This window comes from Taurulus bubalis, assembly GCF_910589615.1.
Source record: "Taurulus bubalis genome assembly, chromosome: 9".
In the NCBI taxonomy this organism is placed as follows: Eukaryota; Metazoa; Chordata; class Actinopteri; order Perciformes; family Cottidae; genus Taurulus; species Taurulus bubalis.
In genome coordinates, this window is record NC_136597.1 from 16,179,132 (window position 1) to 16,323,310 (window position 144,179).

Consider the following 144,179-nt stretch of genomic DNA (forward strand, 5'->3'; position numbering starts at 1 on the left):
ACCGATTTGTTCCCAAGGAACAATGTCAAACCCCATCTGCCAGGGAGGAGAGCCAAGGAAAAGAAACATTTACCTAATGATACGCCTAACACAAAGTCATCGCACATTTGTGGACCATTATTTAGAAGACAGAATGAGCAGCACACACTCCAAGAGACACCTCACTTACCTTCAGGACTGAAAAGCATGATTCAACTCATACTGTGTGGAATAATTCATTCAGACCTCTCCCACAAGCCAGGCAGAAAAGGTATTAATTTAATAAACCTGTAAAGAAAAACCCTGTCTGGAAGCAGAGTAAATGGCAGTGATGGATTACTCCAAGCTCAGAAACTTAATTTTAGGGAAATCACTTTAAACCTTGAATGCTGAGGACCTGAAGTATTTATGAGGAAGTGAGGCTGCTTCAGTGGTGGAGCAAGTCAAGGACGGACATCACCTTACTCTCTCCCAGGGTCACGGCATGTGCGGATCAAATAGGCAACACCTTGAGGGTAATGCATGAATATGTGAGTGCACAGGCAAACATTGCACTCATTCACGCACACACACTGTTAAGAGCAATGTGTGGAGGAAATGAGAAATGTAAGGTGTGGACAGGTTCATAAAGACATCCAACAGGCCAGCAGCTGCAGTTCTGAGGGAAGATCGAAGTGGTCTCGACAGCAGCGTAGAGCGAGGGGATTAGATCATGAGACCGATCAATAGTGGCCTCAGATGGAAGTGAAGGCATGCTGTACATGATGACAGCTGCAGCGGCCCTTGCACCCGAATGGCCAGACTCGACATAACTGACAGAGACATCAGGCAGAGTGACTGGCACAGAGGAAAGTGTCCAGTCGCTCTGTTGGGGCCCACTCACACAGACCGTACAGAGCGTTGGCTTCAGCCCCAGCTAAGTAACTCTCACTGAGGTGGGGCGCCTATCACAAGGTGCATCTCTTTCATTATACCCGTCTCCTGTAATTGAGATGCAATAAAATACAATGTAAACTCATTAGGTACCAGTTAAATGGAAATTAAATCAGAGAGGTGGTGCTCTGTTTGTGTGTTTGTGAGTTAAGAGATTGAGTGAGAGAAAACGGCAAGGCTGCAAAGGGTACAAATTAATTCAGAAGTAATGAGTCTCAAAGACTCTATCAACTCATCTGAGCTTATTGATTGAAACACACACACACACACACACACCCTGCAAACACCAACCTCTCCCTCAGAATGTTTGCAAAGGAAAGCCTAAAATAGTGACACTGCTGTGCAACGCCTCTAAATAATTGATTGCAACTCTTGATTGATGTCTTGATCACACATTTTCAACAGAGCACATTTTATTGGTGAAAACCTGTGGCAGCCCTCACGCAATTACATTTGCTTCCAAAATGATTAATCATGCTATTAATAAAAAAAAGATGTACATTATTTTTAGGGGGATTTCTTTTATCAAATTTGTCACTTCAATAAAGTAGTTACCATTTGGCCCATGCCCCTCTCATAATAAAGCAGCGGCTATATGTGACGCCTAATGCTCAAAACATCAATCACATTGATATATTTGAAGATTTATTGGAGGCTTGAATAGGTGAAAGTAGGACAAATTCAACACATATATAATGCGTAAACTATTATCATCTTGTGAGCCGTCATATTTATCGTGGGACCCCCAGAAGGATCCCAATCTGGCAAGTTAGGCCATCAAAAATGAGAACCTAATTTATTTATTTTTTACTACTAGTAGTACTAATAGTATTTATGTTCATGTTATAGATTATCTTGATAAGCTATGATCTTTCTCTGACTGTTTGCAAAGAACAACACTGGGACGTGCTTTTAAACTGAATGTATCCTCTTTGAAAGTGTAAGGGAAAATGTCAGATACTACTCAGGCAGCATTTTAAAATAATACTTGACTCAAGTTTTCTGTCGCCTATCAATTACTTTCTCTCTGTACTGATAACTGTATAGCCCTGTGGTTCCTCCGGTCCAAACTTCTACCAATTCCCACCAATCTGCTGAACTCAGCAGGCTCGGGCAGGGGAAAATGGACCACAACTGTGCACCTGCAGGCTATTGAACAGCATAGGTTGGAGGACTTCATCGCATTCAGGCAATTCAAACTCAACACAAAACTTGTTCCTTAACTTATTTCATACATTTGAAAGAGACATTTCTTTGAATCCCTGTATATGCATTTTTTTCACTAAAGAGCTTCTGTTTCTTGAAAAAGCATAGGTGGGGCATCTGCCTAGATTGCTTAAAAATTAAGACAAATGCCAGCATAACAACGGCTAAATCCTTTCCTGTGTAACCACTGCTGAGTCATCTGTGTTACCACAGCCAAAACAGGCAAGGACGCCCAGAGAGAGGAAAACCAGCTGAGCAATAAATATGCTGAACAAAGTGAAGTTATCATAGGTAATCAATTGCACATTTTAGTTCCACGTCTCATCGCTATTAATCTCTTACAGTCTCACGCCTGGGGATTTAGCAAACACTTTAGCTGTAAATTAACGAATCAAATGAAAAGGCTTAATCGATTACAGATGCCAATACACTAACTTTAGGGTTTAGCATTCCCTGAGAGTAATGGGCACATTTTTATTTCATTGTTTTACTTCTTTTAAAAATGCAGGTAGCTTTCGAGTATAACCAGCCCTTTCCATTGGTTTCCAAGTGCGATCAGCTATCATCGGTGCACTTCTTGCGTCCAACTCCATGGTACAACCTCGCAGAGGCAACTCTGAGCTGGTCTTCGCCAGAGAAATGGGCCTCAGATACTAAGCAAATGGAGATGGATGGGGCTCCATGTGCAGAGCGGCAGACAAGCTGTCCCTGATAAATGGGTTTTCACCAGGACACTTGATCTCTCTCGCTCTCAACCTAAAAAGCAATCTCACACTTTGCATGTCTGTGAATATTAACAAACCCTCAAACCCTGCACTCAAATGTCATCTATTGTGTCGCACATGGTGCCAGGCAAGAGAGCCAATTTGATGGAGAGGACTGTTCCTCTTTGGGTTTGAAATAGAGTCGGGGGGTGTGGGGAAGAAAAGCCTGTTCTTTTTCTGACATCCATCAACACAGAACAGGTAGCATAGCTGTGGTTTCAAAGCCCCATGAAATATTGCTGCTGCCAAGATTCATACTCAACTCTGGCAAAGGTCCATCGGTGCTATTTTCTACAGTCTAGATTTGTTATTCCATTATACTTACATCTTGAGTATTGTCAATCTGGGTGGGACTATGTGCATATTGACTGCTTTATTAATGCATTTTAGTGACTGTAGAACTTTATTTAATTAGGGAAGTCTGAGCATTGGTGAGTAATGTATTCAATAGACTGGCCTGGGCTCACTTGGGCGTATCTAATATCCAACATTTCACCAGACACTGGTTGTCACCATGCGACAAGGTACAGGGTCAATCCCACAATAACGTCCAACATGGACAGATAGGACACTCTTCAAATGAATCTATTTTCTTCTGATCTGCAGCTGACGGCTTTGTGAATGAAAGTGGTGAAGAGGGTCTTCCTTCTTCTATCCTTCTTTTTATCTCCTCCACCTCCCCTCTTTTCCAGTCAAAGCGGCAAGTTGACCCACATGAACCATCTGTCATTACAGCAGTGCCTCACACCTTTTAGCTTGGCCCCTGGAGATCAACAGCATGTGCTATTGCTGCTGTGGGAAGCAGGCTGGTCTGGAGATGATAACCCAGGACAACTGCAGCATGTGAAGCACGGGGACTCGAGACTGGGGCCAGGCAGGGAGATGCGATCAGGATTAAAGTGGAATAAAATCTCACCACAGCACCGTACTACTTTGTTCAGACCAGTCAAATTGAATTGCATTTACAAGTGCAGTGTTTAAAACATAAAACATTGATTTATCATTATCCTCTGAGTATGCTGTGGTCCACAACATATTCTGAAATGACTATAGAAGGGGGTTCCATCCATTATCTTTTCCATTATCTTTAACCGCTTTTCCTGTTCAGGGTTGCGGGGGTGCATCAATGTCAGCCGATCCCACCTGATATTGGGCAAAGGCAGAGTACACCCTGGACACCCTCGCCAGGCTATCGCAAGGCTGATGTATAGAGACAGACAACCATTCACGCTCACATTCAGTGTGTCTGTGGGAGGAAGCCGGAGAGGGCCCATCTAGCCCGGGAATCGAACCCCAACCCCTCTTGTGGTGCTGGCCACCAAACCACCATGCAGCCCTAGAAGCCAGAGAAGGGTTATTGGTGACATCCAAAACACATTTTTGTCAATTGAAAATAGCCAGTGATTAAAACAACAGTTTTAGCATATGCATATGCACACAATATGTTTCTTCTAAATTTGAAATAATTAAAAATTGTTTATGCTTTGCATACATACAAACAGCTATTGCCACTAACTATCCACTTAAAAAGCTGATATTCTGTAGTTTGACAAAACATTACTCATTATTTAAAAAGTCTGAGCTTTTAAATGATACAAATGAGACACTACTTAAGTGACCAAAGGTGAATGTGAATCCCATCCTAATCTTGGACTTTCCAGCAAGTTCTGGAGAAGATGGTACTGCCAAAATCTATTAATATTTCCATCCAACTCACTACTACACAGAATCTGCAAGGACTGCGTGTGCCCCTTGTAGACCGCAAGAACATCCACCTCCTACACAATCGCCCACGTTTCCTGATAAAGAGCTATGAGGAGCTGCTATGCAAGACTATATGCGCAACTCTGGTGTGTATTCTTCAGCTCATTTTTTCACAACCATATGTAACAATATCAAATCAATGCCTCACCATCGAAAGATCTCGTAATGATCTCTTACTTATCCCATCCTGAACAATGGTATGAAGCTATTCCTTTCACATTCACGCTTTTCCTTTCACCATGTCCAAATCCAAACCAACGCACTGACCAGAGGTCAATATAAACTTTACAAACTAAAGAATAATCATAGTAATGATCAAACTGAAATGAATGCTCACCTGCTCATGTATCTACAACCACAGCATAGAGTCACGACCACAAAATGAAATAACTAAATATATTTCTCAGGAATGTAAGTCATTGTAGCTTGAGAAAACCAACCTGCTAATCACCAAAACACAATCATTTACAAAAGTGCTAAAATTAGCCTGCGGTATGCAAAGGAGTCACCGTGATGACAAATTCAAATAAACGAGAGGAAAATAGTTTACAGAGCAAAGTAAATTACTCAGTTCATTGCCTTGCCATTAGGGCCTTTGTGTCATTCCTCTGATGTTACACACATGAGTCACAAAGGTAGCCAGATTCTGTGGCGACAGGCTGGCTGTTGCTCTTTTCAAGAGCGCTTCCAAATATGAATGTGTGTATGAAACTGTGATGACAGGTATGTCTTGGAATGCCTGTGACTTGAACATCGTGAATTCCAATCTAAAAAGCTCATTGAGAATAGTGCAACATTCACATGGGTGTCAGATTGCACATTGTTTTCACGAGTCTGCTTCCTGGACTCTGACGAAGGCGTTTCTTTGATAAGAATGAATGTTAACTTTTCATGATAAAAAAACATTGTCATTGTTGACTTGATGAATTCCTCAGAGACATGTCTCGACACTGCATGATTTTTCCACTGCAAGATGCCAAATTCCAGGTGACAAGGGTGTCACATGGTGCTGTGCGAGAGTGCCCACTGTGATGATAATTTGGCTGGGACGCCAGATCCTGCCCTCTGCTGTGGCATTGCTACGTGCACGTTTTCTGCCCTTTTTGTGAGCAAGACAAAGAGAAAGCTATGAAGTACTACGAGAGAGTGGGTGTTTGGGCCAGGACCCATCTGTCCCTGCCCTCAGTCCCACAGAGCCATCGGCCCGGACCGGGCCAGACCAGGCAAAGTCCAGCCGGACATGGTCAGCTGACACACCGGGGCTTGGATGGCGAAATGGCAATTGCTCTAATTAAGCTTATGCTGCTTGACGACTTTCTCTGCATGGATGCCAGCATCACAGCATGCCAAAGGGTTGTGAGTCACGCTTCCTGAGTGGAGAGCCACGGACACTTGCTACAGGGGTGCTCTAACAGGGGTGTGTCCTATCCTGAGAGTACTGAGCCTGCAGCATGGTGATAAGAAAACAACACAAACCCTGGACAAGCAGGCCTCATGAACAGAAACAGCACCGCCACAGGGCTCTGACATTTCAGGAAAGCTATGGTGCTAACAACACTCTTTGTTTTCTGCCAGAAATCCACATTGTGAACAGAAGCCTGTCTGGTAGTGAGAAATTGCTGTGTCATTGAGCTGAAATGAACACATCAGTGGAGACATTGTCCATTTAACATGGTGACACTAATAAATTCATTGCCAAATATCCTCGATTCTCGAACTCTAATATACAATGAGGGGTGATTTAATACGCCAGGTGTAATTACCATGTGCAATAACGAGCAAGGGGAGAGTGATGGCAGAGCTTTTCTCTGCCAGGGTAGATTATAGATTGTAGTAATTGCGATCTGCCTTAATTATGGATGTAGCACTTTCCAGCAACATCCCCAACACCATATTTCTAGTATCTTCTTAACTGTGATCAGGAACATCAATCAATATGTAATTACATTTTGGGCTTTTTAGGATATAAATTAATTATAGAAAGATTTCATTGATAATCATGCTACTCGTTTTATTACCAGCGTCGTCAAAATGAATGATGTTTGATATGCTTCAAACAATGAGAGAATTCATTTTTATGAGCTTCACATTCCTTTAATACAGTCCCTCTTTTTCTACTCGACCACACTAAAGTTGCTGTTTCAGGCTAACCAAACCCCTCACAACTAGAGATTGTTTTACTGACTTCTCATCAAACTATCGGGCAACAACAGAGAGTGAAGGATGCAGTCGGAGTGGATTTGTGGGACGTACCCCTCTCTGTTGTCCTCTTCATCTGGGTTGGAGATGAGCTGGGATCCAGCGAGGGATATGTCCAGGGCGGCCAAAGGCAAGTCCCTGTAGGCGAAGCCGGCCAGCTGGACAGGGGCCACGCACTGGTTGTCCTCCTCCACCTGCTGGGAGATCACCTCCAGATCTGATGCTCCGGCCTTGGGATGAGCCCTGAGGTACACACACACACACACACACACACACACACACACACACACACACACACACACACACACACACACACACACACACACACACACACACACCACAGCCAGAGCGGCATCAGAGTCATGTATGATTTGTGAGTCTCATGTTTAACTTAGTATACTTCAGCTAGTTTTATTTTTTTCTGCATGTTGTCACCCTGTGTAGTGGTGTTAAGTCTTCTGCAAAGACAAAGGAAGTGCAAGGTTGTACGGAAGTGTGCTGTTTATTTGAATTAACCAGTGCATCTGCTTGGAAAATGCTCCAGGTAGCAGAGTGTGATAATAACTACTGGGACTATGCTTCATTTTGATGAATGAAAACACAAACATGGTGTGAAAGTCCTTGTTTGCAGTGTTTTCTGGCACCCTCAACAAGGGCACATTTACCTGGCAAAGGATAACAAGCTGATCTACATTTCTAATTGCAAAGTATGAAGTGAAGTCTCAAGCCACAGTAAATATGGAAATGAACATTCTATAAATATGGACCTATTAACATTTTTTTTAATCGTTTCTTAACGACTTAAATGATGAATCATGTACTTTACATTCTTCATTGATGTTTAGAATGATTGCTATTCATCACGACAGACTGAAACTCACACATGAAACTTGCTTGAGATGAATGATTTACTACAATGAACAAGTTGGTGCATTTGCCTTTTTGCCAGCAGTTACCATTTTAAAAAACTCTCCCTGTTGTTGTTGTACTCAAGGATCCTCCAACAACGGATATTTCAGAAATTGTGGTCAACCAAACTGACACGCGTTTTACAACATTCATTCTACATCATTTGGGTTTCTATAAACAGTGTGTGATCAGCTCATTATTTCCAGGTACAATAAGAACTAATACAATGACAAAAGAATGGCATTAATGGAAACCAATGGCTGCTTGAAATCAATTTAAAATTGTGTCCAAACATGCAAAACTAGCAGCATCATCCTCCGACCAAATCTTGCTTTAAATGGTATAAATGACATTGCAGTGCTAAAAAAAAGCCTTGTTTTTTCCATTGTGATATATCCACTGTATTTTCTTTATGAGGTTTGTTATATTCAACAGAACCAGATAAAGTGTCACTTTATCTGCCATTGAGGTCCTGAAACTTAAATGTGTAATGAGGGAGAGATCCTTCAAGCTCAGCCAATAGCGGACAAGGAGAAGTCACCCTGGAACAGGAGTCTCAAACGGCTTGGCAGCTGTCCCAGTGCAGCCAGTGTGGTGACATCAATAACTTTAGTGCTTAACAGTGGAGGAAGGCATTGATTACAAGACAGGGGGAACAAAGGCCATTGGCTTGGTGAATTCTACAACTTCTGTGCTGGAGGTGAAACTGAGTGGGAGGAGACAGTTAGTAAAGATCACTGAGCAGACCCACCTTCCTGTTAAATGTTAATGTAGGGAGGCCTGGAAAGGAAAATAGGTTGTTTCCTTACTTCTTGACTAATAGTGGTTTAATAGACTCTCTTGAAAGGTTATTTTGTTATTCTCACATAAAACCAAGAATCACTTGAACTATATCAACTTAAAAAGGCACAATAGGCCCATGAAACACAAACTCTTATTCTTGTGTCCTCCCCACATTAAATGCCTTGACCTTCCTTTTTTCGCTGTGCGTATCCTGCTAGATGTGTTGTTTAGCTTGAGGGTCAAACGGCCATATATTTACATGCTCGCCACAAAACACCTGCGCACCTCAGTGTTATCTGTGGTCTTGGCACCTCTGACCAACCGCAACAAGGACGCTAATCCGTCATGACAGACACAAACTGTTCAGTGCATCAAAATCACATTTCCAGACAATCACAGAATGGGCCAGGAGCCATTATGTGCAGAGCCCAGTGGAGTGGCTGGTTGCCATCCTGGGGAGGGAGTGGAGGCTTCACATCTGAACACCCTGCTCCCTTCAACAATGCAGGCAAGGACAGCCAGTAGCATGCCAAGGGCTGGGATCTTTTCAGAGGCATGTGATATTAGCAGCGCCAAGAGGCAGCAAAAAGGTTAACATAGAGCATGCATGGCTTGAGGGGAAATCTCACACCCATACAGAATAAGAGCAAAGGCTCATCATGAAGCCCAAAAGGGTAACACAAATTGTGCTTCTACACTAGCTAATGTTACTAAATGCTGGTCTGGTTTTATTTTACATGGTATTGTTATCACAGCCACGTCAGGCTGTAACTGCACTAACATGCGATATTAGCTTTTAGTTTCTTTTAACTTGTCTTGTTCTGTGTTTTCTGTCTGTAACTATGTGGTTTTTATGCTGCTGCCTGTCTTAGCCAGGTCTCCCTTGAAAAATAGATTTGTAATCTCAATGGGACTCTCCTGGTTAAATAAAGGTTTAAATTCATCTCACTTGTAATCTATTCTAGCCTCCGTTTTCTGCAGCCATCTGTGAGAAAGGTACTCAAATACCACGTAAGTCTAATACTGTTGAACACAATAGAAAGTAAAGCTATGTTATACCTTTTTACTCTGAATGCTAATATCAGCACAGACAAAGGAGGTTCAAATGCAGAATTAAGATACATCAGGAGGTATTATGTTCCAGGCCTTAGCTGGGGCCGTGTAAACTGTTAGTCGAATCAGAGTCTGTTCATAGTAATATGTAAAGTTAAGACTAAACCAGTCTTCATTGAATCTTTAAATGCCTCATGAATTTGTTCAAGTATTGTTATTTTGTACTTTCCTTCATACTTTTTGTTATACGGACAAGACAATTTTGAGGTGATTGACTCTTTATTGTATTTGCAGATAACAGTCTTTTGGGGCAAAAGGCAGTTGTGGCGAGTGGCAGTGGTCTTTCGTTCAAATTCACAATTGCTGTAAAACTGTAGCCGCCATGTCCTACACACAGCCATTCAACCTTCAGCACTTAAGTGTGACTATACATAGCAGCTATACAACTTTCTTTGGATAAGTAACTGTTAATAGAGTCAAACTAAACGTTGACGACAGCTTATGTTCAATGTGATGCATTCTAACACAGGACAACAACAACAACTACAAAAAGTATATAGCTATTATATCAAGGTGATAAGGGATGAGATTGATGCTTGTCACTTTACATCTTAAATCGCCTATTGAGCAATACATTCTCTGGTCCTATCACTTCAGTAAAAAGTGCCTTCTCAGCATGAACTGGTGGTTTACAGAGGGCATCAGTATCATTGTCATTCTGAGTGCTCACTGCCACGGTATTTCTGGCCAGCTGTCAACATCCCAGCCGCTCCTTTTTACTCAATAAGTTTGTATACCGACACTTGGCTACTACTTGGTTCACAGCAATTCCCTACCCTGATATGATCAGGAAAGCGGAAGCAATGTGCCAAATCACTTATATGGGCACCGTCCAGATTTCCCAGCAGCAGTAGCAGCGGCCCTGACACAAGCGCCGACACAATGCTACATTTGTAAGATCAGATCTTTTAGGCAATGCCTGTTCTTTCAGAGACCAAGGGAAAATTACAGCAGTTCAAAATCCCACTGCATCAATGAAGAGTGAATGTGTTGTGTTGGTCTGTGGAGTTTTCTTTGTACTGTTAATAGAGAAAATGCTTCAGCTGTCATTTTATGTCCATATCACCTCAATTAACAGGCAGGGAAAGTAAAGCCTGAAATAGTAAGATTTACTTTGCAGACATCCCAACAGGGGCATTCAGGTAATGTTGGACACACAGCAACACTTTAAAGAGTATTATTATTCATTATTTTATATTTTTCTTATTGTCCAAAAAAATCCTATAAAAAGGGGTTTCAATACTTCCCTACCCTGCTTTGGCACTCAGCCCCAAGTTCATCAATTCACATTGAAAATGTAAATCCTAAAATACAGTTCACAAATGCATAGTTTAAATAAAAAAAGGGGCAAAGTAATTTCCTAAAACAGCATGGCACCATTGTTTTCAGTAAAGGTTAATCAGACTGGAGGAATGATGCATTTGTTGGGGACTATTTTCAGCCTAATACACATGTAATGACTCAAAATAAAGCCCAGGTTCATCATGATGGAGAAATATTTCCTCCTGAGCAACAGCGTGGCGCATTAATGTGTTTTTCATAGTTTTTGGATAACAATGGAGGCCTATGGCATAGGAATACAAATATTTTACAGTCTATCAGGTTTTAGCTACAAAGACAATATGTGTTTGTCGAAGCAAATAAGTGTGGGTTTTAGTCATTTCATGGGATTTGTTTACAATAAGAAATATATATATATATATATATATAGAATATTGCCAGACTTATTCTTTAAACTATGTTAATTTGAGATTGATTAAAAAAAGGAATGAGTTTTTAAAAAAATATTAAATAATAACATTATACTTAATACATTTATGTTTTAGAAACTTCCACTAAATACATTTTAACACCATGACACATTTTAGCCTAAATATTTTACAGTTAAGACTAAAATGATTTGATCAGACTTTATTCTAGTGATTTTCGAGGGGCCTTCATTATGGAGGGAAATTAAGAGGAGAGGTTATTTACAGTGAATCTGACCCTTTTCAAGGCTGCTTGGCTCCTTAGGGTGTGCTGTTTGCTTTGTTGTTTTTTTAGAAACAGCTCCACAATGGACAAACAGGAAGAGCACTACCTCATCTTTCTTTGCATACCGTTTTTTTTTTATTATGTTATGTAAACTACACAGTTATGTGAAAAATGCAAGATAAATCCCTTGTAATTTGTTGTGTTTGAGCATCTATTAATTTCTCCACCCCACCACCCACTGTTTCTACAGCAGAGATGCTACAGGGCTTCAGAGAGAGGGAGAGAGAGCGGGGGAGAGAGAAAAAGGGGATTTACAGCGGCATCAAGTCGAGAGAGCAGGGGTGAAAATAACTCCAAAGACCTTTCTCTGCATGAGAGTTTCCCATCTGTCACAGAGAGTCACCGGCATTCAGCAGCATTCAATCATGCCATTGTACTAACCAGTCAACACATTCTCTATGTTATCTGGTTACAGATGTTTTGCAACAACGTTCTTTTTCCAATGGAATCAAATGCACGATCTGTTGGTTTATGGCCCGGACAGAGCTGGTTGGAAGCAGCATCCTGTGCCCTTAACCAAAAGATGCAGCTGACTGAACCCATTTTGCATTCACCCTTCACTCCACTCCACTCCACTCCACTCTACCTCCTCTCACTCCACTCCTTTCCCCCTGCCCTCTATTTTCCCTTCTCTCAACCGGGGCTGTCATCAGAATGCAGGGGCTGTCTGGAGGACCACACACAGAGTAATTATTAATAAGAGAAGATGACAAGTGAACATCCCTCCTGAATGCTAAGAGATGCCAGCGGAGACTAGAGATGACCAGCCAGTCGCTCACTCTGGACGCTGGAAGAGGCTCCGCTTTTCCGCTCAAGCCATTTGCATCAGGGTCATGAGAATATGCAGGTCCCATCCTGCTAATCATATCCTTCCACGCTGAGATGCCCTTTGCATAAGACTGCGTGTTCATAAATAGAGATTTAAGATTTCACACTCTCTCAGACACGGTTTCAAACAAGGCTCTGGCGGGTGTTATACTTACTGGGGTTTGCTCATGTTGAGGTCTTGTTGCTGCAAATAGATGTCCACACTAAATGACCCCAAGTGTGAAATGTGATTTCACCACTGCAGAGACCTGGCTCATACCACACCTATAGAAAATATATAAGAACAGTGTGATTACTACAAACAAAGGAAATCATAAAGCAAATCATTGGCAAAGTCCATCTGCTGAGGGAGATTGTGAGATATACTTGGGAGCTTTAGAGCAGCTTTTTTTGCCAACTGCTGTATCCAAGGTCAAGGATGAACATTTAATCTAGAAATCATGAAATGTAGTTATGCAGTATAACACAAATGCATGCACAATTAACAATGAAGTATCAATGCTTATGTTTTTCCTGAAGCACCCGGTCTTAACTTCAGCTGTAGCTATGCTCTGTTCAACTATTTTCCTGGGGAGCACTAAACTGTAATGGATTTTAAATCTCCTCCAATATACGCTTCGCTCCGTGAATCAGGGGCTGAGGAACATCACACCTCTTGCATAGCAAGTATAGCAGGATGCTAGCTCTTTGTGCTACAGGATAGAGAGCCATTGATGTCCAAGTCTGTTCAGTGAAAGCCCACTACAGCTGCTTTGCGGGGAACAGACTTGACACGAGCAGACAGGGAAATCTGAAGCGCATGCATACGTAATGTCCATTATTACAAAAAAAAAACAAGCCCAGTTATCAGTGTTGCAAAGTAAAAGTAACACTGTAATCAGCTGTCAACAATAGATATGTGATTGCATGCTAACATATTTGCATCATTGTTGACACCTTCATGATTTACACAATATGTCATGAATTCGGAGAAGCATGTGTGACACACAGAGCCACAGTGAAACCTTCAGACATGCAGAGGTGAGGAGTCAGCATTCACAGCCGCAGCAGACTACAGCAGAGTAATGTAGTGAAGCACAGCAGATTAAATGCTACTCAGGATAAATCAACCCAGGTCATTCAAGGGCTGAGAGTGACACTGTTTCACTGCAGCGGCCAAACAATTTGATCTTTTGCATAATACTCAGGAACAGAATATATTGATCTGGCCATCAGATGAGCTGAAAGTCACACAGCCAAAAACATTTAACAGGGTGCTTAACTTTCTGTAAGGAGAACAGAAAGTCAAGTGGCATCAAAGATGGTTTCTGGATGTAATTTAAAGCAGAGCGAAGTATTTCTGGACGTGAGTAAATCATAGTATCAGAGAGATTGAACTTCATAATCAGCATCTTGAGCGGCCACTTATTACTATAGTACAGTCTACAGTAAGTGATTCATCAGCCACAAAGACAGCGATTTTTACTATTCCATTTGACAAAAACAAGCACTGTGAAACTCTGTCCAGGCTTTCTGCATTCCACCTGATCAAAATGTATCTGCAATAATTTCCCACATAGCTACATTAACAATTATGGAGCTGTAAAATTTGCCCACTGTGCTTAGAGGCCACACAGTCTCATTCTTGTTCAAAAGCAACACAAATGCATCAACTACTCAGCATGCTTTTAAATCAACACGGACTCGAAAATAAGCACAAAAAAACGCACTAACCTCGTATGTTTTTCTACATTGTGTTAAATGTGGTCGTGACTCCTTCGCCCTCGCAGCGATGTTGGTAATATCTCCCTTCTTGCCGATGATGATGATGATGATGATCAGTGTGAGAGAAGCTCGGCTCTTGCTGTGTGTAGGCTGCGATTCTCTTTAAATTTGCGTTGGCCAAGCACCCGTATCGCCTCTCTGAAGACAGCGCACGACGAAAACACCTACTCCGGACTGAAAGCAGCATTCTTCAGCGGAGACGACGACGACTGTCACTGAATCAGGAATATAACGACATCTTCGGAGGGGGGCATAATGTGCTTGCAGGGCTTCCCCCACAATCACACCAGGGAATCCATGTGTCCGATAATAATAATAAGAGGTTCACTACCGGGAGCTGTCCAGGTGCTGAAAACGGGATTCCAGGGGCTCCAGATGTGTGACGAGCAGCGCCGTCAACGCGAAAGAAACACACAGTAATATCAAATATAGCATATAAGTATAGTCTATATTCCCATTAAGCCACACGAGCCTGTCGACATCCCCCTTTCTAAGCCACCATATAAGCGTCGACGTTGAAAAACACTCTCGCTTCACTTCACCTCTTGAGATTCAGAGTTCCTCGCGATAACAACCCATCCGCACGAAAAGAAGAAGAAAAAAACACTAATACTGGTACAGTGACCTCAAGTGTTTCTGTCGGTGTGTTGATGACCAAGTCTGCTGGATTTAACGTGATTTATATGGATGCAGCGTCACTGCGATATTGACAGCTAGTCTTGCTGGGATATTTGAGTTCTTAAGGAATTAGGCCCTGGAAACGCATGAACTGAAGGATAATCGGATAAAAGAATGGCAACAACATATTGGCCTTGTCATTGTTTTTAATAAACCTGCTATCACTTTCGGATAAAGAAACATTATATAAGGGCTTATAATATGTGCCTTTTGTGTGTATACACACATATGCATATATATATATATATATATATATATATATATATATATATATATATATATATATATATATACTCAATAGACCTCAATCAAGAAACATGTGGAGATGCCAAATTGATTCTGAGGACATTTTAGTTTAGTGTGTGTATATATATATATTTTTTTGTTTATATATATATATATATATATATATATATATATATATATATGTATATATATATAAATATATATATATATATATACACACACACATATATATATACACACACACACACACACACACACACACACACACACACACACATTCATCCATCCATGTAATCAAGTACATTTACTCAAGTACATACTTACGAGTACACGTATTCTCTTTAATGCTATACTTTTCAGAGCTATGGTTATATATTTTTCAAATGATTGGTTAAAATATGATCTATTGTTACTGATTAAACTACCAAATGTATATGAAGTAGTTAAAATGTGCTCCACCACGATCAAAGACAACATTTAATCATTGGAACGCAGTGAACAATTAAAAATGACCAGTTTATGAGTCAACTAACGGTTCTTACGTACAACAGTAATTATCTGTCTGAAGGAAGACTATACTAAAACGTTCCCACGATTCCATTCATGCCTTCTTTGCATACCAATCATTCAGTCTCACAAAACCCAAACACTCTGAGCTCACGTGCACAACAGGTGATTTGATCAGGCATCCTTGCATGATGCAACTAAACCTACAATAACAAAAACTAATGTACTCAGTCTTAATCTGATGTTGGATATCAACATTGTCTATAGCTCTATTGCTCTCATGACATTAAATGACACCATGTACCTATCACACACTAACAAATGACCCACAATGTCATTCACAATGTGGACAAACTGCAATCACAACATTTTTTTAGGCGAAGGGAGGAACACGCCCACATGACAGCGTCTGCAGGTTAAAACAAAAAGCAGTTAGGCGGTATTGTGAAGTCACTATGACTCACCTCTGTAACCTGCTCTAACTACCAAAAGCTGAGATTTCACGAGCTGGTAAGGACAGATTTTTGATACATTCCTCTGTCAGAGCAACATTAGTTCATGACGCCTTTCATATTTAAGAAACGGTTTATATACGCAACAGCTTTTTGTTTTCATTATTGGCATCTGAAACTTCTGGTTATACCATTCTTTCCTCAGTGGTGAGAGATCACTTCCTTTTCTCAAACACAAACGTTTCTTGTGTTCGCAAGAAACAACGAGAAAACTGCTTTCCAAATGATGGCAGGTAATAACAAAAACTGATCAGAAGAAGTAACAAATACATTTAAGAAGCGGTTATTTAGCTTCATTCATGTTAAAACCATCATTACTGAAATATTGTTGTAATGTCTGTAGACCATGGAGACCTCTGTAATGAGCAGGAAGCCACCTATTGCATGAACGGAGGGACGTGCTATAAAATATTTTCCGTGGATACACTCTCCTGTGTGTAAGTAAAAAGAAAATCTATTTTCAATTGTCCTTGATATAAATAATGAGTCTTTAGGAACTTTCATGTTGGAATTTCTGTTGATGACACAAGATGGCGATATTGCTGACAAATCTCCTTGTATCTTAAACCAGGTGCAATGCAAATTTCAAAGGCAGCCGATGTGAGCAGTTCCAGCTCTTCAGCTCTAACACCAAAACAACAGAAGCCGGGTTGATTGCAGCCGTGGTCATTGTTGCCCTCCTAATCTTAATGATGCTGGCAGTTGTTATCTACTACATATGCAGGTAAGTACATACAGGATTAAGGATTACCAAACTATCTCAATGAGTCAAAAAATAAAACCAGGATGTGGAAGTGTTTTATGTGTTATACAGTCTTCAGGCAGCATGTATATTCGTTGAAAGACAATAACCCTTACTTGTGTCCACACGCAGGATGTTGAAAGCCAAGCAACAGAGCCAACAGAACAATCCACAACAGTATTGGAGAGTAAAACCCAGAGTATGATCTGTCTTCTGATGTACATTTGTTTCTCTTTTGGCTGGAGTGTTGGGTGGGATGATGAAATAATTCTCAGAGATGTCACTTGCCTGTTGGACTTGGAACCATTTTTGAGTGTGACTCGAGACCAATAGGCAGGAGGAAAACCGTTTGCTTGTTGTCAACTACATGACTTGAAAGGGTAAGCTCAGTATTTTTCACTTTATATTCCCCATGTGTTGTGTCTCAGTGACTAATGGGGACAACATTACAATTGGTCCAGTATTGAGGAGTATACGCTGCTAAACAGCTGTAATGGAAGGGGCAACTGCTTACCGTCAATTAACGTCCACTGAAAGTTCTGACAGGTTCAGAGTGTTATTATAAAAGAGAAAGGACCGTACAGAGCAATTCTCCTTTGCTTAATCCTGTCAATTTGTTAGTGTGTGTCTCGCTTGAAAGACTCGTTCTGTAATTGTGCATGGCATTAGCACAGTCAAAATAAGCGTTAACATTCAGTTATGACATCGTAAATCTTTTAGATAACACTCAGCTACGCTTTCTGTACTCCAACACCCCGCGCGATTACATTACAGCCTGTTCTGCGACCGGTGTCTGCAGCGTTATCCCTCAGTACTGGACCAATTGAAAAAAAAATGGTGTCCCCATTAGTCACTGAGACACAAAAACATGGGAAAATAGTAAAAGTTGAAAAATACCGACGTTATCCTTTAACTTAGTCAAGAGCTGATAAACACCTCATGAGATTTCTTCAGTCCCTGCTGTTTGCTACAGAAAGGTGTAATTCATTTACACACAATCAAGAACTGTGAGTGGGTGGGAATTGAATTACGCTTTGCACAGTAGCCTTTTTAACAAAGCTATGAAGTTGACACCGGTGTTACTCATTTTAAATCACATTTCAATCTTTGTGCTTTGCTTGAAATATACAAAGCATAGTTGGGCTTTGAAATATTTTGTGAAATATTATTCTAAATATTGAACTTTAAATATGGAATTATGAAATAACCCCTTGTGTCAATTATTGAATATGCTATTACACATATAACAAATAGTTTGTGTTAATATATGCATTGAACCCTATTTGACTGTGTGATTTTCTGGTGGGACGCTGCACAACACACACACACACACACACACACACACACACACACACACACACACACACACACACACACACACGAATACTCAGCAGTATCATTATGGACTAGTCATTCTCCATCCTCTAAGCACCAGCACTTCATCACTTCATTCCAAACCTCAACCTTTAGCCTATTCTTAACCTAATCCTAAATTCTATCTTTACCCCTCAACCATAATTGCCCCTTGAAGCAGCCAGGAGTGGTCAAGATGACCTCACTTTTCAAAAATGTCTTTACTCTGCAGTTTTAACACTCAAACTGGCTCTCACAAAGCTGGACATGCAGGAACACACAAGCAGCAAACGTAGTGACACACTATGTGTGGGAGTCTGTATAATTAGCATATCCCCAGCCATTCATCAGTCCTATAACTCTAAAAACAGGGGCACAGAAGATCCCAGGAGTCTTATAATGAAAATGGTGGCATCAAATCTGCTTCAATTCAGCGAGGTTACAAGATAATTAAAACTTGTTGGACTGCATTGACAATAGTTTGAGTCTTTCCCTTTGGATGGACTTCAAGTATTCTCCAAAGTTGCTAACAACAAATTGTAGGAGAATAAGAAATGTAATTTGGACGGCCAAAACCTTAGTTATTCCCTGAAATACCATCAACAATCTATCTTTGCATCACACTCAGGCATCACAAGCTGGAATTGTTCTTGTTTCTTTGAATTCAAAGACAATGTCAAGAATGTACTGTATTGGAATGTTATCACTCAAAAGTTGGCTCAGCAGTGAATACATTGTTAAAATGTCACAACATTGATTATTGATAGAACAGCAGTATTAGGTCAACACAGAGTAGGGTTTTCCCAAAAGGGTTTTCCCAAAAGCATGTCATGTTGCTATGAGGAAATATCTGTTCAGGGTGGGCCCTAAAAGTCACTACATGGGATGTAGAGACTTTTAGGTGTATCTTGCTGCTTTAAAAAGCAACCAACCTCTTTCCATTGTGTATAGAATGTTTTATTTCTCTCAAATGAAGAATTACTATTACAATATTGTTGTGTTAGATTTTTTTTTTGTGAAGATGCATGAAGGCACTGATGACATAAGTCAGCGGCTTCTTTTTGTGCTCAGAGTTGTGGTAAATTGCTTCCACCTAGTGGCAGAATGTAAGCATTGCAATAGAAAGTAAGTTGAGTTCCCTTTACAAATAGCTTTATCACAATTTCATGGTTTCATACATGATCTGAAATACTTCTCAGTAAAATATAAAACTCACACTTGTAAACAACTTCCTCTTACAGGCTTCTGGCTTTGTCAAACTCATGTGCAATTTTCAGTGCTGTGCTGTTGAGTCCAACTGACTGCATGTTAGTGATGATGGTGACCACCACTCCCTGAGGGAGGAAGGGCGTCTGTCCTTGATCCTCATCCATCTCCTCACTGGGTAACACCAGGAGGACACTGCTGGCCCCCACAGCGCCTCCTGTGTGTGACACATAGTGTCTACGCTTCATGCACTGCCCATATTTCTGTAGTTTCTCCACTACCAGCCAGCCTTGGGCATACAGTCCATCCTTGTCCCAGCTTGCCTCTGTCCTGTCAACTGGTGACCAAAGATCTATGGCAGTCTGGGGTTTGAGAAAGCCGGGGAGAAAGCCCCCAGTGTCCTGCAGGTGGGCCACCTGGTAGCTGTAGAGCAGAGCGTGACCGAACAGCAGCAGGTCACCCACTGTGGAGAGGAAGCCGCCTCCGGCCCACTTGTAGGAGTTGTCTACATATGGGCAGTTCACGACACGTCCCCTCTTATTCAGATGATAATATCTGTGGAGGAGCATCAACAATTCGATTTTTTAAATCACGTTGTGCACTCGAGGAACAAAACAAACATGAGTATCTAAACAACCTCAAAGAAATAACAGATCTCAACTAAAGGATATATCTGATGTATTTCTAGAAATGTTAAACTCCCAACAGAGATGAAAAATAATGAGATCGCTCGTCAGCTCCAGAAAGAAGTATCACTGTGTCTGAAAGCGATGATGACGTAGCGAATGAATGAACCATTCTTCTTTCTCATCACTGATGAGAATTGCACATGCGCAGTACAAATCGTGCAGCGGCTAGCAGAGTATGTAACATTAACCAGAACTCATCAAAATATTAGCATTATGGCAATATTTTACACTGGAAGATCTGTCAAACTAGATAATAAAATAATGTTCTATGGCATTCATTCTTTGTATCTATTCACAAAAGGTTTAACATGAGCCAAGACATTCAGCAATGATATTAATTATATATATATATATATATATATATATATATATATATATATATATATATATATATATATATATATATATATATATATATATATATATATATCTTATTATCTTTGGATTGGTACATTACGCAAGTTCCGTTACTGGTACCAGTATTGGGAAGGAAAAAAAAATGGTATTGGAACATCTCTATACATCTCCCCTGTACTCATTTGTCACAGCAAATTGGACATTGCTTGACATTAATGTCCTAAATAAAATTACCTGGAGCGGTGGTAAATAATAGGGTCATTCTCGTCGGGCACAGTATTAAGCATTCCCAGCTCATGGAACATTTTCATCATGACATCCAGGAAGCGCTGTCCAGCAGCTTGCTCCACAGCAGCACTAAGCAGGGTAAAGGCGTGGGTGGAGTACAGGAAAGTGGTGCCTGCACATAGTAAAAAAAAAACAAACAAAAAAAAAAAATCATACTCATCAATTCATCGACACGGTAACATATTTGAATGATTTTGCAAGCAGATGTGTGATTTACCAGGTTTGAAAATGAGCGGGTCGTCCTTGAAGAGGTCCAAGGCCTCAGTGACACTTTCAAAGTTGTCCTTCAAGTAGTATTCCTCATGCTCAAACTCCTTTTTCTTCTCCTGAGTGGCTTCTTTGCCTTTGGTGTTTTGTTCTGTTGCAGGTTTGCCTTCATTTTCAGATGAGCTCTTTTCATCTTCATTCTTTGCTGGCTTTAAGAGACGCTTAGCTTTCTCCTTGTACTCCTTCACTTTCTTTGCATCCTTCTCATAATGCCGTATACCACTCAGGTGGGAGAGAATCATACGAGGGGTTATTGTGACCTGCAATGAGCGATGTGCCTGTGAGCTGAACAGTATAAGATTATTCCGGATAAGAAGAAAACTCTGACATTTTGTTCAAGAAACTTACATCCTCTCCATTAAATTGCTTCTGGGGAAATTCTGGGACATATTTCTGGACGGGGACATCAAGTTCTAGTTTCCCCTCCTCACACAGCCGTGCAGCCGCTGCAGACGTGAGCGGTTTACTGATGCTGGCGATACGCATCACTGTTTCTGGGCTGCAAGGAACGCGGTTCTCCAAATCAGCATAACCGATCCCTGAATTACGAGAAGATTTTAAATGCATCACATATAATAATAACTTTATTTATATAGCACCTTTAAAAACAAAGTTTACAAAGTGCTTTACAGAGAAGCAAAGCATAGTTATACATAACTTAAATACCTGTGAACAAAAAAGGACCATACCATAAAGGCAATGATTACAACAAAACCAAACAAATAACCAAAAAGAGCTAATGGAACAGAAAACAAACAAATACATAAAATAAACAAACACAAACAGGGAAACAGAAAAACTGCATACAAGATCATAAAAGGACGATGAGTGTTTTTAGAGGATTCCATGTATTGCAAATTTAAAACCATTTATTGTGTAAACCCATTTCAGTAAACTTGTGTTCCTAAAGGCTGACAGAGCTCAGGTTTAAGAGCCTTGTTTTTTGTTGTTAACTATGTATTTGGCTGACGTTATAGGCACCAACCTTCACTCCAGACTTCAGCACCGTCCACAGAGACACCGACCACCAGCCCAGGAGCCCCGACCTCGGTCTGAATGACAATAGAACACGCACGCGCACGCACGCACGCACACACACACACACACACACACACACACACACACACACACACACACACACACACACACACACACACACACACACACACGTGATGCAGGTGACCCTGAGGTCCGGAGGGGACTATATGTAGAAAGGAAAGGGCTCTTAAAGCCAGCAGTTCATCGGCCTACCTGAACGCTTACCTTTATCCTCTCCACAAGGTCCCTGCTAACTGTTATGGCATCGCTGTATCGACCCGTCCTCTGCGCTTCTTCTACTTGATCCTCACAGGAACTGGTGGCTGTGTCATCGCGGTATTTCAGTCCGACAGCTATAGCAATCCCCACAGCAACCCCACATATCCAGATCCTGGACTTTGACCTGTATGTAAACGCTGTGTTTGACCCTCCGACACATCGCGTGTGCTGCTGGATGAAAACACTCGGCTTATCGAACAGCTTGACTCGCGCTCCGCCTCGCGATGTCAACAGAGAAGGCGCGCGCGCTCCTAGGAGGGTACATTTGGCACAAAAACGATTTGGCAAAATCAATCGTGACATTGTTGAATAAGCTGCTTCTCTTGTCTTGTTTTCGCGATACCTGATGACTCTTGTTGCTGTTGTTGTTCTTGTTCTTCTTCTGGTTTTACGGCGGTTGGCATCCTTATTGGTGCATCACCGCCACCTCCTGCTCCGGAGTGTGGATCAGCCAAAAATACATACAATCTTTCGCCCAAAGCAAAACATATCCAAAAAAAATTCACACACACCACGTTAACCTTTAAAGAGCCTTAAGTATGCTGAGCTGGCAGCTGATGCTGAGCAACGTGGCTTCGTGGGTAAAACAACTACCAGGCTACTTAAGGATTTGGGAATTCGAGGCCAAGCCCAACGCCAAGCCATCAAAGCCCTCTCAAGCGCTGCTGAATGGGCAAGCCGGTGGCTGTGGGTGAAGAGGAGAGACGCCACTTGGGCCCCAAAATAGCATCTGTGGCGCAGAAGGGTTGAAGCAGAGGGGGGCACATCTGGGACGCCAGGTGTAGCCGATGAGCCCTCTGGAGGTGTTGTGGGCCTATCATCGAAACACGGAGGAGGAGGGTGCCCACCTGATGACTCCAATGAGGCCTTAACCCTTTTGTCCCACAGACAGTACCACGACTCTTACCCGGAAACACATTGCATGTCTGCGTCAACCCACTTTACATCTCAGGAGTGCAAATCAACCAGGAATTGTAAAATCTAGTCCTAAATACAGAACTGATATTATATTTACCCTATTGTCTAGACCTATAAATCCTAGCATCTGACAAGCACCCTTGTACCATATCCCTGCATTGCCATCATATCATATCATACACACACGTGTGTGTGTATGATATGATGGCAATATATATATATATATATATATATATATATATATATATATATATATATATATATATATATATATATCAGTGGCGGGCTGTGGATTATGTACCTACGCTTGCTGTTTAACAGTTGATCACAAGCACCAAGATCCACCCTTTCTGCTCCAAAGTTTCATTGCCGGTCAGAGGTGTTCTCAAATGCAGTGTGGAGAAAAGGCAGGAAAAGACAACGTGCACATTCTTAGTACTAAAAGGAGACAGATTCAACGTTCTCAGCTACAAAACATCCAAACCACTGGGACTGATTAAATTGTCACAGCAGTATCATCCGTGCAACAGTGTCGCACAGTCACAGATGAGCTGGTGGAAAGTCATCCTGAACTGTTTAGAAACAACAACTGAATATCTTTCTACGTGAGTATCAATCCACATTCACAATAAGGCTGAAGCCAAAATGACATCTGATGCAGACTCATCGCAACGCTACATCACACACTCCACTCCAGGTGACAGTGTGCTTCATCGTCAACCCAAACAGTAAGCCATACACAGTGACCAAAGTCAAAGGCTCCATGATCACAGCAGCCAGAAATGCAATGCTTCATTCTTCAAGAAGATCTCTCCAGAACTGTTGGACATCCCACCAGATCCTGATGATGATGATGATTGTGAATACAGTGATGCCTCTACCATCACAACAACACCAAGATACCCTTCAAGGCACAACAGACGGCCTCCCGCCTACCTACAGGACTATACTTTAGGACACTAATTTGAACCGCTGCGAATTCAAAGGGACTGATGTTGCCAAGTTTGAGAAGTTAGGCGATTTCCCTTTAGAAAATATTTGTAATACACTTTCAATATGCATCTTACTCTATTGAGTTATGTGTCCCGACATAGTGTGGAATGTGTGATGTTCACAGGGAGAACTACGCCACCCGGGCCTTCATTCTCCCACGCTTTCACACATGTAGCTATTATCACCTGTCTTCCTGTTCACCAATGTCATGCAAATCTATACTCGCCAGGTGGCGTACTTCTCACTGTGAACGTCACATAATGATTTTGTCAAATAAATCTAGTAGAGTAGAAAAGTACAATATTTCCCTCTGAAATTTAATGGAGTAGTAGCATACAATGGAAAATAACTTTAAATTGTACTAAATACGGTTATCCAGTAAACATACTGTATGTTACGTTACATTAATCTATAGCCTGAAATCAATACTTTATTAAGATAAGATAATCCTTTATTAGTCCCGCAGTGGGGAAATTCCAGGATTAGAGCAGCAGTGCACAAGAGACACATAGTAAATACAAATCAAGTAATATAAATAAACAGTAAAAACAGTAAGAAGAAAATAATCCACAATAGCAATATTAAATATACAGATGGAATAAAAAGTATAACAAAGAAAAAGTATTTACGGTAAATGTATTTATATTGCACCAGTTGATAAGAACCCGGACCCATTTCTCCTTAAAGGAAAATTATGGGGGACATAATACAGACTAAATAGACCACATAGAACACATTTCTGACATTGTTTTCAAAATAGTGTCAATTTTTTTTTAATGTTACATGTCACATTGGGCGTCAATGGTAAAAAAAAAAAAATGGTATTAATAATTACATAATTCTAATGTTGTTTTTATTTGTTTAAATATGCTTTGGATTGAACAGTATAAAATATCTAAATATTATTGAATCAGCCAAATTAACTGAGCAGATCATAATTATTTTTCGTATTGTGCATATATGTCACACTGGGTTCTTCGTGACATTTTTAGGTTAACGTCCCGATGTGACGTATGCGTCACAGCGATTTTTATCTGATTTGTTTTATATCAGTTTCTTGAAGAAATGTGCTCACAGAAGGTTCAATACATTAAAGGACATGTTAATTAAGCATTATAATTCTTAAAATGGGTAAATCTAACCATTAACAAAGAAAAACAAGCTTTTTAAATTTTGCATTTTCTTCAGATCTGTCACAACCTGGATCAGCCATTTTGGATAGGTTGTTATGGGAACACAAAATCACATGACCCACCAAGATGTTCAGTAGGTGTCACTTAGAGACTTCATGAGTTAAAATCAAGGATGAAGCTATACATGGAACTTTCCAGAACATTTAAAGGACGTGTGACACCTGTGTCACCGTGGGTCCTTATGGGTTAAAGTGACCAAAAGGCCGTTGTAATACAGCATACAAACGCCCTCCGTCCTTACACTCCCAGCTCAGATAAGAAAAACAAACTTTAACAGGGTTGCCCCCTGGCTTGTTGGTTTGACTGTATTTCAATGCATTTGGCCGTTTGTTATTGACAATTTATGAAATTGTACATGTGTGCAATTATTTTTTAAAGAGGGATATATGCTATATTCTATGCAGTACAGCATATATGTGACATTTTTAATTTTTCCTATGCTATTACCTGTTGCATTGTATTTGGTTGGTGGGAGGAAACCGAAGGTGTATCATCCTCGGTAAACCCACACGACACGGGGAGATCAATGCCAACTCACACACATATTCGGGGGGGGCGGGTTGCACCCTCGCAGCCAGCGGGACTCAGAGTCCAGCGGGAGCGGGAGTCGAACCCGAGACCGAGTGTATGCCAGGCCTAGTGTCTGAAAGCTCTCCCGCATATTTTGCAAGTATAAGACTTCTCACTTGTGTCCATTTTCATGTGTCTTTTCAACGCTGAAATATCACTGAATCTTTTGTCTCAGGTCTGGTAGCGATACGGCTCTTCACATGTATGGTTTCTCACGTGTTTTTTAAATGATGTCAAGAATTTGAATCTTTTCCCGCAGGTCTTGCAAAGGTATAGTTTCTCGTCTGTGTGGGTTCTCATGTGGCTTCTCAAGTGTTCAACAAGTCTGAAAGCTCTCCCACATGCTTTACAAATATATGGCTTCTCGCCTGTGTGTATTACTTTATGCCTGTTCAATGTTGAACTTGCACGGAACGTTTTCCCGCAGGTTAAGCAAAGGTACGGCCTCTCGTCTGTGTGCGTCCTCATGTGGACTGTCAAGTGATTACTAGATCTAAATTTTTTCCCACATATTTCGCATGAATACGGCTTCTCATCCGAGTGTATTGCCCTGTGTCTCTGCAAATCTGAACCACGTTTAAACGTTTTCTCACATACGTCACATTTGAAAACCTTTTTACCTGTGCGAGTACAAAAGTGAATAGTTGACATTATAGGATAACATACATTGTAATTGTCAATTTGGCTTTCGTGATGCTGAACCTGTTGGTTTGGCTCTGCACCAGTTGATCCAGAGTCTCCATGCTCGCTTCTTTTCAAAGCTTGGCTCTCGGCTTCATGAAAGTTGTCAGAGTTCAGAGTCTGGTCTTCACTGCGGTAATGTTCCTCATAAGTAGGAAACATAAAGGCATCTGTCTCCGGCTTCAGTACAAGTTGCTCTCCCTCCTCACTGGTGCTCAGTTCCCCCTGTTCCGCTTTAACTTGTGGAGGCGCTGGGTCCCAAACACGGAGCTCTGGGTCCTCTGGATCCCGAACACGGCGCTCTGGGTCATCTGGATCCCGAACACGGAGCTCTGGGTCCTCTGGATCCCGAACACGGAGCTCTGGGTCCTCTGGATCCCGAACACGGAGCTGCTGCGGGTCATAGAGAAGCTCCTCCACCTTGCAGACCTTACTGGTGCACACCTCCCCCTGTTCCGCTTTAATCTGCGGAGGCTCTGGGTCCTCTGGGTCCCGAACATGTAGCTCTGGGTCCTCTGGGTCCCGAACATGTAGCTCTGGGTCCCGAACATGTATCCTGGGGTCCTCTGGGTCCCGAACACGGAGCTGCTGCTGCTGGTCAGAGAGAAGCTCCTCCCCCTTACAGGCACGCTGCTGTGGGAGCTCTGGAAGGACAAAAGGAAGAGGATACATACACACCTGAGCAGAACAATATAACGCGTGTGTCTTTAATGCATGAGGATCCTATGAGTCCTATTCGCCGGTTAGCTTTTTAAAGGCTTTTTAATGCCGTTTTACACACCTATCCTGTGTAACTCCACGTCAGGCTTCCAAACGACATCCAGCAGTCTTCTCTGACGACGGAGCTCTTCCTCGTACTCGACAATGGCTTTTTGAAAAAATACGAATATGTCTTCAGCAGCAGCAGTCAGTCGCTCGTGGACAAACTCTCTCAAATGCGGAACTAAAGACATTGTTGTTTAATTGCAAACTAAATAATGATCTGCACTGCGAATACAATGTCGCCTTCCTACCATAGACTGTCAAGTAGCAGATTCAACAACATGCTCAGCTTCTTCTTCTGCTCGATCTGCGGCTGGCATCCAGTTTATTGGTGCATTAGCGCCACCGTCTGGATCAGACGACGCACTTTGAATGTATCGCCACCAAAAAACACACACGTGAACCTATTGTAGGAGCTATTTATTGGATATTATGTTATTTTACTCACAAGTAGTATCGTTTAATTATTCTAGTTGTTTGCTTATTTAGGTTAGATTTGTTTGATGTATTAGGATAGTTTTTTCTTTTGATAGTTTTTAGTTTAGTTTAATTATTTGTAGTTGTTTACTTAGTCTTTAGATGTTTATTGGTTTATTAATTGGGTAATGTTGTGGGCACCTGGGGTTTATATATAGGAGTAGTAGGGTACAGGACCAGGATGCACCTGGGTAGGCCTAAGATTTTTTTTTACCAGCACAGGAGAGGCAGCGTGGGGAGTTTGTTTTGTTTAGTTACAATAAATTATCACAAAAACGGAATCCTGCATGGACAATGCATTCTTTTGTTTCCTCTCTCCTGTGCCCGCTACCCATCCTACTAATTTTAACACTCTTTGGAATATGATGTAGATGTCTCCCTTATCTGTCCCACCTTTCTACTAATTTGCACATCTTTTTATTTTCTTTAAAGCCCTCTTTACCAACTTATCCTCCCTCTCATGCACTGCAACACACAGGAATTTAACCCGACCTCCCTGATGAGTGTTTCTTGTGGCTGACTGAATGACTTCATACAGTATATCTTGACGCCTGTTTGAATAAAAATACCTTAAACGTGCTGGGCTGTGGATAAGTCGGACCATATCAACACCGTTTCATATTTATTTTTTCCCACCCGTCAGTGCAACCAGCACTGGCAGCATCTCCACTGTGTAAACCCCTAGATTATTGGATGTTCTGCTGTTGATTCCTCTTCCTTTAGCTGGTATCCCCATATCCTGTTACTCCTGTCTCAGGTTTCTTAGCACCATCCGTGTAAATCAGTGTAAAATCCCGATACTCTTTCATTACATGAATGCACCAAATCAACTTTATTCTTTTCTTTTGACCTTTAACAAATACCAGTCGATATCAAGCCACCACCAGGTAAACTATTTAGCAAAGTCAATCTCCCAGACTACCTGCAACACTCCTTTTGTGTCCTTATAAATTAGCCCAATAGTTTGCCATCTAATCACATCCTCTTTAATCCAGCAGCATTTCCCATTCCCTAACAGTCAGACCTAATCACATTTATTACGTTTTGGCATTTTTCCTGATATGGTCTGCCCATGTTAAACGTGAGTCAAAAAGAACTCCCAGAAATGTTCCAACCCTTTCCAAGTCGTACCCAAACATCCTTAACTTTACCCCAACCTTATTTTTTTGTCTGCTGAAAAGAAAGTTGTATTTTCCTTGTCATTGCATTATGTTTGATTCAATCACCCAAACATATATAAAGGCTATTCATTTACATAATTTCTAGATAGACAAAATAACATACACACGTCATAAACAAACTTTCAAAACGTGCTTTTTATTTTAGTAATTTGTACATTTCAGATATGACAAACACTTGAGACATCTACATTAATACAATGCTAAAACGATGCACAACCAGATGACCAAAGTCATACTTTATAGACAAGAAAAAGTTGAACCGTGGTTTTAAAGATTAAAAATATACTGTAAACCACTAGCATTTCTGTTATTGCAATACAGTAGCACCAGTATACATGACAGGCATAGCCAATTTATACTAACACTTGTCAGGAAATCCTATGGGAGAAGGGCATATATATCTTTTTAAACATTTGTCTTAAGGTTCAACATTTCTCCACTTTGTCCTTCTATATGTGCATAACCTAGATGGAATGGAACGTACCAGATTAGCTTCAACGCAGGAGAAAACAAAAGAAAAGAAAAAACTCAAGGATTGCAAAAGGCAGACATCATTACAAGATTAAAACTGGCTTGCGAAAAACAATATTGTTTCTCAGTTTAGGCTTCATCAAAGGGAATGGCTAAACTGTACTTCCCCTCATCTTTGCTCCTTGGTCAAGTTCCGCTGAAGGCAGGACGGTGAAATAGGAAATGCATTTGGTCGTTTCATCTCCACCATGGGCAAGGTATGAGAAGAGCGGTTTATGATAAGCAAGGTGCATGTACAAAAAGCCAAAAACCACAGTGTGTGTGAGGTCAGACAGTGCTTTCACAAATTATTCAGTTCCATTAGAGTCTGGTCCAGCATCTGGTGCATATCGAGGTTCTCTTCCTTAGCTTGTGACAGTTTCTCTGTTAGGACATCAAACGGAGAAGTTATAATCTCACAGAAGCAAGCAAAAGTGAGTGGTTAGCCTGCATTAATAGTCAAGCTGACTACATCACTAAGGTCAGTCACTAAAATGGTTTAAACCTACACATATTATGTAAACAAGCTCATATTATGATGTGCAAGCCACCATGCAAACAGCCAGTCACAACATTATGTTATAAGTTATCATTAATACACAAACACAACAATCCATACAAAAATATTGTATTATATCATACTAGGTTGCAAGATTATACATATATATTTGAGTTAATCCCTGATTTTCACCAAACTTTAACTACACTTCCACTAACAGCAACACAGATTTCAAGCAGTGCGGGCATCGTACGTGGACAATGCAAACGGAAGAACTTTGGATCTTGCTCTAGATCAGATTGTCACACACAAAATCGTAACAAACAGAGAAAACAGTCACGCAATTTAGTCCTCATTCAAGGCCACGCGCAGTTCGTTAGTGAGAAGGCGGTTTGTCTGAAGTTGCAGGTGGAGGCGATCTTTGCAGTCAGAAAGCAGGTAGAAAAAACAGAGAGGACAGGAAGTCAGAGGAAAATGGAAAAGAGAAAAGGCCTTTTGACACCTACCTTGTCCAGAACAGGCCATTAGTTACTTTTTTAATCTTTAGAAAACACACGGACAGTATCCGAATAGCCATTCAATAACATAATCAAACAGTGTTTTGATTTTCTTTTTTGGAGAGGGGGGTTGTGTGTGTAGAGTGAAAAAAAGATGAGCACATTGAGCCAAAAAAGATGAAATGGCAGCTTAAAATATAAAACCTTTAAACCTGGATAATGTGGGAACAAAATAGGAAAAGAAAAATCCTAAACTACAAGTGTATCTGACACTTCGTCATACCATTGTCTGTCAAGTGAATCTTATCATCTTTTAAAATATGGCCGATCAATATCCAAACTCCGAATCAAGCAGTTTGTTGTGGGCTGACAAGGTAAGAATGTGGCTCACCTATTATTCTGCAGTCCTATTTGAGTTATGATATCTCAAAAACACCCAAAATTGCTTATTTCTGCTTCTCGCTCTGGAGTTAAGGGGACAACTTAAAAAAAAAAAAAAAACACTCAGAATGTGTGATTGTTCATTTATTCAAATATATGACAGGATACTGTGTATCATACAAAGCCCATGTCTCATAATCACCGATAGCAGTTTACTCCAATTTTTTCAGCAACCTAATGAGGCTAAACAAACCTTACATACTGTTCTGTACTCCGCCATAACGCCCTTTACTCTTCTACTTCACCACAATCCCGATAACAATCAAACACTAATTCCCTACAATTCTAAAGTCTTTCCAGTCAGCTCCTCCTGTCACAGTACTACATGTTGAAAAGTGCTTGCATGCATCAGGTTCAAATGCTAAGAGAGAAGACAACTTGGCTCAGCTTTCAGTCAACAACCTGTAGTTGTTCTAGGTTTCTGTGCCCATGCCACTACTGTGATATTCCTTACATCTCAGGTTGACAGAACAATATTTGAAGAAAAGAACAAGAACAAAGAAAAGCTGGGTGAAGCTCAACTAATGGCTTGTTGAGATGCAGAAAAAAGGAAAATTATAACTTAAACTCAAGGCTACTTGTTGTTTTTTTAAGAGCCTCTTGAAAATAAATAAATTAAAAAGGAAAAAAAAGGACAGAGTAAAGAGATATCGCTTACATAGAAGGAAGGACGTTTATTTTTTTTTACACAATGCAGAAAGATTCTAGGAGTCTGTACAAGTGATGGGATGAAATTAACTTCGACATGAGGATGAAAACATGAAGAGGAAAGGAAAGTAAAGACAGAGAGGGATGGGAAAATTGAGAGATGGCTGGAGAGCGCAGACAGATGCAGCTCAGCCGACAGGAAGCGTCTTTGATGAGGTGTGAAATATTTATCTGTGTGGGAGAGAAGAAGTACAGTGAACCAGGGGGGTCGGCGTGGGATCTACGGGGATTTGAGATGCGCACCACACGATACCAGAACCACAGGAGTCAACCACACGGCACTACAACACCAGGCTTCACAATGACAGTGCATTGTGAGATACAGCACACACTGGCAAACACAATCTGGAGGTCGGACCAACTCCTTCCTCTGATTTACATTGAGACCTTTCTGGTAGCACACAAGCTTTACCAGATTGACACTGTGCGCTTTATCAATCTCCCACAGAGTGGCCAAACGTTGGGGACACCACTAATTTAGCAAAACTGGGGACTCAACAACAGCGATGCTAAACAGTGACAGTTAACCTTCAACTGGTGCAACGGCGGAACAAAGGGGGCATCTCAACACTCAGGGCCTTTCTTCTGGACAGAAGTAGACCATGTTAGTAGAAGAGGAAAGACCAAACACTCATAACCTGGAGTTAGAATCCGATTCATTGAAACAAAAATTCAGATAACTTTCATGCATTGCCAGAATGTCAAAATATCTTGTGAAAATATTTTGTATTCAAAAAATTAGTATGAATCTGTAAAAATGTGCATAGACTGTCAAAATTAGCAATGCATAACATTACTCAAGTCCAGTTTACAGTATTCTTCAAACATCAATGATACTGATACAAAGGGCATTCAGTATCATAGCCACACTAATGAAGAAGTGTGACGGGGAAACCGGAGTGAGTTGTAATTATTGCTGTGGACTTCAAATTACACGGAATACCACAATGTCCGTTTTAAGACATTCAACTTTAAGACTATATAAAAACACAGCTGCAAACCATGTTCAAGTGTAGGGACAGATACAAGGGAGGAGATTAAGCTGAGGTAGCTTGTGTAAAGGGAAACAGAGGTGCAGGCGAAGAAAGGAGGGTGGCGGCGGAACAAGCAGGCGCAGCAAGTTGAAAATTACATGGAAGTCATGTCGTTGAGGGCGTGGTCCAGCTCCTCGCTGATGGCCTTGTACTTCAGTTTCTGGGCATACAACTCATCTATTGGTGGGCCGGGGAGTGCAGGGGGAGGGGGAGGTGGGGGCAAAGGTGAAGGAGCACATGGCAAGGAGGTGAAGGGTGAAGCATCCAGAATATTGGCAAGAGAGAGAAAAAGATAGGAAGAGGTGACAGAAAAAAAAAATGAAAAGGAGGAAAACAAAAGTTACACCAGAAAATGACAGAATGGAAGTGCAACAAAAGTCAGGGGAAATCCCTCAGCGCCATAAAGAAATGGACCATATCTTTCACTCTCAGCCCTTTGCCCTCCACATTACTCCTTGAACACTAAGTCAACATTTAGGCCTGATATCTCCGATATAAATCAAAGTCATTCTTTCCTACCTTGAAAGGCAAAAACAAATAAACTTAATAGAAAAAGAAAAGAGCCATGATGGCATTAAGAGGGAAGCAGAAATATAGTTTAAGAGCAAAGCAAATAATAGGCTAAAGAGATTTTTTTTTGTTTTTAACCATTTCAAAGCAACCAGAAAAGCATTCTGGGGTGAGGGGCAAAAACAAAAAATCATACCTTCCAAGTCATCAATGGTCTTCTCAAGCTTGGCTACTGATCTCTCAGCAAACTCAGCACGAGTCTCAGCCTGTGTTACAGAGACAGATGTAAGAGTGAGTCCAACACAAAGTGTGATACAGCACCTGTGACGTGTAGAAATTATCCCGGAGTCAGCCTGCGACCCCAGTTAAGGCCTTGTGAAACTCTACCTCCTTCAGCTTGTCGGTCAGGACCTTGATCTCCTCCTCGTATTTGTCCTCCTTCTGGGAGTACTGTGGGACAAAAACATATGGTGTGTCATAAGGTGTCAAACATATGGACATGGAGTCAAACTCTGAATGTTGTGTACAAACACATGTCTATACATTGTTACAGATGCGGCTGGATTATGAAATAAAACTGAAGACATTTGGCTCCGCAATGCTCCTCTGTTCCCCATCCACCCAGTCTAACTGGGAGCTGAGGGGTTTGACAGCATGCACTTGGCCAGAAGGCTGCACTTACCTTCTCAGCCTGGGCCTCCAGTGACTTCAGGTTGTTGGTCACAGTTTTCAACTCTTCCTCAAGCTCAGAGCATTTGCTGGTGTTTTAGATGAGGGGAGGAAGTTGCGAAGGATAAGAAGAGGGGGTAGAGGAAAAGGAGGAGATCGAGGATGGACCGAACCAGAGGTGGACACAAACCAGGGAGAAAAAGGGAGACAGGAAACAAGATAAATAAGAACTACAAGGATGGAACAGGGAGGGAACCCCAAGTACCTTAAAAGTGCCTTAACAGTGCAGGATTGTGAGAATAGAAATGTGAATCTTGTAATCACACAAAGAGCAGTGTGTTGCAATTAAATCGTGAATTTGTTTAAAAATATTTTCGCTAAATATCATGCTTTCTCTTAAATGTGAGGTGTTATTCATGCACAGTCTCTGCCATGTTAGAGACGCTAAAGAGTCCAACTACCCCAAATATAAGAGCATAAAAGAGGAAAAGGACAAGCGCAGCAAGCAAAGCAGAGGGGACACTTAACAGCAGGAATGGCAGTTGGAGGAGCCACTCAAAGATATGTGTTAGTTGTTGTTGTTTGTAGTACCTTAGTGACTGAGGAGTTTAGTGATTTCATGCTTTGCTCCAAAACCCTGATCTCATCGTCCGCTCTCCGAGTCCGTCTGTTTATGGGTGCGGCGTACATGTGCAAGCCAAAACCATTCAAACCATGGAGAGCATGCAAATAATGAACACAGGGTACACTGTTCAAATGGATACTAGTCTTATACTTTGTGTATTAGTGCTCTACCGTTAAAATGCCAGCGCACGTGCAAATGTAAGTGCAGCTTTCGTGCATGTAAAGGTGGAACATCTTACCCCTCATTCAGCTCAGCGCGCTCCTCTGTACGCTCCAGGTCACCCTCAATGATGACCAGCTTACGGGCCACCTTTAGGTGCAGCACAATAAGGTGTTACAATGTAACAAATGACTGGGACACAACTAGGATGTGTTTTTTTTTTTCTCTTCTTCCTGAAAGCCCTCTAATATTTTAAAACTTCACTTGGTAACACTTTACTTTAACACCCATCATTAAGAATTTATAAGGATGACATAAATACACTATCATGTAGTTACATTTAATTCTTTTATATATATATATATATATATATATATATAAATAAAAGAATTAAATGTATATTAATGCACATTATTTGTCAACAACTATAACTTATTCTAGAAAGACACATTCAAACTTTTGTTATAATTGCGTAAAACACATCCTTATCGGACCGTAAAACATGAACGAGTTACATATAATTAACAGACTAAGACATTATGAAAAAAATATCTTGTAAATCCACCTGTTATCAATACAGGCAACAAATATGTCACCTAATTACTGGTTGCAGTAAATGAGTAACTGTGTTTGAGGTTGCAGAAGTCATTTAAATGAGTAACTGTGTGTTTGATGTTGCAGTCTTTTGGGGTGGCAGCCAGAGGCTGAAAAACTCGCCTCCTCATATTTGCGGTCAGCCTCCTCAGCAATGTGCTTGGCCTCCTTCAGCTGGATCTCCTGCAGCTCCATCTTCTCCTCGTCCTTCATGGCCCTGTTCTCAATGACCTTCATGCCTCTGTGTGAGAGAACAAACATAAAGGGTTGTTAGAGATCCAGACCGGAGACTTGACCGTCTTCAGTCTCCCTGAGGACACACAGGTCTAGTGCACAGTAGTTTTGGCTGGTAAATCTTTAATATGTCCTTCTAAAGTAAACGGCTAATTGCTTTCTGACATGAAAATGGGATAAAATACTGAATTTGGGGATGTTAATAAATGACTGCACTATCTGACACAGCTAGTGTGACAGTGAGCTGTGTGACATCCGGCTCTGCAGCACAGAGGCTCCGCTTGTACCCCGTACGAAGAGACAGAAACACAGACCCGCCACCTGGTCTCTGCAGCGAGAGAGCGAGATCAGAGGTCTGAGTCAATGCTGCTCATAAGAACCCACCTCTCGCTCTCATCAGCAGCCTTCTCAGCCTCCTCCAGCTTGGTCAGGGCAGTTGCCAGACGCTCCTGAGCGCGATCCAACTCCTCCTCAACCAGCTGGATACGTCTGTTAAGGGAAGCGACATCGCTCTCAGCCTAGGGAGAGAAGAGGAGCAAGCGAGGAGAAAGTTTAGAGGTCGCCGTCTTTCACAAACAACCTGAAAATTACACTAGCGCATCCGAACAAGTCAGCCAAAAGAATGAACAGAGTGGTGGATTGTTTTTGTTTTGTGCAAGGTGTGTGACTGTAATCCATGTTGTGCAAAATGGTTTCTGTATGCAACCTGTTGGGAAAAGCCTTCCTTGTACCAGTGCACCTAATTGACTATTTATAATGACAATGTCCCAAGATGACAGAAGGTTGAATACCCTGCCTCATTACTAGACCCCTGAGAGAACATTAACTAGCTCAAGTCAAAGCGAGACAATTAAACTGCATATGACAGCTCTCATGGCGCACATACAAAGAGGAGACTCCCTGGACGGTGAACACATACTAGGAGACATTTAAATGGAATTTAACTGATCACATGTTCAACCAATTGGTAAAATTATCTGGTATCTTCAGAGAAAAGTCACTAAGCACTAATAGGGACTTGGAAAAGAGCAGACCTTTCCTGTGACGATTCAAACCTGTACTTCTGCTTCGTGAAGTCTGTTCAGCAGGTTTGAGACTGCAGTTACCAGTGGTTTGACTGTTTCCCCTGCAATTCACGTTTGAGTGAGCAGTGGTGGATCAAAGTGCATCGCAGGTTGTGAAGTAACAAGGAAGTACTAATAACCTATAAACTGAGGCAAAATGCGTTTAACTCCCTTTAAAAACACCTCACGGGTGATTAACATAAAGCCTGAGATAGGCTCAGACTGCTATAAGCCCCTGCAGAAAGATTTATTTCCCGTCTAGATAACTGCCGCTATGTTCACACGAGGGGAAATCACTCTTATTGTCCTTATAAGGGCAAGGCAAAGAGCAAAAACTCACAGAGCGGACTGGCACCTTAAATGTTCCTACAGATTGTTTGTAACTTCCTGGTTGCTGAAAATTATTTATTCAAATGTTTAACCTGCGGTTGGCGTGCCTGCAGACAGAATAAACGGAAGTTACTGGAAAGCAGGTTGAAGAGGACCGCTAACAGCAAAGTGCATCAAAGGCGATGCAAGTGAAACACAGTACTGAGATATGAGGCAACGCACTATTGCACCGTTTTCGCGGGGTTTCCAGTAATATGCATTGGGCATCGGTGGCCTAACGTTACCAATTATAAAACGCTTAGCCGACAGCAGCAGGCTATCAAACCCTCGGCGGAGTCGGCTACTTTGTGGTGGCTGGCTCTGCATGGAGCCGTGTAAAGCTTAGCTCGCAGTAAGGTGCGTCAAGAGGAATCCCGCTATATCACGGCGTCGCCTTTGATCCAGCGGCACGAATATACACAAGATGTGTAATATTGCGTTTAATGAGCCGCACCTGTCTCTCTGGCTGCACGCGCGGTAAAACAAAATGCTTACTTGTTCCCTGGTTTTCCTCTCCGCAAGCAACTCCTTCTGTAATGTCTCGGCTTTCTCTTCAGCACCGTCGGCCTGATCTTGTAAAAATTTGATCTTTCGTTTGACTGCCTCGAGCGATGCGGCTCCGGCCATTGTTAACTCTACAACTATGCTCTTTTTTTTTAAAGGCTACGCTCTGAGCTGCAGCACAATTGTCAGGGCTCGAGGTGACGTCCTTGATTGTGAAAAGCTTGCGAAAGCTGCGTGAAGACGGGCTGAACGTGCGCAGGCTTCCTCGAGACGCTCTCTGCGATGCCTGCATTTGCCCAGGAAGTGCTACTGATTTCAAAATAGACCTGAAAATGAATTAACACTATTCTGAATGCTTTTGCAAAGCTTTATACTGGAGTTATTCTGGATTGCCCCATGAAATAATGAAATGTGAAATTGAATTGATGCAAAGTAACAATGCATTTTTAGTGACGAGAACACACCCAGTCAATACACTGTAAGCGGTGTAGCTATCTAACAGAGCCACAGCGCCATCTGCTGGTCAACTTTGAGTAATACATAGGACAGTAAAATACTTCTACCGACTACAGGCCATTCAGTAAGTCTTCACTGAAATCAGTAATTACAGACTACGTTTTAAACTTTGCAAATATCACCAAAAAAAACTTGTATATGAAAGGGGAAGAGAATCAAGGCTATAAAACCTTAAGTACCAGTTAAACTCGTTTGAGCACGACAGACATATTTAAACCTCCCTACATAGAACTATTAAGTAAAAACCACAGCAATATATGCCAACATGGAAAGTAATACAGCATCAAGTATGAGAGGGCAGGCTAAAACTCACTCGAGTCACACTAAGGCTTAACTCCCTGGAGGAATCCAATTAAAGGATTTTTTTTTTTTTTACAACGGGTTATCCTGGAGGCCACTTACAAACCACGCTACACATTGATTCCCCTGATTGACTCTTGTGGACAAAGTGCTGCTGCATCAGACAGTCACACTGACTCGGGCGTTCACGGGATTCTTTGTCGTAAAAAAAAACAGTTTCTGACTTAAAGTGTTTACATCGTTTAGTTGTCATGTATTTATCCAAAGGGAATATATTTTAAAACACTCGTTTCTTGACAGCGGTTCCCCCCTGTGGTTAGCATAGAGCACAGCCCGCAGTATGAGCTCTATCTTGACCATATAAAGCAGTGGGCTATATTTATCCAGGCGCTTGCTCCCTGCGCTCTCTGGACGACTGCGCACCATTTACTGTTCACTCTGAAAAACACGTATTCAGCCTAAGACCTGTCGGACTGAATACATGAGGCCTAAAACACTTGGGAAATATAGGATTTCAATGTTATGAGTTATGAATTCATTGGATTTTAAATAAATAATGAGTGTTGCAGTCAAACAGCCACTCTGACTTTCTTTGGGCAGACTTAAGTACATGAGTGTGCATATTGTTCAACAATAATTGGACATTTGATGCAAAGTCCATTTGGACTTTGATGCTCAAATTTGAATGAGCATCAACTGTCGCTCGCCCCATGGGGTCCCAGTGCAGAGTGAAGGTGTGAAGAAGCGTGGTGTAGGAATGGTGCCATTGTGAACCCCTTTCTTACTTACATCTGCGGCTTTCTTCTCAGCCAGCTCAAGTTTCTCCTGGGCGTCTTTAAGAGCCTCGGAGTACTTGTCCAACTCATCCTCAGTTCCCTTCAGCTTCTTCTGCAGAGCTACCAAATCGTCCTCAAGCTGAGGCGAGTTTCAGTGCCCAGACAGTTTCAGAGGTGATCAGCGTGGAGTTGCGTGAACGCGCACAGGCGCAAGAGCGCGGACAGAGAGAGAGACACACAGGACAGGACGGGAGAGGACAGGACAGGAGAGGAGAAAGGGAAAGAGAGCAGAAAAGTTAGGGAAGCTCATGCACGTCAGGATCAGATACCTTGGTGGCGACCTCCTCAGCGGTGAGCAGCTTTTCCTCAGCAGTTTGGAACTCCTCAAACACTTTATCTCTTTCGTCTTCAGACAAGCGCAATTTCTTTTCCAACTCTCTTATATCGTCCTCTAACTATACATGCATATAAAAAACATCATAAAGTTAAACACAATATGAAAATGAACATGCAATTATTGAATTTATTATCAAACATATTTCTCTCAAATATACATTTTATAAATGATCAACATTCTTTTCTAGACTATATTTACATCACCAAAACTGTTGATGAGGATTTATAGCATCCAAAAATTCAAGAAGGATGAATTATTCTTAATTTAATCCTTATTTGGAATTATCCATGAAAGTAATAAATCCGTATTTAGGAGGCGATCCATTTAAAGGACAGCTGCTTTAAACTGCTACTGGTATTCCTGCTTTTTTCTATGGATTTTCCACAAAAGAAAAACACATCAGCCGACCTGTTTGCTTCTGTCCTCAGCTGCCTTCTTGTCTCCCTCAGCCTGCTCAGCTCTGTCCAAGGCATTCTCCTTGTCGAGCTTGAGCATCTGCATCTTCTTCTTGATGGCGTCCATGGCTGCTGATTTCTGTTAGGCACCAACAAAACGTCCAAATTAAAACCAAGAAGGGAGTGGGAGAGCGACTTGAGCGTCTGTGCCTAACTGAACACCAAGCTGAAGTACAGGCTCTGCCTGACTGTACCCTGTCAAATATGTACTTCCAAGGGGGGGTGACTGGATTCCTTTGGACATCCAATACTTTTTCGGAGGGGGCGTGTGTGGGTACTCGGGCGTTTTTTAAGGCTCTGCTCTGCGATTCGTTGCTCCCAAACATTTGACTTTTGATACGCCTTTATATGGGGTGTGATGGACAAGCAGGCAGCTCCCACGGAAAGGAAGCCATTTAATGGAGAAGATGCAGATGAAGCTTTCTGGATGAGCACATTGTTTGTTTTACCACTGTGGCAACACATTTAAAGGCAGCATGTGGTATTTGTCTCTTTATTGAATGTCTCATGCATTTTGTTTTTAATTCCCAGAAGAGTATTAATGAAATCTGGGATACGGTTTGCTGTTCATGGAAATGATCTTCACAGTATTCTCTTGTTCATCTGTGTTTTGTCCTGTTGCAGGCTGAGTGGGACCCCAAGCAGCTGCTAACAGTGTTACCAGGCTTTGTCAACTGGTGTGTGTGTGTGTGTGTGTGTGTGTGTGTGTGTGTGTGTGTGTGTGTGTGTGTGTGTGTGTGTGTGTGTGCGTGTGTGCGTGTGTGTGTGTGTGTGAGAGCATAAATGTGGTTAGCTCAAGCCAAGTGTGCTGATTGAGAGGAGATGCCTTCGGTAAACCCAGCAAGCTCTAGGGGCATTGTTCACAGTCTGGGGAAGTGTTTACCTGATAATATATCAGATATCCTCCCTGTAAACTGTTGATGTGTCACTTGACTGTGGTGGCACAGCCTCCAGCACCAGCCAGGCAGGCAGGATTTGTTGTATACCTCAATTACAGCAGCAGAGCCGCTAACTGGCTTGGCATTTAAGAAAGGTTTACTGCTTTATAAAGTGCTAAAGAAGAGTATTTCAGTTAATATTTAACACATGTATTAGTAGCTTTACATCTAAAAGGGTATGAATGTGTACCAATATATTCTATGCTCTGATATTGTTATTACAATGCATACATTATTAGTTTATTATTCATTTTAAGACATTATAAAAATCCACTGAGTTAAACATTAAAACACACAACTACAGTGACTGAGGACACACCAAGGGTCTTCTAGACTTCACAAGGAACCTCAGGGATATTTTTAGGAGCTCCTTCTCTTTCTTGCACCTGCCTTCGTCTGTAATATGGATCCACGACGCTGTGCCAAGAGAGCGAGGTCCAGTGCTATAAGATATGTTCCCTAAAATAATCCTCGTCTTGTTCAGGCTTTGGCCTGTTTTACAGATTATTATTGCTATACGCCTGGCAGACTTTCAGTCGTAAATATTATCCAATATTAGGAATAGTTTTTGCAATTTTCTCATAATATTGCTTTGCTATAATTCAATATATTGTCCTGGTAATTCATTCTTAGACTTTGATTGAAAGGGTCAGTAATGGAAACAATATTTAGTTAATGTTTGGCCAGCCCATGTTCTAATAGCCTGACATTTGTATAATAAAAGTACTGGTCACAGAGCAGGCCTTATTTCTGTCTCCTTTTATATTTCACTGGATCAAAATCAAGTAATAAATGTGATTTTAGGATCACATGTCTGGAAAAGGTCTTTTTCTCAACTTGCTATAAGTAAAAAAAAATCTTCGAGGTTGCTACTGCAAATAAATGGCTTTGAATATGCTAAAATAATGCATTGCTTATTAAATTAAATAATTTACTTAATCTAATGTATAAGCAACAGTGTTCAAACATGCTTCAAACATGTAAATTTAACATGTGAGATACGCTGAGCTAAATATATAGTTGTGAATGTTTCTATTTAAAACTCTGTGCTATAGTATTTTATGCTGTTGTCATATTTAATATCTTCTGAATTGCTTGTCAATCTCTTTCCAGCGTTGACAGTGAGCACTGGTATTAATCGTGATTTGCAATTTGATCTTAATCATCTTAAACAGCCTTTTCATGTAATGGACTCCGGGGAGGTTTGGGATGGCACACTGGATTTGCTGTGGCATTCTGGGAATGAAAATAAGCTTCATTATGATGTTTCCTTTCACATCCATGATGGTACAGTAAAAAATAGCCCAGGGCCCAATACGCTTGCTTTAATTAAAGTCGTCTCAAATCCCTCCCCCTGTCCAGACATTATTGAAAACTACTGTGTTGTGAGTTACATTGGAAAATGAAAAGGCACTTACACCTTAAAATAGAGCTAAAGAACATAAAGCATAGTGTTAGTGTTGTGTTGACTACATGTGATGAGAACAGCAATAACACAATCTTTAGTATGTAATAATATTTTTAGGCTGTGGTAGTGTTCCGAACACAAGAGTTGTTTTTTCGTGGCTGCTTAAGTAAAAAAAAAACTCCAGACATATAATTTGCTCTTTGAAAAAATAATCTGCTTCCCAAAGAGTCTAAAGCCTCCGACCAGAGGAGGCGATGAAAGCATCTGAAAAACATTTGAGCCCATCTACATTTTATAGCATTTGAATTGAAACATGAAACTAATATGGAACTGACTCGTAGGAATAACATGAACAAATTATGAACAAATAAGTGTTGGCCATTTTACTTGCTATATTACTTGCTATATTTTCTTCTGTCCCAAATATTTGCCAACCGTCACATGCATGAAGAATGTATTGTCTTCAGAAAGCCCTCTCTGTGTTGAAAACAGTGATTGCATTAGCTCAAATAAAAAGCCAAGAATCTTCTCAATGTTCATCCTCAGAGGCGGCAAACAGCTGAGAGGATGTAGTGTGACTTTACTGAACGTGGAATTCATTCCTCACAACACACTGTATATAAAAACAGACTTGCCATCAGACAACAATTGCCCATTTTCTGGACAGATCTGAGAGCATGTCTGACAACAGCTGATTGAAACAGGTGCAGCAGACCTAAGAGACCCTCAACTCTCTGTCACTCTGTGGTCTTGAGGTGGTAGTGCAGCTTGTCCTCGTGCCAATTGAAGTGACACAACAGCTTTCCAAGAGCTTTACTAAGACTGTAACCCTGTATTAGTTAATCTGTTAGGCCTACAGTGACAACCCACGATGCATAAGGAATGTTCAGTTCTCCTCAGTCGCCGCTCAGGGAGGAGCTTGGCTGTTGTGCCTGAAATCATGTTTGCATGATACTACCCTTGGGAGATACATTTCAGGCTGTCTCATGTCTAAAATGCTACTCCATTAAAGACAGAATGTCTCGGCCTCTGTTGAGTCTCAGTCACAATACCTGTCCAATTAAAAATGGCTTTTTTTTTTTTTTTTAGGAGGAAAATCTTAAACTGCTCGCTCTTTAATAAAATTATTTGATTTAGTGTGAAGCTATTGCATTCTGACATGTGTGGGGTTGTTTTCTAATGATTGCAACGGACACAGAACAGCGAGGGAGCACTGCGGGTAGCTGTCCCTCCATGTTGAGAGCAGCCACTGAGTGAAACTCTGAGAGGCACAGTGCTGGCAGGTTCCTTGTCAAATACCATCTGAAGATTTCTGCAGACATTGCCCAGATATATATAGAGAGAACTCCTTGGCTCGTTCAGATGGTACCCCTGGAATTAGATACAGCTCCATGCAGGGGCATAATCATTTAGCCTAAGCAAGGAGAGGGGGTGCAACCCAAGCTGTAACCCAAGACCAGTCTATGGCTACTGTCGCTGAGTTTATTCCCAGTAATGTTCCTCTGACATAAACTGCTTATAAGACTTAAACTGGTACATTAGAGCATATGTGGACATCTAACCACCACCATGGCACAGCAACTGCCACAGTATTCTACTTTAAGGATCGTTGCAATAAGGCTGTGACACTCTGATTCACACAGTTCTGCGTGGTGATATAGGTGTAAATCAAACAACAAACCGTCCCTCAGTCAGTTGTAATTCCATTTAAACTTTCTATCTTGTCAACGAAGTGCTGTGTAATTCGCTTGAAATTCTCAATTCTTACCATGCACATGCCTCATAATTTGAGTCAGATTCCTGAGGTATGAAGGTCAAATATTTTAGGTGCAGGTGCTCCATTGAAGATGGGCAGCATTCTTCTTGTGCCAAGTTTTTTCAACAGTACAAGTAGCTGCTGTTAAATGAAAGGATCAGTCATCTCTTTGACTATAAGGACCTGTAATAATACTCCTGCAGGCCAGGAATGGGGCAAAACTTGTTTTGTCTCATATTGTTTCATAGAAATCCTCACGATTGGACACATTTTTTCTCCAGATGCATTAGTCAAAGTTGAGATTTAGATGTAAAGTTTACAGAGAAGCATCTGTGGCATAATGCAAGCAGCTGCAAGTTATTGAGAGAAAACAAGCTGAACTTTGGTGTAAAAATACCAAAAATAAAGGCTTCCAGCACTGCAAACACAAATGTGGGAAGAAGTCATAATGGAGGAATATTTGTGGCCTGGGCAGGACTCCACCCAGAATGTTTGTTTGTGTTCCCCCTCTACGGATGGAGACACACAGAAAGGCAAGAATGCCAGCCATATCTGAAGCTGCTCAGTCAGCTTAGCCTAAAAGAGGGGAGGAGAGAAAGCATTCAGGGGGAACTGTCATGATTCATTTCAGACTCAAGCGGGATGCTATGCTAGAAATATTGTGTAAAATTAAATTCTCCAAAAGGCCAGACATGTCATAGCAGGAATACTGAAACAGAAAAGTCAATCTCTCTGACATTCTGTAATACAAATCTGCCTCCAATTTAGGACAACAACACTTTTTGCACTTCTGTTGCGTTTATTTGTACACAGTAAAGGGCAAGAGGGAGAGGGGAGTAAATGATTGTTTACAGACAGCTTGAACTTCTCCCAGTTCCAGATTAGAGATTCCTTCCACAGCATCAGAGTTAGTCTTCCTTCAGGGATCAGAGGCTCTTGAAAGATCTATTTAAGATGTTGACTTAAATGCTCACCGTCCTTTGCTTTGTGCTTGTTGATATATCCTATTACAGCATAATACTTGTTGCTTGCTCCTCCACAGCTGCCCAGCATCTCGTTGATAGCTTTCTTTAAATATTTGCCTTCAATCTTTTGCTCCTCATGTCACAGGGCTAGAAGTTTCCGTGTTTGCACACAGAGGGAGAATCTTTCATATATGTGACCATATATGGGCTCTCTGGTGTTAGTGAGGTAGAGTAGACAGAGGAGAGGGCTAAGTTGCGGGGGCTTTTTGTGAGGTCCAAAGACGCACTCGATATTTCTTTCCATTCCACAAAGCTATAAAACTTCTTGGTATGCACCTCCAGCTCAGCCACTGTTACAGTCCTGCATGTCAGAACCCTCGGGTGCAGAGGAATTAAACAATGGCAAGAGGAGGAGGATGCTGGATTTATGGGAGTATGTTAGTTTACCTGTCTATATTTTTGTGATGACAAACTTCTCTTAATAAACAAAATCCATTTTAGCTCTCCTTGAGGGAGAATAGTCACCATCAAAACCTTAAAAAATTCAATATTTAGCAAACCAAAAAGTCCAGTTTCTAAATTTGAGGAAGAAAGTGAAGGTTTATATGAGCATATGAACTTGAAACCGCAAAATTACCATGGCTTAGCTGAAAAAAAAGCCATAATGTGGAGCGTGTGTGAGAATCTATGGTGATGAGACATTCCAGTGTGGTTTTGAGTGGCTGTTTGAAAGCTTGCGGGCTACGTTCACTATGACTGGGTCACCGTGGTCTTTCTGCAGCGAGGAATGCCACAGGAACCCGGAGCTCTGTGGCACCTGCATTCTTACACCAAAGCCTCTCTTCAGCCCCACGTTTGATCAACTGCGTGACCGTTTTCCAGTCCGGCTCAGACTCACCACACAGCGAGAGGGCTCGATACAAAAGTTGTGCAAAGTCAGTAATGAAACAACTGTCTGAGTGCAGGGACATGAGAATAAATAGACATCCATTTGGTGTGGTCTGGTTCATTCCTGTCCCCACATCCAAGGCCTCTGGGTCAGAGATAGCAATGTACAGTACGATAAGAGAGTAATTATGCTACGAGTCTGCCTGAAGAACACATCTCTCCCATCAGGGAGAGGAAGGCATTTTGAGATCATTTAGATAAGTTAACATACCAAATCCTTAACAGAAGAAATTGTCCTGAATTTAGGATCCTATGAGTAAAAGTACAGAAGTAATATCAGCTAACTTAACTTAAAGTATCAAGTAAAATTAGAAATCACCCCTTTAACTGATATATTAAATATGACATTATCAAATGTCATTAATTAGTACTTAGTAGTAGTTTACTGTAATAGCTGGTTGTGCTCGTTTCAACATCTTTATATACAGTTGTGTACTTTAGTCTAGTGGTTTTCAAGATAGGAGTTGAGCCTCCTCCTTTGGGTCCTGATTAATGCAATAAAAGTTCACATATTTGTATTCATTTATTTGACTTTTCTCCAATCCTTGCTTTTAAATAAAACTATCTGAGAAGTTTGGAAGGCTCTTTGGTGGGGTCACAAACTAAAATGGTTGAGCAATGCATTGTGTTTAATAAGCTTATCATTTCTTTGTATGTCAAATCTGAACTAAAACTAATAACTACAGCTGTGGGTATCTGAAATAAAGAGAGAATAAATAGCATAAAAATGAAAAAGTACCTTAAAATTATTCTTACGTACAGTATTTGAGTAAATGTATACACAGTTATTTTCCACCAGACAGTGAATACTGAAGAAAGGTAATCAGCAAAAAAAAAAGGCCAGACAAACTGTCCATGTAAGACATAATAGTATGGATAAAGTCACACTGAATAATTATGTTGACAGTTCCAACACCAAATCCTTTCTCAGAAACTGGCATCAGTGTTGAGAAAAATCTGCTGAGCAGTAAGTGAAGTGAGTGACTGTTTATTCAGCTTTAATACAGGGCGGGGAGGCTGCAGGATTGAGAGAAGAAAAAAAGAAAAAAGCGACTACTTTCTCTGCAGAAATGTGGCCTGTCATCTAACGAGGGTCAAGCAAAAGTTTCCTTATTAAGATGGAGGGCTTGAAGGGGCGAGGGTTACGTTTCACTCTCGACAGCTTAAATCCCAGCAACATCGCAGATCAGCTCCAGTCGGCAGCACAGTCTGAGATCGACGGTTCCCGCTCCAGCTCATTCCCACACTGTTTAAGACCAAGACACCAAGAGAAATCTGGGTAAATTACTGGGGAAAGAGCCTGACTTTGGAAGAGCGGGTGTTGGAGTCACACATATGTTTAATGGGTATTCCTGATGTTACTTGTGGAGTCGTCCAGAATTAGCACCCAGGGTTTGAGTCTCAGCTGTGACCCAATATAGCCCTGCTGTCGTTGCTGACTGAGAAATACTGCCTTCCTTACATGAAGGCTAAAGGAGCTGCTGTGCCGTCATGGGAGAAATGGACAGCGAATGCTGTCACTCAGCAGTAGGTGGGCAGAATGTGACCCCAACTAACTCACATACTTCACATAAAAGCACCACTCACCTGTTATCTCATGGAAGCGGGTGAATTATGTTAGTACATGAACGCCAGAATGTGGGACAATTCCTGCAATTTAACACTCAAACTATCACTTCTTTAACATTTAGCTGAGTAGTAGCAAGACAAGTTTATTTGTATAGCACATTTCAACAACAAGGCGATTCAAAGTGCTTCACATAAAACCATTATAAGCATCACAACATAATGCAGAAGAAAACAAGAAAAAAAAATAATTAAGAACATTCTGGATTTAAAGGAGCAGTATATGAACCAACCATGTTTATCATGTTACAAATAAAACATGGTTTTCATCCAATCTAATCCACCTCAGTTTGTCTCAGGACACTTCCATAATCTGTCAAATAGGAAAAAGCCAATCAACCATTTAGGGCAATATTATATATTACCTCTTGGCTTCTAACTCTGAAATCACAGCACATAGACAATTGCCATGTCCTAAGTTCGGAAAGCGCTGAAGTCATCTCTACAGATAGTTCCCTAGTCTTATTAAATCAAAGGGTGTTCAGTGGATAAGAAGTGGAGCCAATACGTTTGGAGAAACATGCTGATGACCTAAAATAGTCATGTGCTCCAGACCTGAGTAAATGGCTCTCTTACATCCATCAGCTGCTGTCCTCCAGGTTTATGTTAGGAAGGCCTGCTTCTCAGCGCAGCAGAGAGGTGGTATGTGAATATGAATAAACCTCAGGCATCTTTTTTACACAATGACCTTTGGTAAAACCAAGCCACTGTCATATTCATTTTCTTCAACCTTTTCAGAGCATTTCATTACCAAACCAGTGTGAGTATGTTTACATAAAGTCCATACAGTGCATGTGTACATACACAGGCTGCATCCTTGAAACATGAAGGGCCTCAGAGTCTTGTTGAGGATACTTGGAAAAAGAAAAAAGCTACCATCTTCATTTACAAAACATGTATCACTGAACTCTTTTAAGACTGGCCTAAAAACCTTTTTATTCAGGAAGGCATTCTTTATTGTGTTAATTCATTTTCAGCTATTAATTTTTTATTATGGGTTGCTTTAACTATGTTTTTATTTGTTTTACTATATATTTGCTTTGTGGCACTCTGAGATTCTTTTGAAAGAAAAGTGCGTTAAAATGAAATGCATTATTATTGTTATTATGATTATTATTATTATTATTATTAAACATTAAGAAAAAGACAGCTGGGTAGAAGGTTTTTGCTACTTTTTCTCTGCAGTTTGTTCAGTGGCTTCTATACTTCTCTCTGCCATACGGCTTTGGGTCTGGACTATGTGAAACTTCCTGACAAAATGGACCAAAGCCAAACATTAATTACAGCTATTTACTGATGAACAATGCTGGTTTCCACTGTTTTATCAGCTTGGGCAAGCTGGAAGTTTCTTGGCTTGACATGCACACCGCTAGACCCCTTCCTTTACTACTGTGAACTTTCAAAAAAAATCTTGCCGCAGGCACGCTTGAAATAGACCAACGTTTATAACTCAACCTTTATATTCATGATAAAGTGAAGAAAGAAAGTAAGACACTGTGAGATTGAGATAATGTCTGTTAAAGAAATGAACGTTTAAGTAGCATGCTTTGGTCAACTGGCCCAGCCCAAAACCTAAAGCCTTTCCCAATGTGCATTTTTCCCAAACCTCACTTCCTCTTCCATCATTTTCTCTACAAGTGGAGAAAACTGGCTTAGGAGAGAGACTGTTAACCTTTCTCTGAGCTGCAAAAGACCAGGATACCTCTAAATCTGTTTTACATTTTAAGCCTGACCAAAACTGGGTTCCAAACAACAAATACACACATTTACAATGGTTTAGTCTGGTAATATAACTGCTGTAAGTAATTCCCCAAAAGGCAAATCAAGAAACTGATTAAAAGTAATCTTCACTGCTATAACTGGCCACATAGCTTCCCAGAGTGACAACTCTCAATTTCACGATGCTGTTCTTAGCACACGCTTTGACTCCATTCCTTCACAGTAACACTTCCGAACCTACGGTAACTTGCCTTTTATTTACACTGGAAAATATCTAAACATATGGATTTAATTAACCCATATAAACCAAGTGCATTTGCTGTTGCTCTGCCATTAGTTATTTAACATACTGTAAATTAGTGCTGAAAGAGGAGAGTTGACCCAGTGTCATTGGGTTTAGCCATGCGTTAACATGGCTTCATTTTAGAGAACTTGAGTGCGGAACAAGCCTGAACCTAAGTGGCTGCCAATCTGTGGGGATTAGGAATGACACCTGCAGTGGCTGCAAAACACACCTTTCAACACATATAAGACATTAAGGGTGCCAAAGATGTACACTGTTGTTGCAAAGGATAACTGTTCGTGTCATCAGACTTCTGGGAACTAGACGTGCCAAAAGTCTGTGGAGTTGAGGAAGTTTATTATATCTGCCACGGTGTCAGGCAACAAATCAGGCATCAAACCTTGAGCCAACAAAGAGCATCGGGAGTCCACACCTTCCATGCACATGAAAATGACATGTAACAGGAAGTCTTGCTAATGCCAACCGATAGAAAAACAAAGTAGGTGCTTGGGAAACATATATAGGCGAATAGATTGAGTGCATGAGAAATCCTAATCCCAAACTATTCTTTATTTTCATTTCAACCATTATGCTGAGCACGGTGCTTCTTCTGCCAAATGGATTTGGATCAGGAAAGTGCTATAAATGCAGGACACTTGTGGAAAACTTGATTATAGCTATAACAGAGTGGTTTACTAATCAGTCTGAAATCATGAAGTTCAGGACAATAAGAGGACGAACTCGACCAGCTCGTGTCTCTGCTTCACATCATTCATCTATTGAGGTTTTGATAGCTTCACACAAATGTCAAACTTAACCAGACAAACATCCTCCTGGTCCTGAGGCCTGAAGGGAGAGCGAGGGTGAGCAGTAGATGGGCACTCCCAGTTAAACACATGGCTTCAGTTTCCCCTCTCCACTGTGTGGCCTGGCCTTGCATGAGACCGAAACACTCAAACAACCAAATATGGTGTTCATTAGGACAACTCAGTGTGTTAGCAGCCACCTCTAACCATCCTTTGCACACTCTTCCATTGTATACACTGCTGACACAGAAAGAGGATCAGCTTCAGAGTGAAATAAGTTTGTATCACCTGAGCTAAAAAAGGCCAAGACAAGGTACACATCGGAGTTATCGTCAGTAGTCAGCATGAGGCTACTTCTAAACAGCCCTCAGGTTTGAGCTGTGTAACTGTGAAACCCGATTGCAAAATGGATGTGAACTCTCATTCATGACCAAAACATCTAAATGGGAATCACTGCATACTTCAAGGTCTGGTCTGTGAAGCAGGAGGGAAAAAAAGCACATCCACTATGTCCATATTTGGTCTGGCTAACATTGCCAATCCTTCCACTAGAACATATTTCTCCAAACATCCACTGATCCCTCTGACTGAACTGTGAAGTATAATGCTGACATCTGCTGGAAAGAATGCAGTATTACTTTTATATAAGACTTATTTTTTGCCAAATTACATACATTGATGTGAAAAAGGACAAAATAATCTTAATGGCGCTGGTTGTTTGAAACTCTTTATTTGTGGTGAATACAAAAAATACTTTTGTGACCAGATAAATATTATACATACAGCATTAAATCATACAACTAATGCAGTCTGTTAAAGAAAGCACAACACCTATACATAACAGAGCTAGTAACTTTTTCTAATTTCCGTTTATACTCGGACAAATCAGTTAGACAATATATTTCAGGGTAATTCTTACATTTAATGATTGTTTTTATAGTGGTTAGACAATGAAACAAGGAAGTTATTAAGCCCAACATTTAAGAGAGACTTGGCATAATGATTTCAACAATTTCTTGACTTCAAACACAAATTGCCACATGCTCATGGAATGCAGTCTAGTGTCAGTCTTCCAACACGGTTTCTAAATCCTAAGGTATCCACAGATGCCCTTTTCTATCAGCATTTTAATATTGTAGGCAAGTCGGCCACCAGCCAAGGCATTGTATTGTATGGCAAAGGACTAAGTGACAGTTTAAGACCCCGATAGGAATTAGACTGGCATAATGTTCTGATCCAGAGAGGACAAGGCTCAGGCTCCCACTCAGCCTGATCTTCAGCTGCTCGCAGGGCAGACTCAAGTAAGGCACTAGTGCACAATGCAGTCCAGACACTTGCATGGACACACTGAGGAGATGAACTGCTTCAAATTTCCAATATATTATAAATGAATATACTATAGAGAAAAAAAGCATTTAATAAGTTTCCTCAATCAGGGCTTGAAGCTATTTCCTTCTAGTTTGTAAGAAGAATGTCCTACATCTAATATAATGAAAGCTTTACATCGTTGTCTTCAGTGCGTGTGTTTATGAGCAACTTCAGTGCATGATGTATGCTCCCTTCATTCAAGAGCCCAAAGCCAAATATCATTGCACATAAACAATCTTACAACCAATAAAAGCGCAGACTCTCATTATTATCACGCCAGGATATTCAGTGTAATGTATTGCTATAGACAGTCGGTCTAAAGTGAAAATGCCTTAACCATGACAGGGCAGTGACTGGTGGAGAATACTATCTGTGTGTGTAGAGTACAGTACAGTGGGTACCCGAACAACATCTGGCCAGTGTCAATATGAGAGGAATAAAACATGAAGACAAGAGAGAACAAACATGACAAGTAATGTAAACATATATTCCTTACACAGCTCCGTATTTATGAGGGATAAATCGATAGGGTTACATGGAGTGACATGATGTTCAAGCAGCATGACATATTTGGTCACATATAGTCCAGATTCTCTAAATAACACCTGTCTGCTCTTTTAGAAAAATCTGCCAAAAATAATTATCTTTATAGCTAGTGTTGGCCAATGGTCTGTCATCTTTTATTTGCTCCAATCAGAAACCCTCATTGTTTGGCATCAAGCTGGACAACATAGTTTAATCTGAATTATTTCATCTCTAAACTTTTTCTAGTTCAACAGCAAACCCCAAATTCACATTGTTATTAGTAAAATATAAGTGCCTCTCCAAGATATACTACTCTATTGGTTAGTCGCTTCATTGAAGTGTAGAGACATTATGGTGCATGCAAGCCAGTGGTGAAATGAGGCATCCCCCCTCCTGCCTTTTTTATTAACCCATTGAGGTTTTTACATTTACAATACAAGCTATGGACCCTTAGGTTTCGTTCTGCCAGTTGCAGGGATATTATTAGTTAATTAATATTTTCTCTAAACCTTCATCAATTATAGGACATTCAGTGATTATAGAGGATTTCTGCATTTGCAACATCTTCGATTGGTGATTGTAACAGTCGATAATGCTCTTGATGCAGCAACACTCACAAAGCAATGATACGTTTCTCATACAACTTTATCATACTGCCTCCACCTGCTTATAGAATAACCATGTCCATATTGAACTCTGAATGCCAATGCCGTTCACTGAGAAATACATACAAACGTCACGCACACACACACTCACACAAATACACGACAGAGCACAGGCACTTGTTTTTCTCACCAAACAGGCCTGTTTCAAGTGCTTTATATTCCTCGGTAGTATGAGATCAAAGCAGCCGATCATAGATCGGCAACGTCTCCCCATGACAAGAGGGTGTCATCAGCGTGGCTCACACCCCATCTGCCAATCAGCCCTCATCCTCCCTCAGCTCGCTGGGCAGGAACTTGTACTGCTGCTGTCGGATCTGAGCCAGCTTTTTCCGGGCTTCCTCCAGCTCTCGCTCCTTCCTCAGCATCTCCTCCTGAGCCGCAATGATCTGAGGAGGATGGGAACAGCTGACAGGAAAATGTGCCTTCTACTCATCATAATCCTATTCCTGTGGATAGCTTGATATGGAAAAGTAACAGCTGCACAGTACTCAGCTCACACTCTGCAGCTTCAAACAACCCATTGGAGACAATACAGCATCTTATTTATACAAAAAATAAATACAAAATAAATAAAATGTCCTTGAAATTTAGGTGGACACAATTGGGAATGATGCTTGGAGAAAGAAGCATGTAATCATTGCAGCAGAAAGGTAAATTAATGACAACCTTTGGACTGCATTGTACTATATTGTTGAATAATACTCCATGTTGTATGACTCCACCAACCAGTTAAGTCAAAAATGTAATCACTTTATTTTTCAATTTTTTTTATCCTATTAGACATTGATTGGAAATTGGTATATGGTTATGGGCAAAAACATGTTTTGTAAGGTCACAGTGACCATTGAGCATCAAATTCTGATCAGTTACATTTTGAGACCAAGTAGATCTTTATGCCAAATTCCTCCCAGGCATTCCTGAGATATAAAGATTACAGAAGGGCATAGTCAATAATAATGCCTATAACTCTATTATCATTTGGGCCATTTCAATAAATAAAAAAGATACCTAACAGTAATTGGTCAGACTCAGTCTAAAGCGGTTAGGGAGCAAAGCTCCCACAGTGCGACAATTATCAGAAATCAATGAGACAGTGAGCCTTACTGATGCCCAGCTGGTCTGCACCACCAACTGAAACAGGAACTCAATCAATCAAGATGAAAAGTAAAGCTTCCTGGGGCACCCTGGAGCTATTTTAAATTTGAGATAAAATGGAAGCCAGTTTTCAAGAGATGTGATATTTTGCAGCTGTGAGTTTGTGGGTGTCTGGTAAACAGCTTTGAAATGAAGCTGATGGGCTGTTTATCCTCAAACTCATCACGGTTTCAGAAAAAAAGGCACATCAGCGAGAGTGAAAAGGGCAAACTACACAGGAATGATTTCTCTTCCAGGTCTAACATACAGTCAACATTTTTACAGATTTTGTCTTACCTGAGCTATGCCTCCAACGAATTTGGTCTTTACCACCACGCTGTCATCTTCAGTCTTGTCAAATGCTGCTTTTCCAGCCTTCACCAGGTTGTCTGAAGCTCGCTTCACTGCGTTCCCGGCAGCCTTCAAACAGATCATCTCAAAGTTAGCACGTAACACAACATAACATGCACATAAATCTGCATGCGATTGCCATGGGCGAGTTCAGGCTGCGTTTCAGTGTTACCTGTAGTCTCTTCATGGCTTCGGAATCCTGGTCAGCCTTCACCTTGCAGGCCACCAGCAGCTGAGCTGTGGAGGCTGCAACCTGTTTGGCTGAAGAGATGAGCTTCTCCTCGCTGGCGTGGCCCTGCACCGAGGCGTTAGCTGCCTCACACAGGCTACTAGTGGCTGCGGCTACCATACGCGCCTACAGCAAGCAACACAGGTTTTTTGGTTGGGCTACATTTTGTTTTAATCAGGGTAACATTAAACAAATGTAGACAGTGATTTGCAAATGTGTTAAAGGGAACTTACAGCTGATATGAGACCCTGTGACCACTGACCATCGTCCACTGCATTTGCTAGATTGGATCCGACCTGAGGTAGACATTGGGTAAAAGCCATGTTGTGTATCTTGTCTTAACTTATTAGTAATATACAGAATCTTGTTGAGAGTCCGGGTATGTGTGTAGACTTACCTTGCCTTGTGCCACCAGTTCTCTCTGAGCTGCTGATGCAGATTTAACAAGAGCGCTAGTCGCTGCAGCGATGGACTTTGCTGCTTCTAATATCTGCTCCTCAAAATCCAGCGTCTCATCTGCCTGCTGAAAGTTAAACCACATATTAATTTAGACTTACAACAATAGTATGCTACAATAATAATAGAGTATTAGCACTGTCTCAACTAGGGCCGTAACCTGGATTTTTATAAATACTAAAATCATGAGTCATGATCACAAAAAACAAAGATTAAAATGTTTTTATAGCTGTTGAACTTTACATTTTACTCCCCAATATGATGGTCTAATTTCTGTTTCAAAGCCTTTTCTACACTGCCAGGAATAAACCTCCGGAGGGGAAATATTGATTCACAGAGTAATATTTTCCTAAAAGAAGTATAATTTGCGTTCAGAGAATATTAAAAGTGGTCTTCAAAATATCCATTGAGTACAACATTATTATTGTAATATGTAGCCCATTCCAGCTTCCTAAAGCTCACAAAAAACTGAGTGCATGAACTCAGTGTCTTCAATGATAGCTACTGCCTATAATAATACAAAATATTATAACCTCTAATGTTCAACTGTATCTCTCACAATCAGCACAATCAAACATGATGTCCCATTTCTCAAACCCGAACTAAACACCGTTATGACGATCCCAGTGCATCAGTTCAGAGACAGCCAACACATCTCTGCATCAGCAGTCAGCAGCATGTGATTGACCACAGACCTCCAGAAACACACCAGGCACACGTGGCTGGAGACATGGCGGGACACTGTAGGAATATGTTTAATATATAGTTGGACTGAATAACAACCTAATATATCAAACATATCAGACAGAGCCCTGCAGAGAAGGCTTCCAGGTATACAACGGCTCAGAAAGGGATGGGGAGGCAGGACAAGGGAGCATGCTGGGAGCAGAAGAGCCCTCCTTTACTTAAAGTGTGCGAGGGACACAAGGACCCAGAGGAGGAGGAGTAAAGAGGAGGAAGAAGGAGAATACAAGCTAGTTCAGACAAATAACATCCATTTCAATCTAAGGATCTAAGGGGCTAGTTTACAGACGTTAGAGTGTTTTAATGCCTCTACGAATTGTGATATTTGTTTGCTCTGTCTTGGAAAAAATAAAAGGAAGAACATTATCATAATAAAAAAAAATGCTTTCAGACTACTTGTGGACAACTTGAATTAGCTTTAAGGTAGGAATCACTCTGAGCAATAATCATGAGTGCACAGTGTAGGAAAACAAGGCAAATATATTAGCGAGTTTCTGCAAATAGGCGATAGGCTGTACACAAATCTAACTGTCCTCACATGTAATATAATCCAGTGGTACTCTCCCGTTAAATGTTGTAGAGTTTATTTAATGTGAGATCACTAGAGGGAGACACTGACAACTAAAACGAGGTAAAGCTTTTACCTCAAAGGTCCTCATAAATGTATTCTGTAGCTGTGGTATTATAGTATGAGACAGAGCGCTATGAGGGCTTTATTAAAAGTGGGCTAGCCTAAATATGCGTCAATATATATCATATGTGCAGAGGGATGAACTGACCATCACTGTGTAAAGGAAGAGGTAAAGAAAAGGGGGAGAGCACTACAGGCACAGAAGGAAGAGAAATGGGATCCAACTATCCAGTCTCCAGAGACAAATAAACAAATAACACAGTCATGCATATCACACACCACAAACACGACCTTGTATTGCATACACAACAATATCAAATGTATGTCACTATCCAAGGACACGATCACTACCATCTACCAGGGGGATGAATAACAGGCTAAAAGACAGTCTCCCTCAGTTTAGTTTAGAAATTAGGAACACTGCAATACAATAAAGGAAATGCGTTCAATAAGACAGAGGTCTTCTCTTTCGGAAAGAGTCACAACAGTTCATCACACATTTGAACTCTTTCCAACATAAGCTTAAGGAACTATGAGTGTAATTGCATCTCCTGGCAACACAACTCAAAATAATGTCCAGAAGTGCCTTTGGAAAAAGTTTTCTGAGCAGGTATGTGAGCTCAGCAGACCAGCTGTCTGAGTCAACATGGTAAGAAGAAACGTTTTGTTCTCCGTTAATGACATTGAGATAGCTAATCAGTCAGAAAAACATGACTCCACTTCAAAGTCATGTCACCTTTTCCTACCTTTGGCTCACATCGACTTCCTGCTGATTAATGGCAAAAAGCTGTGCGTGGGTTTTGTGGGTGGAAAGGGTTGAGGGGGGCATTTATACCTTGGGCTTGGCTCTGGGTTTCAGCTGCTCTAGTTTCTTGGCTGCAGCTTCAATGGACGCTGCGGCTCCAAGGAGCTCAGTCTCAGCGATGACAGTGGGGTCCTCGGGGTCTACACACTCGGAGCCTGAAAGGAGCCGACACATACCAAGATGTTGGTTTTCATATAAATACACACGAGTACAAAGGACCTCATACAAAAATATTTTCATATTCTTATCTTGTGCAACGTCACATATTCAGAAAAAGCTCTTAACATCACTTCCTGCAATGGGGGGGGGGTTAAACAATGTAAGATGTTCAGATTGATATTGTAGTCTTATACAATAGCATCAAAAGAAATATATTAGCTTATAAATCAAACAGGATAATGTCAACATATTTATGAACTGTAATTTATATATATATATAGTAATGTACAGTATTCAGTTATGAAATATACAATCCATTAGTGAGAAACTTCGACTTGTCTGCAGGCTGCACACCACTTTGTGCAAATTGTGCTCATATCTAAGAGGAATTTCAAAATACGAAAAAATTGGTGAATGCAGCAAGTTCTCCTACATTACTCATACAACCCACTTCAGAATAAATCTGTTTGTACAAGTGGTCCTTGCATGAGGCCCACATCATTCTGATGATAATATCTTATTTTATGCAACAGGAGGTCAAAATGATGCTTCAATAACAACTCATTCACACAATCCAGACCTACATACATGCTAAATCTCCAGCTAATTCCGCTGCAGAAAATGAGCTCTATACACGCCAGCGAATTGTTTGCAGTGTGACAGTAATGCCTCAAAGTTAAACAAGATAAAATAAAAGTTAGAAGAAATGCACATTTGATGGATCATTGTCTTTTTATTGTTTTTTAAGTGCCCATAAAATGGAGCTGTTTGGGAACAGCTTGGTAAAGCAGATGGAACGATGTTTTCATAGATTATGTTGAGCTCTGGGGAAATCTGTTCCGCACCCCCACACCCAAGCCATCTACTCCGCTACCCCCTTCTGACTCTATGAAAGGTGATCTGGAGGAACAAAACACACCATATCCCACTTACCTCCATCTGCGGCAGCAATGGAAGAGAGGGAAAGAGCACATGGGACATTAGAGAGGTGAAGTGGATAGCCCCGCTGGGTCTCAGGCTATATGCTGAAATCAAATTCTCCTCCAAACACAATCTATTACTCCCATCAGAGGCAGCAGTGCAGCTTCTATAGGAAACACTCGGTGCCATAACGATCTACAGAGCTTCATTTAAACGTAACTCTATGGTGCGATTTCAATATTAATTTTCATGACCTATCTTTATTACAGACGCAGACAGGTTTTGGGACTTGACTCAATAACACCATCATATCATTCATGCACAAGAGGATTAGGACTCCTTTGACTAATCTTCCACTTCTCCACAGTCCTGTCATGTTTTTGGTTTCGTTTTACATTTTATGAAATTTACTTGCTTCCTCATGGAAATCATTTTGCTTCAAACTGACAGTATTTTGCAATTACAGCTTTTCTTAGTTTTACACAGCGGTGGCTATAATGTCTCAATTTTAAATCTAAATCAGCCGCCAACCATTTTTAGACAGCACACACGCTTCTGTAAAATGATGTCTCCTAATGAAATACTATTATATTGTTTTATAGTACCATAAGCACTTGGAATACTAAATATACATAAATGTCACATGCCAATGGTCCATTTAAATCGGTCACAAAATGAGGTCACCAGTAACTAAAGGTTGCCAAACCTGACTTTTGTTTGTGTGCATTGTGTAGGAGTGTGTGACAGTGTGTGTGGCCTCACCTTTCATGGCCTCAGCTGTCTGGACGAGCTCTGTCACACATGCCGCCACATGCTTTGAGTGTAAGGCCAGCTGCTGCTTCTGCTCGGTCATGGGCATGGGCCTGTGCAGCACCTGAGGATACAAAAGCCCACCAACACAAGAACAAGAGGTAAAAGTAAATGTATTGTAAAAGTGAGAGAGAGTGCTATGATGATTAACATTCACACGGCTGCCAGGGATAGCTGACAAAAAAGCATGTACAACTGTTCTGTAACATTTAGACAATTTATGTAAAAACTAATGTGGCAACACTAATAATTAACTTGAATATAGCAACAGCCCACTCTTTACTTTTAGTGGCTAATATCCAGCCAGAATCAACACGATGTACGCCTAACTAATTATTAGATAGTTAATTAATTAAATGAATACCTTGATTAACATGTTTTACATCTCAACACACTTGTCTTAACATAACGCACGGGAAATGTTATTATGGAAAAAGCTTTTTGCAGATTTTTATGCAGATTTATTCAAAAGGTGCTCAGAATTTAAATCAGATCCTCCGTAAAGGTATTTCTAAGATGAATGTTGCTCCAGACGTGTGTGATGTGGGCATAAAGCAAATTTAATTCTTCAGTTTTGTTATTCCTTTGTGAAAGCTGGTAATCATTCATGAGACCTTCTTTCAAGGATAAGGCTGGCATTATTATATAGTTTTCTTACTGACAATAAGCCTCAGGGACACAAACAATACGTTGGACTCCCCTCCTCTGACTGTGACACTCAACCCCAAGCCTATTTGTTCCTACAAAGACATCAACCATGCAAAAACAGGTTAACAATATACACTTTCAGTTTGTATAAAGGACTAAGTCTTGTCCCTCAGTATTTACAGCACCAGGACTGTATGGGATTGGTCCCACATACACATACATTTATCATTAATCAAGGTCTGTGGCACAGACGAATAAGCTACATCAGGCTTTAGCTACACAGATACATCTAGTTTGTAAGATCTATTTATTCATGGTTTGGGTATTTTTGTGGGATTTGTTGACAATAACAAAAACATTACAATATCACCAGCCTTTTTATTTCGGTTGAAGTGATGCTACAGTAAAAGCAAGCATGACTGGCAGGAAGCCAGGATTACATTTTTTTCTAACATTAGAGGATTTAATCCTGCAGATAAGACCTGTGAAACTTCACATGGTAGAAGTAAATATCAGGATCCACTCATCCACACTGTTGCTACACATATACACGTACAAGTGCAAGTCACTGCCATCTTTTATTCATGAGACACGTGACTGTCTCATTCTGACCTGCAGGACTTGCTCCAGAAGGTTGATGTATCCGGCTGTGCACTCAGAGCCGTACTGCAGGGCCTTGCTCCTCAATTCCTCGGACACTTCTGGGTGACAAGCTGCTTGCTGCAAGGGTGAGAAAACAATGTTGTGGGGTGAATAAAAAAAAAAAAGGACACAGAAATTGCATTTCAATGTCCGGATTTAAAAGTGAAAACAATATATGTTAGGTCTGGAATATAGTGCCAATCACAAACTACATTCATAGCTAATAATGCTAGCCCATAATGCTGTATTTCTTCTGTTTTTGTCTTGCAAGTGCTCTATAGTCACTGAGGACATCCTGACTGCAGCTCAGACGACTTTGAAAAGTGACTGAGTCACTACCCGCATCAAGTAGACGAGACTCTAATGTCCTATCTGCTCTCAGCAGGCTGGGCTCACATCTTCCCTGGCAGCCTGGGGATGTCTGTGTGAGGCCTGTCCTGGCAGGGTGGTGTGGATTATCACCTTGCAGGAAGTCAGCATATCGGAGATGGCTTTTCGGCTCAGATTGGCAGTGGCGATCACATCCTCCTGCTGAGCAGAGTTTCCTGCAGCCACGGCCTTGGCCGTTGCTATTGTGATGCCCTTTGTCATGCGGATGAACTCCTCGGGTGTGTTGCACTTGTCTGGGACGTCCTTGGAATGGAACACCTGATGTGAAGAGGACCCAAAGACACAGGTAGTTGAATACATAGTAGGCATGACAGGGACTTAGACATGGTAAAGTTACGACAAGAAACTTTGAACTGGTTATTAAACCGCCTTAATTCAATACTGGTGCCTCTATATGACCAACAGCACGAATATTGGCTGCAATTATTCTCAATGCTTGTCATCAAGTCTGATTTCACGCAAAATCAGACAAACAAATGTATTGCCTATAGGTTTGCCAGAAAACTCCTTCAGCTCAGACTCTGGCAGGGCCTCTAGCCAACCTGCCGGCAAAGCTCCAGTGGGAGGTGGAGGGCTCCGCGCCCGACAGCAGCGGCTCCTCTTCCAGCCGCCGGGAGCCAACACAGACACTACGTGGTTGGATGCCCAGGCTGTATTGGCCTTCTGGAGCAAAGGGAGAACCAGAACCAGGACTGAGCGGTGCAGATTGTTAGGCCCTGCTGCAGTAAAGTGAGAGTTTTTTTCTAGTAACTTCGGTGCTCGTAAACACAACCACATTTGTCCACAGGGGCCGTCAAAATCAGCACAAAATGAAAGTTCTCCATAGTAGTTTTAAAATAGATGGGAGTACTCTAAGAGAAGAAATTAAGAAGTACACACGTGAGGCAGACTGAACATATTGTGTTGTATAGTTAGAGTTAGGTAGACTGTGTTGAATATGGCTCTTGGTAAAGCCTCTTCCCAGTCTCGGGGTCCTCCGATAAGGATTAGCAGCAAATTACAAAAAACAAGCTCTTGCAATCTTCTTCCCTTCTCACTCCGCCTGCGCCTGCTACCCTGATAAGAGCTGTGAGAAACCTGCAGGGGCTGAGAGGGAAGGAGGAGGAAAAGAGCTGGACAGATAATAAAAAGGAAAAAGAACAAATAGCTCCCCTGTTATGTTCAGAATAATAGACATAGATATCCCTGACCCTCTTTGAGACAGCTTTGTAAAGAAGCTGTGTCTCATCACTTGACTCTCAAAAGACAATCAAGAAGAGGTTCGGCCTGTGAGGAGCTCTTACCGTCAGCTCCTGCTTGATGCACTCAATAGTGGCCTCCAGTGCCCTCGTCCCGCGAGTCGCTTCATCCTCCACTGCCTTCACTGTTTTTAGAAGAGACGTCACATTGGTCACCATGACCTGTCAAAGAAAGGGTGAAATGATGAGGCTCACAGTCAGACCAGGAGGTGGAGCTCTTTCTCCTCAGCTGCAAAACATTAAATTACAAAACAATTTTTGCCTCCTCTTTTACCAATTCTAATACAGTGAATATTGGTTACATGTGTTTCACGGTTATATTTGAATAAAAACGAAAGACATCAGCTGCTCAAAAATAAGAACGAAGGTTGCATTTAAAATGAAACGAGTATGACTTACTACTTGTAGTGAAGTTTATTGACTGACACCTCGGATGGAAAAAAACAAAACAATTCAAGTTCCTTTCGTGGTGATACATTCTGTTCTATTAGTGCTGCATTCAGCAAAGAGTACATTATTAAGTCAGGAATTCCAGCAACATGATCACCAGGAGTTTGAAAGGGTCCCATTTGGAGGTCACCATATGTTGGAGGAACAGAAACAATCTGTCAACATGACCCAGTCCATGGGTGGCCCTTATTCCATTTAGATGAGAAAACATAAGAAACCCCATGCAACAGTTAAGAGTTTCACGCTGTTCTTCGGATGATAGTTGTGAGAACAATAAATAAATACTATGAGGAAGTTTGCAGAAGACTAGCAAATATTTGGTTTAGAGTTATCTGAGGCTCTGTCACTGATTACATACTTTGATCTTTGTTTCTCTATTCAAGTGACCACAACTGCACCAAGGTTACATGCAAAAGGCCTGATCTTCAGTTTTTCATTTCAGTGTTTTATTTCTGTTTTTGTGACAGTGGTCATGACGATCAAGGGTAAAATAGCACCTCTCTCCCTTCCTCTGTATGTATAGTCCAGGTTCTTCCAGCTCTTGGCGGCCCCCTGGAGGTTCTCTCATTCAGTCTCCATAAGAAAAACATGAAATGTACACTTTGCTCTTAAACTTCTTACAGTTAACATTACCCTGCATTTTCTTTATAGTACACTTTTTGTAAACTTCGTATTATAATTTTACAGTTTATTGATTTTACTTTGTTTTTGTTGCTTTTTGGAGGTTTTGCCCCTTTGTTTCACCTTTAATGTATTTTGTTTGAGGTCTAATAATAAAAGGTGTCTTGTACAGATTGAAACACACTGAGTCCTGTGGTCACAGATAGTATTCAGCATAGCATACCAATCTTCTCTCTCACACACATTTGCATGCACACAATGTACTTCTTAGTGATGGGTCTCGTAGTCCCACAAACGACAGATGACAGAAAAAGCAAATACCTTGCAAACCCTGATAAGGACTTTCATATCATTCTTTTGAGAGATGCTTATTTGTGCTGCCAGATACATCAACACATAGCACGGAGACAAAGAGAACATATTTACATGCAGTATCCTCTCTCTCTGTGAGGAAGCATGAGCTGAAAAATAAATTGGGAGACTTGCACTGCAAAAATAAATACACAGTTAAACCAGATATGATACTTGTTAAAGCAGTGTATTCCTTTACCTTGGCAGCGCTTTTCAGCTGGTACATTGACGGGTCATCAGCTGGCTTGCCAGCGGCACATTTGGTGGCACCGATGAGTTCTGCCAGAGCCTTTGCCACATCCCGCACCGCGTTTATCAGAACCACCTGAGGAGATAGATAGAGCTGGAATCAATACGGCACAATGGTCAGAGTATAGGTTTATCAGTAGCACCCTGGGGAGAGGATTTAACACTGCAGCTCTTATCACTCCCACCTACTGTAGTCATGATACTTCAGACTTGGTAAAGGGCAGAGATAGAGGCATACACACAGGGAAAAGAGGAGACACAATGTGTATCTAATGCATCTGCAATTACACAGAGAATATAATGCTGGGTGTACAGAAAGATAGAAGACATTCATTGTCGATATATTATATATATTACAGAATAGTATAATGATAATGGGTTATAATAGATGGTTAAAGCTCTGAGCAGCTGAATTAAAAAGCAATAACTGAGCTTTGTTAGAAATGAAAGGCGTATAACTGTGACTACATATGGCTGAAACATCTGTGGTTGTATTCAACATTCTTTGGTGTAAATGTGTTTTAGATTTTCATCACCTGTGTCTCAGGCTCCTCAGAGCCCATGCTGGTCGCTCCCAGTTTAACCACCTCAGTGAGCTGGGTGATGGTCTTGGCTGAGGACTGGGCAGCCTGCGCCAGTTTCTCCTGGCTGGACGCAGCTCCAGCAACCAGCAGCTTGGTGTCTTCCACCAGCGCTTTGGCTGTCTTCAAGATGCTCTCCCTGAGGGACGGGACACATTGTGTTACAATCTGCTCCAAAGTCACACAATCAACAACCAGCAGTATGAAAGGAAGCTGTTGCTTTTCTAACAGAATGCGTGTTTAGAAAGGATGATTTTTAATTTACATTAATTATTTGAAATGCATCTGAATATTGAGTTTTACTGGCAAACTCCACTGAGTGAGTCGTCAAAAGAAAAAGGGTGCTCTGGTCTCAGTGTAAAAAGAACTGAAATCTTAAGATATATTTCCTCTGCGCTCATGAAACCTATGAATCATATACTCCTTTTTCAACATCTTTAAACGTGTGTTCCTTTTTTGTTGATCAGAGGTTCTCATTTCACACATGTCTTGTCAAGGTCATTGCACCTGTGGTCTGCGAAAGACTCTTCATTCTCAGGGCTCAGTGTTCCAGCTGAGGCGAACATGATGGTGGTGTCCAGGTCAGCGATGATGCCAGAAACAGCGCTGGCTGCTGTGATACAGGCCTGGGTGCCTTTGTTCCCTGCCTGCAGTGCTGACAGCACCAAGGACACCTGGAACATGTGAAACATAGCATTAGATATGCAGAGAGGTCCTTCTAACACGCTGTTTTTAGAGGTGTAAAAAAACAGCTAAAAATAACCTTTGTTTCTGTGTACCATGCACATTTTAATGATTATCCAGTAGCTTTTCCTCTTTGTACAGTGAACATTTACACATCACGTGAGTGAGGTTGTAATGGTTTAGAGTGAAAGATCTGAATGAGCTGGATTAAAGGAGGACGCTGGGAGTAAGACAGCCAGCAGGGTTAAACATGTATCAAATCAGAGTCTGCTGCACAATCACATTGAAGCCAATGAGCCTGACTCTGCAAATCACGTATCTCCCCTGTAGACTGCTGTCTGCTTCCTAAATAAAAGGAAAGCCCTAAGAGGTACATTTCAACGAGGCACAGGTTTCACCTATCAGCAAACAGGAGACCACAAATTATTCAAATTTGGTATGAGCCCTGAAACAAATCATAGCCTCAAGGTAAAATAAGTCCCAATGTGTGAGCAGCATGGTTAGCTACTTCAGGGTCACAGCAGGAGGACATTAGTATTATCATTCACTGCACAGCGTGAGGGTGGTCAGGAGAGCGTGCTGTCATGACCTGCACGACTGGTACAATAATACTGTAAAGCACCAGTTATTACCATCTAGAATAGCATTCTTATGACTCTATACTACTTCAAAATTAAGGCTAAAGCTAAAACATAATAATAACAAATAATTAATATAAATTTAAATACAAAGCACAACTGTCATCTACAGTATAGTAATCAATTATTCACTCCTGAACTGCTTATTCTTCAATCTTGCAGTTAGCACACACTTGTGTTTTCTATCACTTTATTCAACTGTTCTAAGATGAATGAACACATTACATACTAATACTATATATATATATATATATATATATATATACATATATATATATATATATATATATATATATATACATATATATATATATATATATATATATATATATATATATATATATATATATCAACAAGCTTCCTCATGCATGAGTTATAGATGCGGTACCAGTTTCTGTCCACATAGCTTACCTTCTCTGTGACTGCGCGGGCACACTCGATGAGCTCCCTTTTGGAAAAGCTGTCAGTGGGGCTGAGCTGCAGGGCTCCAGCCTTCTGCACCATGTAGATACAGCCGTGACCCAGGTCTTGCACCCGTGTCTTTATCTGGTAAGCAACCTGAAAGCATAACCGGGCATTGACTTACACAGCATCCATCTTCTCATTTGTGTCACTGTACTACACAATTATGATCATGTCCTAAATTGTCATGTCTCTTAGCCAGAGGGTGGATACAAAATTATTCCAAGCACCCTCAGAGAGGGAATGCTGGCACTACACCTTTAATTTACAGACTGCGATTCACGGGTGGGTGGTACTTCTTACGAGCATCACTATAGGGTTTTTAGACTTGTAGAGGCACAATGTCGCTATGGTAACCAGCAGGGTTTCTAGCAGCCTGTGATATACAAGATATTGATAAGAGCTGTGTGCATATTAGTTTAATGTCTCCACACATATTTGTCCTCTGAACTACACAAAACATATTTAAGAAAATACTATGTGGGTGCTGAGAGCAATGGGTGCAGGAAGGGTATATTTCTGTTTGATCTCACAAAGTCGGCAGCAGCCTTGAGGAAGGGGCGTCATTTCAAAGAACAGCACACTGCTCTGATCAGTGTGGGAGTGAATACATCTGAGAGCATGTTTTGGTGAAAAATACAGGCACTGCAGAAAGTTGATATTTCAGTCTGACATTTCAGGTGCTGAATTGCAAAAAGATTTATGGCTCGATGTGTTAAATCTAGGACAGGGAGCATGGCTTCTCACCTCCTCTAGCTCTGCAGTGGCTGCAGCAAGGCGTCCTTCATGTGCTAGCTGGCCATAGTCCACTGTCACCTGAGAGGCAAGGCCGCCAAGCTCTTCAGGACAGGTTATGGACTTCGTCATCTGGAGACACACAGAACATACATCAACGGCAGAGGCAGATTAGTGTTTCTGTGGCCAGACTGACAAATAGTGTCATTATAGATCGGAAATAGGATAAAAAAACACAGAGTCAGGCATCAATATCTTACCATCTCCTGTGCAGTGATAGCGATGGCTTTGGAGAACTTCACCATGGTGGTCTGGTAGTCCACAAAGGAGCCCTCAGGTTCAGGAGGTGTTCCTTCTTCCAGCTGTGAAGAGCAGCCCTTTAGTACTTATCTATCCATCGTATATCGTACATAGCTATCCTATGTGTTTTTACACAGGCACCCCAATTCACTGTATGCAAGACTTTTGATTTAGTTTGGTACCACTAAAACTGTGTTCATTTATTATTATATTAATTGTTAATAATTCACCTGGTCTTAAAGCTTCTAAAAGAAGCTCTGAATTTCTGTATGATATTGTTTTGCATTGCAGGATTGTATTTGTTGATCAACTGCCAATGCAGATTGACTTATTTTTTTCGTGCAGGTATTATTAATGGACTTTTTAATCCCCCTCATTTTTGGAAGATGGCTAAAGACCAAACTACAGCCCGAATATGAAACCCAAAAGGGACAATATATACTCCAATATTAGCTATTTTCAAGCCAAATATTCTATGTGCTGGCTGAAACGTAGCAAGAAATTACAGTACAGAAATGCCCAAGATATGATGTATGAACAGTGTCTCCATTATACAGTTTTCCAACTTGAGAGCAATTGTATTTTTCAAAAAAAAAATTCTCAGAACATATCTTGGTCATAATTCTTAATGAAATAATTGTGCATGTGTACGTTTTGTGCTTACATTAAAAAAAGTAATACCGTGATACACCATAGTTATTAAATACCAATATTGGTATCAAAAGCCAGTATTGGTCAGGCTATAGACCAAACCATATAAGGTTTAGTACATTTATGATAACAAACTTGATGGATATTAATGAAAAGATTTTCTCACATTATAATAAATTCTCATCTGCAGCTGAAAATATTAATATGTTATCAATACATTTACGTTGACACCATATAACCTTAAGCTAGAAGAAACATTATTTTAGAGAATAGTCAAAACTTAGGGTGATTAGTTTAGAGGCCGCTACAAAGATAAATCAAGCTATGCTGGCAATACCAATATTGGATGTGCAACATTTTGGCAACCCAAGTTCATTTTATAGTACGACATGTTAATCGATGTATAAATTCTTAACAATTAAAAAGCCATTAGTGAGAACATAGAAACCTTTTTTATGTTAGCATTTTTGTAAAATGGTTCCAGTTTATACATGCTAATGGGGATTTAATGATGGTTGCTATGTTATGTTTAAGCTGAGGATGAAATACAAAATATAAACAAAGGAATACAATTAAAAATGAAGGATAAGATCTGAACCCAGTGTGAGCATGAGTAGATCATCATCAATTATTAACTGTGCTGTCAACACAGTGACATGTCCCCCAGCAGGATGAGTGAAAGCTAACATCACCAGTGGGCTGTGGATTTAAAAAGTGTCATCTCCTGGACTAATGAGAGTCACTGACAAGGACACACTCTCGACACACTCACTGTGGATCTTTCAGGGAAGGCTCATTTTGCATTCAGACAAATAAGATGGGGAATAAGTGTCAACCTGAAACCCATTTAAAACCACCTGAGCAGACTACTCATGAGATGTTATCACACAAATATGCATTTTCTATCAAAACACAAACACAACCTTACTCACCCTGCCCATGGCCTCAGCAATGGCCTCCACCATGCCCCCGACAATGCCCCCTTCACTGGCTGCCTCGTTCAAAGTCACCATGATGTCGTCCACGGCCTCCTTCATCAGCTGGGCTGCTTCGGAGATGGCGTCGTGGGTGTGGCACGCCTGGGGACACAGTCAGCTGATTAACGTTTCTGACACTCTCTCGGTCTCGCCAGGAGGAAATCTGTCAGCTTGACAACAGCTCCAGTGTCCCTACAGCTGGTAAGTATGCAGTGTCTAATTAGAGGACACTTCAATAGGCAGGACTCTTGCTGCTGTAAAGACTTATACTATATTTTGTAATTAAAAACTCCAAGTTCAAAATGTAATAAAGTTCACAGGCTATACACCAGTAATTATTGAGGCAGAAGTTTTGAGTTAATGACCCTCTTAAAAAAAAAGATAAACCCTGGAGAAACATGACTGCATTACTGTCTTGACCTGCTGAAATGTAGCTTAATATCTTAGGTCACCCTTGAAGTCGTGGTCATGGCAGGCTAAACACACTGCAGCTACATGAACTGCTTAGTACCTTTGGGTTTCCCCCGCCTTCCTTGGCAGCATAGAGCATCTGCAGGGCAGACTCGGACAGGGTCTTGCTCTGATCTAGGATGGTCATCTGCTGCTGGTGGTCGTGCAGCTTTGAGGCCAGGCCCACCGATGCCACAATGAGTGGATCGAAGTACCTTGCCAGCTGGGTCACCTGCGAGAACGAGTGATATAGAGTGATGACGAGTGATGAAGAGAGATGTCTGCGGAAGGGTTGGATCACGAGATAGAAAACAGACAGAATGTTTTTTTCTTTTTAAATCAAGAGGGGATGAAGGGATATATGGTCAGACCAGCACCTTGTGTCCGAGTTGTGCAGCTTCACCTCGGGCCGCGGTGGAGACGGGATCAATCAGATGCCCAATCTCCTGCACAGAAGACGTTAGCTGCTCCTGGAGTGCCTGGTGAGTTACAACGGCAGAGAATTATGGTGTAAGCCACAACAGAAAGACTACAGATCCCATTAAGTTCTTTCTCTCGGACAAGATAGAGCTGATGGGGTACTTGAACTCACTTCCATGGAGATATCATCTCTGCAGGGCAATGTCTGCCCAACTGTAGCTAGGGAAGCTTGCTCAATGTCCCGGATACACTTATTGATGTTATCAATTGAGTAATCACACTCCCTCTGTCCTGGTGCCTTGTCCCTATTATCAGAAATGTTGAACAATATATTAATTATTGTGCCATAAATATAGAATACAATTAACAATATAAAAATGAAAAAAAAAAAATCACATTTAATTGAGAGGAATACTTAGATATTTTGAGAAATACATCTTTCCCACTTTTCCGACGAGAGTTAGATGACAAAATGTACTGAATATGAAGCTGCAGCAGCCAATTAGCTGAGCTCAGCATACAGACTAGAAGCAGAGGGACAGCTTAAAGGGCAAAATAAACATCTAAAGCCCACAGAGTAACCTGTTATATCTTGTTTGTTTAATCAAATGTAAAATAAACAAGTTGTGGTTTTACAGGGATTTTAGCCGGGAGTGTTGTCATCCCCATGAGGTCACCAGGCAGCCATCTGATCTGGAGGATGATGATGAAGATAGAAGTGGGTGGGGAACTACCTTTGCTAAAATATGCTGCAGATCCACCGTGGCTCATCATCTCACCACTGCTCTGTAGTGTTCTCTAATCTATTACAAGGCAGCGGGAATCTAAAGAGATATTAACAACTGTGGCAATGTATTGCTTAGCTGAGCAGATATCATAGGATAAGCCCTCTGGCTTCAGAAGCCTTCCCCCCTCACCCCCCCCACCTGTTAGCAAACCATTAGAAACTTTGATTCCGGATAATCCTGCGGCGGCAGAGGTGGCAGTTTGTGGGATTAATACCAACCTGATGGAGGTAATGAGACTCTTGATGGAGTCAGAGACTGTTCTGGAGTGGCCGGCCAGTATGGACCACGTGGGAGGATCTTTGGGGTTGAGGACCAGCGAGCGGGCTGTTTCTAAAAGGTAAGTGGAGCTATCGAGCATGGAGCGGGCTGAACGCACAATAGGTTCCTGAGCAGCTGAGCCCTGTGGAAATGAAAAGATTAGGGCATGTGAAACAACAGCCCAGGTAGCAGCTCAACAGAAAAGAGCCAGACACATTGGTATGACAGAGTTGTTAATATTCCTTGACTACCTTGAAGAGATCAAAGGTGCAATCAAAGAGAGGGATGAGATTAGAAAGACACCTTTACACATATGCAGGGAGAAACACCTTCAGTCTTTATGATCCGAGCCAAAGCCTCCCTCGACAATTAGATTAACAAAATGAAGATTAGAGCAGCTGTGCTGAGAAAGAGTGCCGTTAAACATTGCCCTCCAACAGATTACAGCCATAAAGCTTATAGAGGACTGTGCGGGAACTGCTCCGCTCAGATTGAAAAAGAAAAATCCATCTTTTCCACTGTTTTCTTGACATTAAAAGAAAAGGTAAAATTGGACCTCAATCCAATTCCAGTTCGCTGTACAAAGCTTTCTGTGTTGGCTCATAAAACTGTCTGTTGGAAGAGGATTGAGTGCAGAAGTCACAAACGTATTTAAGAAACCTCTCCAAGGGAAGCTTCACGATCCTCTGTATAGTGTGTAGGAACAAATGACTAATAGAATGTTTTTGAGAACCTGATGAAAGATTGCCATTCATTTTAATTTAGCTAAATAATGAGGGACTGTGGAAATAATGAGAAAAAACATTCTCAAGAGGGCAATACAAATAAACATCAAAATGGATGAATACCTCATTGCTGATTTGCGCTGGGATGCTCGCAAACTCAGGGTTGTTGGCAAAGGTCGACAGGTTTTCTACAGCCTCAAGGAGTGGGGTTGTAGCAACACGGCATCTGTTTCTGTTGTCCTCTGAAAAATCCCCATCTGATGCCTGAAACAAGACAACGCCATATGAATATTGGCCCATTTCAGTCATATTTTTGTAAGCGGCTGAATTATACACACATTCACAGCTTCTCACGTGACAAAAAAATTCTGGAACAAATTTACACTCAACGTTTTGATCAGTTGGGGAGTTGACCTTGATGGTTTTGACAAGGTTGGCTGTGGTGTTGGCCACCTCTTTGGCTGACTGGACAAACTGTCTCCTCGCCACAGGGTTGGAGGTTTTGGAAGAAGCCAGGCGGCAGGCGTTACAGAGAGCTGAGGTGTGCTTGGCTACAATTGTTGCTGCAGACAAGATCTGACAAACAAAGAAACATCAACAAATAGGAAGCAGAGTTGTCTGACGTGTGGAAAGTAAATAAAGTACGAAATTCAGGTCGATTTTATGTTTTCCAAACGTAATGAGCCATGTAATCACAGTCACTTGAGATCTATATAGTGCAGTCTCCATAAGGCACGGGACGGTCCTGTAATGTTTTCAAGTCCCACGTGGACCTTCTTACCTGTGAAGGACTGCTGGCTGGGTCTACTAAGTTATGACAAGCCATATGTATTGCCTGGTGGGCCTTTGCAAACTGGATGGGATCCACCAGCCCCTCGTGGCCTGACTGACTATTAGGATCAGACACACCTACAAGATAAGAGGCCTAAAAGGGGCAGAAAAGAAAAACAGAGCTATATTAATGTATCAGTTTTTCACTAGACTGGTTCTTTATTGTCCTTCATGACTTCACTTGTTGTCACAGACCCCCACACACAGTCAACATTGTCTGACATACATACATACATAAGTAGATGAATACATGAATAAATCCATACATAGATCTATATTGTATACATTGTGGATAAGCTTTGATCAGAGGGAACAAAAGATCTGTCTGAGGGTGCCCTTTTCCAGACAAGGCAACTGAATGTTGCATGGAAGTGAGGACGTTACTTTACAACGTCATGAGAGAAAGTCTGTCCTGCTAAGATTTAAATGCCATTTATGAATGGATTTCACCTGGTCAAGATGTTTGCATTTATTTTCATGTGTCGTTTTAAAAGCTGTATAAACCTTAAAAACATGCTCAATAATTAGTTTTCCTGACTGAAATGTAATGTGATTCATTTCAAACAATAACCAAAAAACAACAACAAGGTATGTAAGAAAAGAGATTAGACAAACGCAGAAGCCTGGTACCTCAGACTGAGTAGTTAGTCCCATGCTATGATCTCACCTGTCCTGCAGCTTCCGTAAGCCCACACAGAGCTTTGGACGCCACGCCCACGCTCTCGCCGAAGGACAGCACATCACCCGTCTTACAGGTCTGTGAAATACCTGCCATGGACTCTCCAAGGACCTGAGGCATGCAGAAATAGAGAAAACATGTACAAATGAGATTCTCTGCTGCCTACTAAGTGAAATATCTCTGACAGTTTATGTATATAGTCCACACAATTATTTTAAAAGACTGTACCTTTGAATTCTCCATGACGCTCTCGATGCACTCAAAGTAGGAGAGTTCGTTGATAGGCTCGTTGGGATTATCGAGGAGACCTCTGACGGCCTGTACACAGACACAGATGACGGGAACAACGTCACACCTCATCCCCAACTTTTATCAACCACTTAATTTAGAGAAAGGAAACACTATAAATGGAAATCAAGCTGAAGGAAACATACTGCCTTGATAAATAATGATAATCGAGCTTTTAAAATACACAGCCTTATTGACATTTTTAGTTATTTGAATATAAGTGAATGTAGATTTCAGTATGCAAAACTGCTCTGGTTCAACCCGTGTCACTAATGCACTTACGACAGTTGTGATTTTAATGTCCATGTAAAGATAATGGCTCTATGAGAGTACTGTTAACAGAAGGAAGAAAAGAGTGAAAAATGCATCCAGTTTCCCTGATTAAAAACATACAGGCATGTACAGGCAACATAAAACCAGCCTGGAGACAGGGACAGTCTGTGTGTGGTACAGTGTATGTGAGGACGGTTACCTCCAACTCCCTCAAGGCATTGTCACACTCCTTTTGTCCTGCTGCTTGCTGGGTACAGAGCGTGATCAGCTGGTTAATACTCTCCGTCACTGCCCTGAAACACATAGGCAGCCACACAGTCTTTTTAGCTCTCACATGTGTCCTCTGCATGCACACACAGCCTGGCTTCACTCACACATGATGCTTTAAGCTGTTCTATTCAAGCATGGCTCTGCTGGCTTCTCAAATGCGATAGACTAAAACAGGAGTGCTGAGATTGTCTTGCGTTTGTGTTCAGCTTTGCTGAGCACAGACAGGCCCGAGCCAAGGCTTCCATCTTCCTAATTAGACAGAGAGAAGTCAGTCAGGCCCAAAGCCCTACGGGACCAGCTGTTTGCTTCTCACTACATACTTCCTCTAGCACTGCCTAACAGAGACAGCTTGGGAGTGGCATACAGATACAGCAGGCAGGATTTTTGTGACATTTAAGCAGTATTGGGGTAGTTACTCAGAAAAAGTAACTAGTTACGAGTCACTAGTTACTTCTGAAAATTGTAACTAGATTACTTTACTAGTTACTGCATTTGAAAAGTAACTTCACAACTAGTTACTTTACTTTCCATTTTTTTAAGCAAATGTCCAAATTAACCGGAAAGATACCTGGACAAACATCATGGCCCTTTCATCACTATATTTTCAATTTTCAATAAAGGGCATCTCTTAGCCTTTCCACATAGTGCATTGTACTGTAAACATGTAAAACAAAATGGCATATAAAACTCAGCCATTAACTTGAACGAACATTAATTCTGTTCACACTGTCTGACCAAAGAAATATGCCTCACTTTAAAATCCACAAACAACAGGATACAAGAGGCTACGTATGGTGGGGACATTCAGGTCAAACAGCATAACACATTAAAAACAGGGGCCAAAAACAGGCTTTTGGAAACATGAGACCCCACTAAACCAAATGGGGACTGACTCCTAAGAACAAAACCAACTTGTTATAGGAATCATTGTAGTGGTTTAAGAAAAATAGAAACATGAATGGCACTTTTTCCCATAAAATAGAAACAGAAATGCACTTAACCCAAAAAATAGAAACAGAAAATGCAATTAAATAAACAGAAAATCCACTTCATCATTGCCTAAATAAATATCCTATGAAGTTTATCATTTTTCTCTATTCTTCAAAATAGCGACTGTATCGCATGAGTAAAAGTCTCTGGAATCTTTTATCCGACAGTCTGTTCCTTCTTGGGGTCAGAACAATACTGCCCAGACTGAAAAGCTTTTTGACAGTGTTGTAACTTGTTTTATTACATGATTTACTCTTATTGTGAAGAGTATGTAAACAGGAAGTGCTTTTACTTTGAAGGCAGAAAGTACAATGATACGTGCTTGTTGACGCTAACTAATGTTGATGTTAAGTGTGGAAAATATATACATGTCGGGTGCAAGAGCGCGTTCTCAATCGCTTTAACAGCTGCAGTTCACCAGTAAAGTGATTCCGTTCATACCAGACGTGTCTTGGTCCTCATTAGAAGCTCCACGTCATTACAGACAGGTGCACTTGATGGTATTGGAGTGTTGCATTGCTTTGCACAATATCCTTAATCCTATGGAACCTGGAGAGAACCTCCCAGTTGGATACAGGCTCTCCGTCTCCGTCTCCTCCATTCTCCGCTTCCCTCCTTCTACGCACCAGCAGCTACGTCACTCGAATCACTCAGATCGAGTTCTGTGATAGACTGTTCATGCAGAAAGTGTCGTGTGACTCGCGCGCCACTAAAAGAGAACTTTTCGGACTGGTAAAAATGTCTTGAGTAACGCAGGAAAGTGCGTTACCGAGGTCTAGTAAAGTAGTGTAGTTACCCATATTTTGAGTGTAATGCGTTACTTTACTTCGTTACCTATAATAGTAATATCGTTACTGTAATCCGTTACTTTGTAACTCGTTACCCCCAACACTGCATTTAAGTAACTTGATAAAAGCTCAAATCTGGACCGGGATCAATATTTTGGACTAAATGGCTAAGTTAACTGAGAAAAGAGAATGTGTGATACATATCAGGCGCTATCTCCATCTTATCACACCTTGCTGCCACAGCGAGAAGATTCTTAGCGTTGGCTGCACCTGGATCCACTGACAGAGATTTGGCCGCCAGCAGCAGTTTACTGGACGCCATGGAGATGTTCTTTAGATTACCAATGACTTGGATCTGGTCGTCCTTGCTCTGCATAAATCAGGAAAAATAAACATACAGGTGATTTTGGAGTATTTACTGTATTGGCAACAGCTGTCAAAAGATAACGTATTGTAAAGAATGTATTTAAGACTCTCTACCATCTCTATCCTCTTTCCTCACTCAGCTGAGCCTGATTAAAGCTGGGTGTCATGCTACATCAACTTCAATCCCAGACGATCTTTCCAAATTAATGAGCAAAATAACCAGAACAAGAACATCACAAGATCTCATTACATCTGACTATGAATTAGATGTACAGGTTTAATTAACAAATTGCTTTAACAGCTCAGGAAATAAAGTGACACAAAGCTATGAGCTTGACCACTCAGCATTTAGTTTTTTTTTGGGTTTAACCATCAGGGTTTGAACGCTCCTTTCCGTGTCTAAAATACTGCTGACAATGGCTCACCATTGAACTGTTTCATTGGAGTGTGCAGGGGGTGGTATGATCATGAAACCTACTTGGGTGTGTCCTGCCATCTCAACGCCAGCGTCCAGGAACTCATCAAAGTCTTGGCTGAACTTCCCTGAGGCCGCAGCCAGCTGGCCGCTCGATCCACGAGAGGAGTGGACGACCTCGCCTGCAGAGTGGTTGAGTTCAGCTGCTGTGTGGTTCAGATCACTCTGGGCCTCCTGGAATGTCTTACTGCAGGGAAGGAGCTTCGAAGACAAGACATGCATCAATTAGGGCACACTGCAGAAGTCAAAGTCAAAGTCAGATTGAAATGACCTGTTCAGTGATGGGGTGGTATATTATTTACTTTATTTTGTTCAGTAAAGATGTTTTTGTGCATGTTCAAATACAATAAATGTCAAGAAAAGGTGAGATGGGACTCACAATGTCCACCAGCAGTTTCTTGCTGGCCTCACCAATGCTTCTGAGGGCCATGTCAACATCTTTCTGGCCTGGCAGGCAATTCACACAATTATTCAGGGAGTGTGACACTGCTTTGGCCACCTGAAACACAGCACCGCGCTCCGTCAATGGACTGCCATTAGTCATTCGAACAATGTGATACACAATGCAAAGTCCCAGAGCAAAGCTATAAGGGGAAAAACATCTCAAATGTAAATTGGGCTCACAGCGGTGCATAGTAATCCCTGTCACTAATTTATGCTGCTGTCACAGATATCAGCCAAACAATATGTGTATCCCCTGAAGGGCTGCAGGAGAATGATCAGTCTTACTCTGGCACTCCTGAGAGAGGAATAACAGGCAGGAGAGAAAATAGCATCGCTTAGAGGGGATGATTGTTATGGAAAAGACGTTTTTACAAATCAGCTGTGGAGAGAGAGGAACAATATGATTGCTACATGAATATCATAAATATTACTGGGAGCTATATTACCTGTGCCAATCTCTGCTGACTCTCAGCGTCTCCTGGATGAACCAGGGCCTGATGGGCTTCATGGATCAGCATGGCCGAACCCTCCATGACACACTGGGCTGAGTCTAGCATCGCAGCTGATGCCTGAGGCTCCTTGGTGCTGGCTGACACACCTCTGGCTGCTTGAGCCAATGTCCTTAAAGCCTGTGCCGTTTCTCTGGCAGCCACACCTGCAAACAACCATAATAAAATGACATTATCTATGCATAACATGTAACAAATGTGTAATATTCAACAGATATACAGGAACTATAGTTGAATGCAGTAAGTAAGTAACAATAAGTAACAATGCTTCTGTACAAATTGAAATTGACGTTTTATTAAACATTAATTTCAATCTCATTCGTTTTACTTTGCAGCAGTCCTGTTTAAGCCACACAAACTGAGAGGTATGTGCGTTTCCTGTCTTCCCTATAATTGTAATTGCATTGAGCAAATCAGCTGGCAGGGGCTAGCCGTACCACACTGAGAACAAACTGTGATGCTGAAATGCCCTCATTGTTTAAATAAATGAGTTAATATAATAAATATGGCTCCACATGGGAGGTGCCCTTAAATTATTATAAACAGAGCAGAGAAGAAAAGCAGCAAATTGCATCAAATTGCATTAACCAGCCAAGTGGAGCCATTTGCTGATGGAATGTTAAATCTAGAGAAAATAAGATTAATGAGTAGTGAGCAGCACCATGGGCCACAGCATGAAGTGCTAGGGGGAGCATTCATTGTTAGAAATTCTTTTCTGGATCTGTCTTCATCTCTCCTCCCCTGAGATCCTCAATTGGGCCAGAATTGACGGCAAAAAAGCCAAGCCATGCTGAATTCAAAGGGCTCAGTTTAAGGCAATAGTGATGGCACAAATAAAGTCCCACTTGGCACAATTTAAAGAAACAGTTTTTTTAATTAAAATGTAAAGCCAGCAATCCACATATATGTATTATATCTATCCATTCTTACAATGTAAATACTTTAGACAGCTACTTTAGAGACCTGCTTTCTCTGTACCTAGAATGCACTTCTCCTACCTGTATAATGTTCATTTCCCTGTGCAGCACAGGTCAGCAACTGGGCCATGAAAGATCCCACAGCCTTAGATGTACTTCCTAAATCCTGAGCACATTTCTCCAGCTGTGGGAGCAAAAGAACCGACAAATAAACAATTTGATTTCATAGTTGTGATCTTCTTATTGTGTAAGTATATGAATTGAACTTCAAAGCAGATGGTTCTACTGTTATGTACCTACCGACTCCCCAGGAAGAGGTTTGAGTTGGCCATCAATGACGGACATCTTCGCATCCTGAAGCTCACTCTTCAGTGTCTGTACAATTTTGAGGGCTGAATCGATCTCCAGTGGACCACAGGCTTCATGGGCCTTGAAACGACACACGCACACACACAGTAAATGTTACTCACACGCACCCAACCATTATGCAGTGCAGACAGGATGCCAGCCTGTATGCTGTGCTTGGTATCTCTAAATGAGATCAAAGATCTGCAGCCTTACAACAAGCAATGGATAGCAACACATTTTCTGCACCAGTGAGATGACTCCTGCTTTCTGTAACAGTGTTAGATACCTTCAGGGTTGCAGTCCTGAGCTCGGCAAGGCAGGTAGCCAAGTTTTTGGCACACTGTCCCAGTTGCATAGCAGCAGCCTGATCAGCCACCGTGGGAACGGCTGACTTTGCAGACGTCACCATCTTACTGCCAGGCTGAGCCATGGTGACAGAAAAACAATAACACTTCAAAAGCACTACAGCATGATTTGTTTGCATGTGTGTATCTGATGACAGAGAGTTTGATTGTAGCTGACTGTGTCACATTGAAAGGCCTCACTCACCTGTAAGAAGGTCTGGCTGGCCATGATGAGGGCTAGCTGGGCACCAAGCTCCTCGGGCTGAGCCTGGCTGCTCCTCATCCCCTGCACCAACTGGGGAATGCTATCTGCTACTGCCTGCATTGAAACACACCAATAAGGTATTCTTCATATCCACATCATCATGATTGAAAGAGCTGCATATAATGTTTTTTTGTAATACATCATTAACAAGAATACATGATCATACCTTGCAGCTGTGTACTAGCTGTTGGTGTGAGACGGTATTTTTGTTGGAAGCAGCAGCATTTTGGGCAGCTGCAATGGTCTGAGTGGCTGCAGCCGCTGCCTGCTTAGCGGCTATCTGTTCAGATGATACAAATGGAAATCATTTCAGCTAAAGTAAGAGAGTGGCGCCTGGCCGACAGTAACATTAACTTTAGTAGCGTGCAATCTTTATTTCATGCGATGTTCAGCATTTCTTTCCCCTTGCAATGCTTCCAAAATTAAAGCACTAAAAACACATTGCTTATCTCACATTTATTCATAGACACAAGACTAGCTTTGAAGTGATGACACGATTGAAAACAGAGGGAGAAGACATTCCTTGTTTAGTCGGAGAGGAGGCAAGGAGGATAAAAGAGAGCCAGAACACAAGAAATCATTATACTGACAGAAAAAAAACAAGACTGAACTGCATGTAAACCTGACATGCTAGGTAGGAGTAGCATTTTCTACCCAAATCCTGTGCACATCTGCACAGCAGCTGGATGACAGCCTGTCAGGAGACAACAGGTAAGTTGAATGGGGTCTTAAGGGGTGACTGTGATAATTGTTACAGCACACTTGTAGATTAATGACACTTTAGTCTAGTCAAGTGGTCACATGTTTCATTGATGGACACGACCATTGGCACCATTACTGTGACCATCTGATGCAAGGAGGCGGACTTAGATGTATGTCTGATAGCAGGCTGATCCCAGCCCTGGGTAATGCATAGTTTATGTGCCTAGGAAATTGAACATTGGGTGCTCCGGGGGTTTACTAATGGGATTAGTAGCTCATTGCGACAAGGAAAAGAGACTAATAATAACACAGATAAATATACTAAATGGGCCACATTTGTACAGGGGTTTCATTATCGGTATTGGCATATGTTTTCTTTAGCCTAATGTATAAACTCTCCATTTATTTCCAATATCTTTATACTAAAGAGATGAATAAATGTAGGAAAGAGATATTCATGTGACATCTTTGTTGGTATGGAGAAAAGAGGAGCAGTGTTGGGCTTGAATCACAGTCAAACAAAATGTAGATGAGAACACGTTGACTCTGTTGACTCACCTCCAGCCTGTTGACCAGTTTTTTCTTTATCGCGTTCTGAGCTGCAGCATTAGTGGCTACACGAAGCCCTTCAGCTGCCTCTCGAAGCCTCTGCTGCTGGTCCTCATTCTCTGGGTAAGCAGCCGCCCCCTAAGAGCACATAAACACATGACAACGACACATTCAATACAGGATATAACAATAGCTATTCAGACCTCAGCAATGAGTTTAACAACTATAGTTACAATCATTGTGCAATAGATGCAAATGAGCATTTAGCGCTGTCTCCTTCTGGCAGTTTCCAAGGAAACCGTCAGAGCCAGATTCCCACTTCCTCTTTGATAATGGCAGTGATATAGTTATTAATGAGTCACAGATCAAAAACATCTAATGTGCCACAGGCAATGTTTCAATTGTCCGGGTATTTCACACTGATAGCATCCTGCTCGACAGTGCCAGGGGCTCATTAAGAGCCACGGATACTGGTCGCTTTTATTTTCGAATTTGAAATGATGCTGGTAGCTAAAGTAGTGCATACAGTAATGCCAAAATGTGTATTCTATTAAATGAAAGCAAGACAGCTCAGTTCATCTTTGCATGCATTCAGTATATTTTTGTAATTTAAACCTTTATTTAACCAGGAGAGTCCCATTGAGATTAAAAATCTATTTTTCGAGGAAGACCTGGCCAAGACAGGCAGCAGCATAAAGCACACATAGTTACAGACAGATATGGCATTAGACATGCAAGAACACAATGGCAGTGCTGATAGAAAAAGAGAAAAAATAAAATGCACAATTTCAACAGTTGTGGATCAAACTGATTTAACTACCAACTCTTCTGTATTGTAGGTATAGAGCACTAATCAAACTACAGAAAAGATAATGATATCATGACAGAAAGCAAACACATTAGATTTTTTAGTTGAGGCATTTAAGTAAATTAATTACATTCCTAGTTAAAACACTGTTACCTTAGCTGCCTCCACCATCCGGGCTGTGGCATCAGCCAAAAGTTTGGCTGCAGCCAGCAGTTTCTTGGAGTTATCAACATCAACTTCTGCCTCTGCATCAGATCTCATGGCATTGACCAAGTCAGAGGTGGCCTGGGCTAACACCCGAGCCTGACGCACCATCTCACCTGTTCACACACACGGTAGAGAAGTGCATAAGAAGACACAACTAGGATAGCAGCACAAATACAAGCTCATTTTACAGATGAGATTCAGTTATTGCTGAATAGCTGATTTTATATTTTTCAATGACCCCTGTTTGTTGTAGATCTGCATCCATTTTGAGTGCCAGAACCTTTTGAAAGTAATATTTACATTTCAGAGTTGTCATCATCCATTTAACTATTATATTTTCTGGATATTCACTTGAGGCTGCAGAGGTAAAATGATCAATGGAAAAGTCTATTTTTGACTAATCAGTTGACTTGAATAAAATATTAAGATACACCATGCATGTAATTGATGCAAAACAAAGCACTGAGCGTAATATAACCAGAGATATTAAAGGGACAATCATTTTAAGAAGAAACGGTATGATGACAGTTGACAAATTAATAATATCTCATGGTTTATATTACCATGTCACCCAAACCTTGTGCATCACTAAGCAAGTGTCCTAGTCCCAATTACTGTTTCATTAAGTTCTACAAGTAGCTGAAGGTGAGTCATCCTCTCTCACACAAATCAGAGTCTTTGCAATATGCAACATCTCCACCCACATATGCTATTAAAAGCTGTGTTTCCTCCAGCTCGAAATAACTCACCCAGAAAAGTCTGTGAAAGACAAGATATGTAGGTGCCTACATCCAATGGCTTTGGAAATCAACCAATACCCTATCCGTAGAACGGACTCTCATCACCGAATGCTGATCTTTTGCCACAATATTCCCTTTTTTTCTTGTTGATTTATACAAAGTCAAAAGTTTGTCCCTCTTCATGTGTTTCCTTTTAAGTTTTCAAAGCCTCCCTAAAGCTGATTCAGACCAGATTTAGAGCTCTGTAGTGGTTTTGGATGACATGTTTCTTACAACCCCTTGAGAATTGTCTGGGTTTGGAATTTCTTTAGTTTCATGGCTTCGAACCATAACAAATAGCCTGAGCTTTGACAACGTTTAACAGGACTTTAGATCACTTAACATGGACACAAATGCGGACAATATCTTAAGCACCCAAAACACATGACAACAGTGAAAGCAGGAAAGCCCACTCATTAAATGTGTTTTATTGTAAATCATTGTTGTGAGTAAACTGAAGAGACAAACAACTTTACGATAAAGTATTTTTAACTGGACATGACCCACAACCTTCTTTCTGTACTCACCAGCATCGCCCATGGAAGTGAAAATGTTCTCTGTCACATTCATGATGGTGTCTGTGGCCTGGTCGTAACGTCCAATGGGCTCTCCACAGCTGGCGTAGTGGCGGACGTGCTGCATCAGGTCGCTGAGGGCCTGGCTCACCACACCGGCTGCCGCCCCGACTTGCTTCAGCAGCTCGCCGTCGTCGCTGGCCGAGCGGCAAGCCTTGACGCAGGTTTCCACGGAGCGGTCCACCAGCTTTCCGGCCTCGACAAGCTGCTCCTGACACACTGGGGAGCTGATGGTTGGGCTCACCACCTGCACCATACACAGTCATTAGCAGGAACGGAGGATAATTACAACAGTTGAAGACTATTATGACATGAGACAGACTGTGTCACGTAGCGTAAGTAACGTACACAAAGTTACATTGTTATTCAGTTATGTTATATTATTTCTGATGAATACGTTTTGTTCAAGATATGGCACAAAGACCTGTTGAATTTGATCAAATCTGCATAGTAAACTGTAACAATGCCGCAATGGCCAGTGTCGTACACACTGCTTTGATGATTTCCTGCCTTTTGGTATGTCGTTCACCTACTTGGCTACAGAGATGAACAAGTTTTAGATCAGTACCTTGGTGCAGGCAACCAGCTGAGAGGTGGACAGGGCACACTGAGTGGCAGCTGCGATCACCCGGTTCTGCAATATGGTGTCATCGGCCACCTGGGCCACGTTCTTGGCCTTCAGGACTAACATAGCAGCTGCATTGGCCACTGCTTTGGCCAGATTCATCAGGGTGTCCTGCAAGATATTAATCAATGTCCTTCACTGAAACACACTACTGCAATACATGTGATTGAAGGGACCGGGGGAGTGCATTTTGGGGAAATTGTGCAAATATTGGCCATCTAATGCAAAACGAATAACAGTAGTGTAACAGTAAAAATACCGTAAGCAAGAGGCAGATAGTAAATATGCATTTTAGGAGGTGAGTAATAAATTAAATCAGTTCTACAGTAAAGCAATTTGGTCACAAGTGGCATCAAGGCCATGAGAAGGCAAACAATGTGTATGTGGCAGGTGAATGAATTGCAGTGTAAAAGCAGAAATGAGGCCGATCTTGAGGGCGACATATAACCTTGTGTTAATGGATGTCTGAGATACTGTATTGTGGTTTTACTACAAAAAAGTCTCCCTCTGACACTTTGTTCACATAAAGTAACAGTCTAATAAAAAAGTCTGAGGTGATTGAGTGTGTATTGGCATTTTTAGTGGGGGCCTGAGCTTATGTGCGTGTCTTCCTGTTTGGCCGGCAATGTCATAGGAACAGTGAGTGGGTGGCGTCCAACCTGGAACTTCTCGTCGGTCTCGCCCTCTCCCATGTGACGGAGCAGGTCCCCGCTGGCCTGTCCGATGCTTCCTGCCGCAGTCAGCACCGTCTGTCTGGGCTGTGGGAGAATGACATCAACACATCCATTACTCTGGCCTGGCCCGTTCTCAAACAGGCCTACATGAATTATCCAAAACAGACTTCTGGATCAAAAATCTTCCCAGAATATATTCATCTTCACTGGGACACTGATGAAAATCATAACATACAGTTCAACACCGTTTGTGGTTTTGTGGCAACCGGGATTACAGTGAAGTCCAAGCACAATCATCAGCGGGCGTCTCACCTCAGCGGCTGCAGGCTCAACAGAGCTGAGCAGATCTGACACAGCTCCTGCCAGCATCCTGGCAGCGCCCATGAGCTTGTGTCCGCTGCCCACCTCATCGTCCATTAATGCCGCAAGCAGCTTGACACCCTTGGACATTTCCGTGAGGTTGGAGGAGATGGTGGTGATGGCGCAACCCACCGCTGTGTAGTCGGTTTCAGTGGGCTCACCTGTGAAAGTTGGAGCACCATCATTACAAACTACACATCTGCTGTGCATCTCAATTTGTTGTGCTGCTGTCGCCAAATTGATTAAGCTAATCTATGGGGCAGCGTACGTGCAATAAGCAATAACACAGACAGCAGTGTCAGTGTCATAATTAGTTCCTATTTGAGATGGTTCCACAGTGATGAGCACGTTGATGAAGCAAGTGGCCGTGAAGGAGGACAAAAATGTATATTAGCAAGTGGAGGGTGTATAAGTGCAACCAAACAGATGGCGAGGTAAGATTAAAATACTACAATAGACTGGCAGGAACTTGACTGGCATTGTGCCAAGCGACAAGGGGACCAGAAAGAGACTGCCAATAAATTGAGCTTAAATTCAAGATTTATTTATCAATAGAAATATCTATCAGGGAGAAAATTGGAAATGCACTTATATTTAGAAGATCATCATCATTGAGGGCTTAACAGTGACTTATTGATTCACGCAAGAATGCAAAGATACACTTTATTTTTACAATATTGTCTAGTGCAGACATCATAAAACAGAATTCTAGAGCGGATGATGAATACTGAAGCTGTTTAGTATTCTCCTGGGCACTCACCTGCAGTGAGATTGACCACAGATGCTGTTCCAGCGGTGATGGCATCAACTTGAGAGTGGATTTCATGTTTGGATTCATCCACTTTGTTCTGAACCCAAACCCTGGATGCCTTTGGGTGGAGGAGGAAAAGGAGAGCTATTGGCTTTCATCACAGTGGGTGATTTTCAGCTCAAATAAACTTTCTCATGCAGGATTAAAGGACTAGGGCTGTACAACACCTACGGCTTTGGAAACACTCAAGCATTAAATACAGCCTCTATATGTACAGTCAGTGCAGTATCCTAATTATATTGGAGCAATATGATGGACTTTGATGTGATGCAAATGCTTAATTCTTTCTAATCTGTCTTTGCTTTGAAAACCAGAAGCTGCAATGTCAGTAAGCACACATTCAGTGGGAGTATTAAAAAAGTGGAACTCAAGGGGTTTCTGTAAATTATGATGAGAAGGAGGAGTATTACGGTATGTCTATCCATGCTGCATATACTCTAAAATATTTCTCTAAATTGTGGAGGAAGTGGGAGACTTACCAAATCATGGCCCAGTGGAGGCAGATTATCTACATATCCCAGGTCAACCTGAGCCTGCTGCACTGCCTGCATACTGCTGTTTATGGTCCCCATCAGGGCCTGCTGGGCCAGACTCTGGCAACAACAAGCAACAGAGACACACAGAGAGGGAATGACAAAAGCAATCTAAATACACAATATGTATTGTACTATGTTTCGGAAAATCTGTGAAACTCTCGGTCTTGCAATCAAATGTAAAATGTCTGTAAACACAGATGGGCTCTTAGTGTGAATATGAGATTTCATTCCCTATCTCGCCCACAGCCCTCCTCACATTGTTCATTGTTGACAGTAGGGACCACAAGCAATATTTCAAATGCTGCAGATCAGATGTACATGATGCTAAATCATGTACATCAACACTGTGTTCTGATAAAATTATAAATTACATTTTTTTGGTTCACACAGTATTTTAATTATAGAGACTGGCCCAAGGTCGAATGCTTCCATTTCATGTCAAAATAGGGTGACAACAGGGAAATAGGACATTTGTCCAGGACGCCATGTTTGCTTGCAAGTGCAAATGCTCTTACTCACCAGTGGGGGCATGTGTCCTCTGTGCATCTGCCCTGTGGTGATTTGCTGCTGGGCAGAGGGCATAGTGCCCATATTGAAGGTGTCCGGGCCGCCAATAGACCCCGACCGGATTATACCTGGAAGTGCTACTGAGCCGTGCTCCACACGGCCCACTCGATTGAACTGCTGCTGCAAAATTGTGGACCTTGTACAGGAAGAAAAGACATAGGACATGCATGATGAATTTCATATTATTTCAGTGTGTATGTAAAATCAACATACATGCACAGGATGTAGTCCAACCTAAGGACCTGAGGGTCTAAATGAAAGCATGTGTGTAGTGGAAAGATCAGTAATATACAGGAATTGAAACACTGCATTGTCTGTATGTCTATAGAAGTTTTGCATTGGAGTTGAACATTATACTTTCTGTTTCTTGTGAGTGTATCTTTAAATGCCGATAATTGCCTCAAATGATAACACAACTGTTTCTAATTTAGATGATGAAAATTACAAAATTATAATTAAAACAATTATGATGCTAAAAACTGTTCACACGGTGAGGAGGCAACGTCAGGGAAAAAATATTGTAAAAATCTGTTTTCCTGCCCAGTTCAACAGATGCTCCTGACTCCATTGGTTAATTATGGCTTGTTTTGAGAGGCAGCAATTATGTTTTTGTGCTGAGAACCACAACATGAGTCAATTGGCCCATAAGCAGCAGGAATGTGATGCCCCATTCTGCCAGAGAATGGTTTCGCTAAGAGCCATGTGGATTTCCAGTGACAACACATTTCCAAGCTCTGTTTGATAGGGCCCTGGTCCACCAGCATTACATTAATTTCCATAGTTTACTAAGCTACACAGGGAAATCAGGAGAGACTCCATCGAATTGGGAGATATAAATTGATGAATAAAACTGCTTCCAACGAGGTGATTTCTTTACCTGCGTGATATCTTAACTTCTGAATGATACAGCCTTCGTTTGTGAAATAAGAGGATAATTTTGTGTCTCGACCCTGAGGCAGGCTTTGTGTTTAGGTCTGCACAAACAAAAATACTACAAGGAAGCAATTTAGGAAATTGTATTCATGAATATCGAGAACAGTGTTTTTTTTTTTTAGTTCTGTTTTTGTGTTTAATTCTAACATTACCTCTCTTGAGGGGTAATGCTGGCAGACATGCAATTACATGCACAAATAAAATCAGGGCTGTTTAGATTCATGCAGAATAACTAGAGTTGTGTTGACTGAATCAGAATGGTCAACGTTCTCCGTGATAATACACGAGCACTACTCACTTCTTAGGGGACACGGATTCCTCCAGCATGGTGGATTCCTCATCTCCCTCAAGGCCAAAACGATCTTTACTCTGCTTCTGTAGAAAGAAGAGCAGCAGACATCACAGTCAACAATATAGGCTGAATGCATGTCTAACAGCAAAAATAAAATGTTGTATTACTTGCCTTCTTAAGAATGATGTCAATGTATCCAGCAATAAGTTGGGATATCTGCTCTCCCTCTGTAGTCTGGACAGAGTAGTAACTCTCCTGGTACTCTCCGAAATCCTTTGTAATGCGTTAAAAGACAGCAGAGATTCAGGGCAATATTTTAACATCCATCTGGCATTGCTAAAACATTCTATACCTAAAAAACCCATCCTATTTATCCAAAGACCCGATTAAAAATGACATGTAGTGAATCCCCAACTCTTAACTTCAAAGCATTCTCCAGCAACGCCAGGGTGAATATTTTCAGTTAAAAAATCAATGTTGGCAAATATACCTTAGAGTATTTTTTTAAATTTGCATAATCTATTAATCTTTAAATGGAGTGTTCCTTTCCAATATGGGGAAAAAACAGACAGTACTGTTGCCAGCTGCTGGAAAAAGAAAATTGAAAAAGCTTTCAGATAAATAATACATCTAAATTCTGCACATTCTTCCCCAGGCATCTATTGTTAACTCAGATGAAATAGCAGGCTAGAATGCTGAAAACATTCAATATTGGAGTCTGAGGTCTCAACAGTTTTTAGGATGCTGTTTATATTGGGGAATGAAAACTGGGGGAAAGATGAAAATGGGATGCAGAGCCTTGTAAATCACGCTGTTCACAGAAGAACTGAACATGTGCATAGGATAAGGAGCATATAACATCTGCCATCTGTGAGTAACGCTGAGAACTTCATGAAGAGAGTCACACAGTACCAGGGTGAAGCTCTTGGGGGAGGCAGCCCATCTCTTGACCGTTGTTAGAGGCCAATCCTGCACCACTTCCTTCGTCTTCTCATCCACTCGCATCACTGACTCTTTGGTTATCCCCAGCAGCCGCGGGACCAGCTTATTTTTACCCTTCATCTTCTCCTGTCAGATAGGAAAACATGAGACACCATTTACGTCGGTGCTTCACACCTACACAGATGATTCATTCAAGGCACGAATGCAAAAAACTGCTTTTCTGTTTGTGCTGTTGTAATACACGCTGTGTCCGTGCCTTGCAGCCCCGATTGGAGGAGGAGAACGGCAGCTGTGAAGTGACCCGGCAGAGTCCGGCCTTGTTTAACTGCTGCTTTATTGAGCAGGGTCTCCACAGGGTTTAGTCGCTGTCAGCACAACCGCATGGCGCTTCCACAAGCTCTCTGCCTCAGAAGCTACGGTGTCCTCCACTCTCTGCCCACTGGAAATCTATTACAGCTCACTTCAGAGACTGAGCCTACACTTGGCTGCCCTCCAGGGGTGCAGAGGACGACAGAAAAATTATCGGTTTGTAGAGGCGGGGGAGTTCAAGATGCGTGCATTTTATGTTGACAGACTATTGTTTTTTTATTACTGAGAGCTCTGAGAACCTCACAAAGGCCAATAATAGAGCAGTTTCTAGGTTCAGGGCTCTTAAACGCAAGGACAGATAACATTATCCCAGTATTCATGATATCTTCATACAAAGGTTTATTAAAAACTTCCATTGTTTTAGATTACGTTACTTGAACGTCATAATTATCAAGGCTGATTTCAAGCAGGAAGTTCCATTTTCTCATCTGAAGTGGGTAGCTAAGCTATTATATGAATCTAAATAGATTGACCTTGATTATTGTCGGGGGGAAATCTGCAAGAAATCTCCATAGAAGTGGGAAGCTTTATATTGTACATGCCTGCAAACACACACATATACAGGTTAATTTACTTCAATGTACAGTATTTCCGTATATGTGACGATTACAGCAATACAGGGATTGCCAACCTAGAACCTGCAGTGATTAAATACTGACAGATGAGAAATGGAAGGTTACAATAAACTCTCAGATGTGCTTCAACAAAGCCAGGTCTGTGCTTTTGCCTCTGCGAGCATCAAGAGCAGAGTGCAGCTGGAGTGAATTATTTAACAGTCTTGAAATCTCCATCACTACATCACTACATCTCTTCATCGAAGGCAGGCGGCACTCGTACATTTTGATGCACATGCACTCTTCCAAACGCTCACTTGCGCACAAAGATAATCTGAACCCTGCAGTCTGCTTTAACTACAGGGCCAAATATTCCATTTATCGTCCATTAGGAGCCCAGCAGACAACTGCACGCTTCCTCTTTTCTCCTCTTTCCTGCAAGTTCGAAACCAAATGGGCTGCTGTCAGAGAGCTTTTATAATACCTGCTGGTGCGACTTCATCCCATTCGCATGCTGCACTTCCATTCCACTTTTGTGTTCGCCAAACCAGAACTGGACAGAATTGCTATTGTCACAAGTATTTCACAGCACAGAGTGTGCTTCTGAAGTGCAAACGCACAAGCTTCCACACTGGGGCTTGTGATTGGTTGTGATAATGGGGTTTTATGTTCAAGCTTTCATACTTGGTTTGACAACATCAGAGCAGCTTTCTAATCATAGCTGCCTCTTATTGGTACAGCAGCATTATGCGCCTGTTATCTATAACCAGATGTATCATTAAATTGGTATTGGAGTTATTTCTAATGGTTAGCCCTCATTTATATCAGTTATAATAACATTGTATTTTAAGTACTCTAAGTTAACTGCTGAGACCTGGAAATGTGGCACGTTACTGCAACAAAGTTAAACGAAGCAGGAAACACAAGCGGCCAGACGATCACACTCACCGTTTATCTACAGCTTTTTTATGGAAGTAAAACAAGCATGGTCGGTCAAACGGAACCAGGAAGCCTGTCTGTAAACTTCGATTGATATCAACAACAACCAATGGATGTTTGGTAGGAGAATAAGATGCAATATGTAGTTATCCTTTAATGGGATTTTTTGGGGGGAGGGCGGGGATGTGAGCATACTGTCTGCTGTAGGCTGTGGGCTAAAGTAGCATGCATTAGCTCTTACCTTTACCAGGAAGAAGGACACTCCATATGTAAGCAGGGACCTGGCGAGCTTCACATACTTCACTTTTGCCTCAATCTCCATCATCTCTCCACAGTCGTTATGGTCCTGGACAAACAATACAAGTCACATCTCCACCTCCTTGATTGACTGATCATTACATATCTTATGTGTTACGTTATGTGATCTAAATGTTTTGTATTTTGTCAGGTAATGCCAAAACATAGTAGTAGTAGTGTAATTCCCGGGGGCCGCACACAGTTTCAAACACATTTTTCTTCTTTTTAAATGCAACATTTCACAACGTAACATACATACTTGGAATATTTTCTTCTCGGACCCTCTCTGCTTGATGTACTCTTTTGGTAGGAACTCCTTCAGGCTACAGAGATAATTACATTTTTAAATGGTTACTCTTTTGAGCTACAGACATTTCCTTTTCTGTTAACATGCCTCCACATATGAGGTCATTCTTGCCTTACTGCCTAAACATCAGAAAACAGTTGTAACAGCTGACATCACCACTGAGCTTTCCACTGAAGGAAATCCCTGAAGCAACGGCCTGCACTAAAACAGGAGATAACCAATGTGTATGCACAGCTGGGAAATTAACATATAAAAGTACAACATGCTGGACAGAGTTATTGTGAATGTTGGTGTAAATGCATCTTCATGATAAGGAAAGCTTACTCCAGGAATCCGGGCTTGTGTTTGTGCTCAACGTGGGGTCCAAACTGGATCTGAGCCTGGATGCCTGCGAACTCACAGGCTTTATCAAAGGAGACAGGGTGGGATCCATTCAATATATCATCCCTAGCCTGAAGGAGACATGATGAGAGAGGGAGGGGGGAATAAGTGAGAGGCAAAAACACACATCCAGGAAAAGGATAGCGCTACAAAGACCTGGGAATTATCAAAAATTCACCCAACAGAGCTCCATAATAAGCACATCATTGTGTGCTTTGAATGCACTGTGGCTTCAGCAAGTATATCTTCTAAGTGAATGACTAAGTGTATTTCTAGAGCAGGGACATCATCACTGAGACTCATCCACACAGGGGAGCCAAATAAGATTTGTTTGTGACAATAAAAGCCACTCTGCTGGCTTTCAAATGAAACAGCTCTGACAATTTGTCATCACAGCCCATTACGTGTTATTAAAAAAGAAAACACATTACAGAGATGTATCAGTCTTTCACAATATCCCATCTGCATTAGAGAATGGGCCTCAATGTGATGTGAGGAAATCTAATGACTAGATTTATTTTCTACCGAAAAAGAGAAGAAGAAGAAGAAGAAGAAGAAGAAGAAGAAGAAGGCTTGTGCCTTATTTGGTGCTGCTGGGACATCACTTATGATTCAAAGCTTTTTCAGCCAGGCTGTCAACATTATCTTCCCCATTTAGGTAAATGGAAAGGGAGAAACCTTTCTCGACATCTTTCAAATGGTTGCCAGTGTGTGCTGCGTTCTCCAGGGGGCAGTCAGCTCGTCTCTCACTCCCTCTTTCTAGTTCTCTGCTGCAAAATGAATGGCTCCAAAAGCTGAGAGGCCTCGCTGCCAGTAAGAGTGACTCCATCAGTGATTATTAGCATTAGCATATCAGTGCACAGCGTGGACTCGGATCGTTCTTACGTCCTTTTACATCAATGAAAACCTAAGCGGCAGCTTACTGCTGTAATGAGGACAACAATCTCCTCCACTCACAATCAAGTCCTTTCCCCAGTGCAATTCACAGTGGAGTACATACAGTAAGCTCTTACTGAACACAAGAAGACACTCTAAAATTAACCCTCACTCGTACCATTCACTCTGCTACACACTGGGAAGTCAGATGCTAGGAAGAACTCAATGTAAAATTTTACATTTTCAATTAAGTATTGCTGCTTGGCACAGATTGGTTAAAAAAAAGAACAGTTATTTTGCAAATAATAATTCAGAATACAGCATAGCTGCTATAGATAATAATATGCACACTAGTATGTTATTATCATGTTTTTGGAGAATCGTATGCATTTGCATATGTAAATGTGGTTTCAGAAACCAGGTCACGCCTTTCCTGGTTTTGAGAAACTCAGATGTGCTCACTAGAGCACTGATTAAAACGAGGATACTATTGGATGCAAACACCTTCACCATGTTTTACAGATGCATCCTCAACTCCAGCTTTCATCTGCCAATACAACAATTTTTGATGATCTACACCGTAAACTGAAATGAAAGTTTAACGCCGGTAATGCAAAGGATACATTTTATCGGTTGTTGCTCTCATTTTCCCTTACTAGCCAAAATATGAGGGAACCAATACCCTGCAGAGTGGTAAATGCAACGCTGGCCAGGCAGTCAGAAACCAAAGGACTCATCCTAAATTGCTGCATCAGTTGGTCCGGAAATGACGGTTTGAAACACAGATGATCATCAGCTTGGATTCTAGCCTGTTCAGAAGTATGCAGGTAAACAACCAGTCTGTCGATATTACATATATGTCAAGGACTTTTTGCAAATGGTTAAAAAGGAAGGACACTACACTATAGCAGGTGGAGTAGGTGTGTATCAGCAGAGTAAAGGGAGAAGTATCTGTTTATAGTAGCAACCCTGGACACATGCTGAATATGATTGGAAGTTGCCAGTCAGGTGATAACCACACAGCTGTGGATGTGCTGGTGATAGTGAAACATGAATGAAACAGCTGAGGCCAATCATCTAATGCAAATAGGACACAAATGGAGCGAAGAGGTTTGCATATGATCAAAACCAGGATAGGATTTATTTTTTATTGGATACTGTTGGCATGTCAATATACGTTGCTTACAATATTATATTATCCAGTTTGGCATTTCCACGAACAGTAAAATTAAGATTAACATTGAATTGCTCCTTGGCTGGGTCATTTCAAATCAATAAGCAAACATCAGCTGAAGCAGACAACTTCCAGGTGCATGTCTCTCTATTTGGTCAAACGACGGGCCAGATTAGTAACAGACATGACAGTGAGGACAGACCTTGACTTTTCTTAGAGCGGATACGGCAAGCGATACAAGCGCTGGTTTTAGGACATTTTAGAGCTGCATGAGTGGAAGCGAAGCACAAGACATCGGAGGCTGTGACACATACGGCCCGAGGCTGCAACACTGAGGTCAACTAGTCCCCCATGGCCCAGCACACAGAGTATAATGCAGCCTTCAAAATAAATGCTGACATAGGGATATGCACACAGTGCTCAATCAGGATGGTATAAATCAGTGAGTAAAATAATATTTAACAGTGCGATGAACTAGACAACACCGTTGTATTCTGGAGACAAATGATGGAAGAAAACAACGGTGGAAGAAAACATGATGCAATGTCAGGAGACAACAGGATACATCTTATTTCACAGAGGTTCTTCATTTGTCCCTGCTTTGAACTACGCTGTCTCACAGTACAAATAGTATGCTTTCAGAATCAACTAAAGTGATCCAGAGCAAAAGCAAAAGCGCAGAATACACAGGGGGATGCTATTTCTACAGAGGTTTATCCTGGTCTTAGCACAAATACATGACAGAAAGGGAGTGGCCGAGTAGTAAAGGAGATTAGTCTGTTACTGGCAGAGCTTCCATTATGTGTGTGTGTGTGTGTGTGTGGGGTGGGTTTGAAATCATGAAAGCCTCACACATTAATAAACATTTGACATCATCGCTGATTCGCAGGGATGCTCTGTCAAAGAAAAGCCAGCAGTGAAGTCATCATCCACACAATCTGAATGCAATTACTCAATCCTGCTGAGTTTCTGGGAATTACAGGAATAGGGAATGACGAAGGATATTGAAGAAGAAAATAGAGGGTGTAAAAAGCTGTGGAAAGAAAAAGAAGGCAAGAAGTGGAAGACAAGCCTGGGGTGTGTTCCACTCTGCTAAAGATCCCTCTTCTGGCTCTGTTTGGCCTTTTTAACACAGTGACAAATTAGAGCCACTGCCATGTGAAGAGTCTCTGTGATCGGCCTGGGTAACAATCTCAGTGTGTGTCAGAGAAAGAGAGAGAGAGAGAGAGAGAGAGAGAAAGAGAGAGAGAGAGAGAGAGAGAGAGAGAGAGAGAGAGAGAGAGAGAGAGAGAGAGAGAGAGAGAGAGGGGAAGATAGATGGGGAAGGGTAACAGAGAGGCAAAAAGGAGGTGGGGGCAAGGGGCGGGGTTGTTATTGTGAAAGGAAATATGAGTCTGTGTTGAGTGGAGAGCATGATATGCACTACGCTGTGATGTGTGCCAGGGTAACAGGGTGGGGATGTGTGCGATTATGTCAGAATGTGTGGGAGATGGAGAGGGAGTGGAGACAGGCAAACTGGAAGGGAAGGAAATGGAGGGTAAGAAAAATAGAGGCAAAAACAGGAACAGACAGATAGAAGGGAGGAGAGCAGCAGGAGCAAACAGGGAGGCTGGATGCCTTTTGTGAACATATTCAGGAACGCAGCAGGGATTGAAAAGATGAAGAGAGTCAAACTCCTACAACTACACACATTTCAGACCTGGTATATATATATATCTCTAAGTGAGTACTGTTTTTGCAGGGATATTGTGTGGGAGAGCGAGCAAGGATGCTATTCCCAGGAAGAGTTAATGTGCATGCAGTGATGTGTGCAGTGAGCAAACCCTGACTAGTGCAATACTGGACTCAGCTAAACCCCTCAAGAACCAATCCCTGGTGCCAGCAAGGCTCCCAAGGTTTAAAAGAACTGGTTAAACCAACGCACTCACAGATAGAGACAGAGAGGAAGCCACTTACTTAATATACACACACCGCCTCAACCACACATAACTCCTAATGCAGAATATATCTCTCTCCAACCAGATATATGCTGCATGTTGGACACATTTGCAAATAGGAAGTAAGATACTGATATGACTCACTGACTCTGAAAACCCTTGGACCTTGTGAAGAACTATTATACTAAAATAGATATAACCTTCTAAACCCCACTGATTCACCGGTTGGTTAGTCAGTGGAAAGTCATTGTTAAAACCCACAGTTTCCTTGAGTCCTTGAAGTTGCGGTGGGGTTTGTAACGTTTCTAAGAGCATCACATATGTCAGGCTGGTGTTTGAATATTTCAGTCTAAACATTGCGATCTGAAGAGTTGGAATAAGTTAATACAAAATAAATCAATTAGGATGATTATCCAACCTTAAGCTAGTTACTTACAGCTACTTAAGGGGAAAACTGTATTAGTTGATTAAATGAAACCATTTTCAGGGGCTAAATAGCTTATTTCTCACTGCAAAGGTTTTAAGAATCTGGACAGTTTAGTAGATAATGTTTCTGAAATTGTAGCCGTGTTTTCCAAAGCTGAAAATCAAAACCAAAAATCAATGCCATCCCACCGAGTAGTGCAGTCAGGCGTTGAAAGAGATATTGTCAATCATGCATTGTATAGTCTTCTCAAAATGATGGAAGTAACATGGCAAATCTTGTCGAGCTTGCCAAAACATAGAGAACGGTAGGATAATGATAAAGAAAACATTAAAACATCTGGCCATCTCAAGATGAGAGCCCAACAGTGGGCAATACAAACAACACTGGTGTTACTCTCAATGGAGAGCTATGTACATGTAAAAAGACTAATGTGGTGGAAATCCCAGAGGAACTTATAGCTGCACTAATCAATATATTTATATTAACAATGGATCAAATGAGCACAAGTGCAATGTGAAAGGGGTCGCTTGTAGTGAAAAATCGACAGATTGTTAACATATCATCAACTTTATAAGATGAGAATATGTCAATGTTGTGTTTACACAGCTGGTTCTGCTGCACTCAAACAAAGTCCAGCTTTTCTATCTGGAACTCCCCCCCCACAAAAACAAAAAAACAAACCAAACACTGCAGTGTTGTAATTCATATGCTAGCCTGCTTGAGTCTATTTTTGTTGTTGTTGCTACACCAGCATAAAATTAGTTGTAATTGTTTTACCTGAACATAGAGCAGGTTTAGCTGGACAGGGTCCCGTGAGTCCACATTCTGGTCCGAATAGAAGAACTTGCGCCTGAGCAGCAGAGTCTCACTTTCCTCCACGCCCTGCTCTCTGAACGTCCTGCTGTGGTCCAGCCAGTTCACTGCCCAATCAATACACACACACACTGTTACCACATGCGCTGAAATGAATAGACATTCACTTTACAAATATCTTACTCGAGGAGAATACTGATGGTAAAACTAGCTAGGCAGTTCGGAAACGTGAGACCAATCAGCTGAGACAAACAATCAACCAAATTAATCACAGGGAAGTGAACTTTTTCTGCTGAGATGAAAGCTAGTTTTCAGCCAAAGTTAAAATGTGATTTATATAGTTGCATGCTTCTAAATGTAATTGGTGTCCTCTGGGAGATGTCCATGCAATAAATTAAACTTGAGTGATAAAGCACATGTCCAGACGATGGTGTCGAGTCAGATTCACGCAGGCGAAAATAAGAAACGGCCGTGGAAGTAATCAAGAAATCAACCAACGACACTTCTGGAGGCTCACACTCACAGTCATCATCTGTGTGGAGTTTGGCTTTGAGCTTTTCCATCTTCCTCTCATCTCGAAGCTGCAGCGTTCTGTCTTTCTTCAGCGTCCCCATTCCATCCTCCTTTTTTTCCTCCGTCACCTCCTGAATGAGGGAGTACTCCTCATAGTTGGTGATTCCTGAAGAGGGCACAAGTTAGTCAGGGGATGCTGTCAGAGGAGGAGATGCTTCAAACTGGCATGATAACAAGTGCTGTGATCGAGAAAGAGCCTCTGCAATTATTTTGCATTCTCTTTTTTTCTATCTCTTTCTCTCTGCTTTGAAACAGAGGTGAAGGAAAGCTGGCGCAGAGCCAGCAAACTAAAATGGGAGCCGAGGAGGAGGAGAAGCCAAGCAGAAAGACCTACTCCAAACAAACATTTTCCAATAAAGCTATCTGCCAGGCACACATCCCTCTCCTCCTCACCCAATTGAGCTTGATGGCAGCCCATTATAATTGAAATAAACAGCTTAGGGAACACCTCTGTGACAGGAAAAGATGCCTCGTTCAAGGCCTTAGGAAGAACACTTCAGCATTTATTAGAAGCAAGCTTGTTTTAGCTTGATAAATCATGCCCATCGTGCTCCGAACAAAAAGTGATTAGGACTTTATCAAGCATACATGAATGCTCTAAAGTACTTAACAAATGCTTCTGCTTAAATATGAATTCAATAGCATGTAATAACACAGGAACATAATGCAGCTCAGTATGAAGTCAAGTGGTATGACTCAGACTAAAAATATAATAGAGATGAATAATTCAAGCCTTGGACGATGGCTTGAGAAGATTCATATGAGCAGCACTTGGAGAATATCACTTACCTATTCGACTGCATATGGTGACAAGCAGCTCCCCGACAGTTTTTGAGTCGTCCACCATGATGGTTTTAATGGCACCGTCCAGCATTTTGATCTTTTGCGGCCTTTGTTTCTTCTTATACTCCAAAACATCCTGAGAAGACAGGATAGGAAGTGCAATGACATCCACAACCCTATTGACTGTTTTCGGCAGTAAACTGCATTCGCTCCCAGCAAGCAGCGAGGCATAAATATCTCAGTTACCTCTAAAAAAATGTTTTTGTCGCTTTAAGGAATGATAAATGGCACTGACAGTTCGACACCCCAAACTCTATGACTTATTCTTACTCCATTTCGCAGCATGTAATAATCCAGGGTTCTCCCAGACTCGAGCCAGATTCCTTTCCGGGGGTCATCGTCAGACAGGAAGAGGCCATAATCTGACGCTGAAACACAAAGTCAAACATGTCATGCAAATGTAAATGCATATAGATTTTGATTATGTAAATTACATTTTCTGAGTCAGCCACTAACCTTGTCCTGTCTGGGCTTCTGGGACTCTCTCTCTGATGATCCTGCAGGCGTCATACACAGGCGTGGATGGTTCGAACTGCATCGTCTTCACCACATTGCACTGGCGTACACATATCTTCAGTGACAAAGCCACCATCTTATTAGGTAGTATAATGGCCTCACCGACCAACACACCTGGAAAATACACAAGTAGAAAGATAATGTAAGGATCGGACTGTGTTCAGTCATTCTGCTGGCTAAAATATACAACCTGTGTTATGTTTGTTATCAACAAGGCATTATTAAAATGTCCTCACATCAAACAAAGTGTAAAGAGGAACTCCCAGATGCAGAATACAACATCACAAAGCACCAAAGACATCATCACAATTATGTGTGTGCGTTAGTCCGTACTCCTGCCTCAGCAGCTACTCAATCCCCCCTGCCGATCTGTTGATATTAAAGGGTTAAGTGCATGTGGAGCCTCTACCTGATTGCGGTGTGTGTGTGTGTGTGTGTGTGTGTGTGTGTGTGTGTGTGTGTGTGTGTGTGTGTGTGTGTGTGTGTGTGTGTGTGTGTGTGTGTGTGTGTGTGTGTGTGTAGAGCTTTCTAAACCAAGGCAAGCGACATAACCTTTCAGCAGAAGAGGGGAAATTTGTGCAAATCTCTCTAATCGTCAGCAATAACAGGAGCCGAGTCGAAACACAGAAAATGACATGCCACCGCTGCATCATTATTCGCTCTTCTCCTGGCTTGCACTCTCCCCCAGAAGCCGACTTCACTGTGAGATAAATCAGTGGGTGTTTTGTCATATACTGCAATTAGGGTGAATCAATTTAGATATTCTGAGACTTGTATGCACAGAAGAGGAAAGACTGATACTGCAGAGCATTTCTTCTCTTCTTTGACATTGGCTTCAACAGGAGGAGGACTGAACATGATAAATAGGGCCATCTATACTCTGAGAGCTCTCTGCCTCATTCTTAACCACATTATGGACCTAAAATCTAGTTATTACATTTTTTTGTGAACAAAAATGAGTCTGTGACATATTCTAAGCCCAAGCTATCTCGGAGAAGATGGGTATATCAGCACAGATTCAATTTCTCAAGTACTAAACTATACTGTATGATAGTATTATATTATATCTCTGCAACTAATGATTATTTTAATTGTCAATGAATCCGTCTCCATTAACTGAATGTTCATAGATATCAGAATATGGTCAAATATGCTCTTTGCAATTTTCCAAAACCCAAGTTGGCATATTCAAATTGCTTATGTTTTATAATACATCTATATAAATATAATAGAAAACCAGCATATATTTACAAAAAAAAAAACTGGAAGGAATGGATTTTTGTTTTTGTTTAAAAACAACAACAAATTAATAGATTATCAAAATAGCGGCAGAACTTTTTCTTCCACTCAACTAATCAATTAATCTACTAATCGTTTCAGCTTTTCTGTATTTTCAAATTAGAATTTTTGTATTTCTCTCCTCGGCAAAAGTTCAAGTATTCTCACTGACACGATTCAGATCTCAGCCGCACTTGGAAACAAAGAGTTTTTTTGTGCTCAGGATTCACAGCTCATCCACAGGCCCCTTTTGAGCCAGGGCAGATAACATCTGAAAAGTCAATTTTTCATAATGATGGAGTTGAGAATGATCCCACCTGTGACGGTGACCATCATGACCATGGGTTCCTCTCCAATAACCCCTATCCCTCTCTGAGTTTTTCCTCATACAAAGTGGGAAAGACGAGCACAAAGAAGAAGGGGTAATGGCGCCGCATGAGCTCTCCCCTCGACAGGCTCGCAGAGAAGCCCCACCGAGTTTTTGTCATCCAGCTCTTCCGCAGATTCTTCAGCTTCAGTCCCAAGAACGAGAACATGACAGGCCAGATATGCGCTCACAATATAGACTCACAGATAACACCCACACACCTAAAATATAGATTGTAAAAATATAATGTTTGTATTTTTGTGGACATTTTGCAATATTTTCAGACAGGTACATCTGTGCCAAAAAGCCAATGTTACCTCTGACAACGGGTATTTGCTAAAGATTACTGCCTGCGTCCTGCTAAAGCAACAGTCACTTTAGTATCTGTTGTGAGTAACATCAATCACTTCAGAGAGTAAGCACTGCAGAAACCACATGATGAAACCCAAGAGGATAATGCTAATCCCTGAGCTTACAGTAGTGTGAGAGCACATTTTTCACTACGATCCTCGTGCAAACACTCCAATGCAGCCAGCTCCTCATTAGCTCTGCTTTACAGCATGGATGGCTTCATGTCTGAGTAAGGAGCAATGAGAAACAACTCACTTATATGATATCTGTCGAGTCTTATCTATTTTATAACCGTTTCTAGATCTCTAGGTAGACCTCAAAATGTCATTTCAAAACACGATCGCCCATGACAATCCCATGTCCATCAGAAAAGAGTCCTGCTTTGAATTAATTGCCACTACTCTAAACATTAAGACATGAAAATGGCCAAAGAGGAGCAGCCAAACATGGACAATTCAATAGAGGGGAGCCATCTGGAGAGGATGCAGCTCTAATGATATGACTGTAATATCAGCAGCGGTCGAAGAGCCCGAGAGAAACAACTGCTGCAATCACTGCACCAGTCTGTCACACAACAACCGAGGCGGTTACTGAAACAGTGGTGGCCCAGGCCTGAGCAGAATGAGCGTCCAGAACAGAACCGGGTGTGAATGAGAATGAATAACATTGTCCTAGAAACACTGTTCAATGCTGTACAGTGGCGCTTGAATGTTTTGTTTTTTATATGATCACTACCAGAGAAAATGCTTGTGTGTTTCACATGCAGTGTCGACGACAAGACGTAGACAAAAGCCAGAGTGCAACAAAAGCCCAGATCAATTGTTCTTCTGAAGGAGATACGCCTGGGCTACTCGGAGCCACATCCATGATTTCAAACTGTGAAACATGCAAGCTGCTTTGGCAAAAATCATATGGCAATTACTGAACAGTATGCGTCATTCATACTGTCCGCTGCAAGTCAGATATTAATTTATTATTGTTTCTTTAATCAATTCACACTTTGTATTTTGGGGAAGACAAGCTGTGTTCTCTAAACAAACCAGGATCCATGAACAGTGCAAACACTTGTGCTCGTTACTTATTCATTACAGAATTACCTGTGGATTATTCAGAGGAAAACAGAAAGCAACTCGAGTTATATTAAAATGGAAAAGAATAACAAATTCACAGTGCATATACTGTAATTCCTTATTCCTAAAACGCCAAATCTAAACCATCCCCCAACATTGTTACAGGATTTTCAAGGTCAGCCCATTAAACTGAGTTCACGGGAGGAACAGAGATGATTCAACAAGGCTTTGCGCACTCTTTCTGCTCTAACAGCATTTGAGAGTAGAAACAGAAATAGAGATGCAGATGCAGACGTCTCCTCTTACTTACTCAAACAGCCACTCTGGGGTAAAAGGTAGATTGGTATAGCAACTCTAAAGCAGGCACAGTTATTGACAATTACATTTTAACAAGATGTGATGAAATTGAAAATAACCCCAAAGCTCAATTAAAATAGCCAGTGAAGAAGCAGGAAGATACAGTGGTGGCTGCCTTCACTGAATGGGCACTTAATACACTGCATTATCTCCAGCCGGGCGGACTATTATTATTGTTTAAATTAAGCATATAGTATGTTGATGGCATCGAATGGTGGGCTGAGAGTAATTTCGACCTCAGCAGTTCTCAGGACTGTTGAGAACAGCAGGATTAAATCATGTGTGCGTTGAGAAAATGCAAATTAGCTAAACACCACACCTCTTTTTTTCCTCCTCTTTACATCCTGCACTGACACTTTGAGCAAAATATCAGCCATTTATACTATCCATGTCTGACTAAAAGCAAGGTCAGTGATGCAGGATAGTAGGATGTTTCCGGAGAGCATTACGTTTTCCTGGAACACAGACAACGAGGTGTCACATAACAGCAAACAAGGGTTGTTGTTTTGATCAGATGCATATTCAAATCCAATAATCCCGCAACCCAGGAGCTATATTTGTGTACAACTCCACAACCGAGAGATGTGTCAAGGTCAGGTGCGTCTTTTCCACCAGATGTGAAAGCTGTTTCTAAATTCAATAATCTAATTATCCAAATTTGAATTGGGTGAATTAGAGCACTAACAGCGCACAAGAGGTAGGCAGTAATCAATCATACATCATCATATATACATTTTTATTTTGAGTGTGAGGCATATATGATTTACAACTACCATATAGCAAATTATTATACATATCTTTAATAGCCGAGGGCTGTAATATAAGTAGCCACGGGAGACATCATTCTGTCATATTGCCTTCACCACATTAATAACATGAGGATGATATGATTATGGTACAATGCAAAAAGTCAAATATTCGGTAAACCACCAAAATAATGATTGGTGGAGCAGGATTATTCTTTTACGAGGTGTGGAAGGTGTAAAAATACAACTAATAAAGTACTGCTTTATTATGACATTTTATTTTCAGATAGTAGATAAAATAACCAATCCCTCTGGTACATTTCCAAATGTCCACTTTCTTATGCCTTGCAGAGACTCTATTATTTTCTTTATCAAGATGTCCTTGTGCTCATTTCTTTGCAAAGAACACAAACTGAATCTCGAGTCTACCTGAATGCAATTCAAATAATTAATAAGTCAAAGGCTTTCGCCTCCAACCTTTTCCCTTCCTCCCTACGTTTCATCAATGAATTCATCATGGCTCCGGCTCAACACCACGGTCACAGGAACGACCCTTGCCATTTAAAGCTCACTAGGATTACTATAAACAAGCTGTTGTATTATAAGTGGCTTGCATTGTATTATTTCACTTAATACAGTGTGAGTCAAGCAGTGGTTATTAATCCAGATAAAAAAAAGGTGCATGCTCTAAAAGTAGAGCCGCTCACAGTTACAGTGACTTATTTTTTCAGCCACATTTTAAAATGAACCTGGCCGCTATGACACAGTCTTCGGACTTGAGGCTTTGCTCGACACAATCCACTGCCGTAATGCAATTTCAGGGTATGGATGCTGACAGAAATTATTAATCTTTCCCTTGTCGCGGGGAGGGAGAGAGCGGCTCCTCTTACGCTAAAAATATCCAGGGAAGTAGAGCGTCCTCCAGCAGCACCGCTTCAAAAGGATCCAGAGCAGAAGCAGTGCAATAAATGTAATAGTTTCTTCCTGCTCTTTAAAGACAATGGGATTCACTAAACCTACAATAGCAGCAGATTAAAGAAATTATATTAATTCTTAAATTGTAATTCTTGAAGATTAGATGGCAAATCCTTCAGTAAATTCTAAGAGTGGGCATCACAGTTACATTAGAGATATTATTGGTTTAAATTCCTGAACAGTTTCACAAAGTCTGACAACACACAGAGTTATTTAACATGCACCATCCCTCATCCCTCGTTTAGAGAAATGAAGAACGAGCTTCCTAACAGATGGAGAAAGAAACAGCTACTCGAGGAGGAGAGTTCCACCCAGCAGCTGCAGTCACTCAACGATGAACTAGTCTTTCAGTCAGTCAGTCAGTCCATCCACTCAGTCAGGGGGGGTACTCAGTGGGAATGGTCACTGGTGGCTCAGACAGATGTTGCCCAAACATTTTTCTTTCATTACATACACTGATGGATGCTTAAACAAAAAAAAGAACTCAGCCCACAATGATTAAATTATCATTATCAACCGTATTTTGAACCATAAATCTCTGGAAGAGCATTGGCAGTATGCGGCCCACGAGCCTGCATCTGGTTTTTCCCTGATAACTACGCCAGACGAAGTGATGTCATGATATGAAACAGGTAATATGTTTGGAGTCAATAGTTTAAAAAATATTTAATCTAAAGAATAGTTTACAAAAAAATGAAGGTACATTTTTTTAAGTCCTCCTATCAAATACTCTTAGTATTCGTGAAATGTTCTTTTTTATGAATGAAGGTCACAGAAATTAAACCCACTAAGGGTTAATTTCTCTTTTATTAACATGAACTTTTGTCTCTCTACATGTGGGTACGTAATTGCGGTATTTATGATTACAATGAGAATACAATATTGAAGTGGTGCTTGTCACATTACCTAAACCACGCGTAGACATTACCTAAACCACCAGCTTTGCCATTACACACTGTTTACTGCCTACCATATGGATGGTTTGATCTCCAAACACCACAGTATGTTCAAGTGGAAGGCATTTATTCCCCTCAATTACATCAAAAAATCATCCCAGAAAAAAATGCAACATATTTCCATTTTTTTGTTGAATGGTCTATAATATATCTCACCTATGTTCAGTATAAAAGGTAACTTCATCTTCAAATAAAATATATCAGGGCTCACACCAAAATACAGGAGATAACTGGTATTACTTGTGTCACTGCGAGTATGTGTTTTCCAGCTAAACCAAAAAACATTTGAGTTTTTGCTCACAAAAACAAACAAAAGGACAGCTTTAATTGAACCTTTATTCATAGGAACCCCCGAGGTGATTGAGCGCTTTGGCACAGTGAACATGGTTTATTCAGCCGTCTCTCCGTCCTCTTAGATGCATGTTTAGACGTGTGCGTTGTTTGTCAAAAGACAAACTGACCTGGAAGCACACGTCTGCCCGCAATCTGAGACGCAACTTGTGTGCAATCAGTGAAGTGTAATCAGCTCCATGGATCACACCAATCACAGACTGTCACTATTAACCGAGGTGATATGCGAGAGGAAGACATTTACATTTCTATGGCTTGTTCTTGTCCATAAATTATCCTTCCATTCTTTTTAAGTGATTGTGCCCTTTTTTCCTTTTCTTAATAATCCTAACCATGCTATGAATAATGATTATCTTATCAGTAATACACAGACAACCACAGAATATGTTCAGTTACCATTTAACAGCTGTAGAGAATGTTTCTGAATTCTGTTATTTCATTTAATGACTATTTTGAATTCAGCTTCACTACATCCTCATTAAATGTATATTTCTGATTGGTGATGCAATATGCAAAAGATCCAATTTCAGCAGATTGCAAAATCAAACCAAATCAAAAAGAGTGTCCTCCTATAGACTCCTTCAGCCATGTCACTCAAACCAATAGGGATACTTACAGTAATACGCCTGTTGTATCATTTAAATGCTATTTCATCAAATGCAGACAGGCGCAGAGAGATAAAAGAGGATCAAAGAAAAACTCAGCAGATTTGACAGTAATTAGAGCAAGCATGTGTACGTACAAGGCGGACGAAGAGAAGGCTCATGAAATAATTGCATCACAATTACAAAAGGTCACAGTTAAGAAGCCAAACCCGCTCTCAGTGTTGATCTGGATCCCGACACCGTGCAACTAAATATAACTGATGCAGCCTTTCCTCATGAACAGCAGCAGCTTGCAAAAATACTTTCTCATTCAACGGAGTCTGAAAAAACGTGTGAAAAACAAACGCAACATCGTATGAATTGCATATCAAATCCCGGGGGAGTTAATGCCTGAGCATAGCACAAGTAAATACAGTAAAATAGGTAGAAGGTCAGGGCAATGTGGGAGTTTGCGTGCATACAAAACACACACAAAGCAAACTGGCTTCTTTGACTTTATTATTCAAAATGCACGAGTAATAGACAACACAATCAGTATATTCCTCCTGAAGTGTCATGTCCTGTAAATCAGACGACAATCCAATCTAAGGTCTACGCTGCCGCCCAAACACAGAGCCTCTCTCTCATGCAGCAGACTGCCTGCTACCACTCGCATGCTGATTACAGTATCAAGAGCAGTGGATCGGAACATACACTGGCTTCTCTCCAAAGCGTGCTGCACAAAGGGACTCCATCAGCAATTTATATCCTCTGGCATGCTGTAAAGGAAGAAACCTGACACAAAGGCGGAGATTCCCTGTTCTGGCTCTTGAAGCAAAACCAAACATTTAGCTAGGAACGCCACAAGCAGACATATTAGATTAATCGTGAGATGCGGTTCCTATTACTTGCTCCTGCACAATGTCTTATTATCTGTTCTCTTAGTAAGCTTAGTGGAGCATTCAATTTACCACTTCCCAACATGTTAAAGTATAACCACATCAAAGACGTCTCTGTAACAATCTCCTGTTGATGCTGAAGGGAACCACGTTGTTGCATTAGATGAGGTTCAGGGAGAGGCCATGTTGTTGGCCCATTGTTTCCAGATCAGCAGCTCCTGCCCACAGTTGCCATGGCTGCTGCTGTGCCCACCTTTTCCTGGACATATAAGGCTGGACAGCAACAGCCGCCGCATCCACTCTGCCCTCAGGGCCGCGGCTGCAACTGCTTCCAGGGTCATCTGGTCGTAGGGTGCACTCGGCAGCGATTTCAGGATTTCAACTAAAGTCAGCTTTTAAATGTCGAGCTGACAAGGACAAAGAGGGAGATTTAGCAATGTTAGAGGGTGCTTTATCTGTATACAGGACGTGACTATTCTGTATTATCCAGAAGCCCTCTCGGCTATCCTGTCATAAGTACATGGAAACGTTCAGCTGAAAGAGAGATTGAGGGAGTTGACTTTGATTCACTCAGATGGAGCACGTCTGAAGAATGAAAATATCTTTATGTGAAAGTGTCACTTATGTTTAACCGCTTTGTTGAAGGTTCCGCGGAGAAACATAATGTAACAAACTGCAATGTGAGAATGAGAAACTGTCTGTGATATCATCTACCGGAGCATTGATCTCCACAGTGTAGTGAAGAAGACTGACTATATGTGCACGAAGAAAGGCAGACCGAATGTACAGAGAAACCACTTAAGCCAGAACCTTTCCTTTCATGCAATGAACCAAACAGCTTTCTCGAGGGCACTCTCTAAATGACAAATGACTGGTCAACATCTCGAACGAACAATAAAAGTTGAAAGCAAACTTTGTAAGGCCAAAGCAAACAAAAGAAAACCCATTATTCAGTTAACTTGAGAATACATTCCAAGCGCAGTATCATTATGTGACTCCTTGCAGCTTTGTTTTTCTCTCAGCGAGGACTAAAAGCACTGGAGAGTCAAATGTTTAAATTGGCTGCAGAAGGCATGTACAACAACTTTCCCTCTGACAAATACTGGACACTTTAGGAAGTTTTTCAAGCCGAGGCTGTGTGCAGGAGACGGGCCAACAAATTGGAAGACTTTTCTGAAGAATGTTTCAAAGACATACATGTTTTTAACAAGATAGTTTTTCTGGCAAATTGTACTGCAACAAAGTGAGGAGAAGTGGTATATCAGATAAAAGGCACTCATTTGTGTCTTGCTGTAGGAATATCCTTTTGAGAAATTAACACATTTCTATTCTTTTAAATTCAGTAAAAGCATTCATAGTAATGACAAACACTTGAGTTTGATGCTCTTCGAAACAGTGAGCGTCTTTTCTTTATAAGAAAGCTTTTTCAAATATTGAAACGAGGAGAAAAAGTTAAATGAAACATAAAAACAGTTTTTCTTGCATTCCAAAAGAAGTTGATGTTTTCTGGTAATTCAGTAAATACATATATAGGAAATAACCACGTAGGTTTGTATACTCGTGTAAATACTTAACAAATGAAAAGAATGGAGTACAAATATAATTTAGTGCAAAACAAATCTTGATTTTGTCATAATTCTTTGTTAGTATGTACTTGTATCTCACGATATGTGATGACTCATTCCATTGAAAGATGATACATTATCATATGGAATTATCACCCAGCCCTAATTCCTGGTTTCAGAAAAATGCAATCACGAAAACAATAACGGTCACTTTCCCCCTTGGGATCTGGTTAGGACATGTGAAACATGTAACACAGCAGTGAGACAATCTATAAAGTAAAAGCAGGGACACAAATCCCTTCCTCTCTCCACCCCTAAACTATGTCCAAGTGTTCCTGATTACTAGAAACAAACATCTCTGGCTTGAATCTGCAACATAAACATCTGGTCGACTAACCACCCACAGTCAACATGGATATCCTTAGCATATTGAGCAACAGGGCCAAGCGATGAGAAGCGTCACGCTGACTACTTTAAATTCCTTTTCCAGCTCAGAGCCGAGGCGACAGATGGGAAACGCAGCGATACACCTCTGGACACGTCTTGCAGCTGGACCCATACGGAGACAGAGGAGCCAGGCAATACGGAGCGGAGCATGAGAGGGGTGCTGCCATGCCTAGTTAAGGACTCACAGGCTCACTATTTCATGCTCCACATCTGCCGGTTACCATAGCAACCCCGGTTTGGGGCAATTCCCAAATCAGGTGACTTCTGTCACCATCGGGAAGAAAAAAAATGAGGCCTTTTCTAAGCCGTGCAGTTTGCAAAAAAAAAATACAAATATGAATGATAAGAGGCCCTGACTTTCTTTAGTGGTTCCTAAGATGGTTACTGACATTTCTTCAATGATTACTCACACACTCAAGTGTTTAAAGAGACAAACCGTCACAACTGCAGATCAACTGAAGAGTGGCTGAATCACTCTGCAGTTTCTCACAAGGCGAGATAAAAAAAGACTCAACAGTAGATTTTCAATGATTTCAAAAGATATTCCAGAACTGAAAGTACTAAATAAAACCAGGGTACAAACAGGAGGGGCAAAATAAAAAATAAAACACTATTATTACTGCTGAATCACAGTGTTTGTGACTCAGCAAAATACAAGCTACAGAACCAAAAGCAACAAAAGCAAACACAGACCTCTCCCGAACACCGTCATGCAACATTTGTAAACACAGTCACTCTTTAAGCAGTTTCACTTGCTTTCACACTGCTGTTTCTGCAATTTTGGGATAAACTAAAAGGAAAGTCTTCAAGGACAGTCTGTTTTTTCATCGGTGCATCATCATTTATGGTTCATCTGTGAAGAAACACACTAAATTGCAGAGAGCAAAATTTGCTATTGACTAAATGAGTGTGAACCACACAAAATGGATCAGAAACTTGGATCAGAAAAGAATGGCTGTATATCAGAAGGGCTTTACAATTACAAGCTGGTCATTATGACAGCATGGGTTCAGTTGAATACCCCAGTGTGGGTTTCATACAAGCAGAAGCAGCGGGAGCCGATCATTAGGAGCAGGCGTCCACAGGGCCAGGTCCCAGTAGCTCAGCCGGAGCCTGTGTGAGAGGTTCTCCGTCTCACTGGGGAAGTCCAGAGGAAACATGCCGACGGCCAAGCGCTCTCTAGTTCCCCTTTCTTTAACCTGATTACTGTAATGAGCTTAGGGACTGGTGGATGCGCAACATTGTATGTGGATGCAGACAAACACACTGCACTCACTCTCTGCACTCTCCCTGAAAGCTGGATGCAAAGGCCCATCATCAGACTCATACCCAGTAAAGCTCGATGGCTCATTGGCCACAGACGTCGTAGGGTAACGGATGAGAACAGGACATTGCAATTTGGTTAAAGCAGGTTTGAAGGGAAGTTCAGAGAAAGGTTGTCCAAATGCGAAGGAAATGATGCAAGCCAAATAGAAGTGTTACTCTGGGAAACGTGATCATAGAAAAGTTGACAGTTACTGATCACTTTCTTGAAGTCTTTTGATACTCAAACCTTGATTTAAGCACGGCACAGCCAACAGCCAATGAAATGAATGCTGCTGCCTCTTGCAAACAGGTGAGACAATCAAGGTGTGTGAACCTTTAGTCACTATTATAAACTATTATTACTATAATAAACACCATTACAAACTGATTCTGACTGTGTCTGCACCCAAAAAAAATTTATGATGTATTATCTCAGTCATAAAAACTCAAAAGTAATGATTTTGGTTGTGCAAAGCATTGGTTCATGAATAGTTTGTTGTTGGTTTGTCAGATCGCTTTAAATGTCAACCGAGACAGCAGAGTGCAGCTCTGAATTATGATGAATATACTCACAGTATATTCACAGTTGCGTGTTGACCAGGGTGCAGATACACAGTAATGAACAGAGCTCTCCTCATGCAGCTTTTACAAATGCCACGATAGCCAGGTTATCAGGGAGCACACAGCAGCTTTACAGCAACAAGGAAACAAAACTCCATTCGCGATGTAGTATGCAAATTTGGAAAAGTATGCAAAGTTTAGATGTATTTAAATGTATTTAAAGTGGCTCCTTCATGGGTTTGCTTTAAACCCACCAATACTGAGAAAGCCATCTTTTGCTCTAAAATGTGGAGTTCATTACTGCATTTGTATAATTATTGTCCGAGGAGCCTGTAGCCAATTTAATAATCATGCAGTCGTTCAGAGAAAACTTAATTAAAAGTCTACATATTTAATTGTATTACTTCGGTTAAAAAAAAACATGGACATACCCTCCCAAGACAGGACGAAGAGTGCAAGCTTAAGGACTACGAGTCATTTTCAAAGCTACTGTGCATAACAACTTTGAAAAAGTGAGGGTAGATTTAAACGGCAGTGTGGGAGGTCCTCTGCAATCCCTGTGTTTATACATAACATTTATAATATTCTTACACACGTTTTATAGCATTCAAAATCCTTCTCCATAAGTACCGAGTAACCCTAGTACCAAACCCTTTTACCCAATTAGTCTTAAAGATGAACAAATATAAAGCATCTAAAACCCTTTGGAAACCTGGGCAAGGTGTTCAGATGGTTCAGTGACCAAAATATACTTCACAAGGGTAGTTATTTTCCTCTCTGCAATCTGAGCGTAATTAAGTCTGTTTCCCCGCCCGTCAAAACCGAGCATTCGGTGAAGGACGAGGCGAATGTAAGAACATTTTTCTAATTGACAGAAACTGCAAGGTTATCCTGTCTTTGAAGAAAATCATTTTATGGCTTACTCAATGTGGATTAAAAATACATGCCGCTGCAACAATTCAGACAGCCTTGGTATAAAGATACACATGGTACTTCCTGAGGGGGCTATCTGATGAAGATGAAATTTGATTGATGCTAACAAGCAAAAAGAGAATTTTTTATTGACTGATTTCCATTTGGAAGAAATCTACAAATCTCTCATTACTGTTGCGTCTCTTAAATGACAGCACTCACGCTCCCACAGTTCTGCAGGTTTGTTTTCTCCTTCATCCTCCCAAAGAGAAACTGGATTTCCCAAAGTGGCACAAAAACACTATCCATTTAGGGCTTGTGTGTTGGTGCACCGGACGTATATACTGGAACCAAAAGATTGAGCTCGGAGCCAGCATTTGGCTTTGCATCTCGATGATAGTGAAACTCAAGCCCATTAGAAAAAAAAGAAAGCTTTTCTCCGTGTTGATTTACATGAAAAAGCACTCGGTGATCGGTAAAGGACACACATCCTGAGGGAATGAAAAGGATCCCTGGTGCACTATGCAGACTCCAGCAGCGATGTTGGCACAAAAAAACAATCTAACTCTGACATCTCGACTACTGAAGGTAACAAAGAACCATGACTTTCAGTCAAATTACACTTTGCATCACAATATCCACTTATATCGCAGTTTTTCTATCATCTGTAGTTATTATCTTCTCTGTTGAAGATATATCTCACTGCAATAGCACAACAGCGACACATCTACCTGCCTCAGTTGTCATGCTAATCTCAGTTTCCTTTATCAAGTCCCGTCCACAGGGGAACATCTGTAAGACACTGCACCCTTGCAAAATTACTTGAAGCTTTGTTTCAATCTGTACATGTCAGTTGTAGCTTTGTCTGACTAAAGACACCGAGACAAATAAACGTAACTGAAGGAGCGACTGTCTTCTGTCTGAGAACCAATTTTCAACCGATGTGACTGAGGCTCTGTACACGAAAATACAAAAAGTTTAGTATACAAAGAATATACTGTATTATAGAATTTGACAGTTGACATTTACAATACAGAAGGTTCACTTAGACGAGAATATATTCTTTCAATGTTTCGACATGCTCGCAGAACGACTTGAAGCCACCACTTTGGTCCAGACTAAAATATATACTCAAATATTGGACTATTAGTCATGGTCCCAAGAGGATGAATCCCAATAGCTCTAGTGATACCCGGACTTTTCATCTAATGTGCAGCATCATTGGGTAAAAATGTTAATGTGTTCAATAGTTTGGTTTATGACCAAATACCTGCAAAACTAAATAAATTCCCATCAGCCTCAGCTGTACTTTGTGTTTAGTACCAATACACAAATGTTACCATACTTAATGCTATAATACCAATACACATCAGCATGTTAGCATGTGTTGAAATGAACATTTAGCTAAATGGTTACAGACTCACATAGTCACTCGCACGGCTTTAGTTACCTCTCAGATGCTCAGATATTCAAGTTTGGCACTTGTACAGAATGTTTTGAAGAGCTCATTCCAACTACTTCAGATAACTGAATGTGACTTTGATATCGAGGTCTACAACAGTCTTTTTCATAGCACATTCACATCATCTGCTTCTGATTTCTGGCTACGGCAAGTTAATTGCTCACTCAGCTGAACAGATTTCCCCACTACACACGCAGCCAAACAGACTTTACACTTCATAATATCATTTCATGCAGCATGACAACACGATATCTCAGCATCGCGGTAAATTACACATTTTAATGTGGCTGATTTTCACAGTTGGTACACCAGCGGTCATTCCTGGGGCAGCGTATTGCTGATTGCTGTCAGCTATGAATGACCCAGCTACTGTGTAGCTCAGCAGTTTGCCGAGGAGTGTCGTGCTTTTTGTGTTTCACTAATTGCCTCAATGAATTCTGCAACCATAGCACACAACTCATTAATGCTGACACAGACTTCTAATTAGTTAAGTGGGGGCATTCAGCCAGCCGATAATTTTAATTCTTATTATTTATGCTTTTTGAGTAACTACAATAACATTTCATTATCTACAATAAACACAACACCTACGTACATCAACAGCCTATCGGGAATAAATGTTATTTTCATTGACAGCTTTTGGCAATCGTTAATTGAGAAATGCAGCGATAGCCACAAATGAGAACATGGCAATCATCTGCCACAGTGAGTGTGGATTTTAATTTCAATGAAGACAGGACATCAAACGCGAAAGACAAAAACTAAAATCTTTATAACCAAGACATCAAAGATGTGATTATCTACCCGAGTTGGACATCAGCTTATCCTATACTATTTATCCTCATATCAGTAGTGTCCTCATTAAAAGGCCCAACGGCTGCTAGTCTCTTGATCTATTTAGAAGAACATCTGGACTTCATCAATTTATCATTACATGCATCTATTTTTTTTTATCCCTTGGGGATCAATAAAGTTAGCAATTAATAGAATGAACTAGGCTCCAGCTAGAATGTAATTCATTCCTTTGTCCAAAACATTACGAACAAATTGTATGTTCACCGAAAGGCAGAACATGTGCTCAGGAGCTGCAGGAAGAAAAAGAGGAACAGTAGGCAGTAGGGCCGACAACATGAGAAAACATTTAATATTTTAACTATGATTATCATATTCCATGTTCCTTGTATTCCAGCTGGGGCAAGTTCGTGCAATGTCACGTTGATCTATTCTATGCAGTAATTTAGGCTTTTGCTATTCTCTTTACTGGCACAACATGGAGGACATTGTGTCAAGCGGACCAAATAAGAAGCAAGCATTTTGGATTATTCACTGCTATACATCACAATAACGGTAAGGCTGTTCTCTGAATTCATAAAATGCAATTACCTTACAGTACACACATTTGAGCAGTCAGCTGTAAGCTTGTAACCCAAGTGAGGCAGCGGAGGCACGGCGAATGACTGGAACAGCATCTACAGCGCAACTCAGGATTACAAATTTGAACAAATTGTGTGTCAGTTCATTCCTTCCGACTTGTTTTATTTTAATGGTCACCGCCCTAGTGGATATCATGAGGACATTACTGTATAGTAAGTCAGGAGGCACACTCTAAAGCAGTTTATTGGGTCAAAGGTTGAAACTATGCAAGTAAAAACACCACAATTCCCAAATAGAGCAGCACATGATTTCAAGACAAAATGAGATCTCTCACAAAAAGCCTTAAAGCATTTGCATGGCTTAAACCCAGTAATGTGCCAGAAGCATCATAGTGCAGTTTTCCAATGCCCAAATTGTTGTCAGTGCCTGAACAAGGAAATACATTGAAGGCATTTCTGCTCCAAACTTGATTGGATGAATGAGTCAGAACTAATGCTTCTAATGTCCCGCCTGCAGAAGCGTTTCAAATGATGTGCATCAAAAATAATATCTAGGGCATTTAGTCCCCAACACGTTAACATTACAGTACCTTAAAAGAGAAATAAAAAGAGAAAAAGCTATTTCAACTGATAAAGTTACAAGACAAAGAACGTATTTTATTATGCATGGCAATATTTCATGTGTAGCACACAATACTGTGTATTGAGTCAGAATATGCTCTACGAAACTATGGTGCACGCACCTGCATCAAGCATCGTAGAATACCAGAGGTAAGGGAATTTTTCGACAATATTGCTGTTTGATTGTCACAGGACTGCAACTAAGGCAGGGCAATATATCAATATTATATTGCTGTCGTGATAGGAGACTAGATGTTGTCATAGATTTTGGATATTGTAATTTTGCTGAAGTGTTTTCTTTTCCTGGTTTGAAGTTTGCATGACAGTGAAGTGATGTAATTTTCTGAACTCAGACTGTTATTATTTTCACATTATTGATGACTATTTATTATAAAAATATTTATTAAAAGCACCAATAATCAACTCGTTGCCACAAGATCAATATATTTGATCAAAAATATTGTGATATTTGATTTTCTCTATATCGACAAGCCCTAGCACCAACTAAAGGTTATCTTTTTTTCAAGATTAATACATTAATTAATTTCAATTAATAAATGTATTCCACATTGTGTACTCCACAAACAACACACTGTCACTGTGTCATGCAATTGAGCTTTTCTTTTCTTTAAAACTAAACTGAACTGCAGTTTAAGCATGTAATAATGCAACCCAAGAAAGTGCAGTAAACATGAAGATATTTCAGCACAACAACCAACCGCTTTTTTGACAGTTTGAAATATGGTTAATTCCATTTGTTGGAAATAGCACAAATCACCTTTAACAACCAGCCATTGATTCTACCACTAGTAGGAAAGACCGGCAGGCAGACTGCAGGCACTGGGGGAACACATGGGCATGAAGGCAGGCGAGCATGCAGCCAGGCAACGAATTGTGCGCTATTCTGTTCCATAATAACCGGAGAACCCATCCATTTCATTGTTGCCTCTCCGCAGATCTCTGACAGGGAGAGGAATCATCCGATTCATTGGCAGAGATGTGTGGGAGAGAAAAAAGAACCTGCCAACCTCCACATCCAGCTCGGGTTAACAAGACAAAAAGTTACGCTCCAAAGATCTGTAGGAAAAGAGAGGCCCGTGGTACTAGTGGGCGCCATCTCTGCTTCTCTCTCTTAAACTTCTCCATCTAATTGTGAGGCTGAGCACACAGCTGTGACACTCCAGTTGGATACAGATTCTTTAATCTCTTCTTTTTTTATGACATCGCCATGTAATCTCCATCTAGCTACCCAGGGAGCAGCCAGAGAGGCAGGAAATGAAATCAATGCTGTGTCTCTGCACTGGGTGTTACTTCATTAGCATGGGCACTACAGATGTAGCAGTAAATCTGATTTATGAAAGGGCGACAATGAAAGTGCCACAGACAGACACAGGGATTGATAATAGCAGGAGACAGGGACACCCAATGTTTCACCACAGCTTCACCAATGTTTGACAGAGGGCAAGCGCACAGCACACTTTCCTTGCTGCCAGTTTAGCATTTAGATGCAGTCATGTTGTATGAAATAGAATTAGAGTCTGATTATAGAAGCTTGTAATTGATTTTCATTAGCTGAATAGTGTGACTAAAAGTGGGGCATTTAGAAAATCAATTTACGGTTCACAGAAAAGGCAGGTAAGTATGACCTCCAGTGATAATCATGAAACACAAAAACACAAAAATCTATTATAATTTCAGAGCTTTAATTTCCTGTGCATGTACCATTTTCCTTTTCCATACATCCATTTTATTACACCTCCTAAAAATTGGTAACTAGGGCTGCAACTAACGATTATTTTAATAATCGATTAATCGGTTGAATATTTTTTTCGATTAATCGATGAATCGGATAAAACATTTTTTTTAATCAAAAAAACGTTCATTTCCAACCCTTTATTCAAAAACAGAAGTGACAGTGCAAAACATCTTCAGAAAGTGCACAAACAGGTTGCTCCTGCAGCCAGATCCGCCGGTGTGCCGGTTTAACGTTAACAAGTGACAGCGTGAACTGAACCAGACTGGAGGGTGACGGCATGTTTCATCACGTTACGTTTTTTTACAAGCAAGACTGAACTGTAACAGAACATAACAGAACTTTAACGACAATACACAACCCAAACACGTTAGCTAACGTGATAGCAAGCTGACTAGCTTCCATTAAAAACAAGTTTGAGGAACATGAAGACGCTGATAGGCCAAGACTCGACTCGTCAAAGATCTTCTATTTTTGAGAAGATCATGACCTCAGCTTTTCTCGTGTCACACTCCAATCTCTGAAACACTGGCCGGCCAGTTGCTCTGCTCCGCTCTTTTTTCTTCTCCGCGACTTATTGCCCGGCGTTATAATCGTGCGACACAACGAATCGATAATGAAATTCGTTGCCAACACTTTTGATAATCGATTTTATCGATTCGTTGTTGCAGCCCTATTGGTAACAATGCTTTCCATCAGCCAGTACATTTAAGTAAACTGGGTTTAATTGGGCTAAGTGTTAATCTTTACGACATCCGTCATCACACTGTTGGGTAGGTTGGACCTTCAATGTGGGGCTTTAAACGCAACCCTCTCCTTCACTCTATAGGGCAAGGAAAGATTTAATTACCTAATTACTTGCCAACGATATTTCAGTTATAGTAGTATATATATTGTTCTAAAACTGTGAAATAAAATCTATACAGGCCCATTCTGCACTTTTACTTTTTACCAAACTGTTGATTAAATATGTGAAGTGAGGTCACATATAGTGTGATACTTCATCAAATTTAAGTATTTCTAGTTCTGAGCAAAAGTTCATGAATTGAACTCATCTTTCATTAGTGAGCAATGTAATTTTGTGGGGTGTATCTGTGCACCAGCTGTTGCGGGACCACAACATTTAGAGGTCAAAAGGTCTGGAACTTCTGGAGTGACGACATCTAATCCTATAGTAGCTATAGACATGTTATGGAAAAGTAAAACGAAAGTGGCTATACAGTTGGCCGGTCATAGGAGAACCATTGATAAACCTGCCCATCCCCATTTTAGAAAAACAGAGATTCCAAATGATTAGTTGTGCACTCCCATGGGACCGAGAAGCTAAGGAGGGGGAGTGTAATTCAATTAGTCCCCCAGTTCTGCACCAAAGGGAGGCAGACAGATCCATCTCATTGAGATATCCAGGATGTGCAGGCCTGATGTATGCACAGAAGATATTGGCAGCACATCATTAGTGCTGCTGGTTTGAATTAACGAAAGTCTCACTCACTAAAAGACTGCTGGGAATAAATAAAACCCAGAAATCTCTGCACTAGCAGCACCAAGCAGTTTTCTCCTAAAATACCCTTCGCAATCCTTATCTACACAGAGAGTGGCTGCATGAGGAGGGCGTGCAGGCTGAAGCGAACAGAGTGCAGAATGAGCCGCCTTACATGACAAGCCAGCCACGTTCTAAGCGATTCTTGTGAGCTTGTGCCATGTGTCGAGGATGCTGTGTCCCACTAAAGATGCATCCAGACTGCCCTTTCAGAGCACAGCCTCCTCCGCTGTCTCTTTGTCCCACCTCCCAGTGGGGAATTTATAAAGCTTCACAGCGCCTCGCTCCCGTAATTTACGACAGCCTTTTCCCAGGCAGAGAGGAATAAAATCAAACTGTAAATATAGTGCATGTTTCCTAAGGTGTAAGCTCTTCACATAGACCGTTAATCACAAATAAATGCCAAAGATCCTGACGGTCATGAAATAACAGCATCAATAATCCCACTTCTGGCCACCCTACATTGGTTTTTGGATTATGAAAAGGGCAGAAAGCCTGGATATTGAATAAGAAACAGCAAAAACAGAGTCATCAAGCTGCACATCAGCCACTTTTGAAAGGGACGATCATTAGCACTAGAATGACCTTTGACCTGAGGCTGGTGCACACACACCTGGCTATGTTATATGACTCCATCCGAGCCAGACTGGAGAGAGAGGATGTCATCCCGTGGGTATAACATGTCCACTGCGGGTGGGCAGCTACCCTCCATTGGCTGCAGGTCCATCAATCTCCTGTCTGAGGAAACTGAAGACTCGACAGAGAGAGAAGCAAACAGCTGTCATATAGTGGACTGAACAGATGGTAATGGTGGCAAGAAATTAACACCGTATCATTTTTAAATTATTCACAGCATCTCCATTTGGGCAAGGAAAAGATATGTGTCTGCAACTTCAACACTTTTCTAATATTAGATACACTTCTAACGCTAAGCTCTGTATTGTTGGATGTTTCTTTTCTCTATGTAGCTTATTCTTGTAGCCGCTAGCAATTTGTTCACATCTATCAGGAGAACAGGTTTTGAAGTGTCCTTGATGAAAACGAATACTTCTTATTGTACGAGAGCCTTTCAGTGATGACAATAGCTCAGACAAGATCAGTCTTATTCACTGATGCAGGTTTGTCATGAATATTGCACATTACATTTGTTCGTGCTTTAATATATCCCTCATATTGCATTCACAGATTGAACAGAAGACGGAAAGAGAGTTTGTATGTGCACTGCGTGGGCAGAAGGAAAGATAAAATGCTCGGATCCATGTGGGCTCGGCCTGCAAGTCATCAAATGGAATTAGGTATGTGACTGCACAGTGTCCTCAGTAAATCCAAATAAACAGCTTTCCCTTCACATATCATATGCCAATTGCATTGACAGAAATACATGCTTCAGTATTTCATGGGGCTGTTAAAAAATATTCAGCCTGCAGCTGCAGTCAAAGCTGAAAATATTCCCTGAAGAAAATGGACAAAGTAGTCTAATTTGAAGAAGAATAGTGATTAAAGGTGCCATGATATGCCCACATTTTACTTAATAATAATATAAGTCTACATTTCATGATTAACTTTTAATATGCATAAAATATCCCTTTTCCACTGTGAACAGAATATTCCTTAGAGATTGGACATCAACTATATTGGTAGCCCACAGGGTTCCTTTTTCTTTTTCTACGGAGCGGTCGTCAGTCCGTACAGCAAAGCACATTAAGGCTTTGAAATTAAAGCTACTTAGCCGTTACTTTGTCCAAGTAGCCACTGTTTCATCCAATTAATACTGCATACAGTTATTAGCAGGCCAGATATTTTGCTTTCACGAAATGAAAAAGGAGCTATTCTTCCAGTTTAGATGATGGGAAAGCCGTCTGTGAGAACATGCAAGCACATGCAAAGAGTAGGCATATAATGGTTGCCCTATTTAGGGATTTTTCAAGACGGCTCATCTTACATGAAACACTGCCCATTCATGTTGTGCTATATTGAACAGGCAGAGCATCACCGGAACAATGACCACTTCTTTTGATGGCTCACTGACTTTAACAACATGATTCAGAGCTCTGGATTTAACACCTTTTATAGAAATAACATGTTTATTCTGTTATTCTGTGTTATGGTACTGCACATATTCAAAAGCAGGTTGAACATGTGTAATAAGAGAATAGCCACAGGGAGGAAGTTAAAGAGCAGAATAGAAGGGAAACAATCAAATAGGTAATGTCCACATTATACGATAGGCTATTAGTGACTGTGCCATCAGCTCCTGTAGCCTGGGGGCCTCTTTCTTTCCTCCATTGCAGAGGTCACATCATGTAATAACACCTATGTTACACTTGACATGAAGTGAATGAATGCTACCTTCTCCTTATTTTTGTTCTGTGAATGCTATGCCGATTTCTTTTCAATGTAAATACGGACAAAATCACACAACATTCAGGATGCAATCCTGAGAAACAAAGGTTCAATCCAGCTTCTCCGCATGTTAAACCACATTAGATGTCAAACAATATCCCTAACAGGCCAAGACGCATGAATACAATGATGAGCCACACTGAAAGACGACAGAATATATTCAAATCTGCTAGAGGAGGATGTTGACATCATCCCTCACTTCAGTGGCTGCTGACACACTTACAGGAAATTTAACACAAACTTAGTCAGTTTGGAAGAAAGTCAACATTTATATTCAGCTCTTAGAATAACAGCGTACCGATAAAAAAGGTTACAGTATGAAACCTCAGGATTTTGTATAATTAATACCTGCCATGAATTAAAAAGTCCTCCGTTGCTCGTGATTTTGTGCCATCAGGCCAGGTGTCCTTATTCCCACAGCAACAATCTAGAATTTATGTTGCACTCGACCCAGAGGATCAGCAAAACAACTGAGGTTGAGTCAATACATTTATGAGGGCAGATGACTGTGACAGTTAAAAAATTACCAGATGTTAGAAACAGTACTTATGAGCCATAGCTCACTATGGAAGCCTTTCTGAATGCAAGTCTGATTTCAAGTGTTCCCGGTGGCTTATGCTGCATCTGGTAGAGCTGCAGCCTGAAATAGTCAAGTAATTGGTCACTAGGGCTCACGGTATATCCGAGTACGGTACGGAGACCAAAACCAATAATTTTGTATACGTTTCTTATAGAGCTGTTTTTCTATAAACCCTTCTTTTCACTTTCAAAAGAAGCCACAGTGCTCACATGTTAATAGTCATACATGTAAATAGTTTACATTAAATAATAGAAGTACTTGGAATTGAATCAAAGATTATCTGACCAAAGAACAAGTAAACAAAATAACAAATCGGACCTTACAAGCATTACTTGTGAGTAAGCGATACAGACACATTCTGATCAGTACCAAGAGGTTATTGATTCGATACGCATGCCTATTGGTCACAAGGGTATTCATTGACCAATATTCTTTTTTTTAAATTATTATTAGGTTTTTGCAGTCTTTTTGAAAGCAGCAATAATAAAATAATATTTATAATTTTTGGCTACCTGGGGTCAGCGGAACATGCCATTAATTGCTAAGTCTATTTGTCTGCCATTCGGTGCTTGTAGGAAGTGTAGTGTTTTTTTGTTTTCATCATTGACTAGGAACCATTTAGGTTTGTCATTAAGACCTCTTCCATATTGACAATGCTCATTTATTCTCCTGTTAATATACAATATATTCATTCATTTGAATGACCTCATAATCATTAGTCATTACAGAAAAAATGCCAAAGATTCAGCTCTTAAAAGCATTCAATTACATTTTGAGAGATCCATCTGCATGACTAACATCTGTGGAAGGACCATAACACTGGAGAAACAATTTCATAGATCTTTCAGTTGAATCAAGTGACCAATTTGTTGAAGAAATTCCATAACTACTGGTTGAAAAGAAATTGCTTTGCTCACATACCTAGTAGAGGCCTACAGCTTTGTGCAAAACAGTAAGTTGTCGCTGCGCTTTTCTAGTTCCTGGTTCACTTTTCCCATCGAAAATGTGGTCCAAGCTCAAAATGGTGACTGAGAAAAAGCATTCTCAAGAGCATACAAATCATGGCATGGTCTCCTGAGTCAACTTTATCATTCCATCTCCAAAAACAGAGCAAAGAATGTAATCCTAGCTATTGACTTTCACTGAGGGTAACCAGAGAGTCCCTCTGCCCTTAACACAAGGTCACTGCACTGCTGATGAGATGGATACACAAGGCTAAAGTAACACAACCACTTATACTGTGCAGCATCCAGCTGCTAAATGCACTTACACCAGGCCAATGTGACATGATTTCGACAAGAGTGTGTCAGAGAATTCCACAGTTCTTCTTTGAGACTCAAGGTGCTGACACTGCATAGCACTGTGAAGAGAGAGAGAAAGAGAAAGACAGACAGATAAACGGAGAGAGAGAGCGAGACAGAGAGAGAATTCTCGCTCAGTCAGCAACCCTTGCAGCCTACAGAGGATCAGAGCAGAGGATAGCAGTTTTTTCAGTGCTGCTCTTCAGACAGGATAGTCCTTCCCCTCGTCACAAAAACAGCCTGACAGCTTCTGAGCACATAGAGGGCCCGACAGCCCTCAATTAACCTTGATGTGTTGCTACTGGCCCGTCAATTCTCTCGAAAACAAGATGGACGGTGCCATTCAACAGCAGTATCATTGGGTTTACTTTATCTGCCGGTTATCCCATCTATCGCCTGTCCCAGTGCAGCCAGCCTTTGCTCCCTCTATCTGAACATTGTGTAAGCCTCTCAATCTCCCCCTGCGAGAAAATTAGACTAGGATTACTTCAAACACTGCTCTTTGATTTTTTTTTTTTGCCATCAATAAGTGAAACAATTATGTCATAGGTTTAAAAAAAAAAAAAGGTCTCATCAAGTGATTATTGTCTGAACTGTGCTGTGGTGCAGGACCCCTACCAATCAACTGTATTTGGCTGTGATGCATCATTGATGCAGATCGATGGCGAGTGCCTGGCTCACTAGGATCTCTGCTCCACTGTCATTGACCTCTAGCTCCTGTGGCGTTCCTGGGAGACCCCCTGCCAGTGAAAAACACTCTCAGCATGCTGATGAAGGGGGTAAAAGCATCAGAGCATTTCGGAGTGTGCGTCTAATGTGCTTTCCCTGTGATACTGAGATCCCCAAAAATAACAGAACAAAAAGCTTTTTGACCTTTTTTTTATGTTTTAATGAATGTACTTAATTGTTAATTATTTTCTTCTGCATTATGTTTTGATGCTTTTAATGGTTTTATGTGAAGCACTTTGAATCGCCTTGTTGCTGAAATGTGTTATACAAATAAACTTGCCTTGCCTATATCGTATATTACAAAAGCTCTCCATATTTTTAATGTAAATAGTTATTACAGTTCTTCATTTACGCATCACAACCAGCCAAAAGATACTGTGAATTTCACAAGAACAGCTCTCAATCCTCTGTTGAGTGTATATTCAAATCTACTTCTCAGCAAAGAGACAGGTAGATGCTCTGAGCAAAAAAAAAAAATAAGACGGGTTGGATACAATGAGGTGACACAAGCAGCCATATAACAAAGACTACCAGGTGATGCACTATGTTCTATGGATTCTGAGAACATTAAAGCTCATAGCAAATATTTTGCACTTCTAGAACAGAAGACAAAATGTTGATTTCAACAGAATAATGTACATCAGCTCCTCATACGCAAATGCAATACCATGCTTAATGGACTCGTAATCAATCACACATGTTATACATATAAGCGACAAAAAAAAAAAAAAGTGTTCAGCCACTCTTCCCTTTTCAGAGGATTCTGTAAATCCCATGATCTTTAGCACAGGTATCACATGATGTTTAGCACAGATAATCAGTTTGCCTCAGGCAGAGTGGGTCGCGTTCCTAATCATCCGAGTGTTCCTCTGTAGCACCAAAACAGAGGCGTAATAAAATGAAGTAGTGTCAGTTGCACACTTACTCTCTGAAACTTCACGAGGACAACCCGATGCTAATACAGTCATTTATACCAATTGCAGAAATGTTCAGTATTTAAAATGTCAGACGCTAGCTCCCGGCTAAATTGAAATTCAACAAAATAGCACTACGTCAAAAGACACATGAAAAGATTAGGTGAATATGTATTAAATGAATCACAGTTGACAAAAAAAGGTACCAACATTTACTAAAATGTATTTATAATAGCAGCCAGGCAGCCAAAGGTAAGGATACAGCTATTTCATTAAGCTGACAGCTGGTGCTCAGGCTCAGGGAACCCTCAGATCACACTTCTTTTCTTTCATGCCACTAACCACCCTGTTTGGGACCTTGTGCTGCGTGTGCATGATAGGGAAGTCAGCTCTGTCATCTACTACTTCAGACTGGCATCTCATTTGACCAGCTTTTGAGAGATGCCTCTGACCTGAAGCGCACCACGCCGGCATCTACTGACCTACTTTTTGAGTCTGCTGCGGACGTATCTCAAGCACAGCCCAGTCAGTTCAGACCGCATGTATACATGTGCAGTACTTCCCATAGGCTGTACTGTACATGTATACATGTACAGTACAGCCTATGGGAAGTACTGCATCAGCCACCACTGCCAGCTTTGTGAGGATCGTGTTCAACATGGTACCACTTCACCTCGGGTTTGATTTACACATTGTGCTAGATTTTAGCGAATTATGTCATGTTCTCTATACATGATCAGGTGATCTGAAAAGAGCAAAACGTTTTGCCTTCAATCAAGAAACAAACGAAAAATGATATTGCTGTCGATCATTTTAAGAATTCTTCAATTTAAAAACAGTTAAAGTTAAAAACAGTCAAATAAAGCTATTACATGAGCTTTTATATAATGGCCAAAAAATATAGATCAAGGGTGAAGGAAGCAAATTTAACCTGATCAACCTAACCTCAAATAAAAGCACACTGGGAACGTGGTCGAGTGTTAATGAACATGTATTGACTGCCTGCCACAGTCATCTGCTGGGGGAAAACACAGGAAATTATTCAATCAGATTGATGTACTAGTGGAGGAGTGAGGATGGTTGCCAGCTTCTACATTTGCCTCTTGTCTAGAAACAGACCTGGAGGTGAGCCAGACCCTAAAGAGGCTGTGATCACAGAGACAGCAGAGAGAAAATACATAAGAGGGATCCATTTCACCCGTAAACACGGAACACAAAGGCCGGGTCACAGCGACAGCATGGGGTGTGTTTTAGTTTCTACCTCCTACACACTCATGCATTAAATATGGTTCAACGGTCACACTCTCCAATGAGTCTTAAAACTTTTACCTCCCTACCCCCACCAGCTGAACATTTCCTGGGGTATTCAGACCAGGAATGCATTCTTGATGACGGAGCAACTGCAACAGCTGAGAGGAAATTCACTTTCTAATGAAGGGTCCGGAAATACAGTTGAGGCTTTGTCTTTAACAATTGCTTGTTCTCAACACTTTTTGGATCAAAATACTTACTCAGGAATGAATGACCTTGTTATAGTTATTTATGGAACAGTTTAAGGATGGCATGTTTCTCCCTAGGTTGCACAATTTGAAAGAACACGGAGTAAAAGCACTTCCTGATAGCATGCAGTGCATTTAAAGATCATGTTTGAGACTTGTGATTCCCAGTAAATTAGGCGCAGAAAGAGTGAATTAAAGTTGTTGTAGCAGAGATACCCTTAATAGCTTCCCATAATACGGAATCACTGTGGTAATGGCCTCTTCAATAGCTGGCAATGAGAAGGAAAAAGGCACCGTTTAAAAAGTGCTTGGTTTTAATTACTACTGCAAAGTGAAATTGCAGTATCTAATATTTCAAAAGATTAGGCAGGAGGAAATGTAGAATGCTGACAGTATCTGTAAGTTTGCGCTACTTTTTATGTTGAACTTTTTTAACTTTTCTTATTTCTTTTGGCACAAGCTTACAAACACAGCTTGAATAACCTTGGGTCTTGTGAATAGTATCTAGTGTTGTGTTGGATGGAACAGCGAGCTTTTATCAGTTGCCGCTGGCAAATGCATGCTGCATGTGAACTTGTGACATTGGTGGTGCTGTCATCTAATTATATCTCTGCACTGTGTTGTGGGAAAGTGTGCAGCACTCATTGCAGATTCTGAGATTGGGAAGGTCTTTGCCTCTGTATGAACTGTGGACAAGCAAAAGGTGCATATTGTGCAAAGGGTGCATACTGTGAACCCGCAGGTGCAGTGTTCCAATACTGAGATTTATAGCTTCTGTATTTCCACAAAATTATATATCTATGCACATGCTATATACACACACACACACACACAATGAGCACATTTTTTTTGACTAGTCTAAACATAAATACATTAATCCTATAGACAATCCAGCTCAATTCCGTCATAAGGGAAAGGTATTTAGGACTCATAAAGCTTTCACAGCACTGTGTAATCTGGAGATTATTCCCTATTGGCACATTTGACCAAACTGCCATTCAACACATCTTTTTTTCTGGACACTACAAGGGATGCACACACAATCAAATCACCACTGACAAAACTAACATAACTTTGAAAATGTGAAGGGCCTATTTAATTGATACTTAACACAGATCCTATGTGGAAATGATACACATTCATTAAGCAACATGCGACAATGCTGCGGTCCATGTACCATTCCCCACAATTCGGTTGTTGGGTGATTTTATCCTCCACTACACCACAAAGGAGTACATTTTTGGTTTGGCTACTCCCAGATAGAATCACGCCCGTAGACCCCTCACTGATGGCGTATGGTATAAAGTCATCAAGAATCACAGCAGTCTGCTAAAACAGCTTGACTCCTCTAGTTACGTCACTCAGACGAAACATGTCACTCTTCACTTACGGTTTCAAACCCCCCTCACGGCATGAGTATCCTTGAATTGACCCTTATGCCTCTCATAGAACATGCTCAGCTGCTCCATATTATAGAGGGGGAGGATTTTTTGTACTCCAACAGTTATGGTCTTAGCAGCCAAAAGCTTCTTCAGTAATGAGAATGTTGAAAGAGGCTGGCTTGTAATGTGGTTTGGTACAGAGTCAGCCCAACAACCATACATTTGTTCCACAAAGTAATGTATAAACCGACCATGGAAAGATATGCACTGTAGAGGTGTGCACTGTGGCCCCTTCACCAAACAGTCACTTTGTTGGGTTAACATTTAATGTCCTTTACCTGCGTGATAACAAGTCACTACTCATTAAATATCTCCACACACACACACACACACACACACACACACACACACACACACACACACACACACACACACACACACACGCACACGCGCACGCGCACACGCACACGCACACACGAGGCAGCAGGGAGTCGTGTCCTTCGATCAGGGGATGCACATCCTCCCTGCTGGTCTTGGAGCCAGATGAGCATACACTCTGACCTCAACCAGCAAGGCAGGTGTCGGGTAAAAAGAAGCCATGAAATAGCTGATTTTTTTTTTTTTATCACAGGGGCAAATAATTAGTGGGCTGGCAAGCTTTAGCAGTCTTAGCAAACTGGAGCAAACTGACCATTATAGAGTGACCGCTGCCTTTTCTGCCCACATTTCTGTCCGCCCACTGTAAATCATCAGTGGTTGCATCCGTGCATGCACTACTACAGTCTCACATAGCTTTGATGTTGAGCCAATCCAGATAACATTCAGGTCAAGTCCAAGTTACAGTACAGCACATTTCTTTGCAGAGCAGAAAGGATGCTGGGGCTGGAGCAGCATTAGTTGCCAATTTAGCCTACTTCTACACACGGAAAAGCCTAAAAAATGCAACATGCAGTAACAACGCCAAATAAATAGGTCAACCATATATATCCATCGTATCTTATCTGTCAATGTCAAAAGCAGTCAGTCACACATTAGGCGAAAAAATAGATTTGACAGGCTTGTAATAAATAAGACGTCAGATGAAGCAAATCGGCTGCTGTTAAATCCAAAAGACGAGCAAGGAGGTGGTGATGTGGACACGCATAGCATTGAAACTGGGGAAAGGTCGACCGCAGGCTGCTTAACATGAAATGTTTCCAGCGCTTCTGCTGAGCCGACATCGAGCGGTCTGCCTCCCTTGTAGGAAGCCCGTTAGGGAGGAACAGCAGCGCCGGGGTTTAAAAACACGACAATGAAAGAAAGAACATGTTTTACAAACACATACACAATTGGCAGTGAAATCCTACCTGATGTCTGTCACTCGTTAATGCATGCGACCTGGTTTGGATGTGGGCTCAGCGACACACACACACACACACACACCACAAGCGGGTCAGCTCAGCCTGCTGCCTCCTCCACGGCATCAAGCCCCTCCTCGTTTATCGTACAGTGGAGAGAGAGATGAGGGGAGAGAGAGGGAGAGGGAGAGAGAGAGAAAGAGAGAGGGCAACACGACCGCATATCTATGCGCCGAAAAAAAAGGTAGCGGCGTCACAGTCCCCCACTGGTTTCCTTCTTTCCCACAGTCTTCGATGGACGCTGGTGACCGTAGATATAGATATAGTCAGATCGAGATCGGGGATGAAGGCCGGTTGATACACAGACGAGCGGTACTTTTTTTCTGTAATATAATCATTCAACCATGACTGCAAATATTTCAATGAGTTATCTCTTATTTTGAAAATATTTTGGATTTGTGCTCCACCTGCCGAGAGCGCAGCGGCGACCAACCATTAGTGTAGGACAGATGCTGCGCTTTATTCCCACTTTCACACTGGATGGACGTGCATGCTATGCGTGGAATTATATGTGCAGCAAAAACATAATACAGAACATGTCAATAGAAGGGAATCGAGCAAATTACATGTAACCGGTTATGATGTTGTTGTTTTTTTAAAGAATAGCTCTTCCGAGAGTTTTTTTTTCACAAGCCTTGTAATTAAATTCATAAACCGCGCAGCCTACTCTAATTCATTATTTGATGAGAACATTTTGGTCGGAGTAGCAGCTTTTCGCTAATCTTTGTGATGATTAGAGTATCTAATCTATCAATTGGACGAACATCTCCGTCTCGGTACTGTTATTTGTTATTCTGGGCATATACTGCCCCCTAGTGGAGATGTAAAGCACCCATGCAAAGATAAAGTCAAGCTCAGACACTTCGAAAAGGAATCAGGGGCTGTCAATATTAATGAACTACATATCAATACAGTATTAATATTCCATACAAAAAGATCAGAAGACGGTTGATCATCTGACATTTCTTTACTTGCATAGTTCCCTCCTTCTGAATCTCAGAGAAGAAATGCTGAACTAATTCCTCAAATCGAGACAATGAACTTTGACATGTAAACCCTTTCCTCCGGCCAATGTGCATGCATGTTAATAATACAGCTAATAATAACAATAATATTTACAACATATTTACATTTTTCCTCAAATTCACACCTTTTTCTCAATTTTGTGGTATTTGAGAGGCACAAGATATCCGAGAGGAACGCTTCAATTAACTTGAACATTTTGGAAAAACATTTCTGAGAAGTTCCCCATTTCGGACCCTTTCCTGGTATAGTGTTATCTCTGACATCATTCTGTCCTTTATTGCCCAGTAACACAAGGTAACCAAGTGACACCACTTGAACCTTGGCCAGGGCCGAGTCAAGCTTTTTGACAGGATCCCTCCATCTTCTCTCATCACTTTTCAGAGGAGAGTGAAGGAAAGCCAAGACTGTCCTTGTTGCGTTAGCATCTTACTGTAAATAGACTGAAACAAGCAGCGCTGGCACAGGTTTATTTTTTCTCGGTATTGAGTTAAAGAGGTTATATCAAGGCCTATGTCAAGGAGTCTTTCTGTAAAAAGAAAACAAATAAGCAGAACTGACTTATTGTTGTAGTTGCACCGTTTAAGTCTGATGGGCTTCGGTCCACGTGAGCCTGATTAGGTTAAGCGGTTACAGATAATGGATGGACGGATGTATGTTTAAGTCCGTGTCAAGAACATCTTGGAAGATTATGCAGTAAACTGCCAAGTTATAGCTGTTCCAGTGATAATTCATATTACAGCTGCTTCGTATGCCACCACAAGAGGGTAGCACAGACATTACCATGTTTCAATAAAGGTTTAAGACCCATGGAAATTAATGCAAATTCTAATCGAGAATTTTCCAAGTGAAGTGTATGTAAATTAAAATGTACTCCGCATCTTAATATTCCCTTTAAAAATGAGTGCGATAAAACATCAATGAAGTACTGGAATAAGCAAATAAACAATATACTAATACCAGATGATTCAACCAATAGCACACAGCACATTTATTTAAATATCACAAGACCTTCAGTAAGACGTTGTTAGGAGATTGACCTGCAGCTCTCCTAAACACAGTAAAGCTACTAGGCCAGCTTTACCCCTGGAACTATTGCCTTTCAGGTAATGACATTTCAACCGTTCTAAAATTGTTTGGAATTACTATCTTATCAGATCACCTTGTTTATGTTCAGAGAAAAAGGTCATACACCATCTGATTTAAATAAATGAAAAACAAACACACGAATCGAAAGCTTTCCAGACAGTTGTTCACTTTCAAAGAAGTAAGCTTATCTCACTACACAGTGGGCTCTGTTGTGGCTTAGATATTTCCATGGGAACCAGCGGACAAGGAGGGAGGGAGGATCCTGTTCATGCAGCACAGGGGGCGGGTGCTACATCCACTGGTTTCCTGCTTCATTTAAACTGTGTTCATCTCTCAAACAGCCACAGATGTGCTGGTCCTGACAAGAGAGAACCTCCATCTGCTGCCAAGAGAGCCTCACAGACTTCAGCCTTTCAGCTGGAGCCATCAGTCCACCCCGTTCAAGACAGCCTGGTGGAGTTTCTATAGCTTCATAAAAAAGGTAAGATAACATCTTGCAAAGTTTATGATTGTAGATATGACATGATTTTCTTTTGTATCCTTTTTTTTATGTTTCAGAAGAAAATGCCATAACTTACAAGCACATTTTCTTTCACTTTACAGAGTTTCCTAATCTCTACCTGAGGACCCATGTGGGTGGTGGAAAAGATCCGCGTGTCAGTGGAGAGATCTAACCTGCCTATCCCATCAGCAGAACTCAGCTTCAAAATAGGTGACATCATGTTTGGAGAAAAGGGCGAAAAACCCAAAAGGATTTCCCTCTGTCCTAATGTCATCACCCCCGACAACATCCCAGAGTTCTTCATCCCCCCAACATTTCCATCCCTGCAGGAGACGAAGAACACGGATCAGAGCCGAGCTGCTCGCGTCACCAAGGCATCTCCCTGTGAGAGGGTGAGCCCTGAAATAGAGGTGACACATTATGAGGCCATGAACCCACACATTATCCAGGTGGAGAACGTGGATGAGAGCCCATATGATGGCTGCAGTGATGAGGAGACCACCAATGCGGATCCCCAGAGCCAGGCTGCCTTGTCCCTTCCACACATGGCCAAAGCTCAGACCTGCTATGGCTTTTGCACCTTACTGGAGAGCCCCCACACCAGGAGAAAGGAGTCGCTCTTCCACTCCGATCCTGGCTCCTCTCCCCTGCTGCTGCCAAGGAGTCGATCCATCGTGTGCTCCAAAGTCCCTCCCTCCACCTCTCCTTCCTCATTCAGCCTCAACAGCCTGACCTCCAGGCTTTCCCCGAGAGGATACACTCTCAACTGGCAGGCCACTCTGGACAGCGATACGACTTCCTCTACTGAATCCTCTCCTTTCAGCTCGCCCCTGCTGACCAGGTGCCCTGCCAAGTCTTCCCTCTTCAAAGCACTGAGCCATGAACTGCTGTTGTCAAGGAACATGAGGAAGGCAATGGTGTCCAGGAACAATTCCCTGTCCACAGATGAAGGCAGCTCCACAGACAATAGCCCCAATGTCATGAGGAGGGCATCGGATGGGTTAGCTGAAGGCCTGCCGAGCAGCTACAGCCTCGCGCCGCCCAACATCTTCCCCATGGACTTGACTCTGCACAGAGAGAGAGTAATGAAGGAAAGAATGGCACCCATAGGAAAAGACGGCAGCCTGAGACTCTCAGCAGAGTACTGCCCGGATAACCAAAGACTACGGGTTCGGCTGATCAGTGCGGAAGGCCTCTATCCACTCTCTGTAGACCCCAAGATCATCAACTGCAGTGTCAGCCTCTCTCTGGTGCCCGGAAAGGTCCAGAAGCAGCGCAGCACAGTCCTCAGAAAGAGCCGTAATCCGATCTTCAATGAGGATTTTTTCTTTGATAGTATCTCAGAGGAAGACATCAGCCAGCGGTCCCTACGCTTTAAAGTGGTGAACAAAATGTCCACCCTGAAAAGAGACTATCTCCTGGGTGACTGTGATTTGCCTCTCTCTAGCATTGTGACATCAGACACCTAAGTACTTCCTTAACTTTTAATTTAAGTGTTGAATTATTTATTTGCATTTTTGTATTGTAAAACAGGATTTTTATAATGATTAAATTATGGAAAACAGTGACGTTGTTTGTCTTTAATACATCTCAAAATGATATTTTAACAAGTTGTATTGTAACATCATTTAGTTTCATCAGTTCACCCTGTTTTCTTTATAGTCAGGATTCAATGATCAGGATGAACTTCATTTTGGAAAAACATATGCACCACTAATGAAAAGGGAATCCCTACTTTATCAATGCTTAAAAACAAACTATATATAGATACTGTGTATATATAAATAATAATACAATCATTTACAGCCTGTGTGGCTTCAGCATCAGCCGACCTGAGACAACTGCCATCTCATATTTCTCCTCATCTGTTGTTCCCTTTGTGACCTTTCCAATGATTAAAAATATCACTAGAAACCTGAGATGGGAGTTTTCACCGTTGAGTATGTATCATTTTAATCAGTGCACAAAATAAGTTATATCTGCCTCCCTCCCCCGTGTTACAGAAGTTACTGTTATATTTCATGAGGACAGAATAACAACTTAAGCTGTTCGAGAAAATCACATTCGACAGGTAAAATAAATATATATTTTTTAAAAATCAGATTCTCATAGAAGGCCAGGTTATTGTTACCTGTTTTAAATATGAATCAGTAAAACTTTTTTTTCTGCCTTTTTGATAGTCATACATTTAGGTGACGAGACTTTTACTATTGTTTTTTTTTTTTTTTTACAAAACACTTAAATTAGGCATTACAAAAAACTACCTTCAGCAAGGCCTAGAATTATAAAATAATTTTGCCAGCAAAACGACTTAATAAAACATGAAGAATTCAACTGTGTATGAACTCAAACAGCCATTTCTGATTCAGACAACTACAGATAAAAAACATACTATATTCATGTTGAAGACAAAAAAAAAACTCTATGCAATATAGATATATGTTTACGCAACTGAACAGAGCAGGAGCCCTTAATGCAGACTCCAGACGCGCATATCCTGCTCTTTTTCAGCAATAAATATCAGGCTTAAAAGCACCGGCTGCCACTATAGATCCTAGTTAAAGATTAATAGATTTCTCACGGCTCAGAAAAGCTCTCATAGGGGACGGACAACTGCTGGTTGTACAGTATATGACAACACAACATACAGTAACGTGAGGAGATACATAGAAACATACATTTCTGCAAAAGCTATTATAACAAACTGCAGGGAGATTGGTTCTGAAAGCTTACCGTCTGTAATGATGCACGCTTTAGAATGCAAATATTTTACAATTTGGATCAGGCCACTGAAAGAAAAAGCCTTTTGAACTACAGATTCAGCGTAGCCACAAAAACCTGCAATCCCCTCTCAATTGTTTTGATGGAAATAGGGGTTTTGTGTTTGTACAATACGAGGCCTAACACAGACGATTTTGTGTTTATGTAATACGGAGCATCTCATTTCTGATAAAGAAACACATATACATCCCACACAGACAACCTATATCTTTTAACAATACCTCTTTAAAAGGATGCGTGTCCACATCCTGTAAGGAGGCTGATACTGTTGGACACTTTTGTATCGAGTGTTGACTCAGCTGTGAAATACCTTGTAATAAATGAGAATTACCCGTGATTCCTCTTTCTGATCAACCACTGATAGGATTGGGGAGGGATTTCCACGGATCTATCTCCATTCAAACGAGCAGAAGCGTTGGTTTTATATAGCACATTGGTTACAGCCGCATTAGGGCCTTGATCCAAGCTGGTGCCGCCCATACAACAACGTTAGCCAGCGAATGCATCAAATAACTGCTTGTCAGCAATTCATATTCCTCCTTGAAAACTGCTACTTCTGAAAAAAACATGCAGTGCATCGTCAGTATTCAAGTTATGCTGCAACGCTGTACATTCAACCAATACAAGTATTCCACCTTCCCGTTCTAAAAAGCCTTTCTCTTCCTAACTAATACGTTAATTAAATCTTAATTAAAGCATCATAGATCTGATTTAGCAGGAAATACATTGCAACAAGTCATTTATATTGTCAGTTTGATTCAAACATGCTGTAATATATTCTAAAATACATTTTAAAATTTGCCATTCAAATATAATAAAAAACATACAGCCACACTGAGAAATGGAACTATAAGATTGTGGCTGTGTAAAGAACGTGCAGTGTTTTGCACTCACTATTGAATAGTAGAAGTGATTTCATATTATCTGTAGGAAACATCTGTCTCCCTCAGAGCTGTGCATCATAAATGCAAACGCACAACAGGGGAAGTGCACTGGCTTAATCTCAAGTGTCTGAAAACAGTTGCCTGGTTACCTTCATTCACCAGGATGACTTTCACAATTTTAAAGTAATGAGCTAGAATTGACAACAACCACATTTAGCAATGTTGTGGTATACCTGGATATGTTGAACTGTATGCCTTACTTCTATTCAGCTTTGTGTTATTAGCAAAACCTGTATTAGGTATTCTCTGCTTCTTCTTTTTTGAAGTGGCAAAGAAAATGTTTTCATACCAAGAGATGCGAGCAACTCCCTTCCCCTACCATATCTCACTTGCCTGTTTCCAGCTTCCAGTGAAAATGGGTCTGTTCAAACCAGTTTCCTTATCTCATTTTCTGTTTTACCAGGCTCCTACACCGAGCCAAAACATATAACATGCAACGTAAAATGTTACTGTGAACATGTTTAGTCTCCTTTACCTCCCTCGCCTTCTACTGTTCTCAGGGTATAAAACTGCTCTGAAAGCTGGACTGACGTAGGCTAGTGGACCTATTTTTTCCATTTGTTATCCACTTCAATCAAATGTCCTGTGAAAATGACCTTCAAATGTCGTATTGTATAAGCTCCATGTTCAGGACAAAGTATGCTGATGTCCAACACTGAAACAGTAAGAAACTTCTTTTGTAAATTGATAAGAAACGGGGTTGAGCTCATTGACTGCATACATGCAGATGGCCATTAAAAGAGACTGTCTGTCTTCTAATGGTCGAGAATACTGAACATTTACTTAATACAATTAAGATAAATCCTTTCAAAAGCCAGATTTGATCGTCAATTGCAGTATTAAACAACTTCAATCAAATTACCTGATTAAAGAGGTCAACATATTCTATGATGTCAGTCGTGATGCTGTGAGTGATTTGTTTCAGGGTCACGACATCGGCGTTTATGCCCCCACTCTTCAAATTGGTAAACACCGCTTTAAATCTTCGGCTTTGCACCCGATTAGTGGAAGTCATGAGCTGGCTATGCGTTGTATTTTAGCTGCGTCATTAGGCTGTGTTGAGGACACGTCACGTAAGTTGAAACCAGACCTGACTGAAACAGACACACACACGCACACTGCCAATGCTGGATGATGCTCACTGATTCCTACATTTACTGAATGACACAGTACTTGTGTGCTGTGACGATCTGTAGACCAAACAAAAGTGACTTTATGGTCTCATTACACAGACTATTTGTTTTGACAAAAAATTACCCACCGTATTGACATTTCCAGGGACCATTCTGGTCATTCAATCTGCCACTGTCTAGTCAGTTACAATGTCTATTTAACAATAGCACAAAAATCTACCCGATGTAACCGCCTAACATATTGTCATCTGTATAGAAATTCCCAGTTCCGATAAGGCCGAGATCAAACCATGCCGTATCTGCACGTAGCAGACTCATCACTTAGCCTGTGCACCTGCCCTGTGTTACACCACCCACTCAATCACCTCAGGCACTGCATGGAGCCGAGGCCAAGCGTGACCTGTTCAGTACATAACAACCAAACATACTGTAGGTTGGACTTCCTCACATCTGATCAGACTTATATAAACAGAACAGAGGTGTTTGAACTTGCTCAGCCCTGCACCGTTTCACACGGTAGGCGCTTAGACTCCGCATGAAGGTTAAGCAATCACTCACAGGTCACGAGCATGGCTGTTTGATCGTTGGAACAGTACGTCAGTAAAAAGGTGGAGGCTAATAATAACTCATCATGGAGGCCTTGTGTAACACACCAGTGATTAGTCTGATCACACTTGTGAACAGGCACGTGACGGCGGGGTGGTTAAATGCATGAGGACAATCAAGACGGGGCTTGCACAATATCGCCTGAATAGACATTAAACAGTTCAGCAAACAGTCTGCCATGAAACAGGTCATGTGACAGGTGGGGTGGACTCAGGGATAGTTGGATTTGTTTGATTAATGCTAACTTTAGACCATATTAACACAATTATGGTGATTAAATACACAACAATGTAAGATGAAGAAAAAACTAGTTTTAATTGTGATAACGATGACGAGCACATTTTAAACTCAAGCTGTGCATGGAGAGACGACGTCGTCTTCCTGCCTGCCTTTCTGTGTCATTACCTCTTGCAATAGCGCCTTCCACTCCCATGGCAACGAGGCCTAGCTCCAAGGGAAACCATGGAGATCCTGCCTTTCATGTGTGAGATGCTTTTATTTCCAACATAATTTGATAGAGGTTGTCCCTGTCTGTTTGATTCAGATGCATCTCGGCTTCAGTCACGCTGCTGCTTGCATCCAAAGCCAGCTGTCAATAGATCCTTCCTGAGCATCGGAAATGATGTGGGAGGAAAAGTCTGCTTTGAGAATACGGTGCCGTTCTGAGACAGACATGCACGTATATAGTATAATTACCGTATGTGGATGGAGGGTGTTTAAAATTAAGTTAATAATAATAATAAGTAGTAATAATAAGTGTTGACATGTTAGTATTTATTTAACTAGAGACTTAATTAATCTGTTGCCCCTAAATCCTATACCTTTTTCATGATTTTTTTCATATGGATGAAATCTCAGTTAAGATCAAAGCTCTTTGCACTGTATGATGGTTATTAGCTAGTATATTTTGTCTTCCCGGTCTACCCACAGTCTGCTGCTTGATTAGTTTCCCTGAGAGGGAGAGGCGTCGAGACACATCTAGGTCCGGCTGTGTCATTTTAGCTGTCCTACTTTCTCTGATCCACTTACACGACCAACATCCAAACCACAGAGGGGCCTCATAGCCCCGATTACCTCGACTTGTTTGTCCTCGTCTTTGAGATAGTATAAAACTTCTGGACTGTAGAGCGAATTGTTTATTTGCGGAGAGGCGATTTACGATCTCATTCTTTATCATTTGTCAACGTAATTATCATATTTTAGGGGAGAAATTCAATGTCACGATAGTTCCACAAACACCAAATTCATTGAATTGCGATTTCATTATGGCTCTTTTGCTTGTATGATAAAGAACCAACAAATCCATTAAAGCCTAATTAAAGCACCGCCATGCCTTAAAAACGACTCCATAAAACCCTCTTGCCATTTCATAGATTTGAAGAGCAGATGGATTTCTACAGCCCATATTTTACCAGCACTATTACACAACCCAAACCTGTGTATTGTGATTCATTGATATGTATACATGTTGAGAGGACTACAGTAATGAGAAGGGGGAGAAATATGTCTCTTACTTTAGTGTACATTAAATGAAAACGCCTGAACTACTCAGCTATACGGTAAGGATTTGAAGCCCTCTGACTTGGAAAATAAATTCACACCAGTAGATGGACATACTGTATCGTCATATGACTCATAAAACGGCTGTAAATATAACAATGCATCATGTACGACAGATAACAAATGGTCAACAGTCTCTGTCACGTTATTTAACTGAGGGTAAACATGGAAGCTAGGTGATGGGTCTTTGTTTGCCAATTTGGTTTACTGGGCAACCGACTGATACAGACACGGGTACATTGCAGGGTCATTTTGTACATGCTTTACAACCTGTGACACTGAGGGAAGAGTTTGTCTCAAAGACTGCCGAGTTAAACCATGAACAGTCATGCTTCAAGCTCTGCACTTTTAAGTTAGCGTAAGCCTAATTTTCCATGGTAGTCAATGTCAGAGAATATAACAGCTACAATAGCTGTTATATAAATCTGATGTGGGAAGAATTGGCTGCTTTTGAAGCGCTGACACTGCTTTAATAAATGTCTCAACTTTGGTTGTAAGTGCAAGGTGTTGCTTTAGTTGTTGATGTTAAGACTGCACAGGTTGAGGTGTCTTGGGGCGGGTTATAAAAATGACAGCTGAGAACTTGGGTGCAGCTTTTCCACCACAATCAAAGTTCTGTTTCAACTAAGCATCTTTGAATAATATGTACTCATGTCACAGAGTGTCAGAATTATGTCTTGCACCAAGGGACTAATACAATTACAACACCTTCAACCTCTATATACTGTATTACGAAACTAAAATAATGGTTTATTTCTAAAAATAGATATGCCATTTTTCGAAAAGAAACTTCCACTCCTGCCTACAGTCTCAATATGTTAATTGCATCAAAATAGATAGATAGATAGATAAATAGATACTTTAGTCATCCCCAAGGGGACATTTGTTTCTGGCAGCAGGAAGCAAATTTGCATAGGAGACACACACATATTAAGAATGAAAAATACTCAATATATACAATATAATAAAATAGAGTAAAATAGCAGAGCGTATTCAATTTAAGAAAATTAAATAATAAAAAAGTGCAAAAATTCAAAGTATATTATGTTAGTATAAAATGTTATTTACCATATGTTTTCTTTATAACAAAACCCCCTCAGTTTCACTTTTCATCTCTGGAGGAGTACTTGATATATCAAACCTAATCTTGGATTGACAAGTGCTGTCAAAAGTGTGCAAGTCTCATTAAGCTGTGATGTAATCTTCAAAGTCCAGCATGCACACACACGGTGAGCAGCTTGTCTGATAAACAAGGAAGTTTGCATGAACTCAGCGCCCCGTGAAAGATGGGAGGAAGTTAAAAGGATGGCGTTTTAACCATCACGTTAACCGTGGCGTTGACCTCGCACGGTGCAGGTTAATATAGTCGTCGGGCAGCGAGTCTCGCGAGAGTTTTTTGCAAGTTTTCACAAATTGTGGGTTACCTTTGTGCTAGCTGTATGAGTTAGCTTGTATGCTAGCTCCACGGTAAAGTTAATTTTCCGAAATGCGCAAATACATGTTTGCTGCTACAACTCGCAAGCTTCGACGTCCACAACTCAAACTTGAAGACTTGTTTTTTGGAAGAATAATGTGCTTGGGCCTGACATTTCCGGGACGTGTTCAAATGAAGGAGTGACCTTAACTTACCTTTTGGGAGGTGTGGACCGTGCTAGCGCTTGTCAGCCACTGCGTCACGTGACCAAGGTAGGTCCTTCCAGCAGTAGCTTTTGTGTGTTGGCATTTCCCGCTCGCGGTGGTGTTTGCGAACCGACCATTTATGTGGCAACGTTTGTGTAAAATATCTGATTGTTGTTTGTTTCAGCTTGGTGGTCTCGATCCTGTTTCAATGCATTATGATGCTTTTGGGTTCTTGAGTAATGTAATGGTCAAATATAGCCAACTCATGTATAACGGGTTGTTGCGTTAGTTTTGGGTGTTTTGCGCATGTTGCTGTCTTGTGGAATTGTATGATGACTGGTGTCTTGCACAAAGCCCATTCACGTTTATTTTTCTGTAATATTTGCTTTGTGGGAAACTTTCACATTGGTCGGCTACTGCATTTCCGCTTACACTCATCTCAAACTTGGATTATTTGTGTGTCACTTTGCTGTACTGTTATCCATTTCTAAATGACATGAAGCCAGCTGTGCTTCTGTGATGCATTTATTTGTTAATATTTTAAAATGGGAAAAAAAGAAAATGTCCATCACAATTTCTAATTTCTGAAGTGGCATCTTATTATTTTTGGTTTGTTTGTCTTTATTATACAATGATGTAACTGAACATATTCATTATTGTCAATTAAGTAATGAACAACAATTCCACTCTAAGAATTGATCAATTATTTGTTGATGTGTTTGTTTGATTTGAATCCATTACAATTCACTAGATTCCCTGCAATGATGGTGTTTTGTTGGGAAATGCTATGTGGTTGCTAATGCCCAGTCCACACATAACGTGTTAATTATTCCCCTTGTGGCCCACACATAGTACCCACACAATGGCAGGCGGTGTCATCTCTGTATTTAATCTCTCTGCTGTATGGACATAGTTTTTAGTCCCCTAATTAGAAATCCATGCCACATCAGTTAACTGGCTGAGTGAGCTGTTTTTTTTCTGTAGTCTGATTTAAAGTACTTAATATTGAGGTGTTAATATGTATTTTGCTGATCTTTTTTTTGTATGTGGAAAAACCTGACCAATATATTAGTGTTTTAAGATGGGTGAAACTACATGTTTATTAACATTACATAATCATTTTAAAAGTTTATATAATTGTTTAGTTTGTACTTTTACCAATTTTCTTATTGGCAACTTAGATATGTTTAATTGTGAAATACTGGGTACAAATACATAACAGTGATTTGGCATAAGAAGTTAACCAAAGGACTCCAAAGCAGCTGTGACTGTAGACTGAGTTAGGACAACAAAACCTCCATGCTAAATCACTTCCCACACACTCACTGTATGTCTGTGAAGTGTTGGATAATTATTTACTCCATTTGCTGTCCTGCCCCACTATCTCAATAGAAAAAAAAAGTGTTATGATTTTGCAATGCAGGCGTGCTGAAAGCTGAGTGACTCACTAATTTCCCTCTCTGATCAAAACCTTAATTGATTAAATTGGTGAACTATTGTTCCTGGTTTATCTCAGAGAGCTAAAATGCTGCATATTTTCCACAGCTGGGCATCCTTTGCTTTATGCAGCGAGTTGAAAGCGAGAGTTTCAAAGGCTACGAAACTCAGATCTCAGCAGGGCACATGTTTCTCACCATGTGAGGCTGCATGTGTCTCTGCACATGTCAGTGCTACAGTTCAGGGAGAGGCTAAGTGTATTTGTGTATGTGTGATCCATATGTATGCATGTAAAAACTTCCTTATAAATTCCTGAAATAATCCAAACACATTTTAAGCCGGCACACACCATTACTTTCATAGGATGAAATGACCGTTAACGATGGCAGCCGGTCATCATATCAGTAATTGCTAATTAGGGTTATTTTTGTTCGTAAAAATAGGGAACTTGTCTGTTGTTAAAGGGTTGTACTGTATTGTCCGTTATTTAGGATTTTTGTATCTGGCCCAAATAAAACTGTATGGCGTTGTAAATCTCATAATTTATTAGAATTGTCCACATACAACTGTCATGCATTGTGGTGATGCTATTATTTGGATTAACATCAACACTTGTCTGTAAAAATGTTGCTGCATCAACAAAGATAGATTTTGACGAAGCACACAAAACAGACTATTATGGACAGAGTTCATGTGTCAGTGACCGAGCTAAGAGACTGTGTCACCATCAGCATTATTAATTCCCAAAGGTGTCTGACTGGCTACAATAAAGATCAGATTAGTGCTAGGAGGTATACCTATTCATCCAGTATACCAGTTTTAATTTCCCATACAAAAAGGAAGGAAAAGCTGTAAAAAGCGCTTTGTGTAGTAAAACTTTGAGTACATTGAGAGTGAATTATATTGGTTGCGTAGTTTTCTCACTCCTTGCTTCGTCAATTTATAGTGCTTATACAACTTTATGAAAATATTTTTGAAAAGAAATGTGTTGGCATAACTAATTTTATTCATTTTTTTTTCCTTTGCTGCAGTTTGCACAATTATACTTGTTAACATTCTGCAACAGTTTCATGCATTCTAATCTTTTCATATATTCTTTAATGTTGTGGGGGCATGCAAACCCTATACTAATTAAAGCCTTCATTGTATATGATGACATTACAATCATATTATATGTACTCCTGACTGTAGAATGAGCCACCATAAACATGTATAAAGGCCCAGTCATGCAAAAAACAAACAAACTGTGATTTACTAGGAAACCGCCAGATTCTTTGAAAATACTGTGATATAGATTTTTGGTCAGTAGGGTAAACCTCCTCTAGCTGGTCTTGTGTGATGGAGATTTCATTTTATAACTTTAGTGTTCCTTGCTTTCAGTGAATATGGTCCTTAACGTGACCGCGTGACAGAGTTCTATACTGAATACATCCCTCTTGTGTCTGATTGGTTATTTTCAGCCAATACAAACCACACAGCCCCCTCTTCATCCGCACAGGCTCACATACATACTGTCACAGTTTCCATGTCCGGTTTTAGTGAAGTTAGAGTATAGCCCCAGGCACCTTTTCCTTCAAAAAGGAAATGACCTGCATCTTTGCCACATTAGTGTGGGCCTGCATACACTTGAACACACTTCCTTTTAGTCAGCCAAGTTTGCTCAGAATGTTATCAGAACGTACCAATCTAATAGTAGCATATGATGTTTATTAGGGGTGTCACAATTCCCTAAAGCCACAGAAAAATATGACTTTAGATTTTAAGGTCTTGATTCAGTTTGATTTTCGTTTAAAACTTTTTTTTGGGTAATTTATGTAATTTATATCTTCAAATTCTCTTTTGATGCTGGTGTACAATTTATTATTGTAATAATAAATATTATATCAGCACATCTATGTATTTTTTCTTACATTTTGGTTTACAAAGTTGAGAATGCAATGTTTAAGTCAAGCCTGATGTTGCCTTAAGCACAAAAGAAGGATTTCAGTCACCTCCACACAGCGAGGCAAACAGCGTATCAATTATACACTGATATCGGATAGGATAGCTACTCAGTATTGTCCGATAACCAAAGCCCAGGTATTGTTGTAAAAGTCAAATTGGTGCATTGAAATGTACTGGTTATTTGGTATTTGTCACTTTACGTGAAACATTGTAACACTCCTGTGAAAACCAGTATGATGTCGTTAGCAGCTAGTTTGCACGCCAACAGCAGCTTGATGTGTGTCGCCATCTGCTGGTGATACCGCCTCAACTCAGTGAGAAGACAAAGACAAAACCAATTTGTCTTTGTGGAAGGCTAGTACACCAGGCACATGTACTGGGGTGTTACATGTACTCTCACTGCCCACCAAAAACATTTAAAATAGCTTGATTATTACCAATTTCCTTCAGTTATTATTTCTTATTTCACCCCGATACAAAACCGACCCCAAGTACAGCCACGTCTGCTCCAGGACTCGCACATACACAGCTCATACACACAGACGGTAATGGCCATGTACCAGCATAACCACTTTACACTATACACCAACCACTAGAGATCTCTTTATTGAGGTGTGCAAACAAATAAAAGAAAATGAGGAATGCATGACTCTGTTGATTTACGCTATCCACCTTGAATATTTCTTTATTCTGGCCGACAGCAATTATTTACAAGTGTTTACTCAACAACATGAAGTATGGTCTCTGCAAAGAGACACTTGTTTACACCCAATCACAGGGACCGGGCTCATGAATGTTAGGATACACAGTGTGAGACCCTTTCTCTCACCATGCTATTTTTAGTAGACACCAATGCCTTCCGGCAAAAATCACATGAATATGGATAGTGTGCTCTGCTGTACAGAGTAGTTTGCAGCAAGAGAGCAATGATTCAGACAGACAGCCTGCACGTACTCTGTGTGTGTTCAATAAATACTGGTCCAGTGCTTGAGTATCATCAGGCTTTCTAGGAATACAGAAACATAGATTATCGCAATATATTATTGGACTCTCAACATATCTTTTAAAGTGCTGCTTCATGAAAATGTTAGTAGAAAACTCTTTTCCTGGTGGTGTAGGTTACTTGTTTG

General features: G+C 41.0%; 6 protein-coding genes across 6 annotated transcripts in view; 2 read left to right on the forward strand and 4 right to left on the reverse strand.

Annotated features, from left to right (window-relative positions):
• tmem266 (transmembrane protein 266) overlaps positions 1-7,209 on the reverse strand; it is a gene marked incomplete at both ends in the record, with an annotated part of 17,925 nt that extends 10,716 nt beyond the window's left edge. The window contains 2 exons of the mRNA XM_079223333.1: positions 6,900-7,088; positions 7,184-7,209. Coding sequence (XP_079079459.1) covers positions 6,900-7,088; positions 7,184-7,209 — 215 coding nt within the window. The remainder of the gene's footprint in view (positions 1-6,899; positions 7,089-7,183) is intronic.
• A 9,343-nt stretch (positions 7,210-16,552) lies between these two features.
• nrg4 (neuregulin 4) lies at positions 16,553-18,237 on the forward strand (the record flags this gene model as incomplete). The annotated part of the gene is made up of 3 exons (XM_079223079.1): positions 16,553-16,656; positions 16,791-16,943; positions 17,094-18,237. The coding sequence occupies 3 exons, from the start codon at positions 16,553-16,555 to the stop codon at positions 17,164-17,166; spliced, it is 330 nt and encodes a 109-aa protein (XP_079079205.1). The 3' UTR covers positions 17,167-18,237.
• Positions 18,238-18,886: 649 nt separating this feature from the next.
• On the reverse strand, positions 18,887-22,741 carry lactb (lactamase, beta; the record flags this gene model as incomplete). Its single annotated transcript, XM_079223961.1, has 6 exons — positions 18,887-20,075; positions 20,801-20,966; positions 21,072-21,381; positions 21,470-21,660; positions 22,107-22,173; positions 22,373-22,741. 6 exons carry the CDS (start codon positions 22,739-22,741, stop codon positions 19,550-19,552), a joined length of 1,629 nt encoding a protein of 542 aa, XP_079080087.1. The 3' UTR covers positions 18,887-19,549.
• Positions 22,742-31,228: 8,487 nt separating this feature from the next.
• On the reverse strand, positions 31,229-40,250 carry tpm1 (tropomyosin 1 (alpha)). The gene is made up of 10 exons (XM_079223592.1): positions 40,028-40,250; positions 39,236-39,361; positions 36,078-36,211; positions 35,583-35,700; positions 34,945-35,015; positions 34,095-34,170; positions 33,800-33,862; positions 33,609-33,678; positions 33,001-33,079; positions 31,229-32,039 (listed from the first exon to the last, which is right to left on the reverse strand). The coding sequence occupies exons 1-10, from the start codon at positions 40,139-40,141 to the stop codon at positions 32,036-32,038; spliced, it is 855 nt and encodes a 284-aa protein (XP_079079718.1). The 5' UTR covers positions 40,142-40,250; the 3' UTR covers positions 31,229-32,035.
• A 12,616-nt stretch (positions 40,251-52,866) lies between these two features.
• On the reverse strand, positions 52,867-98,814 carry tln2b (talin 2b). Its single transcript, XM_079224293.1, has 56 exons — positions 98,673-98,814; positions 98,487-98,584; positions 98,163-98,292; positions 97,324-97,479; positions 96,765-96,907; positions 91,517-91,644; positions 91,145-91,208; positions 90,830-90,934; positions 88,697-88,852; positions 87,956-88,057; positions 87,791-87,867; positions 86,512-86,695; positions 85,936-86,049; positions 85,406-85,514; positions 84,598-84,806; positions 84,271-84,369; positions 83,555-83,722; positions 82,939-83,233; positions 81,579-81,745; positions 80,627-80,755; positions 79,533-79,646; positions 79,307-79,420; positions 79,044-79,178; positions 78,710-78,838; positions 78,491-78,593; positions 77,430-77,638; positions 76,919-77,038; positions 76,543-76,740; positions 75,929-76,068; positions 73,850-73,943; positions 73,318-73,407; positions 73,078-73,200; positions 72,361-72,504; positions 71,994-72,155; positions 71,703-71,843; positions 70,815-70,996; positions 69,981-70,113; positions 69,766-69,867; positions 69,450-69,620; positions 68,894-69,040; positions 67,271-67,372; positions 67,023-67,142; positions 66,225-66,371; positions 64,999-65,165; positions 64,447-64,630; positions 63,861-63,986; positions 62,285-62,401; positions 61,074-61,259; positions 60,582-60,689; positions 59,274-59,385; positions 57,462-57,586; positions 55,193-55,318; positions 55,029-55,091; positions 54,739-54,921; positions 54,513-54,635; positions 52,867-53,467 (listed from the first exon to the last, which is right to left on the reverse strand). Exons 1-56 carry the CDS (start codon positions 98,806-98,808, stop codon positions 53,339-53,341), a joined length of 7,638 nt encoding a protein of 2,545 aa, XP_079080419.1. The 5' UTR covers positions 98,809-98,814; the 3' UTR covers positions 52,867-53,338.
• A 32,338-nt stretch (positions 98,815-131,152) lies between these two features.
• Positions 131,153-132,493, forward strand: c2cd4a (C2 calcium dependent domain containing 4A; the record flags this gene model as incomplete). Its single annotated transcript, XM_079223068.1, has 1 exon — positions 131,153-132,493. The coding sequence occupies one exon, from the start codon at positions 131,153-131,155 to the stop codon at positions 132,491-132,493; it is 1,341 nt and encodes a 446-aa protein (XP_079079194.1).
• Between the last annotated feature and the right edge of the window lie 11,686 nt (positions 132,494-144,179).

Excerpts from the sequence above, each read along its gene's own strand:
- tpm1 (XM_079223592.1), bottom strand. The coding sequence starts at position 40,141 with ATGGACGCCATCAAGAAGAAGATGCAGATGCTCAAGCTCGACAAGGAG. Across the intron at positions 35,701-36,077 it reads GCTGCTGATGAGAGCGAGAG|AGGCATGAAGGTCATTGAGA; the intron begins GTGGGTTCTTAT and ends TCTCTCACACAG. Across the intron at positions 34,171-34,944 it reads CGCGCTGAGCTGAATGAGGG|CAAATGCTCTGAGCTTGAGG; the intron begins GTAAGATGTTCC and ends CTAAAACACCAG.
- tln2b (XM_079224293.1), bottom strand. The coding sequence starts at position 98,808 with ATGGTGGCTTTGTCACTGAAGATATGTGTACGCCAGTGCAATGTGGTG. Across the intron at positions 96,908-97,323 it reads ACTCCACACAGATGATGACT|TGAACTGGCTGGACCACAGC; the intron begins GTGAGTGTGAGC and ends TTGATTGGGCAG. Across the intron at positions 65,166-66,224 it reads CCCGCGCAGTCACAGAGAAG|GTGTCCTTGGTGCTGTCAGC; the intron begins GTAAGCTATGTG and ends CACATGTTCCAG.